Below are 144,179 nucleotides of genomic sequence, written 5' to 3'. Positions count from 1 at the left end.
CCGATTTTCAAACGTTTTTAGGAAGCTGAACATCCGATGAGGTTGTTGGCTATTGTTTCCGGGGCGCCAGCACCAATCAGAAGCTGTGCCTTGGTTTTCGAACATTTTGGAAGTCAAACAGACTTCCAGAATGGGTTAAGTTTGGCACTTTTGATTTTGCTCTTTATTTTGTGTTTTTTGTTTTTGAGGCTTTTTCAGTTAATTTGTTTTTGTGACTGTGTGGAACCCAGTTCAGCTACTAATTGATTGATTGATTGTGTGACTGCGGAAATGGATAAAAGCCCCCCATCCAAACAATGACTATCATCAGTGCAGGTAAGAATTTTTTTATTTTTTATTTTTTATCATCTACAATACTGTCTTATTTATTTTATTGTACAGTACATTGATTATTGCTTTCATTTTATGAATCAATGGTCTCGTTAGATAGTAAAATTCATGTTAAATTGCTGTTTTAGGGGTTGTTTTTAAAAATCTGAAACAGATTAATCTTTCTATGGGAAAGTGTGCCTTGGTTTTGGAACACTTTGGTTTTGGAATGGACTTCTGGAACGTATTATGTTTGAGAACCAAGGTACCTCTGTAGTCCCTTGGGGTTGCATTGCAGGCTAAGTCTGGCAATGCTGCATAATCTGTCTTTCATTACTGACAAGTTGAATTCTTAGGAAGAATGCACTCTGAAAACTACTGCTCTTGCTTGTTGAAGAATGTTGTGCAACAGGAAAGCAGCTATGTGAGCAGGAGGCTCTGAAGTGAAGGCCTCAAGTGAAGGCCTTTAGTAGCTGACTAAACTGAAAAAGCAAGCCATACTGACACAGGGTAAAGTTCAGAGTTGTGATGGGAGGGCTATAGATCAGTGGCAGAGCATCTGCTTTGCATGCAGAAGGTCCCAGGTTCAATCCCCAGCATCTACAGGCAAGGCTGGGAAATAATCCCTGCCAGAAACCCTGGAGAGCCACTGGCAGTCTGTTCAGAGAATATTGGGCTGGATGCACCATTGGTCTGACTTCTCTCTCATGCACCCCACTCTCTCTCACACACACAAGCACTACACATACAGTTTCCAGAACAATGCCATCAGCTATGTACACACACACACACACACACACACACACAACTGGATCCACACATCTCTCATTTTGTTATTTTCAAGTATGTGATAGAGAAATTTACTGCCTCTGAAAAAGCAACTTCGGCTACCAGGATTCATACCCATTTGACGGACACAACTTCCACAGTAATCTGATATATATATATATATATATATATATATATATATATATATATATATATATATATATATATATATATTGCTTTCAGAATCTGTGCCTCAGTTTGTTTACAGTGGTTAATTGTGTGTTTGAAGGAAAGGATTATTATTTTTCTCAATTAAAGCATCTGCCTTCTAATCTCAGAGACTGAAGTGGTGTTTTGTGTTTTGTGAATCATTTTCTCAAAGTTCCAGCTACATCTTGAGCTGCCTGGCAAAAGGTTTGCTCAAAAAAGCAGGGGAAAGATGAAATGTGCTCTCATTACAATCTGAAGGGTACTTCAGAAACCTTCAGACAGTGAGTCTTGGCACCCACACCTGGCTGGTTTTCAGAAGAGCAATTCATAATGGAAAGTGGTGATGCAACTGGTATGATTCTTATCTCTCCCTTCCTGAGAGCCAATGAAAATTTTACCAACAGAACAGAACAAAACCAGATATGACAGCCCCCCCCAAAGGTGGGCTCCTTCAGGCTTCTGTGAATCCCCGAGCAACAGTTCTGTCCAGCTGTCCACATCAAAAGGACCACTTCTGTGATCCTTAATGCTGGAAGTGCAACAGCAGGTATCATTCATTGTGCAATTGAAGCATTAGTTCCCTTAGTTATTAAAGTCAACTAGCAACCAGGTTGAGTGGCATGATCGTTGATTGACTGAGTAGTTCTGAGAGACATTTTCCTTTCGTACTTTTAGTTAGATGTCTCTCTGATCTGTACAGGGCCTGTACTAAGAGATAGGTTTCCCCTCAAATTATACACGCTTTTTGGTCAGTTTGATCATTAAAGTGTAACCAGTACTTTTCTCTCTGGGATCTGTTTGCATTATTTAAGTGACTTCACTCACCCTCCAAAGCATTTCTCCATGTGCCAAAAGAACAGAAGGGAGGATGGATCAAGCTTAGGGTGACATTGTTTCTCAATTTACAGAGGACTGTCTTCTCTTGATGGCCTTAAATATATATTTTAATTATATTTTGATCTGCACTTTATTACTGGTATGTTGTTTTGTGAATAACAAACCCCCTTTGTGAAAAGGGGAATGTAAATCTGTTAACTAAATAAAATATATTTTAAAGGATTCCTCTTTCTCTGAATGCTTATTTGTCCAGATCTGAAAGACAAAAATAAACATAAGAAGGGAGAGAAAGTGGGGTGGGGGGTCTTGAATTTGCCTGTCAACATTTCACATGTGGACAGCAGACTGAGTTGGCACACAGATCACCTGCTCATATACTAGGGTGAGATGTATATCGATTTAAATTCATTCAAATTATCCTATGGAAATGTTATGCAATTTTTAAACCTCTTTTTGGAGATCTGTTTTGGCCATGTGTAAGTGGGCCCTTTCGGCTTTCCATGTGTCATTTCAAAACTAACTTCCCAAATAGAAAAGTTGTAGCCTGCAATGCAAACCTTAAAATATCAACTCAAAAGTAAGGCCTATTGGATTCAATGAGGCTTACTCTCAAGCAAGTGGAGTTAGGATTGCAGCCAATTAACCATTTCCCAGATGCCTCCACGTGCCCAGGATTATGACATAGGGGAAACTGTGGCATATGCATCTAGAAAGCAATCCATTTAGTGTCATTTAGGTGCATGAATACTGCATGGACATCCTGTGCTGGTGTCAAGGGTCAACATGGCCAGGCTGCTGTTAGGAGGCCACACCCCAGCGGGGGGGCGGGGGTTGAAAAGAGCTCCCTGGATTGCCATTCCTTGTTCATCCACCTCTCACTCAGGCTCTCTGCCTGGCAAGCCAGTGGCAGGTAGTATATATGATGAGGAGCATCACCGGGCAATAGTGGCAGTGAGGACAACTACTGATGGAGGGGGCAGGATGTCCTGTTCTGTCTTGTTGCTGAACCCAACAGCAAAGCCAACTCAGAAGTTGCAGGACCACAGACAGCTCCAACTTGAGAAACTTGCTCCAACAAAGGTTGAGAGCAGACTTGAGGCCTTTGAGGCTTTTAAACCTCTGCACCCAGACAAACTATTCTGGGCTCTGCCCCTCACGGATGACTTTAGCCTCCTTAAAGGACAACCTCCTTGGCCTGAAGATGATCCGCCTTCTTCCATGCCATAGCCTTCTGCCTGGTGTGCTTTCTGCATCCATTGCTCTGTGCCATGAAAATGGATTGAAAGATGAGATTCATCCTTGTGTTACACATGTCTCTGATTAGAATGGCAGCTGTTAGAAACATAGGAAGTTGTCTTCTGCTGAGTCAGACCATTGAGCCATCTAGGTCAGTATTGTACACTGACTGGCAGCAACTCTCCAGGATTTCAGATTGGGGTTTCTCCCATGTTGTGGTATTGGGTCATAAAAGCTTTGACCCAAGTGGTGCTGCTGACCGGCACTGCAATCAATCACCTTTACAATCTTCTCTGACATCAATGGTGCCCAGGCACACTTCTCGCTGCGCTCTGAGCGTCCTTCAGTAGCAGAGTGAAATGCAGCGATGGGATGGCTTGTTGAGGTCTGCTTTGTGGTGTCTTGAAATAACGCGACACACACCAGTGCTACTAATCTAACTAAGCTTTATTTAGTAGCACACACACAAGTCCTACAGACTCAAGCTGCATGTCTGCAGCAAACAAAGAAATCACATTCAGCAGTAAGCATTAAGCACAAAGCACGCTAAGGGGAAAGTGAAACCAAACCTCCCCTTTTCTAGACAAAGGAAAAGTGCCCGTATTACAGTGGGCAAGGCTCCCAGGATCAGAACGCCTCTTGCATCATTAACTCTAAGATGCCCAGAAAACCTGACATCCCAGATGCTGGGAGATACTGAGGCTAGACCACCTGGAACCTTTTGCATGCAAAGCAGTTGCTCTAGCACTGAGCTATGGCTCAGCTATAGTGTTATTCTCTGTGTTGCCAGGGCTGATCAGTATTGATCAGGGTGTTTTTTGTTTGTTTTGTTTTTTTAAAAAGATGCATCAACTCTGCTGAGTGCATTGATATGATGCATCACAGATAAGCTTGCTCAATAAAGGGGGGGGAACGTTGCAGATGTCTTTGAACGGGCAATGAAATATTGATTTCTTACACATTGCAAAAAAAATGGGGAAAATGAAATCAAAATAAATATCCAGATTAAACCCATTTGGGATAGGAAACTGCACAAAGTTTGAAGTTAATGTATGATCACTGCTTACTTAATGAGGCAGTTTTTGTCTACAAGGAACACCAAGTGCTCTGGCTGCATACTTTCTTTGCATGACTTTCATTAATCAAAAGATCTTTTAAGAGGGAATGCCAAGATGTCCAAATGGTCTCTCAAAATTATCTCTTCTATTCGTGGTCAGAGAAATGGGGGGGCACTTTTCACTTATTTTCTCTAAGAGGAGAACAAAATCTCCTTGCAAAATGGGGATGGGGATTAGATTAGGAAAAGTACCCTATTGATTCCTCTTCCCTTCAATGCAGATCATGGGAAATATTTGAGGGGTGGTGTCAGCATTGCTCCATAATCCAAACCAGGGGTAGGAAAATTGGTGCCCATCTTGCTGTACTATTGGGCATGCTGGCTGGCTTGGATGGGAATTGTAGTTCAGAACATTGCCTACTCCTGGTCCAAGAAATCAAGGGAAGAGTCTGTTCCTTGCAATACAGGGGCTGCTAATAAATGCAAGCACGTCCTGTACTTTCTTTTTCCCAGCTTATTCCCTGTACCACTTCCTTTCCCTTTCATCATCCCTCCCCCCGCCATGAGGCTTAGCAATATATTAATGAGTTACCAGCCCTCACAGAATTTGTCTGGGCCCTGAGGGGAGCTAATGCCACTGTCTCTTCTAAAACTTGACAGCCTAAGTGGTGATATGGAATGCAAAGTTGTAATGGAATAAAACATTTAATATTTTGAATACCAAGCAGCTTTCACTCTTATGGTTAGCTGTGCAAGCAGGGAAACGATTTTGTGATGTGGTGTGGAAATAGCTCTGCATGGGAAAAGAAGTGTGCAATGAATTATGGGAGAATCGTACATGAACAGGAGATCAGGTCTTGAAAGGCACATGTTTTCACTCAGAAGATCCCAGGTCTCTGGTTTCATCCTTCCATCCTTCCTGTGTTCTCCCTCAAATGTCATAGGCAGAATGCCTCTGAATACCAGTTGCTGGGAATCACAGCTGGAGAGGGTGCTGTTGTATTCACGTCCTGCTTGTGGGCTTCTCACATGCATCTAGTTGTCCATTGTGAGAACAGGGTGCTGGACTGGAAGGGCCATTGGCCTGATCCAGCAGGGTCCGTCTTGTGTTCTTAATTTCAGTTAGCAAAGATAGGAAACAGCAGAGGTGGGACTGATAGGACAGAAGACAGGGAGACCAGCAACAGGCAGAGCCACCCACTGACTTTTTGTAAATAAAGTTTCAGGCAAGTGAGCACTGGCTAAGTACAGATGGAGGTTGGCGAAACAGTGTCTCATTTGCTATAATGAACCAGCCTCTGCTGAGAAACAGTAGGGCAGACTGGTAACTTTAAATTCTGAATGTGTGGGCTTTTTATTTTCACCCCACCAAGTCACTAGATAGCGCTGAGTAAGGGATGGAGGAGGACTCTGTTGTAAATGGAAGTGTACACAGAACTTAGTGGTTCTGATCTGATTGAGCTTTTCTTGCAACGAACCTCTTCTTATATCGAGCACTTGCTTATGTCCAAGCCACTCATTTTTCGTGGTTCATGAGTTCATTAGGAAAAAAATCCAACCAGCTACAGTTATATGCGAAAATGCAATTTACAAGCATCTTGAATGTGGTGCAGTGGATTTTGTGTTTGTTTAGGACGGGGGAGATGCAAGTTCAAATCTCCACTTGACCATGAAGTTCACTGGGTGACGGGGTGCCAACATGAATAAAAGATGTTGGGGGCCCAGATAAGCCCCGCCCCACATAATCAATCACATAACGCAGTGCACACACACCATTGGAATGGGAATGCTTATCAACTTTGTGGGGGCCTGGTTCCCTCATATATTTTAATGTGGGGGTGAAACCCCCATGGCTTCTAGGAATTGGCTCCTATGCTGGGTGACTATTGCAGAACCTTGCCTCCCTCACAGGGTTGTTGTGTGAGGATAAATGAATTGTGTATATTGCATGAACTTCTTGGAAGAAGGGTGGAGTTGATTAATAAATGCAATACATAATATAACAACCTTCAAAAATTAAGAGCAAAATCAAGCAGGGAGTCTTTCTGCAAATGTATATGCTATCAAAGCCATGCTATCTCATTGATTTTTGTGATAATTGTGAATCACATGCTTTAAATATTAGACATTCTTTAAAGAAAATGTTATCAGCAACTTCAGTGCTAATTCTGCTTGTACTTGCTTTATGAAACATTAATACTGCTTAATATCCATGCTAAAGAATGCTTAATCATTTTGGGACTGTGAGTACAGTGGTTGAAGAATCCCTTAGGCCAGAAGAAATGAATAAGATTAAGAATGAAATTTAATTGATCGGGGGAGAATGGGTAAGATGCAATGGTGTACTGTAAAATGTTGGGTGGAAAATAACACAATTAATCTATGGCTTAATAAGAATGCATATGTTTGCTCCTCCTCTGTTTCTGCTGCTGCTGCTGCTTAGCTGTGAGCTAAATCATGAACCTTATGGTTTGTTTCACTCCAGACAAACCACAAATTGCAACCGAGGTTTGTTCTGGGGCTTAGAGCATGTGTTTTTCTGGAGGACAAAACCATGACATGTGGTCTGGATGACACACTAAGACAAACCATAGGTTGCTCACAGCATTGTAGCAGCAGGAGGACTAGGGAAGGAGCAAAGCAGCTGCCATCTCCACCCCAGGAACCCTCTTGCTCATACATTTGTGCTAAGACATGGTTTGATTTGCCATTACATCTTATTATGTTCCCGGTTGACAGATGAAGCCACCGGGAAAAGAAGTTCTTGCAGAAAGTTATTATTGGATTGGACTGACAGGTTTGTAATATTGTTCTTGGTCCTGTTCCAGGTTATAAACCAAATATGAACATTAATATTGCTTAACAAACTGGCAATCACACCTCTTGAAAATGTCACTTCTAGTTTGGGTTGCCAGGTTTCCCTGAATAATCTGTCCATGGCTATTTTTGAAAAATTGTTAATTATTGCAGAACATTTAAGTCACTTAGGACACAACAGGTTCCATATTCCAGATGTCACAGCTGTGAGACCACCTCCTTTTTATTTTATTTTATTTAGGAGGGGGTAGATTTTATTGACAAAGCCATTAAATTTCATGTTTTTTGTCAATGTTGTCAACTTCAGTCTTGACTTTCGGCTTGCTCCTTGAACTTGGCTTGCAGCCAATTCTATTCCTACTCAAAGTAAACCCATTGAAATTGATGAGCATTGGGTTAATTTCAATTAGTCTGCTCTGAGTTCGGCTTAGTTGTCTACAACCATTTACCTCCTGGTTTTCCCCATAACATCTGGTGCCTTGCTCATCACAGGTTATGGGCCATATCTATAAAATGTTCACCCATCTCATGTCCACCCTGCTTTTACAATGGCCAGGAGAATATCTGAAGTGCACCTTTGTGACACCTATGATTGCCTGCTGAGAAGGTTATTCCTGATACCCTAAAGCGAGCCCAGCACCCCCACCCCTTCACCTCTGCCACAAAGAATATCTGAGGAAGAAACTCTTAAACTCTTAAGCTGCTCATGTATTGCATCAGAAAGTTTATTTACTGTTTTATATTCCGAAGTGCCTCAAAGAGATGAAGAAAACAGAAATGCAATACAAAATATTAAGAATCAGATAGGGATCTATTAAAACTACACAACACTGTTCCAAAATTAACAGCAGTAAGCTCCCAAATCCCAAAGCAGTCAATGCCTATATGGTACCCACAAAAAGGGAGTTTCATGGCACTGGGGTTCCTCAATTGTAGAGCACTGGCTTTGCAAGCAGAAGATCCCAGGTTCAATCCCACCATCACCAGGTCAGACTGAGAGTGTCTCTTCTCTGAAGCCCTGGAGAACGACTACCAGTCAGTATAGACAAGCTGAGCAAGATGGACCAATGATTGGACACCATATAAGGGTGTTTGCCATACACCTATCTAACCATGATGCAGGCCTCAGTTACCCTTTAATAATATAATTCCATAATCTTCAGGCCAGTTACCATTCTTCTAAATCTCTCAGGAAACAACATGACCACCAAACTCCTGAATTGCCTTTACAATCACAGGAATACTTTAGCTCCTGAAAGACGTTGTATTTAGTTGCTGTTGGCAAGCATTACACATATGACAAATGGCTTGCTTTTCCCCCTATGTCCCCCTACCTCTAAGTGCTCATTGATGATTTAAGATGAGGAAGAAGTTCCTCCAAGCACAGAGTCAGTGTAGAAGGAAGAGATCAAGAACTGCTGAAAACAGCACAGCTTTGATTACTGTTGCAATTTTATGGGCCAGTGGCAAGAACCCTGCCAATCTTTCATGCATCATTTGTCAGTATTGCAAATCAATAAAGAAGTAAATGGTATTCATATTGATTTGGGCTTCTGTGGTGTCGAGCATACATTTTAAAAGAGGGACTTAAAAATGATCTGCCAATATAGAGAATGCTGCAATATGCAAAAAAAACAAACAAAAAAAAAAAAACAAGCAAACAAGCCCCTGGGTAATAGCTGGGTTCATTGGTAATAGAACTCATAGAGCAGCATATCAGAAAGAAAAGCAATAATTTATATAGTGGCTCTTCCAGATCTTTGTATGCTCCAGTACTCCTTATTTACTAAGCCTTCATCTGCACTACACATTTAAAGCACTTTAATGAGTCACAGAAGGGACACGGGTGGTGCTGTGGTCTAAACTACAGAGCCTAGGGCTTGCCAATCAGAAGGTTGGTGGTTCAAATCCCTGCAACGGGGTGAGCTCCCATTGCTCTGTCCCAGCTCCTGCCCACCTAGCAGTTGGAAAGCATGTCATAGTGCATGTAGATAAATAGGTACCGCTCCAGCGGGAAGGCAAACAGCATTTCCATGTGCTGCTCTGGTTCACCAGAAGTGGCTTAGTCATGCTGGCCACATGACCCGGAAGCTGTACGCCGGCTCCCTCGGCCAGTAACCCCAGAGTCATCCGCTACTGGACCTAATGGTCAGGGGTCCCTTTAAGGAGTCACAGTTAGAATAATAAAATCATGGAATTGTAGAGTTGGAAAGGATCACAAGGGTCATGTAGTCCAACCCCCAACAATGCAGGAATCTTTTGCCCAACTCTCAACTGTGTCATGGTCTGGGCAGAAACAACTATGCTCCCACAACTATGCTATTGGCACAGTCATACCCCACTCCACACACAGAGAGAATGCTTCTGAGTGAGGTCAAGAAATGTTGTCTTCACTCTGATTTGACTTCACTGTGATGATGCACCATTTGCATGGCACTGTCTTGAAGTAATGTTCTCTGCCCTCACTCCAGACCCTTGCGTGAAAGGATACATGGTGCATATGATCAACCACTAGGAAATTCACCCTATGCTTTGCATTTGTTCACACGCCTGTCCCCCAGATCATTAAAATGCCCTCTAAATTACTTATATATGTTGTTGTTGAGAGGGGCATTTCAGCTCAGTACTAGCTTAAGGGCAAACGAGACCAGGATAATTAATGGCTCATCTAGTCCAGCATCCTGTTCTCACAGAGGCCAATCGTGGCCAACCAGAGGCCATGGGAATTCCCAGCAACTGGCATTGAGAGGCAGGCTGGTTTGCTCTGCTCTTCCTCTTATATGCCGCTCCCTGGTTTTCTTTGCAGGTGAGCATCAGGTGTCCCTGTTTTCATCAGAGAAATGTTGGAGGGTATCAGTATGATACCCAGATGAAGAGAGCCAAGGGTCAACTGGAAAATGATACCTGTTTGTTTCTTGAAAATAATATAAATCTAAGACTCCAATTTGCCACAACACTATTTGTTTTAACTTAATATCAGTGGCTGGCCCCTCAAGAAAGATTAAAAAGAGGTAAACAAAGAATATATTGTCTCAAATAAAGATACACAATAGAAAAAAACAGGGGTTCAGGCCAGCATACAAAGACACAATATATGGCAAGCAAAACACAACGAATGTATTCATCACAATGTACCCACTATTACAAGGCAAACAGTACATGCAAGCAGTGCTCCAGAATCATCAAAATAAGTACAATATTACAATTAATGATGTATTTTCATTATTTCTGACACAAGTAAATTCCTGTGAGAGGTAGGGCAGCAGTAGCAAACAGGACTGGAGCCTGGTGATCGCATTTCACAGAGAAACTCCTTCTTCAGCCTGTGAAGTTAACAAGGTCCCAAATTGGGTACAAGTAGAGGCAACTGCTACTTGCTGGCTGCATCAAATAGAGAGACAGCAGTGAAACCCCCCCCCCCCCGAGATGATGGGAAGCTTGGCTGCTCTTTATCCAGTGCTGTGGATGGGGAACCTTTGCAGTCTAAAAGCCACATTCCTTTCTAGACAACCTTCTGGGGGCCACATGCCAGTGGCAGTCAGGGTCAGAGGCAAAAGCAACAGAGGTATACAGTATATATTTTTCCTTTGTACAATAGGCTAGTTTCTCACACTGCCCTCTGTCTCCTCCATCTTGACAAGCAAACGGCATTGTCAGAATTCAGGGACATGTTTCACACACTCAAGGAGAATGTGAATCTGTGCCAGCGAGGGCCTTGTCTAGGGAGGGTGTGTAGCATGGGAAAAGTTCTACACAGGGGCGTAGCAAGGGGGCGGGGGGGGGGCAGTTTGCCCCGGGTTCCATAATGGAGGGGGTGACAAATTATCAAGGAACAAATTTTTTTTTGAAAATGCCTGCTTCGAAGGTCTTATCTTACTATACTAGGGATTATATAGCTATATATGAAATTTCATGCATATTGGTTAATATCTTGACCCTCCTCCACCAAAATAGCTGTTCACTTGGCTGTTTTCCTATGTCGTGAAGGTTGAAATTTCAGTTCAGAGAACACTTACTGTTCTCAACCCTAACCCTGTGGAAAGCCATCTAATTGTTGTTGTTGTTCAGTCGTTCAGTCGTGTCCGACTCTTCGTGACCCCATGGACCAGAGCACGCCAGGCACGCCTATCCTTCACTGCCTCTCGCAGTTTGGCCAAACTCATGTTAGTAGTTTCGAGAACACTGTCCAACCATCTCGTCCTCTGTCGTCCCCTTCTCCTTGTGCCCTTTAATTTAATTTTGAGATGTTTTTAGGAGGTAATTTAATTATTGTTTGATTTTATACCAATGTTATGTATCTGGTGTTAGCCACCCTGAGCCCAACTTTGGCCGGGGAGGGTGGGATATAAATAAAAGTTTTTATTATTATTACTTGTTATTATTCCTTTGTAAGAAAATATGAAATAATGTAAAACCATTTTTGCGGGGGGGAATCAATGGGGGGGGGGTTGACAAGAAATTTTCTGCAATGGGTACCACCTGACCTTCCCATGCCTCGGGGGCGGGGGTGACAAAAATTTTTTTGCCCCCGGGTACCAATTTACCTTGCTACGCCCCTTCTTCATCACCCCTGCCCTATGCAGAAGCAATGCCCCTATCATAGAGCCCCTCCCATTGTCTGGCTATGTTATTATGTCTGTGATTAGACTGAGATGGAAGGTAAACTCAGGCCCAGGTCAAAGCTTTTTACCTTTCCCAACAGCAACCAGGAATGATATGTAATTCAGAGGAGAGACTGCAATTCTTTTTTTATTTTATTTTATTTTTTAAATTTTATTGCATATTAAAAATACATACATCAGATAAAATACATATTACATTCCCGATAAATATAAGGCTTGGATTTTAAATTAAATTCATTTCGGGTAATAGAACTAATAAATTAAGTACAGAAAGTAACAAATTATCGCACGAAGAAAGAAGAGAGAGAGAATAAAGGACAAAAGAGAAGTAAGGGGGAGAGAGAGAAAAAGCGAAGAAAATGAAAAAATAGAAAAGGTAGAAGGTTTCTAACAGAGACCTTCTAATTTTAAATATAAAAAGAAAACACTTAATCTCTTGATAGATAACTTCCACTGCTGACTACAACACTTCATTTTTCTGGCATCAGCATTTTTCATCTGTCATTTTCTTACTACCAGCAATTTAAACATTTCTTAATTCCATCTCTAAACATATTTATGTCATCACACAGTTATTCTAAACACAACCGATATCTCTCATTTACTCCTTGTCTACCTAAATAGTCATTGAAGTATTTCCATTGTTTTTGTATTATATTTTTTGGCTTTTGTCTTATATAATCGATCAACTTTGCAAGTTCCAGATATTCCAACAGTTTGCTCTGCCACTCTCCCTTCATTGGTATATAATTTCCCTTCCAGTGTTGTACCACCAGGGTAGCAGTTGTTGCATATAGAAAAATATTTACTTTTTCTTTTGGGATCTCGCTATTCATTATACCTAATAAATAAATCTCCGCTCTTTTATTATGTGATGTTTTGATGAGTTTTTTTATTTCTTCGTGTATCATATTCCAAAAGATTTTAATTTTCGGGCACGTCCACCACATATGAAACAAAGTTCCAATATTGTCATTACACCTCCAACACCTATTATTTCCTGATTTATTGATTTTGGCTAGCCTTTCAGGTGACATATATCATCTATGATGGATCTTCATAAAAAAAATTTAATTGGTATGATGCCATGAAATTTATATTTTTCGTCCAAAACTGCTTCCAATTTTTATATTCTATTTCATGGCCTTTGTCCTGTTCCCATTTTAACACATTTTTACTTTTAATTTCTGAGTCAAATTGTCCATTATTTAATAATTTATACATTTTTGTAAGAGTTTTCTGTTTACTCAATAAAAATTCCTCAAATTTCATTTATCTTTTTTCAAAGCCTATATTATTTTAAAAAATTTCAAATGTCGATCTCAATTGAAAGTATTCCAGCCAACTTATTCCCATCAGTTTTAATTCCTCATAGCTTTTTAATTTTAGATTATCCTTCATTTCTTCTACTAGGTCTTTGTACCTAAGCCATTGCCTTCCTGTTATATTTTTGAGTGTGGAGTTAGCTTCTATTGGGGAAGTCCACCATGGTATTTTCTGAATCACTCTTTTTTTTGTCCTTTCCCACACTGCCAATAAAGCTTTTCTAACAAGATGATTAGTGAAACTTTTGTGCATCTTTAACTTCTCATATAGTAAGTATCCGTGCCACCCGTATAATTTATCCCATCCTTCCAATGCTAAAATTTCCCTGTTACTGAACATTATCCAATCCCTTAACCAGCTCCAAAATGCTGCTTCATAATAGGTTTTTAGGTCTGGAACTCCAAAGCCTCCCATTTCTTTAGAGCTAATCATTATTTCATGTTTGATCCTCGCTTTTCCCCCCTGCCAGATGAAATTGGCTAGGTCTTTTGGGCAATCCTGTCGCTGCCTACATGAGACATCATTGTACTGACATTTCCATCTTTCAGATGCCAAATTGCTTGTCGCTTGCCAAAGCAGTTGGTCCCAGATGACCAACAAGATGAGAGATGTCATACTGCACACAGGAAACAGGCTGCCAAGGGAGGTCTGCAATGCTTTTGCAAATCAAGTGCTTAAGTGCCTTGATTTTTAATACTGCCTTCTGCAACTTACTTTCTCCTAATCCAGGGATAGGGGACTCAAGACTCTCCAGATGTTGTAGGACTCCAACTCCCATCAAATCCAGCCAGTAAGGCCAATGGCCAGTGCCAATAGAAATGGTAATCCTGCAACATCTGGAGGCCACAGGTCTTCAAGAGATTCTGGTGCCATGATAAAGCTTTCATTGATTGAGGGCTATCATAGTGCTTGATTTTTAATTTTTAATTTTTTAATAATACCTACTGAAGTTTTCTTCCCACTTATCCAAGGATGAGAAGCCTACGGTCCTCCTTAAGTTGTTGGACTCCCACTCCCATCTACCCCAGCTAGCATGGCTGATGGCCAGGGATAATGGAATCTGGAGTCCAACAGCATCTTCAGGGCACAAAGTAGGAAAGGCTGCCGTTAAACTATTGTTAATTCCACCAACAGTGTCTTGTGTACTTTGGAGCACAGTGTAGATATTTGAATGGAGTAAGTTCAAGTGACAGATGTTTTGCACTTTGTTCTTAGTTCAGCAGAGGTGGATTTAGGGCAGCGCAACTGGTTCTCCACACAGGGTGCTAAGCAGAGAGGGTACCTTTCCACCTCCTTCCCAAACCCTGGTAAGCACTTGCTTTGGGAATGGGGTGGGGGTGGGGGCTCTGACAGGGTCCTAGAGTCCTCCCTCCTCCTTCCCAAAGCAAAGTTAGCACTTGCCCAGCTTCTGGAAGGAGATGGGAAGGCTCTAGGACCCTGCCAGAGCTTCATGCTACCTTCCCAACGCCTGGTGCCCTGCTTAGCTGGCTTTGGAAGGTGGCATGAGTGCTGGTGTTTGTGTGTCATTCCCCCCCCCCCTTATGCACACTTTTGTAAAGCAAATTTCCCTAATGTAATGTCACGTTATTATGTTTTGTATGTCATGCATTCATACAAACACTTTGCTCCAGTATATGCATCTTTGTACCCATTACTCGACTGGAGAACTGCATTGAAAAATTTGGAAACGTGCAAATTTTGAAGGTTGGCTGTGTTTTGGTTCATTCATTGTTTTGGAAAGTGTGAATTAGGCAAGTTTGGCTTTGAGCATGAACAGAATCAAATTCTATCCCCCTGATCCCTAATTAACTAAGACAGCTTACCAGGATGCTGTCTGGGAGAAAGGAGGAATTTTGTAATGATTCTCTCCTTGACCTCTGCCAACATAGATAAAAATCTAGCCTCAAGAGGAGAACTGAGAAAAATTTAGACCTGTATTGACTAAAAAATGCTGACTCAACAAAATCCTTTGTAAAGCAGCTCCCACGGGAGATCTGGATTGCACAGAGATGTCTCACTGCCAACACAAGCTATATGAGGAATACAAAAAAGACGATGCAACGATCTGTTTTTTTCATTGTTATCCACACCTTCCTTCAAGTAACTCAGAACAAAAAGCATGGTTCCCCTGCCTCCAGCCTGTATCAAACATGTCCTGAAAGCACCAGTGACAAGGTTGAACTAATGTTGTGCCAAGATCTGTCCTCCAGTTTCTTGGAAGGTTTCTTCCCCTGTCAAAGAAGCTACTACTTTTGCTGCCTTGTTTGCAAGGAGTTTGAACATTTCTTTAGGATTTCAGTCAGGGAGACTTTTGGGGCTTACCTCACTGTTGCAAGGCTGGTGCTGTACGCTTTTCTTTTACAAAATCAGTTCTCCACCACTCTGTAGCCTCCCCAGCTGCCCACACGTTCTGATCTGAAAAGTCCCATGCCTTTAACTAAAGTCTTCGCACCCAGGAAGGCTGCAGAATGCAGACCATTGGTGAGATCTTTTAAAAAAAAAAAAAAAATGAAAGCAAGGACACCCACAAACACTCCCTGGCTGCCCCCAAAAGTATACCAAAAAACCCTGCACCCTGATCACAAACATTTTACCAGAAATTCTTCTCTCATTTGATACTTTTCAAATGCAATTTCTTTTAATGGCTAGGGACGAAACAGGAGAAATATTCAGTACAGGCCTAGAATATAGGTCTTACATTTCACACTATATATATGTATAGCATATGAGCACAAACAAGACCATAAATTGTCACACCTTTTAACAGCTCTGCTTGATGAAAATCTTTCCCCTGCCAAGAATTAAGCATTGCTCCTTACAGCTGGTGACACTCCTTAATGCATTAATCTTTCTCAAATTTGCCTGATAGCTACTTTGTAGCATTCACAGTTGGTGGTCTATAAAGGTCCAGATACTTTCAAGAGATTAGATGTTAATCTAATTCATCTGCTTCCTAACCCTCTCAGTGGAGATGGCAGAACTTGAACCAGGAACTTTCTACTAGAGATGGGGGAGGGTGAGGGAGAAAATTAGCACAGTTCATATTTTAATGGGCTGAATCTAAAGTCATGCTATGTGAATGGCCCATCAACACAAGGATTTCTGCCTGTGCAATGGAACATTCTAGGGGTTCCATAACCCTCCAGATGATATTTGGGGTGTGTGTGGGGTGCAAGCATGAGGCAACGGAGGGGGAAAGCTCTGTTCTGAAAGCATAAATCGTTGCACTATTGGAACAAGTGCATAGGATCCTGCTCAGTCTGAGAGCACCTAGTTATTTGTACTTCTCAAATCAATCTGCAAATGGAAGCACAGCTATCCCTCTTTGAATTTTGCTGCACAGTTCTTCAAGCAAGGCATGTGTACAAGAAAGCCTAGATGCTTAGATTAGAGGAAACGATGTACAGTACATTAGAGAGAACTGCTCGCAAAACTGTAGTTATTATAATAAACATGTATTTATTAGATGGAATGCACACAAATTGGATTTAAAATTTTTTGACAATTGGCACTCCGGGAGGAACATCAAAAGGAAGCCCGTTCCTCCCTTTGTTGAATGAAGAAAATAACATTGTTTCTAGCTGCTGCTGCTGCAGCAGTGGATACAAAGTTTCTATCGAGCTTTTTGACAAGCGAGACTTGCTGAACCCCTTTTAGGGGAATTAAGATGTTGGAAATATTTCTTCTTTGAAGTTGTTGGATTATAATCTTTTCACCCTGATTCGGGGGGAAATGGCGGCTGAAACTTGTGGTTAAAGATGGAAAAGTACTGAAACTTGATACCCTCTGCCTACTTCTACCATGCTTGGTTTCGTTTTTAAACTGGCTTTATATCCGGGTCTGACCCATGAACAAAGGATTATTCTTTTGAAGTTAGAACTGTTAAACCAGAAATTAAATTTGTTGAAGCAGGATGTCGAGGAAAAGTTATATGCAACAGGAAAGACTCTTGAGAACTTTGTTAAACTGGAAGAAAACCTTGCTAGGGAACTTGAGGAAATTTTTGAGAAACAAAATACAGTGACTATGCAACTCCAAGATGGAACATCCTGTTGGTGTGAGAGACCCAGGGTTAGAAGACAATTTATATCCAATTTCTGGGGTGAGAGCCCAGAAATGAAGGGAAAAAGACTTTTGAAACTACAACTAGAAGATGACTGGGAGTTCCCTGCAAGGATGTTTATGGACTGCGTCTTGACCTTTGGTTTTAAAGAAAAAGAGGACATTCTGGACAATGATGTTGGAGGGAGATGGAGAAATGTCTGGGGGGTGATCCCGAGATGGTGAAGGGAAATGGTTAGAAGAGGGATAGGGTGAGAATATTTAAAATATAATTAGGATGGCTCACCATGGTACCCTGAAGTCAGTGTGTTAAGAATTTAAGATTTTGAACTAGTGAAGAGATATGTGAATTGTTTATCAGCAGCAGTTTAAGTAAAATAAGATGTAAGATTTGAGCTAAGAAGTAATAGGTTGTATTATGAAGTAAAAATGAATATTAAGAAGTCTGTTTAGATATTTTGACGGTGATGATTTAAACTTTAGAGATGAGAAGTTATTAAAGTAAATTAGAATTGGAAGCAAAGGAGAGAAAACGGGGGAAGTCCCCCTATGTAGATTTGAAACAAGATTTTTTTTAAGTAGTAAAAGGAATATTGGTGTTCCAGTTGAGGTTTGTATTTGTTTTTTATTCTGTTTTGATTGTTGTATTTGTTGTTGTATTTGTTTTGTTGTATTGTCTTTTATTGTGTGGAAAACCAATAAAATCTTTGTTTAAAAAAAAGGAATGCACACAAATACGAGTATGAATTTTTGGAAACTGATACAGAAATGGAGAGGCCTGAACATAAGGTTGAAAAATGGAAAATTGACCTAATTATCCACCCCTACCTTCCATATGAAACACACACACGTGTGTTTTACCACTGAGCTATGGCTGCTATTTTGTGGGTTGGACTCAATTTTGCTTCATTCATTTGAGAAATAGAGGGAGGGGAATCCAATACATCCCTGGATTTATGAGGACATTGGGTGTTAATTTTGCTCCCTTAGAAATTTTCCTCACTTGCTGCTTTCATTTGTACAGCCATGTCCCAAGCTCACCATAACCACAAACATTGTGTGTCCTTCTGAATATGTCTTCCTCACAGAAGAAGCTGCTATGTGTGGGGAGAAGGCGGGGGATTTTCCTACCTCTCACCTCCCTCTTGCCTCTTCAGCCACAATAAATTAACTCTCCTTCCTTGCCAATTCCATTATGAGGCTTGGCATGATGGACTTTTTTAATAAAGTGAATATCAGAGGATGGAGGTTGATAAAAGACCCGCCACATCTAATCATGGTTAATGAAGATGAAAGCTTTTGGGCTTTGGTGTCCTGCCCACTGCTTAAGTGCAGGCTTGGTTGCTCTCCATAATTCAGTGCCTCTGTGGAGGGGGGGTGTAGGTGTGTGTATCACGCAAGTACACATCACAATGACACAGTGCAACATACAAAACCCACAGGGTTGTCTGCTAAATAAAGTCAGCCAAGGGAGTCTTGGGCAGATGAAAATGATAGTGCTCTGATTAGGGCATGCCACATTTCAGGCAATTCTTATCTTGGATTTTTTTATTATTATTTTTTAATTTTTTGGACCAAAATAATGACAGCCAAGCATTTGTGAAAAGTATCCTTTGTTCAACAACATTCTCTGCCCCATAGAGCTTCCAGTTTGAATACTGACAGCAGAGGAGGTTGGAAAGAGAGTAATCTGAGAATGGTAATGAGATTGATGTGAACAACTGTGGTGATGGATACAGACTTGGGATTCAGTTTTGTTACGGATAGGGATATGAAAGATTCTGGCCCATTACTAAAAAATAAGCCCTATTGAATCCAGTGGGTATCACTCCAAGGAAAGTGTGAATACAGCCTTGCAGCAGAATCCTATACAGTACATGTCTACTAAGAAGGAAATCTGAGTTTTATCAGACTTACTTCCAGGTAAGTGAGTGTCAGATTGCAGCCTTACAGTGTAATCCTAACCATGCATATTTAGAAGTCCTATTAAATTCATTCCTAGTATAGTGCAGTTAGGATTGCAGCCTGTGGTGATTCTTGCACTTCCATAAATGTATATAGCTGATTTGCAATTCAACACAAGGTAAGAAATCCTGGACATATTTATTTTGCTGGCTGCCAATCTTATTCTTCCTTTTTCCTCCAGGAGAAAATTAGATATGGCCTAATTGAAAAGAAGCAAATCATCTTAAAAGGGATTTTATTAAACAAACCAAACATAAATCATGCATTTTATTTCATGTGACTGTAGATGGGAAAATATAAGTGCCAGTAAAATGAGGCGCTCCAGTAAATGAGTCTGTGTAATGAAAAGGGAGGGCAATAATGACCAATGATGTGATTAAAAAGGGAAGGAAGGGAAATCTTTCAGCTCCGGTTATATTCTGCACATGCTGTATGTAGTTCATTTACACACATTTTGCACATGAATTGCTCCTCCAGGATGTTACAAAGCAGGTGAGCATGAAATTCACCTTCAGTTGGCCCTCCAGGGTGTAGAATGACCACAGCAGAGGCAAATATACCTGGCACCAACTTAATGTCCTTCCAGCGCCATGCAAATACCCTCCCCCTGCCCATGTACTTTATTTATGTGGCCGTTTAGTACTGTTCTACTTATGTGAATTGGTTTTTTTAAAGTTTTTTCAATACAAAAAAGAAAGTCTATATGACTGCATGCCAGAAATAGTAAGGTGAATTAAGCATAATAAGTATGAATTTTTATTTCTCTGTTTTGGCTTTTTGCTTATTCCGTGCCACTGAGTTCTCCTCTGCTTTCTGGGTTTAAAGTGGTCTTTTTCACTCCCCTAGGTTTGTGTCATTTGCAGTTTTTAATTGTACTTTTAATTGCAATTGTGATGTTTAATTGCAATTGTTGTTGTTACAGTATCTTGAAAGCCATCTGTGAAGCTCTTTCAGGGTGGCCTGTAAATAGTAAGACTGTGCACCAGTCCCAGTCTAACACCAGTTTCCAAACTGAATCAGGCTGATTTGGGTCAATTTGGGATTTGACCAGAATGGGATGAAGTAGCCATAAACACCCCAGGTCAGATTGGGCCCACCTGACGTGATCTGGGACTGTCAAAAGGGGAAGGGGGGTTGGTAAGGTGCTGAGGAGAGGAAGGGGATTAAAATACACACCCAGGTTGCCCCTTTCCCCCTCCACAACCACGTTTCATTGCATTTTTAAATCTATGCACAGCCTTTGATTCAGTTCAGGTCCCGAAGTACAGAAATTAGGGGCCATTCACAGTCCTAATGAACGTTTGTGTGTGTTGAGTGAGATAACACTTGGGGGCTCCTTTGAACTCTACAAGTATATGATTCTATGAAATGAATACATTAAAATAATTTCTAGCATTGAGTTTGCCCTTTTCATAGTATCCTTGTAGGCTGGGTTGAAAATTTCCAGTGAATTATCCATTGCATATATAAGATACTGAGCAATTAATTTTTAATAGCTTGTTCATTCCCCTTAGTCCCTCTTCCACCTTCTCTAACCCCTTCCCCTTTCTCCACCTCTCTTGCTCCAGGTGTCTGTGACATTAGGGTTTGTCACTCCTTGCATATGAGTTGGACTCAGCTAGACTGGTAAAGGAAAAGCAATTTGTATGTGTTGTATATGCGATTTAACATTGTGTCACCAGATAGTGATGTGGAGTCCCGTTTTTCTCTACCTGTTTTCACTGTTTAAATTTACGCTTTAAACTGAAACGCTTCTTTAATGTGTCTAGATCCAGCCTTGGAGTTGCAGTGCATATCACTTTGCATCTGAACACATGTGCTCTCTGATGCATGTGAAAGGAGCACACAACACAAAAGAGTTCAGGAACAGGGTGCTCTTCCAGAATTTGTCTGCCTTTCTGTTGCCAGCTCTGCTTGGCTTGTTTTTGCACAGCATGCACAGTCAGTATGCAATCTTTGTTCCAGCAGCTGCATGTGGGATTTTCTCTGCAGCATTATTCTTGGCAACCGTGCTCGGATGCAGCACTATTTCCACTCTGTATGCATAAATGGCATTTTGCAAGCTGTATTCTGGGTGTGTCCTCTGGTAATGAAACGGTTAGGTTATATCTGAATACCCAGTGATGGTTGATTTCCAGTGATGGTTGATTTCCTCTGATTGTCCAGAGGAGGGCAACCAAAATGGTCAAAGACCTGGAAAAGATGCCTTATGAGGAACGGCTTAGGGAGCTGGGTATGTTTAGCCTGGAGAAGAGAAGGTTAAGGGGTGATATGATAGCCATGTTCAAATATATAAAAGGATGTCATATAGAGGAGGGTGAAAGGTTGTTTTCTGCTGCTCCAGAGAAGCGGACACGGGGCAATGGATTCAAACTACAAGAAAGAAGATTCCACCTAAACATTAGGAAGAACTTCCTGACAGTGAGAGCTGTTCGGCAGTGGAATTTGCTGCCAAGGAGTGTGGTGGAGTCTCCTTCTTTGGAGGTCTTTAAGCGGAGGCTTGACAGCCATCTGCCAGGAATGCTTTGGTGGTGTTTCCTGCTTGGCAGGGGGTTGGACTGGATGTCCCCTCTATTGCCAGTGTTCAGGTTCTGAGTTTCAAAACAGCAGCTCCACTTTTGTACAAGAGGAAAGAATGAACAGGCTTGAAAGAACTACAAGGTTCACAAAACTACAGACAAACTTTTAGAAGGAACCTTAAGGTGGAAATATACCCCAAAACACCCCACTGAGGAGTGAGTGTGGTCAATAGACAGAGAGTGCTGACTATTAGGGCTGGAGTGGGAGGAATCACTGGAATGGAGTGGAATGGTTGGAAGCAGCACTGCACACTGCAACATTTCGTTGCATGCGCCATTTGTAAATAATAATAGTTTTGCTTTTTAGATGTGCACTATCATCACTATAACAGATATTTATTCATAATTACTGCAGTGTAAAAAGACTTCTACCTAATGTATAAACATAATTAACATGGAGCAGTATGAACCTGCTGCTCACATGGAGAAAGAGATGCTCTTGGTTGAGAACAGGGAGAATTTCTAATCACTTCACATTTTCCAAAAAGAAAAAGAAAAGAACTGAAACAGGGAAATCCTTCCAAATTAACTCTTCTCAGAATCTGGCAATGCAGTTCTCCAGCCAAGCAATGTGTACAGGGTGATGTGCCCATATAAATGCATATTTTGGTGGGAATAGCATAAAACAATGCATTATTTTAGGGGAAATAGCTTGCGAATTCCAGTGAATCAATTAAAATGCCAGTGAATTTTCATGAAGACTTTAGAAAAAAGTACTGAGCTTAAGATTGGAAAAATGGGAAACAGAGAAAATTGACAGATTCACTCAACCCTACCCTTTGTACATAGCCACCAAAGAGTAGAAAGTGAAGTCCTTCACAGCGTGGAAACAAGGACTTAAACCAGTCATCAGCAGTACTGTACATAATTTTGTACCATTCTTTCCAGCTGGTTTGAACAAGTATGGAACAAATTAACTTGATCAGTATAAGACATACTGGCATTGTGATTTGATCGCACAATGTAAGCAGCAGCATAGATCTTTTCAGACATTAACAGGCTTTTGTCCTAGAGCTTTCTATGTAAATTGAAGTGGGAAGGGAAACATATAAAGTGAATTAAATCCATTGATTTCTGTAGGTTTGCTCTGAGTATGACTATTGTTGGATCTCACCCATGATAAATACAGTGGGGCTGCTGAAATGAATGACGATGATAAAGTTGACAACTGGCCAGTTGAAGGATTTTCACCCTAACTCAGATTATTTTGGCATGTTAGGCAATCAGATTTTTTCAGTACTGATACATTTCCATTATGAGATGTGGGTGGCGCTGTGGTCTAAACCACAGAGCCTAGGGCTTGCCAATCAGAAGGCCGGTGGTTCGAATCCCCACAACGGGGTGAGCTCCTGTTGTTCAGTCCCAGCTCCTGCCAACCTAGCAGTTCGAAAGCACAAAGTGCAAGTAGATAAATCAGTACCACTCCGGCGGGAAGGTAAACGGCGTTTTCGTGAGCTGCTCTGGTTTTGCCTGAAGCAGCTTAGTCATGCTGGCCACATGACCTGGAAGCTGTCTGCGGACTAATGCCGGCTCCCTCATCCAGTAAAGCGAGATGAGTGGCGCAACTCCAGAGTCGTCCGCGACTCGACCTAATGGTCAGGGGTCCCTTTACCTTTTTACATTTCCAGTGCTGAAGAAACCAATTGGGTAACTGACTCCACAGGAGCATCATGAGTGTTCTGCTGAGTTACAATTGGTTGACCCATGCCGAGGACTTTACACAGGAAACCCTCCCTCATTGAAAGGACCATGAGCTGGCCCCAGTGCCATCTCATGTGGGCATCAGGACTGGTTTGGCCCTGATCACTGTGCCAGTCTGTCTACATTCCCTTCCACCCCAGCTGCTGTATGTCATTTAGCAAAGACAAGGGGAAGATGATAGACTAATTAACTCAGGGAGCAGGGCAACCTTTACAGTGGATTCCTATATCTGGCTACTCAGAAGCAAGTCCCATTATGTTCAAGAGATTTAAGTTTCCTATTTGAAAGCTACTTGACTTTGACTGGATAACACCCTAAGCATAATACATGAAGTGCATATAATGAACATTACCATCCAGACTTGATAGTCGTGTTCTTCACACTTTTACTTTTTGCTTCTAACCTCACATACGCCAAATTATTTATATTCCATTACAGAGTGTAATGGAATATAGATAGCATCTTTATTGATCTATAACTTAACTGTTTCTTAGCTATATAAAACATCACGGCTTTGTAATGTGTTTAGCAGGAGAGCTACCATTTTTATGTTATAAACTTGGATAAAATGTGTGAAAAGCTGGAGGGGATATATAGATATTATAATGCTGCCCTCCATGACCTTCCTTCACATCACTTTTACAAACAATAAAGATGCCCTCTGCTTTGAAAAAGAGACCTTTATTCAGACAAATAGAATAGAAAATAATAAAATCTTATAAAAAAAAAAAGAAAAAGAGACCTTTGTCTTATGCTACATTGCTGTTGTTTGTTGTTGTTTAAATGTAATGACCGTTCCCCACATCAAATGGGGTGCGCATTTTGCATGGTCGCATGCAGCCCCCTTAGATCCCACAGCAGCACCTGGCAGTTCGGACTGGCAGCACCTTCCTGGGCAAGATACCTGTGGTCTCCACCTACCCCAGTCAGCTGCCAATCCCGCCTGGGGAGGTGTTGCCAGGGGGATTGGCCAGGTGGGAGGAGGGACCACACAGTACACAATAGAGGGTGTAGCTTACCTGAGAAGCAGCAGTCAGTTCCAGAGCTTCTCCCACCTTCCACTCCCTTAATTAACGCTTACTTTACAGGTTAACCTCTTCTCCACAGGTACGCAGGCGCTTCTATGACAAGGCCGCTGTTGAAGGGCCGGAAAGGAATTTCCCTGCATTGGCAGGTTTCGCCTTTCCCGTAGAAATTTGTCACAACTTTGGCGGTTGCAGGCCTTGGGCAGAATCCTTTAGTCATCTTCCTAAATGAGGGGGCTTGGGGCGGTGACTCCACACCCCCAGTGCAGCGGTGATAACAGGGTTCCCGTTGAAGGGACTTGGGGGGAGGCATTGGCCATACACCCAGAGATTGTCATTGCCCTCCCCCTCCAGCGGCGGCAAACGGGGCGACGGGCTATCAGCTTGAACACATGTTCTCCAGACTTAGTCCAATCCCCACACATGTTGGATAACCCTGAAGTTACCCAGACCCCCGGCCAGGGGGCTGGGAAGGATAAATGCCCAATGCCCGAGCCAAGGTCTTCCTACATCTGAATCTTAATAAAGTTGTGGCCAATTTTAATCCCATAGCACGTTGTCTTGTGTCATTATTCCGCTCAGGGGCTGCATGGGGTTCCATTAATCTGATACCACAACAGCAGATGGAGCAGATAGGATTTATTCAGGAGTGGGGAGATGTTTTCAGCCAGAGGGCAACCTTCCTGAAGTTAAGCAGGCTTGATGTAAGTTAAATGTAATAAGTAAGGACTGCCTGTGTTCTTTTTAGGAACAACGTATTTAAAAAATAACAGATTTAAAAATTAACAAATCTAAGATGGTCTTCTGCTTAAGACAGGTGTGGGAAACCTTTAGCCCTTCGGACAGGTCAGACTTTGGTAATATGGCACCCTGAGCAAGGACAAAATCCCCCCGCCCAATTTTTTCTTATTTTCACAATAATTCCTTTTGGTACAGTTGCTTTTTTATGAATCTTCTCGGTAGGTGCCCATAAAATATAGGTATTATCATCATTATTATTACTACTACTAGGTATTACTACTGCTACTACTATTATTTCACACCTGCTGTGTGTGGCAGAACTGCCCTCACCGCCCTAAAACTGCTGCTGCACCAGATGTCACTGAACTACAACTCCCACCATCCCCAGCCCTTGGCCCTGCTTGCAACATCTGGAGGGCTTATGGTCCCCTCTCTGGTTGAAAAATGTAAGAAGAGACGTACTGGATCACAGCAAAGGCCTATACTGTTTCCCCCTGCACGGAGATGGACAGATCTGTCCATTTCTGTATCTCTCAGCTTCTCAATCCTCCAATCTTAAATTCACTTTGCCACATTTCTGTATCAGTTCACAATTTTTCAAAAATGTCTTCATGAATTTTAGTGTGTCAGCATTTTAGTGTGCTTTTTTAATATATCATTTTTGCAAGAAGCTTCCCATTTTCGCATGGGATTTTTTTTTCATTTTTGCATTAATTTCATGAACACACCCACTTTTATGCACACATTACACAAATATACAGGCAGAAGAGGGCAGAACGAGGGCAGAACATGGCAGGGCAGCCTTAGGTGTGCTCCACCGACGTGTGCAATCACCCAGAACCAGAGGACCAACTTGTGCTAAAGATTGAGGGTACCCGGTGTCATCAGGAGAAGGCTGAGCTGAGCCCAGTGCAGCTTCAGTGACCAGTGGCCCTTCCTCTCTCACATTTGGTCTCCTTCCACAGCAGCAGCAGCAGAAGGAGTGCACTCTGCTCTCGGCCTCCTCCTCCTCAATATTGCCCCCCCGCCACCTCCCAAAAGATATTGGGGGTGCACAACAGCTTGGCCCCTATGAGTTGGCGCTCCTGCCCAGAATACAACCCCCACGCAAATCAAGGGGGGGCCTTATGCATTTTTTCACGCATTTTTTGGCAACCACATCACAAAATTAGGAGAAGTGTGAATTTTGAAAGACAGCGGGTTTGGACATTTTTACATAATGTACAAGTTGGGTAAAGGTAAAGGGACCCCTGACTGTTAGGTCCAGTCGTGTCCGACTCTGGGGTTGCGGCTCTCATCTCTCATTACTGGCCGAGGGAGCCAGCGTACAGCTTCCGGGTCATGTGGCCAGCATGACTAAGCTGCTTCTGGCGAACCAGAGCAGTGCACGGAAACGGTGTTTACCTTCCCACCAGAGTGGTATCTATTTATCTACTTGCACTTTGACGTGCTTTCGAACTGCTAGGTTGGCAGGCGCAGGGACCGAGCAACGGGAGCTCACCCCGTCGCAGGGATTCGAACCACTGACCTTCTGATCGGCAAGCCCTAGGCTCTGTGGTTTAACCCACAGCGCCACATGCATCCCATTACAAATTGGGTAGGCTCACATTAAAATACAAACAAAAATTCTCCCTTCCCTAACCCCTCCCTTCAAGATCACATTTAAAACATTGTTTCCAGAGTCATGGCTTGCTATATAATATAGTGTGATTTCTTGGTTACTGTTTAAGTTTAGCAGCATTCTTCTCCCTGTGCATTTTCATTAAAATAGCCTTTAGCAGTCATGAGAATAGATGAGAGAATCCCACAAATCGTAAGGGGAGGTGTCATTTTCAGGAGGTGTGGGAAAGAGTCTTTCTTTCTCTGTCCTCCCTAGTTGATTCTCTGACTAAAGGGCTGAAATATATCTCAGGGAAAAAATCCTTTCTGGTTTCCATCTTTTAAATAAGTAATGAGGAGCTTCCATTCCATTGCTTTCGGGCTGCTGCTGCTGCTGGTGTGTGTGTGTGTGGGGGGGGAGATTGCATGCATCTCACCCAAAGATGAGATTAAAATGTGGCTTTTAAATTGGGTGTGCAAAGGACAAATAGGAGAGAGGGTTAAAGTGGGGGGAAATGGATATGTTCAGACAATAAGAAGCCTCTGTGTATGGACAACACACTTGCAGCAGATTTGGATCTTGCCACTTGTATTGTGTGGATTCCCTCCAATACTTTGCAAAGCCATCATTTCTTCTGGCTGCTGCTGGATCTGTGCATTTATCCCACTCTCCAGCTGTTGCTTCATTTTCCTTCTTGGCTTATTAAATGTTGGCTCATTTAAGGCAGAGGTCACCAATGTGGTCTTGTGGGCATCACTGTGCCGACCAGTGCCGTCTACAGTGCATGCTATAGGTCTCAGTAAACATCCTCTCAGATCTCCTCTGTACTTGGGAAATTGTTTGCTCTTCCTGCTCTGTTCCTGTTCACCCAGCCTCTCCTGCACACCCCTTCCATAGCAGCCATATTGTGTTAAGCATGGCAGCCCTTTTGGAACTTGTGTTCAGGGCACTTTCTCAACATTCCAAATGTGCCTCACTGGCCCAAAAAGGCATTAGGCACCACCTTCCTATGAATATGTTCCGTGTTGTTTGTCACACGTCATGCTACTCAGTCAGGGAGAATCCATGCAGTGAATGGGATGATGTCATGATGCTATAACCAGAGTTGGTTATGTAATGGCATCGCTGAGGGCAAGTGAGAGCCACGGAGAGTGTGGGCAATTAATGGTAATGTAAATGAATAAGCACATGTTCTGAGGGGGGGGGAGAACTGAAAAGGTGAGGATTGCCCAATGGTAGCTGGGGGGGCAACAGAAGCAGAGGGTAGGGAGTATTTTGTTGAAAATATTTGTGACATCTTGTGGGTAGTCCTGACTCAACTCTACTTTCCAAAATTAGTAATGATGGGAGTTGATGTGGTAAATAGCATTTGCAAGGGGTGGATTTGGTAGGTTAAGCAAGGGCTTGCAGCCATTTCCATCATGGTACAGAGATCAGCACCATGGAAAGTAGATGTACCTATGCTGCACTGATTCAGATTTTATCATATGGTACTAAGAAACAGACCTTCCAACTCTACAACTTTATGACTGCATTTGCATGAAAATGGGTGATTCACCTCCCTTCATCTTTCCTGTGCTTCTTTTAGATACAAACTGCATAGGTAGTCTGCCTCAACTGCACTCTAGTATTATTAATATTTCAGCTCTGTTTTCCACATCACTCGTACTGCAGAACACGGCTGATGCTGGCATGATAATTTCTGGCAAATTACAGGCGTCCCAAAGATCGGGTGATCGCCGGATGATTCAGACACAAGGGCTCGTCAGCAGTTCTCTTAAGGACAGGGTTTTCCTGCTGCTGCAGAGGACACACTTTCTGAAAAGACTGTGGGGTTCCAGTGCCCTCATGGCTTTGCTCTTAGCTTAGCATTGTTTGGAGTGGGGGAAGAACTTGTGGCGACTTTCTCACCTGCAGCAGCATTCTGAATAGCCGCATGCTCAGGGGAAGTCCTCCCTTTTATTTCCCTATGACAAAATTTGCTTGGCCCTGTCAGATGTTGGTTGATCCTGTTTGTGCTGCTATACTATTTGTGTTTATGATTGCTAAAACTCCAGATTTTCTGAGTGTCACACCAAGGAAACAATCATACCCCCTGGCAGGCAGCATCGGAGCTTAATAAAACAGTGGAGCCACAGTCACATCCAGACAAGAGCTCAGTCTTTCATACGGGACAGGACACAAGCATGTGGGGGGGGGGGCAGAGGAAAGGTCTCTGTGTTTGCTCTGCCAGTACCAGACTGGCACAGGAAACCAGCCTAGATCAGGGCTCTCATCACAACTTGCCAGTAGAAGGACTAGCTTTGGATCTAGAAAATCTTTGCCTTCTCACCTCCACCTGTTTCCCTCCCCAAAGTGCTGTGTTTTGAGGGCTTACAAAGAAACTCCAAGTTCCTTTGGAACTTCATGGACTTTGGTGTCTGTGCCCTCCAGAGGTGACAGAGGCTGTACACTCAATTCTTAAAGGCACAGCTTGTCTGTTGGCTCCATTTCATAGTCAATGATTTCTCCTCTAAATCAGCAGTGGGCTCACCAAGCCTCTCCACTTGACCCTCGAAGCCATTTCAACCAAACCATGCCTGGCTTATCTGAAAAGGGGCTTTCAGACACTGCTGATCAGATGACCAGGGCACCTGTAAAGCCCCGATGCCCACAAGGTACAGCAATCAGCTGGTTGTCAAGTCTTGCAGAGCCCTGTGCACAGCACACTGCAGGACCCAACAATCGGCTCATCATTGGCTCTTTGTGGACTGTTTTTCCCTGCACAGTTTGATTTCAAACCATGTGGGCAAATACAAGTCTCTCCACATCACTGTGGTACCAGGTGACAGACTTGACCCACAGAAGGTGGGAGAGATAATGATCTGACCAGTCAGATCCAGTTTGCCACCCCCACTCTAAATCATCATTTTCGGTCTTTCTCAGCTGAATCCAAGGTCTATCACACCAAGACAATGCTGCAGTGGTTTGCTGTGGTGGTTCTTGTCTTTTCTGTTAGAGGATAAAAGAATTCTGCTATTCAAAAGAGAGGGAAAGACAGAGAGAGAGAAATCCCACAGAAACTTATTTTCTTTTCCCCAATAGTGGTTATCGATGTGTCAGTCAATATCCTAACCTTTGCCTTTCCCCACTCTAGAGACTCCTGGAAGGCAGAGGTCATGCATTACAGAGAATTATTTATGGATCTCGTGTCAGTTACTTTGTGTCAATATCCTGGTTGTTTTTCTGAAGAATACTCTAAAAGCCACCGGGTGGTCCCAGTCCTTGCTGGCTGGCCCATTTTCTTGTCTTTGAGTGCACAGGCACTCATATGGAGATGGGAGGCCCCATTTAGGCAACCCTGGGGAGGCTGTCAATAAGGTAGTAATTAACCATGAATGCCCTTTATTTATCAGTAATACATATCTGATGGCTGAGACTGAAAATTGCAGGAGGTTCCAAACTAGGATACTGCATAACTATCTTGGAGATTTTTTAAAAAAAGAAATAGAGGAGTCAACCCTACTCCCCATTTCACTGGATCACTTTGGTGACCCCTCCACTGATTTACACAAATGTGGTGTAGTGGTTTCAAGTGTTGACTTGGACTGGGGTGTCTTGGGTTTAAATCCCATCTGAGTCATAAAGGTTTCTAGGTTAGGCTCTGCAGATACTGTTGGGGGTAGAACTCCCATCATCCCTATCCATTGGCCATGCTGCCTGAGGCTGGTGGCAGTTGTTGTCAAAAACATCTGGAGGGCACCAGGTTGGGAAGGCTGCCCTAGAACAGCTGTTATTAGGGTTGTGCACACCCTCCTGACCTGTTCTGGGTTCCAGCCCAGGACTTCAGGTTGACCCCAACCTCGGCCAATCCAGGGCTGACATGACTCAGAGCCAGACTTTGAACTGATTTGGGTAGTTGTGAGGATAAAAAAGAAGCACGCACCCTGAGAGGCTTTGAGAAAGGAAGGTAATAATATGTTGTAGGGATCCCTGTCCAAACTACTAGGAAGAGAGATTGCTATGGAACGTGTTAGGAATTCCCCCCTCCCTTCTACAGGTATTACTCTCCCAAATCCCCACCTACTTGCTTAGGTGCAACTCACTTGAGCTCAGAGCTTGCTTAACATGCACTTGAATAAAAGCAAACACTGATTGGGCATTTAGGAGTTTCTAATGATTCTCTTCGTCTGGTAATAGCTTGCCATGCTGTGGGATGTGGGTAGAGTCAGAGGAAAGAGAATATAGCTCTATTAACCACACAACACTCAGGAAAGAGGGAATATATTCCCTGTGCCCCTGCCTTGACAAGAAAGAGGCACCAGAGGGAGGGCCTTTCCTGTGGTGGTGTGCAAACTCCAGAGGAGTTGCCCCCTGTGTTGGTTGTCTCGTGTGTTACAGAGGGCATTTAGTGCTGTTGTTGGTCCCATGCTGTGGAAGACTCTTCCAGCAGAGATTAAGAATGTAGGGAGAGCCCATTGGATCAGGTCAGCAGCCCATCTGGTCCAGCACCCTGTTCACTCAGTGGCCAACCAGAAGCCCATGGGAAGGACCTGGGAGCAGCAGCACTTTCCCCCCTTGTGATCCCCCACAGCTGCTATTCAGAATCTTATGGTGCTGGAGGTATAGCAAATAGGCATCAGGGTTAGCAGCCACTAAAAGCAGGCACCCTCTCTTTCCACTTTCAAGTATTGCTTGTGGATCTCTTTATGCTTTGGCAGCTAATTTTCCCTTTTTTCTCTATCGCTTTAAGGATTTTCTGTAAATATTAACACCGTTCTATGTTTTAATGCTGTATGCTGCATTGATATATTTTGACAATGGGAATATAGAAATACTTTTATAAGATAAATAAATATGAAGATCCCAGGTTCAATCCCCATAATCTCTGTGCATTTTAAAAACACATTACTTGGCTGGAGAGGGACATTTAAATAATTTAAATAACTGCAAATTTTGAAAGATGGCTGTCTTTCAGCTCTTGTATTGCCCTTCCAGACCACTGTATATGACTCATAGAACTCACATGCCCTGCATTATTAGCCCTGCTTCACACCCCAAATGCTTTTTGCCAGGCTGGAATGTGTCCTTGAACCCTGATAATGCTTCTTGGTTGCTCATACAGAGGGCAGAGGGACATCTGAGTGTATGTCAAAACCCCAGCCTACTTTACGAAGGTAACATTTTGTCAGAGGAGAGTGCCAGGGTCAGGTAAGTAATAACTCACATGATGCCAGTGAAGTTAACAATTTATTCAAAGAAACAAAACAGCCCAGGCCTAATGAGCCCAGTAACTCTCTACAGTAGATCTTGCTCCAATGAGGCAGTTGCGAGGACTGAAGGTCCCTGGCTTCCCACAGTTCCTCTCTGAAGTCCTTCCCAAGCAACCTGGGACTCCTTTGTCTTCTCTCTTTGCTCCACCCTCTTCATTCCTCTTCATGTTCTGGGAGACCAGTAGCGAGGGGACCTGGTCACAGCAGAAGGGGAAGGCTCCCTGGCTTCTTTAGCAGTCTGCCTGATCTCTGCCTCTTGCCCCCCCCCCCCCTTCTCCAGCCTCCAATTCTGACTCTGGCTCTGGACTGCTGTCTGCCACAGCCTCTCCCTGCCCACTAAGCCCTGTTACCTCTTCAGCTTCTGACACCTCCTCTTCTCCCTCTTCTCCCTCTGACCACTCATCGTCATCCCACCACCAATCTCCTGGCTCCAAGCCTTCTTCCCTTGGGGCCTCCCCAGATGGTGCCTCCCACCACTCGGCTGCATCTAGCCAATCCATGACACATTTACATTCATTGCTCCATCTATTTATGCATCTGGCCCTGTCCACCATTGGCAGGTGGTCCTCAAAAGTTGCCCAGAAGGTAACATGGCCCTTGGCTTGAAAAATATCCCCTGCCACATCGCATTCTACCGAAAAGTGTGGATTAAGTTGGTTCACCTTTAAAATGCAAACTGAATCAAATCCCCACCACCAGTATCTTGGCTTCAGCCCCCTGCCAAAGGTCTTGCCATCTTTACTCAGCCTTCTTCCCTTCTGAACTCTGCAGTCAGTCAGATAGTCTGGAGCCCAGGTTAAGTTTATGAAAGGATGCAAGATCACAGCTCCTTCTTTTCCCCGGTCTTCCTGCACGTATAATTCCTGTGGTGATGCATTATTGGAAGAAATGGGCTTTACCTATTGATTGGTTTTGGTGCCAGACTGTCTGAGACTTCTGTGCTTTTAGGTTAAAGCTGTCATGGTTAATGCACATGTCTCCAACAGGAAATGTACCAAGATTCATAATTAGCTAAGAGTAAGTGAAGTTTGTCAGACAAGAGGCAGGCTGTTACTGTAATGCAAAATTAGTATGGGTGGGTGCGATTCCTTGCAGGCTGTGTTGGTGTCATCCTCTTGCTCCACCTTGTGGTCATGATGCAGAAAAAGGTGAAATGTAGACACTAGAACATGAGTAGGGAGCCTGTAGCCCTCCAGATGTTGTTGGACTACAACACCTCTCAGCCCCAGACAGCATGATTCAGGATGATGGGAGCTGTGGTCCAGCAGCATCTGCATAACTGACTGAGAACAGAGGGTTCTCTGTTGTTGCTTGTCAAGAGCCTTCCAGGTGCCCAGGGTTCAGTTAAAGCCGATAGGATGCCATCAAGAGGTAATTCCTCCCATGGACTTTATCAGACCAGGAAGCTCGGGCTGCTGGGAAGGCTGCAGAGTAGTGGCAAAACATGAAGATGCCTAAGGCAGACCCACACAACATGTGACTTGCCAGGCTGAACAATCACCACCAGTCATGTACTGTGGCCTGCCAGGGGCTTGGCACTTGCACCCTTCCCTTTCCCTTTGCAGTCATAAAATCATAGAATCACAGAATTGTTGTGTTGGAAGGGACCCCAGGGGTCATCTAATCCAACCCCCCACAATGCAGGAAACTCAGCTAAAGCATCCATGACAGATGGCCATTCAACTTCTGCTTAAAAACCTCCAAGTCTCTGGGTGCAAACTGAAAAAAAAAAGTTTATTGAGCCTCTCTTGGCAGGATTCACATAGCTAGTGGGGAGCTCTGTTTAGTTACGTACATAGGAATATAAGAAGATGGTCCAGTGGCCAACCATGTACCTATGGGACACCCCCAAGCAGGAAGTGAGTGCAGCAGGGCTCTCCCCACCTGCAATTCCCAGCAACCAGTATTCCGCTTAGCAGGTCTGTGATCATATAATAACTGATAGTTTGAGGTGGCATTCAGAGGCATGTTGCCTCCAACAGTGGAAGTAGAAGGTAGCCATTGTGACTAGTAGCCATTGGTAGCCTTATCCCTCATGAATCTGTCTAATGATCCATTTATAGACAATCCAAACTGGTGACCATCACTACAACTTGGTGGAGCAAATTCCACATAGCTTAGTTTCTTTTGTCTGTCCTGTGTCTTCTGCACTTCATGCTTCATTCCAGCATTTCAGTTGCTCACAGCTCTTTTCACCCAGAAGAAAAAGTACGGTAATATGAATATGCTACATCTCTTTTTGGAATGTAGTTGTAGATTTTAAACAGTAGGTGTCAGGGCTGCTTTGCAGATACATAGGTGTACAGTTCTGAAGTACTGTTTTGACCTAAAGTCTAGGTGGGGCACGGCAAGGAACAGGGAAGCCCCACCCCCATCACTTTAATCTGGCCTTGCAGGAAAGGGGTGTGTGATTTTTGTTGGGACTGCAGAGAAGAGTTTGGATTTGATATCCCGCTTTATCAGTACCTGGAGGAGTCTCAAAGCGGCTCACATTCTCCTTTCCCTTCCTCCCCCACAACAAACACTCTGTGAGGTGAGTGGGGATGAGAGACTTCAGAGAAGTGTGACTAGCCCAAGGTCACCCAGCAGGCTGCATGTGGAGGAGCAGAGACGCCAACTCGGTTCACCAGATTACGAGTCTACCGCTCTTAACCACTACACCACACTGGCACTGCATTGCAGTGCAGGGAGGAGAGTCCTGCCATCCCAATCCTGATCCCCCCATGTTGTTATTAAAAAGGGAGAGTTGTTCAGTACTGTCAGACATGTGCCATCTATTCTATTTTAACAAGGAGAGCACTGAATAATGGTTTCACCCTCTGCACTCTGTATTAGTAGTTGCTGTCCACTTTACCACCTGAAGCAGGAATAGGGCCCTTTGGATGTCATTGGACTAAATATCCCATCATTCTTGAACATTGGCCAAGTTGGCTGCAGCTGATGGGAGCTGGAGTACCATCAAAATTTGAAAGATACTCGAAAGATTATCCCACCCTCTATGCACCCAACTGATCACTGTGTCCTGCAAGAGAAGACTCCTGCAGATGCCATCTCATCAGGGGAGACCATTCTGTGTGATGTATGAAGTGGGCCTTTAGTGTGGTGGCACCCACCCTGTAGAACCCCTGCCCACTAGGCATTCAATGGGCACCATTATCAGCACCATTTTTGGAACCTAATGAAGATCTTCCTTTTCCATCAAGTCTTTTAAGTGGACAGTTTTGTCCATCTGTATCTGTGTTGAACTTAAAATTGTTTAAAATGTTTTTTATATGGAATTGTTAAACATGTTTTATATATGTTGAAATGGTTTTAATTGTTCCATACACAGTTGTGCATGGTGTGGAGAATGTGGACAGAGCTAAGCATTTTCTCCTTCTCTCTTAACACTAGAACTTGGGACACCCAGTGAAGGTGATCAAGATTCAGGACACACAAAAGAAAGTACAGTGGACCCTTCGGATATGAATTAAATTCATTCCCGGGGTCTGTCCGCAACCCGAAAAGTCCATAGGCAGAGGTGCCGCTTCTGCGCACACACGCAGCGTGATTGAGCGCTTCTGCACATCTGCGTGCAGCAAAACACGGAAGTATACATTTCTGGGATGATACGTTCGTAACCCGAAATTTACGTATCCAGAGCGGTACGTAACTAGAGGGTCCACTGTACTTCTCCTACACAGCGTGTGGTTAAAATATGGGATTCACTCCCACAAACAGTGATGGGCACAAACTTGGTTGGTTTTAAAAGAGGATTAGACAAAATAATGGATGGGAAGGCCATGTTCTGCCTCCACTGTCAGAGCAATATGTTCAGAATCCCAAGTGGGGAGAGGGCTGCTGTGCTCAGGTCCTGCTTGTGGGCTTCCCAAAGGGGTCTGGCTGAGAAGCTGGACCTGATTAAGCAGGCTCTTCTGGTGTTCTCATATATGAAATACTTGCATTTTTTTTAATTGGTGAGGTGTTTCTTTTTAAATTACCTGGAAATATTTTATAGGAGATAAAGGTAAAGGTAAAGGACCCCTGGCAGTTAAGTCCAGTTGCGGATGACTTTGGGGTTGCGCACTCATCTCGCTTTACAGGCTGAGGGAACCGGCGTTTGTCCGCAGATAGTTTTTCTGGGTCATGTGGCCAGCATGACTAAGTTTACTTCTGGCGAAACCAGAGCAGAGCACAAAAACGCCGTTTACCTTCCCACCGGAGCGGTACCTATTTATTTACTTGCACTTTGACGTGCTTTTGAACTGCTAGGTTGGCAGGAGCAGGGACCGAACAACGGGCGCTCACCCCATCACGGGGATTCGAACCGCTTACCTTCTGATCAGCAAGCCCTAGGCTCAGTGGTTACAGCACTGTGATGCATAAATAAGTAGAACTAGATAAACAGTTGGAGGGCCACCAGTTCCCAACCTTGACCACCTCAGACTACTGAAAACAGTGAGTTGGGGAATGCAGAGAGGAAGGATAGCACAATAGCATGACTCCTGTCTCACCCAGTGGCACACCCACCCAATGAGATCTTGTTCTGTGACAAATTAACAGCCTGGGCTGAGTTGTGTTTGTTCTGGAGCACCATAAGTCCTTCAGATCTCCACAATACAATAACACATATTCCATACCATTAGCTACATTACAAATGAAAACAAAATATAGAATGTTTTGTGTGTGTCATCCCCCCCTCGTTAATTGTGCTGCTTTAAGGGTCGCAATGGGGTGAGGTCCCGTTTTTAGGTCCCAGCTCCTGCCCACCTAGCAGTTCGGAAGCACGTCAAAGTGCAAGTAGATAAATAGGTACCGCTCCAGCGGGAAGGTAAACGGCATTTCCGTGCGCTTCTCTGGTTTGCCAGAAGCGGCTTAGTCATGCTGGCCACATGACCCAGAAGCTGTACACTGGCTCCCTTGGCCAGTAAAGCAAGATGAGCGCCACTATCCCAGAGTCGTACACAAGTGGTCAGGGGTACCTTTACCTTTAAGGGTCAATATTACAGGTAATTTTATTTTTCATGGTTAAGGCTTTGTTTTGACATTCTGCAACGTTCTCTATTTGCCATGCTGCGATAGGGTCATAAACCATCCAGGTATTTTTCAGAAATGTAAATTGGCATAGAAGCAATTTAAACAAAATAAAATTGACAAGACTTAATACTCTACTGCAGGGGTTTTGTCTCCCCCAGAAAAGTTTAGACTTTATATAATAACATTTTAAATACAGATATATTTGTAAATACATAGATAACAATATAACATTTCAAAATCTCCATTCACCAGATGCAAAATCACGAGGTGGGGTGGGGAAACACAGCACAGAAGAAATAATCAATAGAAAACTCATGGCTGGAGAAAAGGGATATGAGCTAGCAAGAAACTTTCTTGACCTGGCCCCCTTTGAAATGCATGGAGGATGCACCTGATAGTACAACTGCAGAAGATTCCATATACCGGTATTCTGTTAAAGGCAGTGGCTCTGCTCCATACCCTCCATGAGCTCTTTTCCTGCCTGGAATGTGTTACATATGCTTATGACCACTGTTCCATAGAAATTCACTCCTTTAATTGTTGTGTCGTGCTGAGGAAGATTATTTCGAAACTGTGTGATTATCCGGATCACTGTCCTGTCCTGCACACTACCACCTTGGCACCACTCCACATGTATCTACGTGCATCTAAAGACTGATTTATTTATTGACAGACGATTATTGTCTTGCTGGCTACTTAAAGACTTACATTACTTTCAGAGACTTTTGTGTTATGTATCATATTTACAAGAGTGTACATTTTGGTCTCGAATTATGTTATGTTTGTTGCATTTAAAGAATTAGCGCCTTTACTATTTATTGGTCTACATGTTGCCTTTCATTGTCTGCTGGAATGTGTCCTTGACCGAAAAACAAGAGGCAACTCATTGATAAGGCAGTGTCATCAGCAAAGGCAGCAGGGATGCCGTCCCCAGACTCCTGAGCTTTAAAAGCAGAGTTGAGAGTTGACAGGGCGGTGATTTTATCTTTATGTTTAAACATTATAACTCTCTAAATATGTGACTTGTAGCTGAAACTTGGCAATCTTCTATTTGTGCCTGGCTTATAGGCAGGGACAGCTGCAAGGGAGAAATGGCGATGCCGAACGATTCCCTCAGCCCTGCTTCTCCTCTTCTCTAAGGCTTAATGTCCACAAGCAGCAGAATGAGGTGGTAGAGCCCTGAAGGGGGTGGCAGAATAGACGGGGCTACTTGAGGCTGAAGGTGGGAGGCAGGTGCCATTTGAGTGTGTTCCCCATGTCAAAGCAGTCCCTGCAAACAGAAAAGCAGCACAGCCAGGGGAAATGTTGTAACCAACTTGTCTCCTTGCTTTATTTGCTCTACTTGCAGGGAATCACTCTCTCTCTTAAACACACTCGCCACTCTATTACCTCTGAGCTAAGCAGTGGGGATACTAGATTAGAAGGGGCTGCAGAAGGGGTGGACTTGTAATCTTTTGTAACATGGTGCCATGTGCAAGGCCAAAATTTTCTGTCCCCCAAATGGATCTTCTCAGTTTTGTGCCCTGTGGGGAGGGACTGCCTGCATCACCCTGAATCTGGCACTGGCTGTAGAGAAAAAGCAGCAGGGAGGGTTAATTCCTTCCCCACTGCTGCTGCTTTCCCATAAATGCTCACCATGATTCCACATTCACAATTCTTGTATTTAAGGCCCAAACTCTAGTTGCATCTGAACTATTGATAAATAAAGACCATCTTACAGCTCTCTGTATGCACAGTATTCTGATTGTACTCTTTGCCTGGTGACAAGCATTGTGCTCAAATTTGAAGACTGTATCAGAAATATTTTGAGGTCTTATCTGCGCTGTGAATGTAACAAAAAACATGAACTGGTGGTTGAGAATGCTGGTCCAGGAAGACACACGTGCTATGGATTTTTGATTCCGCGCCTTGTGTGGTATCCTTTAATTCACAGATTACTCTTTCGACCTGATCTTCCTCCAGAGAGCTCCGTACAGCTTGCGGGTCAAGGAATTTAGGTGAGCTTTCCAGTTAGGCAATTTAGACTGTTCCCTGGTTTTACATTGTAATGTGCTTACTTCAAAATGTGGTTAAACCAGCCCTTCTGCAGTCATGGGTCCACTTGTTCATTCTGCTGAGTCAAACCCCTGTCATCTGCCCTAAAGTCCTGCTCTGATGGCATTTCTGTTCCAGCCAGCCCTGAGTTCTGCTCTTCCCAAATTCCGATTTAACCAGACAAAAATCTGTAATTAATTTCAGAATCAAACAACACCATTTGTTTCGGTTCATATGCATCTTCTGTCTACCACTTTTCCAGTCCTGATGTGCAAATCTGTCTCAGTAAAACACTGCAGAAAAGCAATCCTGATATGATCACATCCCTCACCACAATGCAGGGTGTAATTACTGATGTGTGCATGGGGAAAACACCATCCCAAGGAATCTTGATGCAACTGTGCATATGATCACATCATGCTTGCTTTGGTGATGCAGAGGGAGACATGAATTAACTGAAAAGTAAGCAAATTGTGGGCACACAGTGTTCCGTGTGAGGAGAGAACGAGCAATGGAGAATCAAGAATTGCACTTCAGAATTAAGACAAGTAGATAATTCTGAACTCCAAAAGAGGATACTTTCAGAACATCCTTATCAAAAAACGGTGAAAGATAATTGTTCTGACCTAACAAGTCTATACTTCTCGTTGTGTTGGTGTACCTGATTTTTTTGATATTGCACGAAGTACATAGGATCCCATTGCTCCTCCCTAATTTCTACAGTAATTGTTTCACTACTGACCTTTTCATAGAGTTAACCCAAAAACAAAGAATACTGTTGTATTCCAACTTATTTCACAGCCACGTATAAATCAGGTGCTTAAAGCATATGTGAGCACTTGAATAGTAATGTTTCTTAAGTTTACACTCTATGATAAATAAACTATTTAAAATGGCACTCTAGTCTAAGCAAGTGCTAACAAGGATGCCTTCTATCATTTAGGGTTGCCAACTGCCCTGCTCCTCTGCCTTTAACAGCAGTTTGGATTGAAAGAATCAGCATTTGAAAGAGAAACACAGTAACCTGCACATATCTGCAGCTCAAGCTGTTGTTAAATGCACAGGAGCAGAACTGGTAAAAGCTGGCAACACCAGTACCATTGCACATTATGGAAGCTGTTTAGCAGTAAATGTGTGAAGCACAAGAGATTTGGAGTCTGAGCATCCTGAGGTGGTGATGGTTTGTGGATGCACGAAGGTGGAGAGAAGGGTCAAACAGATTGACTTTCCCCCATTTTAATGGCCTGCATTGTTTTGGGGGATTGTTCAAGGCATGGTGGTATGCTCTCACTCCACAAAAATAAGATGAGCAGTTCAGTAGTCAGGGAAAAATCCCACTCCTAATCCCATAAAGCTTTGAGCAGCCTCCAAAAACCTCAGGTCTTGTCCACAGATGGCAGTGATGGGCGATCACAACTGGCATGGAGACCACTGGCCCAGAAAGAAACTTCATTGCTTAAAACTACGTGGCTCAGTTCACTGTTTCTTTTGTGCCAGGATCTCCTAAATCACGATTCTATCACTATGGATATACTGCAAAATGCTTGAGTATTGCACCTTTCAGTTACTTTCTGAAGAGTCAGGAGGATTGCAGGCAACAATACTCTGAACGCAAATGCTTCAATTCCTTTGGAAACAAAACCATTAGACCTTTAAAAACAAAGCTTGTTCTGTTTTCTTCACAGATGAAGAAGCCAAGGGGATTGGTGATGGGGGGGGGGGAAGGTTCCTTGAAACTGGAGAACAGTATTTGGTTTGGTCCTTCATTTGCTTCATATCTTGGGGTTACCTGGGGGCTTCAACGCCTAAGACAAAAGCAAAGATATGCTGAAGTCAAAGAAAAGAAAAACAAAGTTTCCCAATTTTCTCCATGTTGCAGTCCTAAGCACACTACCTATTTTTAGCTATTTTAGTTTGATTAAGCTAGTTATACAAAAATGGAGGTGCTCAAGACAGCTTGCATAAAAGCCCAATAAAAGCAATAATAAAATCATTATACATACAAATTGATAAGCAATGTGAAAATAGCATCTTAAAAACAAAAACAAAAAAGAAACTCCTCCACATATTTCTCTGGCTACGTAGATTGATTGATATATGCTCTTTCAGCTATCCAAACAGAGAGCACCTTTTACTTACTTGTTTGCCTTTTGTTGGTTTGCTGAGGAATGGAGGGAGGGAGGGAAGGGTAGTGATAAGACAAATTAGTGAGCCTTTTTTCTAGGCTTTCCCAGGTTTTCTTGGCTGGGTGGGGGTCAAAATTCCATGGTCAGGAACATATTAGAAATTTCCCCATAGGTATCAGTAGAAATCGTGGACTCATGTAAACGCTTGCAGACTGAATGATTTCTAGGAAACGCATTGTGCTCAGTAAGTGGGGCCTGTATGTATGTATACATCTCCACCATCAATTTTTGTGCTGTGTCACATCCTCAAATCATTCCTGCCTTTCTCCCTTGAACAAGTGGTAGGGATGGTCACAAACTTGGATGGCTTTAAAAGAAAACTAGAAACACACAATGGCTGCGTTCTATGCACACTGTTGGGGCACCATGGCTCTGAACAACATCTGCTGGGAATTGCGGTGCGGAGAGTGCGGTTGTGCTCAGGTTCTGCTTGCAGGCTTGCATAGCCTGCCCTAAGCTCCCCAAATGGCTTCCTTCCCTCAGGTGCAATGCACACGTTCTTTGCCTCAGGGAACAAAAGGTTTTGGTTGAGCACATTGCCACAGGAATGAAGAAAATGGTTGCTGGGTCTTCTCCTGACAGATGAGGCCACAGGGTCCTTCTTGCCCAGCATGCTGTCCTTGCAGTGGCCAACCTAAGGGAAGCCCAGAAGCAGGACCTGAGCACAACAGCACACTCCCAACCTGCAGCTCCCAGCAGCCATCATTCAAAGACATCCTGCCTCCAAAAGCGGGTGATAGGACACTCTGCAGTTCAGCATCTTCCTTGTGAATCTTGGTGCTCCTTACCTGGGGCGGAGGTGGAGGAGCTGTCCTACGCTTGAAGTGCGGAGAAGGAGTTGACGTCATTGCTGCTACCTGTAAGAGAAGTGTCACATTTTCCTGATCAGATGTCAGTCACCCCCTTTTCTCTCTTCAACACAACAAACCCATCCAGGCAGCTTATTTGGAGCTTCTTTGAAAATTCCAATTTCAATTAATATTAACGCAATGAATAAATAAATATATTAATCACAATGAAGATTTTATCTGCAAAAGTGCCCAAGATCAGCACAGTACAAAATAAGGTAAAAACAAACAGCAGTCTTAAAAGCAGATGATGATGAGGATGAATTGCATTTGTTAAAAACTTTATTTAAAAGGAGGGTGTATATCTAATACCAGTCATACTTAGGGAAGACCTGTTGAAGTTAATGGATGTGGCTAACTTAGGTTCATTAATTTCAGTGAGTCTACCTTGAATAGAACTTAGTTGGATGCAACCCAAAATCTCAAGGAGATTTACAACCAATTCACATTCAAAAAGCAGGGTGAGGTGGGAGGCATAGGACTGCAGGTTCCGTCTGTCCTCTGGCTGAAATTTCTTCTGTCAACCTTTACCAAGGTTCCCTCTTAACCAGGATTTGAAATCAGGATTTGAGGCTGCTTCTGTAGTTGATGTTAGGATTCTTTCCCCATGCTTGCAGTCATGGGATTGTTTTTAGCACATGACGGTGTATGTTTTCATTCCACATAGTGGGAAGTGACGGAGACAGGGTGTTTATATTACTGTGTTCTGTTAAGTGGGACTATTGTCCTTTGTTCTTCTCTTTTTTGTCTGATGCTGAAGAGGAAGGAGCTGAGTCAAGATGCACCAAGTGTATTATATGTAAATAAAGTAGTCTAGCCAAAATGCTGCGCTACTGAGTCTGCCATGTGAACTGCCAACATTCTGCTGTTCCTGAAGTGTGCTGATGCCTCTTGGCATCAGCCGCTGTGATGTTTGGGCTGGAGAAAGACTTTGAGTCTCCCGAACGACCGACCAGGAGGGAGAGAACATGCCAGCTGGACATGTGTCTCTGCCAGGTTCCTACTTGCGTGTAGGATGCTCCTGACAGTTAACAGAGGGCCTCATTGGGGGTAATGGCATCTGAACTACCCTTGCCATTTTTTCTAACTGCACCCTCTCTCATCACCCTGGAAAAAAGTGAAAATGGACAACTAGTTGACTGAAGAAGATTCACTCTGGTGATAGTTGCACCAGCATTCAGCTAGAAAGGAGAGAAAAAATCCTGAAGCAATGACTGTTAAGAAGTTCACTTACTGCATTGCTGTTGACAGAAGAAAAACCTGGCTTGGCAGTTGGAATGGGAGGCGGAGGAATGTTTGGCTTTACAATTGGCTGGAATAAAAGAAAACGAGATTATCTAAAACATTTCCACATAGTAAGCAACAAAGATATCAAGACAGCAAGCAAGGATATCTGAAGAAGGCACAATTTTTCAGGGGACAGAAAACAAGGCAGGAGCGGTGCTTTCTGTGTTTTGCTCATACTCAGAATTTGACTCAGCTGTCTGCAGGAATTGCCAGCTAAGTGTGCTTGTTGTCAGGACTTATGGGTGCAATATAGACTTATACTGGTTGAACATTCATTTCCTTTTCTCTGGAAACAGCAGTTCTTTTAGGAGAGGAGAGAGCACTCTTCACATAATTCTCAGCAATCTCCCCAAACGACAATGCCCAGGATTCTTTGCAGGAACAATTAAATAATTAAATACTGGGCTGCAGGGACCAATGGGCTGACTCAGGGTGAAATGGCTTTGGAAGTCCAACTCATTGTTTTATTCATCTAAACAAGCACCCCACAATCATGTAAAAAGGTAAAGGGCCCCTGGACAGTTAAATCCAGTCAAATTCAACTATGGGGTGCAGCATTCATCTCCAGTTTTAGGCCGATGGAGCTGGCGTTTGTCTGCAGACAGCTTTCCAGGCCATGTGACCAGCATGACTAAAATGCATCTGGCACAATGGGACACTGTGACAGAAGCCAGAGTGCTCACAGAAATACCTTTTAGCAGTACCTATTTATCTATTTGTGCTGGCATGCTTTTCAACTGCTACACTGGCAGGAGCTGGGACAGAGCAACAGGAGCTCACCCCATCACGCAGATTCAAACTGCCAACCTTATGATCAGCAAGCTCAAGACCACAGTGCCACCCTTGTCCCTTTTAGGCTCATAGAATCGTTGTAGAATTGGAAGGGGCCCAAAAAGTCATATAGTCCAACCCTCGAATAAATAGAATAAATAAATTGGATGGAATAAATTGCTGATTCAGTATACTCTATTTCTCAGCCAGTTAAAACATGCCCATTTGTTTCCTTGACCTAAAAATCATGGAATTTAACACCCTATTCATTCTTCTATGGATTGAGATATGGAAGTTGAGAAATGGTGCCATATGATCCCCCTGGAACTCCAATGCATTGTGAGTGGTCCGTATTAGTGGGGAAATAATAGCACTCTTGACTCAGCTTCCCCCCCCCCTCCAGAAGGATCCTTTTGGGGCTCATTTAGGAACTTACCATTCTGGCATTTTGATACATGGTTGATATGTGGTTGCCCTGTTCATCTGGAATTTGCTGAGGAATTATAGGAAGCAACATTTGATTAGTTTTCTATAAAGCAGAATAGTTGGATACAGTTTCATGCCACCTGATTTTCTAGAACCCCAACAAATCACAAAGACACACGTTTCAACATTCCCCAGGTTAAAAGAACAAAAATCTCCATGAACATGAAAAACACCATGCTGGGCAGAAAGGTTTTTGCCTCGGGTTTATCTGTGACATGTTAATTTCTTGTGTGTGGTTGTGTGTGTGTCTTTTAAAGTAACTAACATAACAGTACACATGTTTACTCTCAAACAAGTCACATTAAATGCAGTGGAGTTTACTTCTGACCAGAAATGCATACAAGTGTATTGCAAATTTTTGACACCGTTTTCATTCTTTTTTAAGCATTGCTATTAGCATAAAGGTGGCACTGTGGGTTAAACCACAGAGCCTAGGGCTTGCTGATCAGAAGGTCGGCGGTTTAAATCCCGCGATGGGGGGTGAGCTCCCATTGCTTGGCCCCAGCTCCTGCCAACCTAGCAGTTTGAAAGCACGTCAAAGTGCAAGTAGATAAATAGGTACTGCTCTGGCGGGAAGGTCAACGGCGTTTCTGTGCGCTGCTCTGGTTCGCCAGAAGCGACTTTGTCATGCTGGCTACATGACCCGGAAGCTGTACGCCGGCTCCCTCGGCCAGTAATGCGAGATGAGCGCCGCAACCCCAGAGTCGGACCTAATGGTCAGGGGTCCCTTAACCTTTATTAGCATAAATATATTTCCTTGTCAGAATGATGAGATATAATTGTGTGGATTGCATATTGCATTACATTTGTTGGGTTTTTTTTTTTTTAGATTTAGATAATCCTGGTCAGAGACAATTTAGCAGGCTTTCTGTTTCATCCCCTTTGTGCATTTAATCTGTGAATTTTCTTTTTAGAAACCCACATGAAAAGGTGTTCTTCAATGCATATTTTTGAACATTTTTTTCAAAGGATGCATTTCTAAATGTATTTTATTTTATCACAAAATATGCACACTTGCACATTCTTGAGCAAATTCAGAGAAGTGTGAAATCCAAAGAACAACTGTATTCTGATATGTACATTAATCCACCTGGTGCTGATTGATCAGTTCAGGTTGCAATTCACAAACAATTAATTCCAGAAGCATCCTAGTTTCCAGTGTTGTTGTGGTCCATATTTTAAGCAATAACTATTTCATTTAACATTACTTACAACAGAAACTGGTGGTTTGTTTGCCTGGGGTGGAGGTGGAGGGAGCAGAACTCTGGAAGAGGTGACCTAAAAGCAGGAAACAGCTTTTAAAACAGTGTGCCATCTTTGCTTTTCTAAACAACAATGAGGTATCCTCAGTTGTCACGTGAATCTCACACATTACACAAGCATGCTAGAGAAACACATAGATGGTAATTTCAGGACTGAAAGGTAGACGTGCAAGAGCTAGTCAATGAGTTGTATCAAATTAAAACAAACTCAGAGCAGATCCACTGAAATCGGTGGATGGTTAAACAGGTCATGTCCATTGATTTCAGCGGGTCTACTCGCAAGGATGCAGGTGGCGCTGTGGTCTAAATGTGAGGTTTGGAGCTTTCAGGGTTAAATAAGCTCAACAGTTCGCCCCTCACACAGGGAGGATGATGTCACAACATCCAGGTAGTTCTGCTGTATGTGAAGCCTATGTGATTTATGTGACGCACTGTTTATTTTCTGTTCACTTTCACTTTTGACCGGAGCGAGAGACATGTCGTCCGTATCTTCGGGAAAGAATGTCCATGATTTATGCTTGTAAATAAAGTGTGCTTGCTTAAACAAGCTGGAGTCTGTGGAGTTTATTTGCTGGCAAGAAAGGCACACACACCGTTGTGCAAAAATTTTGAAGTTTGAAGAAGTCTGCAAAAGCACTGGAGAAGCAGGGAAACGCAGCAGGAAGCGTTGGTGGACGCCATTAGTGTTTTCCAAGTACTAAACTGTTTTTCCAGTTTAAAACAAAAGTCCCAACACTAAACCACAGAGCCTAGGGCTTGCCAATCAGAAGGTCAGCGGTTCGAATCCCCGCAATGGGGCGAGCTCCCGTTGCTCGGTCCCTGCTCCTGCCAACCTAGCAGTTCAAAAGCACGTCAAAGTGCAAGTAGATAAATAGGTACCACTCTGGCGGGGAGGTAAATGGTGTTTCTGTGTGCTGCTCTGGTTTGGCAGAAGCGGCTTAGTCATGCTGGCCACATGACCCGGAAGCTGTACACCGGCTCCCTCGACCAGTAAAGCGATATGAGCACCGCAACCCCAGAGTCGTCCACAACTGGACCTAATGGTCAGAGGTCCCTTTACCTTTACTCTCAGTGTGACTTAGTTGGATACAAGTCAGAGATATTTCAGCAGAAAATTAAAACATATACTAGATAAACACAGTGAGGTAGGGCAGAACTTACCCTTTATCTTTGTGTTGTTGGGTGAATATCTTAGGATATTTTATATGGTAAATTGTTTATGTTTTGTTTTTTAATTGGTTTTATTTTTGTATTATATCTTGTTAATTCACTTTGAGACTTTTTAGTGTAAAATGACTAACAAATGAAATAAATAATGAAAGAAACGCACCATGCTAGGGGCTCAATTTTGGAGTTGCTGACAACTTGAGCATTGCATAGCTACAGTATCCAGCAGGGTAAGGAACCTCTGGTTCATGAGCCAATCTGGGATCACCACCCTTCCCCATTTGCCCAGAATGGGCAAGCCATACTGGCCTACTCTATACCTGATGTCATACAGATAAGGACAGTGCTTTGCCAAAGCCCCCTGGAGCAAAGTGTCCTCACTCTGGGACTTCAAAGCACCAAATCCCATGACATCATGAAATTGAAAGGTGGGTAGCCTCACCCACCTATCAAATTTGGCCAGTATGGTGGATCATGATAAGGATTTGTACCATGGTATATAGCATGGGGTGAATTCCCTAGAGTGGGAAAATAAAAAAAGATTGCTTTCCTTTCACCTGAATTATTCTTGCATACTGCCAGGAGAGGGTGTTAAATTGACAGCATGCTCACTCACATCCCCAATCCTCCTCTTCTGGATACTTACTGTAACTCATTAAAGAAGGCCAGTTTAGGCCAATTTCATCTCCCTGCCTGCCATCTTCAGCTTCCTTCCCATGACTTTACTGACACCTCAGTATTCTGTATATCCTGGAAACTTAACATTCCTTGTCAGGGTGTTTTTTCGTTTTCTTTTAAAAAATATTGTTCATTTATTTTACAAACTTAGGAACTTGGGTTACCTAGGAAGTACTCTAAGAATGTAGAAATTTTGCGTAGCCCAATTTTACTTCCAAACTGACAAATACTCAACCACCTGAGGTCGGTATTATTGAGAAGAATGTTTATGATAACCTTATTCAAAGTGAATGGACTGCAAATGGTACAGGATCATTGCTTTTGCCCAGATGTTTAAACAGTTTGTGTTACTTCTCACCTCTGGAGGGCCAGGCACAGGGCCAGGATGCTGTCTTCTTTTCTGTTCTTGACCTGAGAAGGCATGGTTTGTGGATCCAGCCATACTCTTGTGGGTGCTATCAAAAAATAGTAAATATTAGCATGCAGATTGAATTCATAACTTAGAACATCTGTGTTCTGTACCCAGAAATGTAGTAGTCTTGGTCAAACAAGACAGGATGCAGAAGAGACAGAGAATGGAGACCTTCACTGTCTCTCATGAATCATATATTGTTTGGTCCAGAATGATGATAATAATATCCTGTCCTTCTCCCAAAGGAACACAGGGCTTTTGGAGGGGAAGCTGTGAATTTTGCCATTGCAGCATAGGGGAAATGAGGTATACCTGATCAGGAGGCTGATTCCAGAAGAGCTTGTTGTCTAGCTCTACAGTATTATAAAGGAAACCAAACTGGTTTCAGACTTATATGCGAATTGGAATACACATATGAATTCTCCACTTTGAATTTTGACTTGCCATTTTGGTACAAAATACATACAAATGTGCATTACTTTACAGGAAACAGCCATACGAAGAAATGCATTGTAAAGCAATAAATACAAAACACATACAACTTGTGGTGCAAGTGCCTACAGATAGGCTGCTCTTGCCATCCCTAACCTGAACAGCTGCACATCCTCCACGCCTGATTTTAATCAGCTCCAAATCAGCAGGTTTCTGGCATCTAAAATCTAAGTCTTTACTGCTCAAACTAGCCAGAGTTGGCTTTCCATCCCAATGTTCAGTCTGGCCACACATGCCATTCCTAGTATTGAGCGCTTAGCAAATCCAGCAGTTAAACCCATTTGCAAAAGTTTGGCTGACAATTCTTCACTTAAAAGATTCACCTTGGACTATTTTTCTTCTTTGAAATTTTGTACCGGAACAAGACAATGATGGTAACTGCTGTGACTAAAATGGCTAACAACACTGCAACAATGATGATGATATCTGCAAAGAAAGAACAGGACATAAACAAATCTGAGATTATACTGAGAGACAATTCTTGGAAATCATGATTCCTCAAAGACTCCCTATTCCTCATCTGTGACATAGGAAATGCCAGTGTTGTGTAGTGCTTACAGTATCCATTTGAACTTAGAAGGGTTCAAATCTCAATTTACTGGATCACCTCAGACCTGAGCTATGAATTAGGAAGTCTCTTGTTGCAATCTGACCACTCGGTGACCCAAAACACATACTCTCAGCCTGAGGGCCAGTTCATGATGAACTAGATTTTCACAAAAGTGTGTCAGAAAGCCCCACACCTTCCCTTCTCTTCTCCTTCACATTCAAAAGCGACTGAAAGCTTCTCTTTTCACTTTTGACTAAACCATGAGGGAACTGTAGTTTATTCTAACTCTAGTTACTTACCAAACCAGAATATCAATGCATGGTTTGACCCTGGTTTGTTTTAAATATGAAGAGACCACAATCACCTCAAGGTGAGCATGGTTTAGTCCAAGGTGAATAAATTCACTTCCTTTTGTGAAAGAAGAAGAGGGGAGCTTGCATATGAACCTACCTCAGGCTTTGCTGCAGTTCATTTGTGACCATCTAAACCATGGTTTAGAGAATCGCCTGGCATCTGTAATATAGGGTTAATTATACTGCCCTATATTGTAAGGATTAAAAGAAGTGAATTGCTTTGGATACACAAAAGCTTGTAGTTGTTGTTCTAGGATAAATGTGTGCATGAGAGAGAATGTGTCACTCCACACTCTTTGGAGTGAAGGGCAGGATAAAAATATAATAAAGAAATGTGATGATAATAGGTAAATAAATAAATCATGAGCCACCATCCTCTTTGCATATAGGCCATTCTTCATACAACTTCTTGCTCAGAGAAGGGTCATCTTGCAACTAAGTAATGAACTATGACTTACAGTACAGCATCCTTCAAATAGAGCTCTTAGTCTCCCCTTCCCAGCCATCATCAAGCCAGGAAGAATTCAACAGGATGGTATCGCACTGTATGCTAGGATGATTGCATCTGTTTTCCTGCTACCCAAGGATCCAGAGCCGTCTCATCCATAGAAGCCAGTGGCGCGGTGCGCCAGGGCGCTGGGCGCCCCAGGGGCGCCCCCGCGAGCCCGCCGGCATACCGGGCTCCTCCTCCCCAACCCGCCCCCGCCCCCACGGGCAGACGGGCACTCGCGCGCCGGCGGGCGGGCTGTAAGCCGCCCGCCCTCGCCTCCCAGAGCCCCAGCTAGAGCGCTGGAGCGGCGCGGGGCTTTGCGCGACCTTCCAGCACTCCAGCTGGGGCTCTGGGAGGCGAGGGCCCAGCAGCGCCGCGCCGTCCAGCTGCGCGCGGAGCGCGAGCTGCGCGGGAGCGCGAGCCGGCCGCCCTCGCCTCCCATCCCGGAAGCGCTGGAAGGGCGCGCAGAGCCCCGCGCCGCTCCAGCGCCACGCCCCTCACCCCCCGCTCGCCCACCCCCTCCCAAGGGGCGGCAAGCGCGGGAGGGAGGCGGCGGAGAGGCGGCATGGCGGGGGCGCCGGAGGGATAGCCGCGCCAGGGCGGCAGATCCCCTTAAGACGGCTCTGCAAGGATCCTCCCCCAAATTACATAAGATGTAGTCCTAACCCTACTTACCTGGGGATAAGTCCCATGGAATTCAGTAGGACCCAGTAGATTTGGTTAAGATTGTACTAGTTATCCCCCCCCCATATTTTTATAAACTTTGGGGCACCTGAGTTTGCTACTTTATCAGGAGAAACTTGCGGTCATGCAGAGCAATAGAAGAGAGTTTGGAGTACACTTTGCTACATGTACTGGAGACCGACCTTTGGTAAATATGGCCAACCTAATGCCACTGAAATCAGCAGTAAGGGAAGAATTTATAAGAAGCAAAGGTGAGTCACCCCAAATGACAGCAGTGCATTGAGTTCCCCCATCACAACTCCAGCAACGTATTACAGAACTTACCTGATGTCCTGATGTTGTTACCTAAATGATCATTCACTTCCATCACTAGCCCAGCTACGTGGAGCAGGAGAACACACAGAGAAATGGCTTATGCCAAACTGAGTTTGCAGCTGCAAACTTTCAACAATATTGGGACAGGGTGGGTTGTTCCCTGAAATAGCAGCCAATATTTCAGGTGGGATTTTTGGAAGAGTTCATGGTGAGGCAGGTTTAACATTTGTGGCAGAGAAGCTGTGCTGCTGCCCCCACCCCCCACCCCAACCCCTAATAAGGTAACAGTAAAGCTCTGTTTAGCAGCTGGTGGCTGCCATTTTTCACCCCAGAATACCCCAGAACGATGCTGGATCTGGGGCATTCTGGGGAAAACATGCCAGCTGCAAACTGGTAGCTTCTGGGAAGAGCTCCATCATTGCTTTCATTTTACTGTTTGGAGCTTTAAATGGGGTTAACACTCATGGCTGCCTCCATTGCAAATAGTAAGCCTGCCTCCAAATCCATTCAAAAGTCCTCACCCAATAGCCCCCTCCTCCCATTAATCATCTGTGAATTGGGTGGCAAATTTGGGGAAGAGGCCATTTTGTTAGCCATATGACAAAGGAGTCCACAGTTATGTTAGGTGAAGAGAAAGGGGGAGTGTGGCAGGGGCCTCCTGCTTTAACTCACATCTATTTGCTGTGGGGTCATCGCAATTTGGTGGCGCCCATCCTTCTTCACACTGGCATAGGAGCTCATGGTCACATACCTGTGATAGCACAGACCTAGCATTAGTCTCTAGAATGGGCACATGGAAAAGAAGCAGACCATGCTTGCTTGCTTGCTTTATTTATTTATTTTTATTGGGAAAATGTCTATCCTGCCTTTTGATCAGTCTTTTATTCAATGCAGTGCAAATCATAATTTTTTTTTAAAATAAATACAAAATTATATAGATAACAAAGGCACAGCTCTCCAAAAAAGAATGTTGTGTGGGGTGTGGGGCCAACAAATTATCAAAACTGCAGTCAATCCCAAAATTGGTGTAAGCCATCAGCTGTTAGTCAAAATACTGAAAACACACACACACACACACACACACACAGACAGACAGACTTCTTTGAGAAGGGGGAAACTTTCAAAAATATCTTGTCTACTTGAGATTCAAAGGTGGTCAAGGCCTCCTTGTGGATAGGAATGGCCCTCACCATTTACAAAAGTAGACCTCTGGACACCCATTGCCAGAACTCCAGCAGTGGAGAGATTGCTGCTGTCCTTCTTGTGAGCTTCCCATTGGCATCTGGTTGGCTGCTGTGAGAACAGGATGCCGGATATGATGGGCCTTTGTCCAGACTCCACAGGGCTTTTCTCATGTTCAAGCTATGATGACCTAGCTAACCTTAGAAACTGTGATACTGTCTCCAACCTTCCTGATTTGGGCAAGGTGCCTGAGTGTGTGGTCACTTCTCAGCACCAGGATTTTCAGGATGAAACCAACTTTGCTCCTGTCCTGGTTTTAGGAACAAAACTGTCTTGCTCAGGACAGTGTATGGCCAATACTGGGCCTACACCACCTGGCTCCCTTCCTGTTGTCTTCAGACGGTTAATTTGATTGCTGGTTTTCATGGCTATAACCTTTTTTAAAAAAAAATTAAAGATTTTCTTGATTTACAAAAGTGTGTGCAATGTCTCTCTCGTTTTTTCCCCATGTAACATTTTTACAAATCAGTTTTGGTTGTTGAGACATTAGGGGGGAAAGGGGGAAAGAGGTGGGCGGGGTGGGGAGATGGGTGGGGTGGGGTGACGATGTTTCTATTTTACTTGGTATATGTAGGGTTTGGTGTCAGCATTGTTTGTGTAGGTTCTCTGTTGTTCGCTTGTGCTCCTTTGGCGGTGAGAGAGGTTGGGGTTGGCGTAGGGTGTGATTGTTCATTTCTGGTTGCCTGTGGTGATCTTTGGTTTCCTGTGTGAGTGGGGTGTGTGTGTGTTTTTGATTAGGTTAGCCATATTGATTTGTATGCTGTCGGTAGATTTTTGTCATTGTCTTGTTGGGCTGTAAGCTTTTTAGTAATGCATGCTTATTCTTCAATGTATTATTTGGGTTTCCTTTTTTCCTTCTTTTGTGAGTTTCTCTGGGTACTTATTGGTAGAAGGATATCAATATTAAATAATATTATTTTTTAAAAAAGAATAACATATTAAATAACAATATAGTAATAATATTAAATTAAAAATTTCTTTTTTGTAAACCACTTTGAGGGTTTTTTATAATCAAGTGGTAAATAAATTTTATGAAATAAATATAATATAAAATAGTAATAATAATAATAATAATAATAATAATAATAATAATGACATTTAAAGGTCACTGTTGCAATGCCAATTGGTCCAGGGCTTGCTTCCACCATCAGGTTTTGCTAGCAAGAGAGGACTTTGCATCCAATTCCACACATTTTGGATAGTGCAACAAACTGTGGGATCTTCATGCCATGGGACTCAAGGGTTAACTTCAACCAGTGAGCCCAAGTACATGTCCAGATACATCTTCATTGGCTCCACTATAAAGTAGGGATGGGTGAATCTATCCATTTTTGTTTCTTTCTGCTAGTATAAACTTTGTTGTGTGCATTTTTTCCTAATATATGCAGTTTTGCAGGAAAGTTCCCCATATACAATGCAGTTTTGCACACTTATATGTGTATTTTGCGCACACTTTTCCCCGATATACACATTTGGGTTAGAGAACTGCATTGCAAAAATTTGGTTAAGTGCAAATTTTGAAGGCTAGCTGCATTCCAATTCTCATTAAAATGCAACTGAACACATTTCTCTCCCCCATCCCTAGTAGAGACAGATCAGAGAGCAACATATATCTTGTAATTGACAACCAGGACTGGGGCACTGGCATCCGTCAGAAGCTACAGAAGAAATACTGGGCATGGGCAGAGATGGGGGAAAGCAAAAGAACCAAAGTCTCCAATGAAGAAATTCAGTGACTCATTGAGGAACATGGTCCTGGGAGAATACTGGGAGAGGAAGGGTGAAGAACAGAGACATACGTGCTCAACAGAGGAAGGAAAGGTTTGTGTCTCTAAGCAGAACGTTTATAAAGGCCACTAAAAAGCAGCCACCATTATTCTTCCCTTAACCATGATGTAACTCTTACAGCATGTCCTTGGCACTTGGAAGAACAGTTGGTAGACCTGTAGGCTCTCTCAATCTCGACACATTGCCCTTTGCTGCAGACCTGAAAGCAAAATGCCAAAGATGATCAGCAGGGTGGGGTGGTTCTTTTCTTTTCTGCAAAACTGAACACCATTGAAGCTTCAATTAAAAGGTTCAAGTAGTGAGTAAAGTGAAAGAGCCTTTTTCTGTGTGGGAACATGGATAGCCTCAGCCAGGTAGTATAGATCATATCTGGCTTAAGGTACAAATAGCTGTGTGACTGGATATAACAGCACTTTCTGACCCTGTGCCCCCACCTGCCATGTTGGTAGGCAGCTCAGATCACAGTCTGATATGGCAGCTTTCTAGCTTTGTTGTGTCCTCAAAGAAGGGGTACTTTTCAGTTTCTTGAGCTTGTGAGTCTAGAGCAGGGGTCGGCAGGGTTTACTGGCCATGGGCTGGATCAATCCCACGGAGACCGTCTGTGGGCCGGACTGGTGCAGCACAATGCTGGAAATCACGTCTGCGCATGCCCAGACGCCGAAAATCATGCCTGTGCAGAAGGCGGGATCAGAAGCATGGCTGACAAATGAAATGAACCCCAAAGGTGCAGCCCTGCTTGGCAGGCTACCGGTGTGAAATAGCTCACTCTGTCCTTGCAGCAATTCCAACAACAGCATTACAGAAATTGTGCTTGAGAAACCTCCCCACTGACCACACCTGTGCATGGAAGGAAGAGAATGTGAGTCACTAACCATGCCTTCTCCACATTTTGTTCCGGTGGCAACCATTCCACCATCTTCTTGGTCCTTGCCTGGGAAACTGCCTTTGCATGTATCAAACGACACTAGGCTTCCAGTTGAAGGCATTCGAGAACCCCCTGTACAATATAACTTGCCACACTTTATATCTCTGAAAAGGAAGCAGACAGTTACCTTGAGTTTTTCTTTTAAACAAGAATAGACTAATTAGGGAGGCCATATTTTTCTCTCCTTTGGAATCCTCATGCATTCACCAGATTAACTGATATTCATTTGCCCTTCTGGGATAGCTCAGTTGGTAGAGCATGAGATTCTTCATCTCAGGGTTGTGGATTCAAGCCCCAACTTGGGCAAAGGATTCCTGCATTGCAGGGGGTGGACTAGATGACCCTCATGGACCTTTCCAAGTCTACAATTTTATGATTCTATTTCTATTACTAGAGATAGGATAAGCAGAAGACTGCTCATCTAGGGATGGATAAACCTGTCAATTTCAGTTCTCTCAGCTTCTTATCCCCAACCCGTCTTAAATTCAGTTCTTCGTACTTCCACAAGAATTCCCCCCCCAAAGGTTTTATACGAAATCCTCATGAAAATTTAATATACACATATCTGTATGATCTTTTGAATAATATACACATTTTTGCATGCAGTTTCCCCTAATTTAGTGCTTTTTTGGTTTGTTATCTTCACTAATATATGCATTTATAAGGGCATTTAACCCTAATATGCATTTTTGAACACGTTACTTATCTGGGGAACTGCATTGCAAAATCCAGAGAGGTGCAAAATTTGAAGGATGGCTATTTTTCACATATTGTCTCAGAATGTGCTAATTAAATGTGAACTGAATCTAGTTTCTCCCTCGTCCTTATGCTCACCCCACCCCCAAATCAACTGGGTTGTTTGCAGTAGCCCAACGGAACTCTGAAGCTCATTTAGGAGACGGTTCAAGGTATGAAAGAATACTTAAAGATCCCAGTTCCCACCACCCGCAGCTGACATAATCTGCCTGTCTTTAAAGGAGAGAGCAGACACAGACCATTTGCAGCAGGTTGTGCTTCCTGACCTGAACCTCCTTGCAGAAATCAAGCAGAGACGGTTGACCTTTAAAGAGCCTCTGCTTGATTTTCCACGATGCCTCCTACTGGATACATTTATTTCTCTCATTCCGGAGCCCAAGGTGGTATGCATAGGGTCCCCAGGAACTGATCAGACCAGACCCAAGGTGATGTGCTCTCAGACAAACCATGCCCTGGGACTGATTCGTGTTTGTGGTGCTTACTTTTTTCCACATGGTATGTATGTGCCATTAGCCTTCTTGCAATGGCCATAATAAACCCCGTTCTGGTTTATAGCATAACAAGAATCCACACCCACTGTGGCACCTGAAAAGGCAAAAGGAAAAAATAAAACCTTCAGCATGTAGCAGTATGATGGTACAAATCGCAAAAGAAGAAGGTGAGCACGACACAGTGCCGGATCAAGCCAAAGGCACATCACAAGACACAACTTTTTACCAGTCCTTTTTCTGCTGTGTTGCTAGGTGATGTGACTGAGCTTAAAGAGGTTTGGAATTGGTGTATGTCTCTCCTTGCCCCATCCCACCCCTTTTCAGGAGTCACACCAGCTTCGGTTCTCCTGGATGAGTCCCAGCAGAGGCAGCTGAGCCCTGATGGACCTACAGTGAAGGAATTACACCAATGTAGCCTCAGCTGAGCTCCGGCTCAGCAGAAAAGACCAAGTTCCACTGAATCCAAAACAAATCTGAAAACCTCTTTCAAGTTAGATGTTCAGTAACTCCAGGGTTCACTCACCTGGCCCCCAAAGTGCAATGCATTGGTTCTGCAAAGTGGGACACTTCCCCATGTAGCAGTAACCCTCGTTATTTTTGCAAGGGAATCCATTCACTCGGAAGCGATCCATGGGACATTGCTGAGAGGTCCCTGTGCACAGTTCTGGTAGATCGCAGTCATGCTTCACTGGCCGGCATACAGCTCCTGCTCTTCTAATCTGTAGGGGAAAGTGAAAAGTCATCCAATCCCTTGTTATTTATCATATTTAGCAGTGGAGATCAAATATAAATGATCATGGTTCTTCCAGTTTACAGTGAAACCTTCTCTTCATCTGCCATGCTGGCTACCAACTAGGGAAGGATGCACATCCCAACCCAAACAGTTCCAGGGGTTTCCATGAGACCCTCAGTGTTTGTGGGAGGGGATTCAAGCACATACTGGAAAATTTAGTTTCGCAAAGTCATTGTGGATTAAAGTGCTCTACTGCAATAAATCCACTGTTAAACAAGAAAAGAACTATTTTTCAATTAGGAAAGAGGCAGGGAAATACATAAAAAGTATGAATGTTCATTGTTCACAAACAAATCAGAATGAATGCTCAATAAACATGTCTTCTGGAGAAGTCCAGAAATAGCCTGGATTCCCAACTGAGCCCATAGTGTTGTATCCAACATTAAGTCAGACCCATTGAAATTAATGTACATGGCTAACCCAGATCCATTAATTTCACTGGATCTAGTCTGAGTAGTTAATTGGCTACAACCTATAGTGTTACATTGCCTGAAAGCCACAATGACATTCATGTCATAAATGGAGACCATCATATTCATCTTGTGTTACTTACCAAAACTAAGAGGTTGCCATAAGAGGTCCATTCCTCTCGTGGCAACAGAACTACTCAACCTCCTCACAAATTCCTGTGCAGACATGTTAATAAGTTTCAACTGAGCTTTAGAAAGCAACCCAGAAAGAATATAAATATGCTTGCTATCAATATGGGCAATAGAGAGAAACTGAGATTACATCCCCATTTGACCATTGTGCAGCAAGATTGAGAGGTATTATTTTCAGTGTAGGAAACAAAGCCTTACCTGGCAATTTTCACAACACTCCCCATATCCACATTTAGCACCTGGCTTCAGTTTACAAGTTGCAGCCTCACAGCAGTCATTTTTGCATTCCTTAAAACCAAGAACAGTCTTGTATTACCAACTTAATTTTGCCTGATCCCTCCAATTAGTATCTTTTCGGATGGGTAACTAATAAAGGAGGAAAGTATTTCTTCAGCGCACATCATCTAATATAGGTTTATAGCAAATAAAACACTAATCATTGCAAACTGAAAGGAGCATTTAACCAGAGCTGTGTGACCTTGGTGTTAAAAAAAAGTCAAAATGAAAAATGAAAATTCTGCACTAAGATATTTTAAATGATGTGTCAAGAAAAGCTAAATTGTGCAAACCAAGTATATTTGCATAATACCCCCCCCCCTTTTTATTTTGTAAAATTTATTCTGTCTAGCTCCTCATGGGTTTATGCAGGAGACTGTCACCCTCTCTCTGCCAATTGCAAATCACGCTCAGAGCAGGTCCCTGGCTTCTCATTTGAAAATGTAATCTGAAATGTTCAATGTTCAGCACCCAATGCCATATTCAGTGCTTCTTCTGTGTTCCCACAGAACAGTTAATGAGTAGTTACCACATTCTTATTCTAAGGCCCTATTGGAAGGATACTACATCATGGCATTGTATCATTCCAGGGGCATTGTTTGGTTTTGTGCTGGCAAAAGGAAAAAGGAGAGAGGAAAAGGAAAAGGCGTTGTTGTTGTTGTTGCTGCTGCTGCTGCTGCCAGGTATAAATCAGTGGATTTACCTTACAGAAGTGGTGGGCTTGAGAAATTACCCCCCCCCCGCGCGCCCAAACCCCCAAATTGCAGTTATTTCCCTTCACACATCATTTTCTTTTTCTAGTTTGGTAACATCTTGCATTTCCCTGCTCCTTCAAACAGAGGATACAACACTTCTATCTGCATTAATAATATTTTCTTAAAGGAACTTTTGCAACCCTCACTTCAAAATTAAAATTTCCAAATTTGAAATTGGGACATTTGTACATTGATATCTTGCACTGCCAATCCATGTGTTCTTTAATGTGAAAGTGCACCCAGTTACTCCATGAAACAGCCCTAAGATTCTGTTAATTGACAAGTTCCTTTTCACAGCAGTTCATTAACAGATACCTCTGGAGAGCCACAGTCACATTCCTCTCCCTCTTCAACAAAGTCATTCCCACAGACTGGGGTTGCAATGATATCTTTTGGAGATGGCATGTTAGTTATACAGGATGGGGTCCGGTCCATGATGTATTTCTGGAAATCCTGCAAACTGCAGGAGCTGAAGTCCCGGGGAGTTTTGTAGCTGTAAAGATGAAAAGAAATGTGGGAAATTATTCTAGCCAATAATTGGGAGGGATAATTTACTGGTAGTTCAGTGGTAGAATGCATTCATTGCAGACAGAAGATCACCTCCAATCAACACAGGTCTGGCAGCAGCAAACAGGTGATGAGAAAGGTCTCTGCCTCAGATCATAGCCACCACCTCAAGCTGAAAACCTTTAGCAAAGTACCAAAGGGATCTACATTCTCAGTCAGCCAGATAATACTGGTATGGATGCACTATATATATATTAGAATCATAGAATTGTAGAGTTGGAAGGGACCCAAGGGTCATCTAGTCCAACCCCCTGCAATGCAGGAATCAATGAATTGCTTAATGCCAGAATGGGCTTCTAAAATATAAGAACCAGCTGCACAGATATTTAAATAGTGTGGCTTGGTAGCTTCCTATAATCCTAAATAAGCAAAGCTGCATGACATGGAACATACAGATTCATCATCACTAACTCACTCAAATTCTTTAGGGAAACACAGCAGATGCATGGATAGATTAGAGTGGTGCAAATTTTGTTTTCCTAATGTGTAGATTTTGGCCAAATCTTCCCTTCAATGTGTCACACCCAGTTCTCACAGATTCTGCACAAGTCTAAAGACCCAGGTTACAGTCATTTAAAAAAAGAAAAGGAAAATACAATGGAAGTGTATTTTGGATGAGTGAATTCTCACTCTGTGGTGCAGTTTTCTTGCAGAACTTTCTCTAGACTTCTAAGAAACCTATTTATCAATAAAGCAGTACAAAAGGCAAGTAATTAAAACATGTGAAATGTAATTAAAATTAACAGTAAAAGATCAAAACATGCCAACATGTGTATGTCTGGATAAAAAAGGTAAAGGGACCCCTGACTATTAGGTCCAGTCGTGTCCGACTCTGGGGTTGCGGCGCTCATCTCGCTCTATAGGCCGAGGGAGCCAGCGTTTGTCCGCAGACAGCTTCCGGGTCATGTGGCCAGCATGACAAAGCCACTTCTGGTGAACCAGAGCAGCGCACGGAAACGCCGTTTACCTTCCCACCGGAGTGGTACCTATTTATCTACTTGCACTTTGACGTGTTTTCGAACTGCTAGGTGGGCAGGATATGTCTGGATAGGCTTGCCTTAAACAAATGTTTTAAGCAGGTGCCTGATGTCAACAGGCAAGGAGTTCCAATGTGTAGGTCCTGCCACATTAAAAGGCTGGTTTCTTTCTAGTATAGAATGAGTGTTATCTGCAGTACTATTTTTCTAGTAAAAAAAAAAAAAAAAACCACGAACACCTCCCTTATTCTCTTAGAATGGCAATGGTGCCCACCTAAGAGGTGCAGGAACTCAGTTCCCATGAGTTTCGGCTGAAAAAAGGTCCTGATTACTTGTAACGGTGCCAGTTCAGCAGATCTAAGCAGTCAATTGGGCATATATGAGGTAAGGTGATCCTACAAGTAAACTGGTCCCAAACTGCTAAGGGGTTTATATGTAATGTCAATATTCAGTCCTTATTGTATTTTAATATTTTTCTGGAAGCCGCCCAGAGTGGCTAGGGAAACCCAGTCAGATGGGCGGGGTATAAATAAATAAATTATTATTATTATTATTATTATTATTATTATTAATTCACTTAATCTGAAAAAGTTTTATTCTGGTCAAACTAGCAGCCAAGCTGTATGTTACATTAAAGCTCTGTGTTTGGATTTCTATATGTAATTTCCTTTTTTTAAAAAGCAGCTGTTTGTTTGTTTTTATCAGGGCCATGGCTAGAGGAAGAACGATCTAACTCTTCTCTGAAATATTGTGGCCCCAATACAGATTGCTCCTCCAGACCTGCTATTAGCTATGAAGGGGAAGATGTGTTGGCTTTAAAATATAAGTTTTCTGCTTTCCCCTCCATGGCTAAGAAAAGCTCCAAGGAATTGATTAGGGTCCATGATAAACCTCCCATGCATGGCCTCTATCCAACTCATACCTCATGGCTGTATTTGCAGAAATAAAAAAATCACGCACACAGCTCCAGCGTAATGTGTCATTTGGCCCCATTGTGAAACAATTTGCTTGGGTTAAAGGAACACTAAAATAGAGATTAGGGATGTGACAATCTGTCAGTTTCTGTTTCTTTCAGTTTCTCATTTTCCTCCCATCTTAAGTTCAGTTTTCCACATTTCACCATCATTTTGTCATTTTTTTCAAATGTTAAAAGTCCTCATGAAAACGTATCAGCATTTTAGTGTGAATTTCTCATGTTTATATACATTTTTGTATGTTATTTTTGCCAATATAAGCATTTTGTGCAGATTTTACACTAGCATGTGCATTTTTATACACATTGCTTGGCTGGAGAATTGCGTGGCTGAATTCAGAGGAGTGAAAATATCAAAGGATGTCTCTATTGTTTTGGAAAGCACATATTAAGTTCACAGACACAGCCCTAAAGCTTATTCAACTCACTACACAGGGGGGGCGGGAATGTGGGTGAGCAATGGTCACCAAGTCACATCATGAAAGCAAAAGGGAATCTACTGAAAACCACTCAAACAAGATGTGGTTTTCTGTTAAGGTCATAACAAAGTTGCACCAGAAACCTCAGCACTTGTTTGTTGGGGGAAAAGCAGGCTTTCTTGAAGGAAGTGCTTCTGTGTGAAACACCAAAGAAACCCTTTCACAGTATTAAAACTGCATATGATACACAAATTCCATTAAATCACTCCCTGCCCTTATCATAGAACGTGAGGGAATGAACACCCTGGGCTTTTTGCAGCAAGTACAGAAGCTTCCCAAACAACTGCATGTTCTATCAAGGCTGCAAGAGGCTTACACAAAAGACAGCAAAGTCTGCAATAGAGCAATGTCTAGCAAGGCCTTTTTCCAAGCCTAAGCAAAACATCTGTCAATCAGCTGAGAGAGGAACTAGTCAGGAATGCATTAACAGTCCCTCAACATTTTTTTAAAAAAGGGAAAGCAGCTTCAAAGTGCTGCCACTTTAAGTGGAAGAAACGTGTGGGGAGGGCTGCTTAACCCCTTCTACTCCCACCATTTATCAGTTCAAAATTGCCCTCTCTAATTTTATTTATTTTTTAAAAAATTATATACAACCTGGCTAAAAGAAAGCCCAGTTTTTATGCCCAGTTTAACAAAATCTCTCCTCTGATAATAAAGAAGCAGGCGCTAGTTTCAGCAGACAATGGGTTAAGCACTTTTGCCCTCAAGCAGAGTTTTCAGATAACTGCACCATCCTGGCTACAGTCCCATGCTATAGCTTATGTAGTTGAATTATTACTTCAAAACTGCTTAGCAGCAATTGCATTTAAAAGCAACCACAGGTCTTGCCAGACTCCTCTGGCATGTACAGGGGACTCACCTGAGTTGAGCCGCCATGATGCACGATCCAGAACTGCACTTACAAAAGCTTACATCGTGATTCATGCCAAAGTTATGCCCCATTTCATGGGCCATGGTTGCACCAATAGCAATTGGGTTTGGGTTGTGATCCTGCAGAAGGGAGAATAGTTAACTATTGTTAGTCTTCCAGGAAACAGAAGATGATGGTGGTTATTAGCACTGCATAGAAAAGCTCAATGAAATTCTGAGTTAATATTAGGCTCTGGAGGTGGGTGGAGGGAGGGGAGAAAAATCTAGTCATTTTCAAGGGTCTGTGGTTTCCTAATAGCAGCTATTTTTTCCACTTCTTAAAAAAAATAGGATTGTTACCAAAAAATTAAGGGGCCTAAGTTAGCCATGCCCATTAACTTCAATGAATCTTTTCTGTGTAGGATAAGCACTAGATAAAACCCATAATTTTATCACTGCTGCAAGTGGCCATCGTGGTTTTGTTGATGATCCTCTGGCTGCCAATTCCCTCCACACTTCTGCCACTGGAATAAAACTATATTGTGATGTATACTCCTTCTAGGAGCACTGAGGAGAGGTAGCAGCTGCCACCAGTCCAGTAAAATACTTCAGAAAAATAATTTCTGAAATCCCCCCCCCCGCGCAAAATGGCCACCTCTGAATGGAAAAGCAAATTTTGGGGGAAACATGCAAGAGAGCATTTTTGGAAAGGGCTCCAACTTGCTTGGAGGACAGGTGCTTTGCATGGGCAAAGTTCCATGTTCCATCCCTGGCATCTCCAGATAGGGCTAGAGATAAGCCCCCTCTCCAAAACTCTGGAGAGCTGCTGCCAGTCAATGTAGACAATGCTGAACTAGAAAGACCTATGGCTCCAGCTGGAAAAAAGCCGAGTGCTTTTCCTTGGCTACAACCTGTCCTTGATCTTTGTTAATGTCTAGATAGTGGATGGAGAGGGCTACTTAATGTATAGATCTGTGCAGAAGTGAGTATATTTGCAAACTAGCCCATTATCCAAAGATAAAAATTTATATTTGTTGCTCCACCCACTTTTGCGATCCCTCCCCATCCCCCTAGAAGGCTGCCCAAATTATCTGGTGTACCAGATCAGCTTCCCCAGGGTTTCCCCTCTCCTTCTAGGGAAGCAGCAGTAATGGTGTCACCAAGAAGCTGGGGTTGTGGCTCTGCCCTGCCAGGTGAGCTGCTTCTGGGTAACTTCTTCTATTCATGTGTTCTGTTTCCATTTTACATTGCTTTCAGGCAGGCCAAAGTATTTAGGCAAAGGAAAAAAGTAAATGAAATGAATAATCTAACTGGTAGTGTTTCTGTTTCCTTCCCAGGATATTTCAGCAAGATCTAGGCCTCCAGAATTAGTGTGCTTCTTCCAAGGCTATATGTGGTGACCCACCAAAGGCTCGAGGAGAAACCTCTTTGTTGCTCCCTGCCTCAGATTGCAAAGTGGAACAAGTTTTCAAGCACCACACAAGCCACAATTTACAGCCATTCAGCTGCTGTCATTGGTCATTCCTTTCACAGAGTTCGAGGCAGCCTACATTGTTCAATTTTAGAGGTAGAAAGGTCATCTAGTCCAACCCCTTTTCCAGCCTCTGTGTAATTACCTCCAGCAAAGTTGAACTCGCCAACTCTCTGGAAAGCCTGTTCCACTGTCAAATAGCAGTTGCCATTCCTTCCACTAACACTTATCCAAAATCTGCTCCCTTGCAACTTCCACACATTAGATCTAGTTCTGTTGTTTTTTTCCTGGAGTAGGAGGAGCCAATGTGGTAACTTCCCTATGTGGTTAGGCCAGCTCCCATCTATCCTAGCCAGCATGGCCACATGGGCTAACCTTGCTCTGGAGCAACAGTAAATGTAGATTTGGCCTATGTGTAAAGGTAAAGGTACCCCTGACCTTTAGGTCCAGTCGCAAACGACTCTGGGGTTGCGGCGCTCATCTTGCTTTACAGGCCAAGGGAGCCGGCTTTTGTCCGCAGACATTTTTTCTGGGTCACGTGGCCAGCATGACTAAGCCACTTCTGGCAAAACCAGAGCAGCGCATGAAAACACCGTTTACCTTCCTGCCGGAGTGGTACCTATTTATCTACTTGCACTTTGACATGCTTTCAAACTGCTAGGTTGGCAGGAGCAACGGGAGCTCACCCCGTCATGGGGATTTGAACCGCCGACCTTCCAATTGGCAAGCCCTGGGCTCAGTGGTTTAGACCACAGCGCCTCCCGCATCCCAATGTGTAGTTTAACCTAAATACACATTTTAAAGCATTTGGGCATTTTTTTTGAGCGGAGGTGTGTGTTTCAAAATTCAGTGAAATGTGAAAACTGAAGGATAATTACATTACAATTAACATGGGGTGTGTGGATTCGGTCTGTTCACTTTGGAATTCACAGGATTTGAGTTCCTCAAGCATCCCAGAACAGAAGGAGCAAAGTCTGCTCTCACTCTAAGCCAACTCAGCCATGCACAACAACAAATTCCTAAGACTCAGCCACATGCAAAAGCTAGTTCCCAGAATGAGGAAGCCACAGCAGATAAATTGGTTTATGTTTATAGTAAAGAAATGCCATTTTATAAAGATATGCCATTTTATAAGCCTTCCTTGCCTGCAACCCAATGTTCTTCCCACCTCCTCCTATCTACTTTCACAAACCTGAACAACTCCCAAGGAATGAGCAGGATTGCACATGGTTCCAACATAGGCCAATCCTACTGTTGGTCCACTGAAGTCAATTCCTCTGAAAGAAAGGAGGGATAGAGAACAGACTGTGAGATCTCATTCAAAAAGACTCCATTGTTCTATCATTCATAGAATCTATTGCTGCATTTGGCAAATAAGCCTTTGGCAATTCTTCCCAATGTAGTTGTAGACTATTAATATTTCAGCTGCAACCTGTCTCAGAACCAAGGCACATGCAAGAAAAGTAGGGATCAATGAGTTTTGCCAGAACCCCAGTTTTTCAACCTGCACCCTGAAAATGGTAGAGGTTATTTGAACCCTCCCACAAATTTAGCCAAAAGTTCAAACGTTGCAGAAAATATGTTGTGCCATCCCCCCTCACCCCCACTCCAGTACCATGGCAATGGCATCCAGAAGAAAAGGGCTGGTGAAAAACTGAGGAGGCCACTTGGGGGCAATGGTACCCCCACCACTCTTGACAGCATTCGGGGGAAGTATTTTTGAAACTTTGGAAACATATAGCTCACTAAAGGTACTCCAACCCTGCCCACAGGGATACATACGTGAGGAGCTGAGCGTTATCGTTCCTTTTCCGCTTCAACAGAACTGCCTGCCTCCACGCTGAGAACCGGTCTAAAGTGCTGCCCGCAGATTCATTCACATCAATCTTATCCCCATCAGACCAAACTTCTAGGCCAATCAATGCTACATGAACGTTTATGGCTTTGTAAACCTATGAGGAGAACAAACTGTAATCAGGGAACACACAAAAATACCTTAAGAAATACCTTAGGGAAAAGTTGATAATGGATTTTATACTCCTCACCCCAACTTGGAGCAGATTAATTGCATATATACCGGTACTTTGAAACCAGGGTTTTAAAGGTAAAGGGACCCCTGATCATTAGGTCCAGCCGTGTCCGACTCTGGGGTTGTGGCGCTCATCTCACGTTACTGGCCGAGGGAGCCGGCGTACAGCTTCCGGGTCATATGGCCAGCATGACAAAGCTGCTTCTGGCGAACCAGAGCAGCGCACGGAAATGCCGTTTACCTTCCCACCGGAGTGGTACCTATTTATCTACTTGCACTTTTGATGTGCTTTCGAACTGCTAGGTGGGCAGGAGCTGAGACTGAGCAACGGGAGCTCACCCTGTATCGGGGATTTGAAACCAGGGTGTTAGGACAACATTAAAAATGATACAGAAGTTCCAGGATTATCCAATACTAGTCCTACTTAGAGTAGACCCACTGTAGTTGATGAAAATGGCTTTAAGTTATGGTCATTCATTCAAATGGGTCTACTCATTGCAGGATTTAGTTGGATGTAACCCCAAGGTTCTTATCTCTTTGTGTATTTTTTTTTCCTTGAAATGCAGCCATGTTTTTTGTGGGGTGATTGGGTTGGGCTGAGGAGGGAGAGAAAGGTTTGATCAACAAATGCTTCCACAGACTCCTGAAACCAAATAAAATTTCCATTGAAAGCCCCAAACAAAAGCAGAAAACAACAATGACAAAATCACAAACAAGCAGCATGGAACAACAGTGTGCAACAATGTTGGTACCACAACCAAATTTCAATCAAGTTGTGGGTTTTTTAATGAACGCAAAGAATTATTATAGTTCGTAGGCAACCAAGTTAATTCACACTTCATGTTACATGACATTTTCAGATATTGTAACATGCATGTGAAATATAAACATTTTTTTCAAAACATAAACATGCATATTTCTAAATAATGTTACACTGAAGAACACATGTGGGCAACCCTCATTCCCAAATGTTTGGTGCACTTGTGATTAAAATTAGGGATCTGCAAATCTGTCAATTTCAGCTTCTCTCGGTTTCTCATTATCCAATCTTAAATTAATTTAACCGCATTTCAATATCAGTTTCTGAATTTTTATTTTAAAAGTCTTCATGAAAATTCATCAGCATTTTACTGCAAATTCTTCCTAATATACATAAAGTTTGTCTGCAATTTTGCCTAATATGCTCATTTTTCCAATGCAATTTTCCCTAATATAATGCATTTTTGTATGTTGCGTTCACTGCTCTTTGCATTTGAATGTACACTTTAATGTACATATGCATTTCTATACACATTACTTGGCTGGAGAACTGCACTGCAAAACCTGAAATATGAATTTTGAAAGATGGCTGCATTTTGGTTCACTTATTGTAATTGCTGGTAGGTTTCACTTTAAATGGGAACTGAATTTAATTTCTCCCCATTCCTAAATACTGTATACTTCTAGGCCCGGCACTTCTTCCTAAGAATACAAAAGGTGGCCATCTCTGTGATAAGTGATGTTGCTGTGCTCCTTAACTACCTGGTCAGGAATACAAAAATTGTTCATCTCGTAATGCTGAGGTGCATTCAAATCAAACATCATTTTGTCAGCTCAGAGTATAAAACAAGATTTCAAAATTTGAAATGTTCTTCTAATCTTAAATGTCCAGTTTTTGAACATTAATTGCAAAAATCAGAGAGAAACAAGCTGAGAGGAGTCTGACCATCGATAATTTAATGCAGACCTTTTAAAAAGATATCTATGCTTCACTATTGTTCACTCAGGGTCATTGCCATTACATCTTACCATGTTTATGTAATTGACTATTTCAAATACTCTTGTCCTAATACCAGTCATATTGCGGCTATACTTCCTGAACTGCAAAAAGAAAAAGACGAAAGCATTAATAACAGATTGAGCAGAGAATGGGGTACAGGTTACAGGGAAATAGGAAGGCATTTAGCTCATCCTTGCTGTAGCAAAGGAATCTGTGCACCTACATATAGGAAGAAAATGCGTTTTTGACAACTTACAACCTATGACAAGTTCTTCATAGTGGATTCTTACAAACTCACCACCTAAACCTGGGTCCCCAAGATGGCACCTGTGGGCACAAGAGCACTCTCAGACACCCCCCTTGAAGCCCACCAGGGCCCCTCCCAATTATTTTAGTTCCTTGGGGATGCCTCTTTTGGGGAGGTGTTAGTTACCTTCAGTGCTTTTTTGTAAAAAAAATAAAAATGTTTAGGGGTACTCTCATTTTCCTACTCATATTGAAATACTGCCCCCCTCAATGAGGCCAAACTTAGATTAACAAAATGTTTAGGGGTATGTGAACACCTGCATCCCCCCAGAAAAAAGCACTGGTTATATTTTGTTGATGTCTATGAATTAGGATTCTTAACCGATGAGAGTCCAATGTCGTGGGTTCAAGCCCCATGTTAGGCAAAAGATTCCTGCATTGCAGAGTGTTGGAGTAGATTACCCACGTGGTCCCTTCCAACACTACAATTCTATGATTCTATGTCATTTGGGGTGGGAGTTCACTGTTGTTGTTTTTCTGTGAAATTGGTATTCTGTGGTACCATATACAAAGGACAAAAATGCCTTTATCTGTCAGTCTGTAGGTCAGGTTTTCATTGTGAACAAAAACATAAAATGCAAGGTGTTAGTTTAAACTGTAAAGTTCCCCAAATCATGTAAATTTAAAAATCCCCTTGGGTTAAAAAAAATAAAATAAAAATGATCCATAATGCCCTATCTATCTATCTATCTATCTAATATCTCACCCTTCCTCCCAACTAATGATCTCCAACTCAGGGCAAAGATATTGGAAACTGGTTTAAATTGAATTGAATGTATAGTGCGGTTGTGCCTACTATTCCCAGTAACATGCAGATAAACATTTGCAGGACAAGGATCAGGTTCGCATTTTCCTTATTAAGTTCTGGATTTCACTGAAAACTCATTGAATGATAATGAAACTGATGAGATTAGCTGCTTCTCAGTAATTGCGCTTAGCTGCTTCTCATTAAATATGGGAAGTGGTGCAGTGGCTTTACAGTAGACTTTGTTCATTCAAATGACTTTTTTTACATTCTTGCAAGAAGCATCACCTCCAAGGCTGTAGCTATATATGGTAGTGAATAGTGTGACAGTCACCGTGGTTAGAAGGAAGTAACAACAAATGGCATCATTAAATGACATCAGCACAATATCAATTTCCTCCAATTTTTCACAAGATCAGCTGTCCCCTTTTGTAAAAGCATTAGCAGAACACCAAATCTGTAATTGGAGAGACCTTCCACCACCTCCTTTGATATTATTACTGCATTTTTCTTTATTTAAAATTGTGTGCAAATTCTCAGAATTTTCCCCTTCCCCTGTTGCAGGCAGTCTGCCTCTGAATACCAGCTGCTGGGAATCTCATGTGGGGGGGAGGGGGTTGATGTTCCACTCTGGTCTTGCTTGTGGAACAACTGTTTCACTTCATCTGAAGGCAGCCCTGTATCAGGAGGTTTTTAATGCTTGATGTTTCATTAAGTTTTATGTGTACTGTAAGCCGCCTAGAGTGTTTGGGGAAACCCAGCCAGGTGGGCGGGGTGTAAATAATAATAATAATAATAATAATAATAATAATAATAATAATTTCAGAAGTTAACACTGTTCGCGTGCACATAAGGGGGTGAGCACAACCTCAGGTGTGGGCACAGGAGCAAAGACTATCCAAATAGGGTTTATATTATGGAGTTTGCTACCACTGAGGAAAAAGATGACACACAAATGGAAAACTGGTTCAATGACTATTATGCATTATAGCTAAATGTATCCTCCATGTTGAGAAGAAATATACACCTGAATATGAGAAGCTGGGGACAAATAACAATATAAGGCCATCACCTTCATGCCCTCCTTGTGAGATTCTCAGAGATATTCAGCTGGCAACTAGAAACAGCAAATGCAAGACTAGACAGAACCTTGAGCTTTGGTCTGGTCTAACGGGGCAGTTCACATACTGCAGTGCTCCCCCAGGGAAGCAAAGGCTTCAAAGGAACTAAGGAGGAAAGCATTCCTTGGGATACTTACCACTGTGTAGTCTACAGCTACGAAAAGTTCGACATATTTCCTGGCCTTCAGGTATGCCTGCTTCTAAATGGAACAAGAAAGTGGAGATTGGTCAGAGCTTTTACACACAGTTCACAGCAGGGTTTTTTAAAAGGAAAATGCTGAAGTTCCCAGTGGAATGTGAATATAATTCACTCTCAGTGCATGCATCGCTACAACACACCTACTTGTTTTTGTGTGTGTGTGCATACCATGGTTTCTTGCTCAGAAAATCCTGAGAACTGAGAATTTGACATCAAGAGTGAAGAGAGATCTTAGGAGAGTTGTTAACTCTAACTTCCTAAGTACCACTTTGAGGTCAATATGTGGCTGATTCCCATTATAGTTATACATAAATCTAAATGGTAGAGTTCTCTCTTTTTAATTATTTTACTTATGAAGTACCTGTGAAGAACATCATATTGGCTATTTCTGGAACAACCACCACAACTTCGCATGACTTGTTGGGAAAGGGGCCTCCAAGTCCTAAAATTGTTTTTACGTCATCTTAGAAACATTGGTGACTACTTAGTAGAAAGTAGCAATCATGTTTACGGGAAGTGTATTTGGCAGGAGGAAGAAAAATGTGTATGCTTAATGAAGGTCTGGGATTGTAAGGGAGCCTGGTCCATTTAATTTACTCTTTTACATGGTCATCAGTCACTTTTTAGGTCGCCTAACATAATTTAACTTTTGCATGACTTGTATTTTTGAACTCCCTAAATGTTATTTCTGATCTCCCCTGCTTCTGCCTATTTTGGCTCTGGCTGCCCATTATAAAGCCCTGGTTCACAGGAACATTGGATCGTCTGATAAACTAAGGATTGCACATAAACCTTGGGAAATGTTGGCTGTGTGTGATAAGACATTTATAAGGTTAGAGAGCTTGTTAAAATCTTTGAATGTACAGAATGTAAAGATTCTATTTTTCAGGACTTGCATTAGGAAATGAATTACTGGACTGAAACAGTCCATATATATGGAGGTTTTTAATTATTAAATATCTAAAAACACAATAAAAACACCAATCCTTAAAAATTGAAGGGCTGCCTTCAGGTTTCTAAAAAGCAGATAGTTGTCTATTTCCTTGACATCTGAAGGGCGTTCCAAAGGGCGGGTGCCACTGCCGTGAAGGCCCTCTGCCTGGTTCCCTGTAACCTCACTTCTTGCAGTGAGGGGACAGCCAGAAGGCACTCAGCGCTGGATCTCAGTGTCTGAGCTGAGCGATGGGGGTGGATATGCTCCTTCAAGGTATGCAGGGCTGAGGCGATTTAGGGCTTTAAAGGTCAGCACCAACACTTTGAATTGTGCTTGGAAACGTACTGGGAGCCAGTGAATATCTTTTAGGATCGGTGTTATATGGTCCCAGCAGCCACTCCCAGTCGCCAATTTAGCTGCCACATTCTGGATTAGTTGTAGTTTCAACTACTTTTGGTGAGTTAGTGTCTCCATAAAGAAGGTTGGGTCATGTTTGTATATTCCAAATGGTACCCATTTTGAAAATGCTAAGATGCAACTATCTGGAAATCAAAAACAGTGCTACATATATGGATAACTAGCACAGCATTGTGCCTCAGAGGGCTGTATATAAGGAAGTAAAGCTTTTGGAAGGGGTGGAGGACTGTTTTCTGAAATAAACCCTTGATGCTCCTACTTTTAAAGGTAAAGGTAAAGGTACCCCTGACCTTTAGGTCCAGTCATGAACGATTCTGGGGTTGCGCGCTCATCTCACTCTATAGGCCAAGGGAGCCGGCGTTTGTCCGCAGACAGTTTTTACGGGTTATGTGGCCAGCATGATTAAGCCGCTTCTGGTGAACCAGAGCAGCGCACGGAAACGCCATTTACCTTCCCGCCGGAGCGGTACCTATTGATCTACTTGCACTTTGACGTGCTTTCGAACTGCTAGGTGGGCAGGAGCAGGGACCGAGCAACGGGAACTCACCCCATCGTGGGGATTTGAACCGCCGACCTTCTGATCAGCAAGCCCTAGGCTCAGTGGTTTAGACCACAGCGCCACCTGTGTCCCAGCTCCTACTTTTGGTGGCTGTTAAAAGTTAAAGCTGCCACTGCAGCTGCTTCATTGTCTCTTCCTGCTTTATGCTTTCTTCAGTGGTTCCTTCCCATCAGGGATCACATAGGCAATAGGCAATAGTTTAGTTAATTAGTTATTACATTTATATCTTACACCTTCCTCCAAAGGAGGGCAGAGCATCAGGGAAGTGATGGTATCACAGAAGGCAAACAGCTAAGTACCTTATTCATTATTGCTAGAAGTTACAATGAGATCACTATGCAGGTATTAGCTGTCTCTTAGACCTTTCTTCCAATTTATAGCCTCAGCAGCACTGAACATGTAGGTGTTTGCCATCATATGTCAACAGCACTTTATATGCCAGCTCTGCAAAACAGTCATCTGGTTTGCATGTGACAAACTTTCAGATAAAGACTAGGTTTATTTTATTTCAAACACCAATGGAATTTAATTGCCATCATCGAGCCAGACTTCCAGAAATAACTCAAGAGAGAATTTATTTATTTATTTATTTATTTACTGTATTATTTATTCTTAACCAAGTTTTTCTCCCACGCTCCTCTCTTGGGCAAAAACACCTGACTATGTCTAAGCCTAGCAGCTGATTTAAGAATTTGTAAGAGGGGATGGGATAGTAATCTGTTTTTAACATGAATCAATTATTAATTTACTAAATTTAAATACATTTGCAGTTATTCACTCATTTGAAAACAAACAATGCAATTTAAAATGTTGGGAATGAATGCAACCCACTGTCCATCCACCACGCCCCACTTACTTCTGCGCTTGTGCTCATCCTGGAGGTCTTTCTGGTGGGATTTTCTGATTCCCAAGTAGTGTTGGTTACCCCACAGACCTTGGGGGTCTCGTCCTTTTCTAGGCTATCGTATTTGAAGACTGCATGTGCTTCACTGTCTGAGAGCTTCAGAGGTTCGATAAGATACCTCTCACCACCACTCTTGAAATAACCTCTGTAAAACATGAGAAGACCGCTTCAAAATAAGTTTATGAAGGTGGACTCCCAATTTCTACTAAGCCGTTTCCTCTACTCTAAATTCCTGTTGAAACCACATTGGATCTTATTTTCCTGTATTTTCTCACATCTCTCCTGCTCTAGCTTCCTGCACCTAATGTTATACCTAGCAAATCAACTGTTTTATGCAGGAAGGCATAAAATGTTACTTATTTCCAAGACCAGAATTGAAATAAGGATCACGATTCCTTCACTCAGATTGCCTGATCAAGGTTGCATATATGCCATACATTGAAAGCACAAGGATTCCCCAAATAATCCTGGGAACTATACTTTATCCCAACACCCATAATAAACTATAGTTTCCAGAATTCTTTGGGGGAAGTCATGAGTTTTAAATGTATGGTGTGCATGCAGCCCCTTTCTCCTGCAACATCCAAGTCAGGCTGGTGCCGCATCAGGCCTTAAGGGGGTGAGGTCACAATTCAGAGTTGAAGTACATGCCTCTCCTAACCAACCTAGCATCCCTGCAAGCTACAAATATTGCTTTGATAGCCATGCTACAGGAAGAGTCCTATTGTGTTCAAATCCTATGTGTGGGCTTCCCAAGATGCAACTGGTTGACCACTGTTGCATGGACAGAATGCTGGACTAGATCAACCTTCAGTCTGATCCAATAGGGCTCCTCTTATGTTCTTAAGGTGGCCAGATTCCTAATATTTATATCATACCAGTCCACAGCTTTGAGAAGTGGATGTTGTGCCACCTTCCCTTGCATACAAATGGAACTGGGAACCAAAAACAAACAGCAGTCCTGAGTAGCTCATTGGGTTAAATCCCCACCTGAGAGCATGAGGTTCCTGATTCAAGCCATGGAAAACATCACAACTCAAGAGATCTGGAAAATACACATAGACTCATCATAAGAGTAACCATAGCTCAGTAGCAGGGCACAGAGAAGGGCCCAGGTTCAATCACTGGCTTGTCCAGTTAAGGAAAGATCAGGTAACAGGTGAGAGGAAATAATTCTGCTGTTGCATAGAGAATATTGGGCTTGTACCAACCTGGAAGAAGGCAGGTTCCTATGCTCTTCTATATCTACATTGAATTGCCATTGTGGTTGGGAAGGACCATAGCAAGCAGAAGGTCTCAGGTTCAATCCTTTGCACTTCCAGTTTTGAAAGAACTGGGGAAAACCTCTCCAACTGCTGCTGCCAGATGATTTGTCCATCTAGTCCAATATTGTCTGCTCCAACTGCTGCTGCTAGTTGGAGCAGACAATATTGGACTAGATGGACAAATCATCTGACCTTGTAGAAAGTAGCTACCATGTTCCACCCAACAAGGCATTACTGAAATAATCATTCCTCTCCCCTCTGATTTATCCCCATCAGATATAGCTCCAAAGATTTATCAGAGTATAAATAAAACAATGTCAAGAAATGGCAATGACCCATCTTACCTCAAACCGCGACATGCACTGATGCTTGCTGTAGAGTCAGTATCATTTTGGATGTAACCTTCATAATAGCAGTGGTCCTGTATGGAGAGACAGAGAAGCACACTGATAGACTCATAGAACTGTAGAGTTGGAAGGGACCCCAAGGGTCATCCAGCCCAACCCCCTTCAATACAGGAATCTCAGCTAAAGCATCCATGACAGATGGCCATCCAACCTCTGCTTAAAAACCTCCAAGGAAGGAGGGTCCACAACTTCCCAAGGGAGACCATTCCACTGTTGAACAGCTCTCACTCTGAGAATGTTTTTTTCCTAATGTTTAGTCAGAATCTCCTTTTGTGTAACTTGAAGCCATGGGTTTGACTTCTACCCTCCAGAGCAGGAGAAATGCATAGAAAGATTGAAAGATTGAAATTGAAAAATTGAAAGATTGAAATTAGATACGAGAGCTGCTCTGAATATAGGCAAAGCCTGCAGTTGGTATACAGGCTTCTAAAAACAGGAAGCTTAACCACCCAGGGTCCAAGGGAATTACTGGCTGGCTGCTAACCACAAAGCAGCTTTAAAACTGGCAGATCCAGCTGGTTCAGATTTCCCACCACTTATCTGCATCCCCTGTTGGCATAGGGTAACTATTTTCTTTGTTTTCCCATTCAAGCTTGACTGCAATAAAACATTGCTACGAAGCTAGTGACAAACTCGAAAACTACATCTAAAGAAGCCTCCTTATACACCCAGTAAAATGTGTTAAGGCCTCCCATTAACTTCCACTGATGTCCACCAAAGCAATCTAAAAAGTCATGACATATATAGCATAGTATGACGCGAAGTTACATTATATCATATGATGACATGACATGATAGCCATGAATATCTGCAGTTTTGCACTCCTGCTGTGAAAAGCACACATATGCTGTTGTGGACAAGTATCTGGTAGGTGGCAGGAAGGAGAGGAAGGACATTAGTAGGAACAGCATTGTACAACTGAGCCAGGACTGTATAGTGTAGGGATGGAGGACCTTTTTTCAAACCAAGGGCCACATTACTCCAGTGGAAAACTGTCAGGGGCCACCTTCCAGTAGTGGATGGGACCAGATGCAAAAGTGGACAGGGCTAGACCCACTCACAATCACACACCCTTAACACAAACACACACAAAGCAATAATAATAATAATAATAATAATAATAATAATAATAATAATAATAATAATAATAATAGTTTCATAGCCCACCTAGCTGACTGGGTTGCCCCAGCCACTCTGGCCAGCTTCCAACAGAATAAGAAAACATCAAACATTAAAAGCTTCTGGATACAGGGCTGCTTTCAGATGTCTATAGAAAGTCATATAACTGTTTATTCATTTGACATCTGATGGGAAGACATTCCATAAGGCGGGTGCAGTTACAGAATAGGTCCTCTGTCTGGTTCCCTGTAACTTCACTTCTCTCAGTGAGGAAACTGCCAGAAGGCCCTCAGAGATGAACCTCAGTGTCTGGACTGAGCAATGGTGGTGGAGATACTCCTTCAGATATACAGAGCTGAAGCAATTTAGGACTTTAAAGGTCAACCCCAATACTTTGAATGTCAGCAAAGGCATATATTCATTAAAAAAAAATTTTTTTTATTGCTACTCTTCTCACTTTCTATTTTCTCTATGGAGAAAATGTGTTTTTTGTTGTTTTTACAAAGTTGTAAAAGAAAGTTCTCCAACACTCTTATTCTCTCCTGACTGTGTCAAAAGCAAAAAGAACTCAGTGATCCCAGCATAAGAACGCAAATGAATGCAATGAATATCCGAGCTGCACACCCTGCCTAACAACTATCTAAATGCCTCAAACGTCAGAAGACATGCATGTCATTTTTGGGATGCAATTGCAATTGCAAAATGCATGGGTTACTTTTTCCAGATTTTTGCAAGGCACTCAAGTCTGAGAAGGTATTTCCCTTTGATCTTCTTGCAGAGGAAATAAGGGCAACTGCACACTTCACACAACATCAGAGTTCTTTCCCCTCCCTGCTGAAAGCTGATGTTCGGAGGTGACCCAAAAGGTCACTAGGCCCAATGAAGAGGCCCCTCTCTCTGCTGGCCACTTGTCTAAACTCCAAAGTTAGGAGCACCTGGGGAAGGGTCTCTCAAGCTATTGGGTAAATAGATTCGTGTAGAAGAATGCAATCCTCTAAATGTATTGTGACTGAATTGTGAAGCACCAATTTCCCCTAAAAAGTCTCCGTAAAGTGCAATGCAAGTATGCAAAAAGGCTGGAACAGCCACAGAATTTAAGAGCAGGTTTTACACACTGCTAGTGTTAGCAGCAACAAATGCTGGCCCAGTCAAAGACCTCACATTATCCCACAACAGCTTCCATCCAGTGAACAGCAGTCTTTTTGCTCAACAGCAGCTTGATTGCAAATCATGTGAGGATGTCTAAGAAGAACTTTGCTGACCACAGTTAAGGCAATAGTTAAAAATAGAGAACTTGCCATGTGTAATTCTTACTTAATGAACAGAAAGAGAGAACATGTACAACATTGCCACAGTGAATTTCCCACATTCCTGTAATCCCTAATTCATAGACAATGCCAGTAAGAGTTCTTTGCTCACTATTATTCATCCTGTCTAATATTTAGGCAATATTTTTTTAAAAAATGCTTGCCTTTCTGCTTTATACATTTGCTGTAAGCTGTCATAAAAACTTTGTCAGCAAATCAGGCATACCCTATGGCATTTGTAAGACAGACTACATCATTCATTCCAGAGATGCCAGGAATCGAACCAAGGATTTTCAGCATGCTAAACATGTCATCTGTCCCTAAGCTATACTCCCTCCCCATGACCTACCATCAGAAACAATCGCAAGACAATCCATGAGAATCTGTGGTGGAGGAACCACTGTATCCAAGCCTGCCAGAGCAAAAGTTGGCATCTGCATGGTTTTTCCAGTGTTCACTTGTTCTGCTCTGTTCCAATTCCCTCCCATTGATTCCTATTAAAGGGAAACGCACAAGGCCACAATTGTTTTGTTCTACCTTCACTGTTGGATGCAGAAACATTACAGGGAGAGCACTGTTATGCTCAGGTCCTGCTTGCATCATCCCCATAAGAACCTGGCTGGCCACCGTGACAACAGGATGGTGCATCAGGTGAAATGGGAAGTGCCACCTTGCCTTGCCACCTTTGGTGGGCCAAAGCATCCCTTACTTGGTTGCAAAGCAGCAACAGTGGCTGGTTCTAGCCCCAATGCCAGCACCAGGTAGAGGTGGCAACCAACCTAGCACAGTCAAACCTTGGTTCCCAAACAGCTCCATTCTCGAATGTTTCAGCTCCCAACTGCTGAAAGCCCGGAAGTAAGCGTTCTGGTTTCCGAACGTTCCTCAGAACTCAAATGTCTGACGTGGCTCCCACTTGAGTGCAAGAAGCTCTTGCAACCAATCGGAAGCCGTGCCTCAGCTGCCAAAAGTTTTGGAAGTCGAACGGTCTTTCAGAACGGATTACATTCGACAACCAAGGTTTGACTGTAGTTCAAAAGCATGCCAGTGCAAGTAGATAAATATGTACCGCTGTGGTGGAGAGGTAAATGACGTTTCTGTGTGCTCTGGTATCCATCACAGTGTTCCATTGCGCCAGAAGCGGTTTAGTCATGCTGGCCACATGACCTGGAAAGCTGTCTGAGATGAGTGCCGCAACCCATACTCACCTTTGACTGGACTTAACCATCCAGGGGTCCTTTACCTTTACCTTAGAGGAGGCGGGACATGCACAGCACCCATAAGGGCACCACCACAGGGGCTTCCGCCACCCAAGACAGCAGCTTCACCCTGCCTCATGGGTGTGCCAGCCCACATGGATGACCTTGCCTCATCTAGCATAACTCTCCTTATGTTGAGCTGGGATATTTTTTAAGGGGGGGGGGGGCGTGATTGGGAGAGTAGTTGCTGTTATTAATTTTTTTAAACTTTAATTTAGATGTCTTGCATTTGTTTTAGATTTTTGGTATTTTTATTTTAGATTATGATTTATGTGGAAATTGTTTCACTTTGTACTTTTTGATTTTTTCATTGTTTTTGTTATGTTTGCAATTATGGATTTTTTCATGTTGTAAGCTGCCTTGAGCATGGTTTGGACTGTGGAAAAGCAGCAAATTAATAAAATAATGTATGTATGTATGTTCTTAAGTATTAATGCCATTAATGATCTTAAGTATTAATGTTGTAGGTATTGCCAGGGAAAGAAATCCTGTGGAAATGCTCCTTCAGGTATACTGAGCCGAGGCCATCTAGGGCTTTAAAAGGTCAGCACCAACACTCTGAATTGTGCTCGGAAATGTACTGGGAGCCAGTGTAGGTCTTGTACACATTACAGTGGTAATTTGGTTTATGAGCTCAATCCGTTCCGGAAGTCCATTCTTAAACCGAGGCGTGCTTTCCCTAATGAGGCTTCCCACCGCTGGTGCCCTTCCACTGTTCGGCTTCCGTTCTTAGACCGAGGTAAAGTTCACAAACCGGGACACTACTTCCGGTTTTGTGCAGTTCGTAAACCCAATAGTTCGTAAACAGGGCTGTTCTTAAACCGAGCTACCACTGTACTTGGCTAGAGAGTACAGTACAGTACATAGGCCGAAAAGGACATAACCCGAATAATTCGTTCTGCGCATGCGCAGACTGAAAACACCGGAAAAGTCGCTTCTGCGCATGCGCAGACCACAAAAGCGCTTCTGCACATGCACGCTTCAGGTTGTGCTTCAGGGTTAGCGGAGTTCGTAACCAGAAAAGTACAAAACCCGAAGCGTATGTAATCCGAGGTACGACTGTAAGTGCAAACTGCAATGGATAGCTGTGTTTTGGCATGCATTGCATATTGTTTTAGAAACAGCTGAGGCCTACAATACCTCAAGGACCACCTCCACCCATATAAACCAGCCACTGTCCTCTGAGGTCCTTCTGTGTGTACCTCCTCCACAAGAGGTCTGGAGGGTGGCAGCATGAGAATGGGTCTTTCCTGCAGTGGCTCCCCATTTGTGGAATGCTCTCCCCAGGAAGTTTTGTCTGGCACCTTCATTATACATCTTCTCATCACTCTGAATTAAGTGGGGCATCACAAATTCACAAAAGCCACCCTGGCTTCTGTTTGAAGTCTGTGGTGTCCCACATTTGTCGCCTCACCACCTCCTCCTTCTCCAGAGTGGTTGGGGCAGCCTGCACTGCAGTTGTGGCTGACCTCCGCTGCCACCATATTCTCAGAAGTGGGTGCAGCGCATTTGGAAACACACTTCCACTTCCGGTGGCTGCAGAGAAGCCAAGCAGGCCACAAGAAGGCCAAGGCCTAGCCGTGGCAACGGTGGCGGAGGAGAAAGAGCTGGCAAAGGTAAGGCTGCGGCACGAAGATTGGGCAGGGGGAAGAGTGTGCGGATTGGGTGGGGGGAAACGTGGATTGGGTGGGGTGGCTGGAGAAATAGCATATGGATCAGGAGTTGGGATGGTGGTAAACAGAGCACACGGCTTGGGCAGAGTGGGGTGGGAGAAAGACCATGCAGATGGGGGGGGCAGGAAGAGTGCACAGATGTCCCGCTTTCCCATCCCCCCCCCCAAAAAATGGATGGTATGCATCTTTAGGCACCAGGTAAAAACATATTTTTTCAACCAGCAGTGGTGGAGCTAGCTGCACCTGCACATGCACCTGTTGTGGCAGGGCATGGCGATCTGCCCAAGGGGCGATTGGCGCGGCAGCACAATCCTTCCAGCAGGGGTCCGATCACAGCAAGGCGGCACGATCCTCGGGGGGGGGGGGGTCTGATCGCGGTGCAGTGGCGCGATCCTCCTGGTGGGGGGCCGATCGCGGTGATTTTGCCCAGGGGGGATTTTGCCCAGGGCATACCGCCCCCTTTTTACGCCCCGTCAACCAGGCCTTTGGCTGATTGATATTCTAAAATGTGTTGGGAGGTATTGTTTTGTTTTTATTCTAACTATTTATTTGGCCTTTTATTTTTCTATTTTTATTTTGAGATCTTTAGATGAAGAGCAGTATATAAATTTAATAAATAAAATTAAATAAAAATAAGTAGATTCACCTTTAATTGGAAATTGAATTGGATTTCTCCCCCAACCCTAGGTGAGGAAGATCTACTCTATCCTATGGCTGCTGAAATGCCTTCCCAGGAGGTACAGGATTGTACCCTAAATGCAGTTAAATAAAATCTGGTTTGATTTTGACTATATATATATATATATATATATATATATATATACATACATACATACATACATACACACATACACCTTTTTAGTGTATTTTAGTTGTTCATTGTAGGAAACATGACAGTGAACACAGAGTAAAAACAACCAATTTCATGTGCTAGAAACAGGAACTGCTAAGCCGCCCAGAGTGGCTGGGGAGACCCAGCCAGATGGGCGGAGTACAAATAATGAATTATTATTATTATTATTATTATTATTATTATTATTATTATTATTATTATTTAGAACATGCAGTTATTTATTTATTCTTAGGGAACGTGACACAGGGACTGCTTTTGTGCCTATAACTGAGTAACTCATTTTCATGGTCCAAGGAAAGCATCTGGAATAACCTGTAAAACATCTGCTGTGAGGGATGCCTACTGAGGTATAACATTTGGAAATGAATATCTCAATTTTCTTAAAGCATGTCACTCCGGCAGCTCTGTGCCTCTTTCTCTGGGAATTCTAGAAGGTGCAGGTGATCGCCATCAACCTCTGAGCAGGACAAATGTTTATTTTATGAGAAAAGGTTTGTTCCAGACAGTTACACAAATTAGTGTAATTTGATAGGGGATAGGGAAATAACCGTATGAGTTGGCGAGGGGCTTCATTTATGGGGGAAAGGTGAGCAAGGGTGGGAGGTGATAGAGGTGTATAAAATTATGTCTGGTGTGCAAGAGACATTTCCCTCCATCTCTCGTAATACTAGAACCATCTAATGAAGCCAAACGTTGGAAAGTTATTCACAGTCTTGTGGCTCAATATGGATCATTTTAGGGCTAACTCTGTATACAGAGCATTTCTAGGCACTCTCTCATGCAGGTCTTAGAAAGATCCAAAACTACTTAGTTTCAGCAAGGTTGTTCCATTGTGTACCTTCAGATCATTTGTCTGCGGTCATGTGCTTCCTAGTTACGTACATATGTTCACTCCATCAGTGGCTTAGAACAACTCTCAGCTAGTTCTATTTGAAGGCAAACATTTGAGGAATTAACTCTGTTGTAGTCAGACCTATATACACACTAATCTCTAATCCTTTTGTGGTGTGAATTGTAAATCTGTATTTATGTTTGCTCAGCGGTGGCACCTTCTGAAATCAAACATAAGAAAATAAGAAGAGCCCTCCTGGATCAAACTGAAGATCCATCTAGTCCAGAGTCCTCTGGGAAGTTCACAAGCAGGACTTATTAAAAGCAATAGGAACACAGGAAGGCAGGACATGAAGCCCACAACATACACATTTTCGGGAATGGGATCTTTTCCCCCAGAGAAAAACAGTAGTAAATATTACACTTGAAGGCAATCTCTGCCAGAAGAAACCTATACTGACCTGGTTTGCACATACCATTAAGCCATGGTTTGTTTAACAAACATGTTAACTATGAGTTGTCCCACAGAGGCTAGATCTAGACACGTCAAAGAAGCGATTGAGTTAAACGCGTTGTAAACTCATACAGGGAAATCTGGTAGGGAAAGATAAGACTCCACAGTGCCATCTGGTGTTGCAGTGTTATATCACATATACAACGCATATAAAACACTTTTTCTTCACCAATCTAGCTGAGTCCAGATTTTTTTAAAAAATGACTTTTGCTTTGCAGCTTAGTGACCATCCAAACCATGATTAAAGAAATGTGCTGATTTCACATGTGACACGCACAAAACACAGTTAAATCAAATGGTTGTATGCCACTAACATTGACTCAGAGTAGGCGCATTTACATCAATGTACCAAAGTTTGGAATGAGTATTAATTTCAATAGGTCTACTATGAGTAAAAGTTAATTGACTAGAACCCAAGGTTTGTAAGTCAACAACAAACACTTCAGGTTTCTTGGCAGTAAACAAACCATAGTTAAGCCAGCCAGCAGAAGTCTCACATAACACTAAGTCATGGTCTATTAAACCATACTTTAACAAACCATGGCTTAGCATTATGTGTGAGCCAAAAGGTACTTACGAGGGAGAAGGGAGGGATTGGAAAGACAATGAGAGCCAGTGCAAATTTAAGGTCTTTGGGTTCGGCTTCTGGTGTGCAAATGCCTTCTTTGTTGCATTGCAATACCTTTGTAGTAAATTGAATGATGCTGCAACCCTCTATAGACTTACCTGGAAGTAAGCCCCATTAAAGTCAGTGGTGCTTATTTCTGAATAGACATGCCTAGGATTGTACTGCTATTGACTCAGCATTTTCATGCAGATGCACATCAAGGCATTTTTATTGAGCTTCTGCAATGTGGAGTTTAAAAGACAAACACAAGCTGGCATGTACCCACAGTTCACATCAAAGAAGATTTAAAATGTTTTCTCACAGAAATTAAAATTAAGCAGTACCAAATACAGTGCTGATTAGGAGTAAGATATTGTGTGCCAATACCTGCCCTCAAATAGAGCTGGGTCAAATGATAAAAGATGTTGGTTACACTGACTTTCAAACAAATACACTGTTACAGCTCATAACCCCATAGCTATTTGGAAGAACAGAAGATCAGTCCACTGAGAACACAGCTGACAGCAAACGTCTCTGAGAGAAACTAACAAGTTCTGGGGAAGGGCAGGCAATCAAAGCGGAGGGACTGTGGGACATTCTGTTCAGGTTACAAGCCGTTCTTCCCACCAAACTTGTCTTCCTGGAGGTCAACAATACAGCTACACAACAAGATCTGCAGAATGAACCCTCAGACATGCCGTTCGCCCACACATTGATATCATTTCAAAGCACAGAATCACGGAGTTCAAAGGGATCTCAGAGCTCATCTAGTTCAACCCACTGCTAATACAGGAAATCCACTGCTACAATAGCCATCTATCTGCCGACTAAAAAACCCCCAGAGAGTCCATCATTTTCCAAGGCAATCTGTTCCACTGTAAAATGCTCATGACATCAAGAAGTCCTTCCTAATGTCTAGCTGAAATCCCCTTTCTTGTAATTTTAACCTATTGGTTCAGTCCTACCCTGTGTAGCAACAGAAACCAGATATGCTGCATCACCTGTGTGAGACGCTTTCAAATGTTTGCTGACGGTTCTGATGACAATGCCTCCATGTTAATTCAGTTTCCATTCAATCATAATTTACTGGTGCCCACATGGGAACAATGCGCACACACCCCACAGTCATCATTAAAGCACTAGCCACAAAACACAAATTACATGCAACATTTTAGGTTGTGAACCACCCTGAGATCTACAGGTATAGGGATCTACAGGTATACAATCTACAGGTATACAATCAATCAACCAACCAACCAATGGCACACAGAAATTACATGTAAGGAGAAATCCACCACACATTGGGTGCACCATGATAACATATTTGGGCTTTCTCATCGTGCTAAGTGATAAAAGAGAACTGCAGCATACATCAAGTGCAGAAATATGACAAAAATGAGTGGTTAATTGGTCAGCTGCATCCACTCCACAGTAGTGTCAAGTGAGGACATAAAAACAGCATCTGTCAAAGGAGCAACCAGCTGAGAAGGGTGGTGCTGTGTATGTGCCCTCCCACTAGCCGGGCTGCTGGGCATACTGGGAGGGAGAGGGAGAGTGATGAAAATGAGGCGCAAAAATGAGATGGACCCTGGTCTAGACTCAGTGGATCCTCGTGCATTTGCAAGCCACCTTTCTTTGAGAGTCTCACTTATAGCCATGCACCCCAACCCACCCTTCTCATGACATTTGCAACGAGATGCTCTGGCCTTTACCTCAACATTTGGGCTTGTTGTAATTTCTCTGCCATCAGGGGAGTAATGGGTCTCAGTGTAGTCTTTGGAAAGAAGATCCCTGCAAAGAATACAATGGGTTTGTTATTCAAGATGAAAATTAAGTTGGGCCAGAGATAATTGCATAATAAGCCTACAATTATATTTCCCCAATGGCATTGTATGTCTATTTTTAGATTCAGAGTAGGATATCAAAGGGGAGGGTAGGCACTTAAGCTTCTCCACGGTACATATTTTTAAACAAAAGGAAAGGGGATCAACAGTGTTTACAAAGCACACAAATCTTGATTCCTTTGATTAAGGGGCTGCCAGCTGGGGAGGGGGCGGTCATGGGCACATTTGCAAACTGAAGGAACAGTTGTTGACACCACACATGCACACCACAACCAAGAACATGCCACAATCTAGGCCTCACCTGCACTGTGCATTTAAAGCAGTATCATGCACCTTTAAACAGCCATGGCCTGCCACAAGGAATACCAGGAAGTATAGCTTGTTAAGGGTGCTGAGAGTTGTTAAGAAACCCTTATTACCGCCACAGAACTACAATTCCTGGAATGGTTTAATATTCAATCCCTCTTCCCAGAGAACTCAGTGAGGGGAATAGGGGCCTCCTAACAACTCTCAGCTGTCTTAACAAACTACAGTGGGGGAACCACGACTGTTTCAAGTGACATGATACTACTTTAAATGTATAGTGCAGGTAGGACCAGTTTCACTGGGTCTCCCTAGTGCCAAGGAATACCTCTGAAGGCACATAAGTGCTCACACACACCGCTTGGATCGCAAGGTTTCCACAACTGGAGAAACCACTTCTGCGCACGCAGTGGCAGACTGCTTCTGTGCATGTGCGTGGTGCGGTAGAGCATTTTTGCGCATGCGCGTGCAGCGAAACACTTCTGGGTTTGCTGCTTTCGCTAATGTAAGCCAAGGTGCTACTGTATAAAGAATGGAATTAGTACAGAGCTTTGTTTTACAGAGTGGTTCAGGATGTGAAATGCAAATCGGGGGGAGAACACAGAGAGACTCAGAAATCAACTGGATTTTTTTTTAATGCACAAATGAAAAGCGAATCTCGGGACCTGTGCACACTCCTAACATTTATCAGTTATAGTAGAAAAATAGATTGCAGGTGGTTCCTCTTTAGCAGAGCAAATCAGGTCATTAGTGCAGGTGGAAAATAATTTCATTTTAATGCATGCCGACTGTCCAGTACTGAAACAAAGCTATTAAAAAGAAAACCTATCCCAGGCCAGGCCAGTAGCAGGGAGGAGGAGAGACATAGAGACAAACCTGTTGAGCTGGTTAGTTATTATGCAGAAACTGGCCAAGTGGCAATTCTATTGAAGATTATCTTTATTAATATCTTGATTTATAGTTCAAGCTGAGCACTCCTCACCCTTAACAGGACTAAAATTCTATGCTACCAATGGATCAGTTTAAAAGAAAAAATATCTGGAATATTTCTTGGTCATTTCCTCTTATGCCTTGCCTGTATAATATATCAACACGGATGCAGGGTTAACATTTTTAAAAGGCTCTTAGAAAACAATATGCAGATTGCTAGGGTTTCTATGGACAAGGCTGAAGTGTAGGTGGGTTCAAGCATGACCCAAGCCCTGGGTTCAGCTCAAAAGGATTTATTGAAGCATCAGGAACAAGAATGACTCGGCCCAGTATACAGACACCTTAAGCCAGCCCAGGCAACACACCCCCTGCCCCGCCTGTGATAGGTCACCTTATGCTGCAACTAGCGAATCACAACACTGGTCCTATCACAGCAGGGATTGGCTGCCTGCCAGCTACCAGCAAAGACCACTGGAGTGCTTTAGAATCCTTCCTGTCTTTTGCTATGGAGCAGAAGCTCCTGAGCTCCAGGATGCATCAAGGCCTAGGTCTGCAATGGCATGCATGCAGCATGGGTTTGGCTACAACACATGCATGCATAACAAGGCCACATGTGCAGTTTTAAATCCTGGCCACACTGGGTGAGGTAGAGGGTGTTTGTGTGTAGAGGAAGGGTGGTTGGAACTCGGTCAAAAGAACATTTTTATTTTTATTTAAAAATATATATATACCACTGTGACATAAAGATACATCACAGTGGTTTACAATTGAAAAAAACAAAATAATAAAATCATTAAAAGTTAAAAACAACTTAAAAGCAAAAAGGAATTCTTAAAAATAAGAGGCTGTCAGCTCAAGCAGACCAAAGGTCTATCTAGTCCTTTTAAAACTGTTCAAAGTGGCTGTCATCAGCACATTTTGCAGCTGTGAATTCGATTGTTAAGTACTGTGTGAATAAGAACTTAGTCCTGAATCTTCCACCATTCAGCTCCACTGGGTGATCCTGAGTTCTAGGGAGACTCGCACAGTCTACCTTTTTATTTTTTTTAAAAAAAGTGGAATCCCCATGATCCATCTATATTTTAAATGCATAAAGCAAGAAGGAATCTTGGAATCTTAAGGCATAACTAGAAAAAGACCACAAAACTTGGGAACACACCACTAGTAAAAGAGTGGTGCGGAATAAACTCCAGGTGTTTGGAAATATTTATTCTGGGGTAGTCTTGTTTCAGAATATTTCTTTGGGGGCATGTTTTGTTTAACTGTTTCCAAACATCACTGTAGGCTGGCCCAGTAGGACAAATGGGGTGCTGCCCCACCAAGATCTCACTTGCCAGTCTCCTCATTTACAGCCAGTTCATGGGGGGGGGGCCCTGACTGTCACCTTCCTCCTTTGTCACAGGGTTGCCCTTGTAGAATACAACAGGAAGGAGGATGGGAACAAACCCAGAATTAGTTGATTCTGCCCGTCATTCGCTCCGGCTCCACCTGCTCTGCCATCTGCTCTACCAGTCCCAATGGGCAACAGCTACCACTGCCAGTGGTGCATGGCATGGGGAAGCGGGGGTGCTTACCTAACTTCCCAGCAGCTGGGTCAATTATGTTTACCAGGAAAGAGAGTGGGGGAGGGGTTGAGATGGGGGGAGATGTGTTGCAAATACACTGTTGAGCCAATCCAGTGCTCCTGCTGGTGGGCAGGGCCGTAGCTAGGGGGTGGTGAGGTGGGGCACCAGGGGTGCAGGCGATGGGGGGAGGGTGCAAAATCAGCTAAAAATATGTCCATAAATATAAATATCGATTATTACCTCATAATAAATGGTTTTTAATAGAGGATGAATTGAATGGGTGGAGGGGGTATTGGAGGAGAGGCAGAAAGAAGAGCTAATTTGTCCAGGGCTAGGGGGCGAAATCTGGGCAGTTCTGCCAGGGGTGCAAGATCACCTAGCTACGGCTCTGCTGGTGGGTTGGCCTTGTGCCAACCTTTCTGCTCCCCTCCCCTCCCTCTCCTTGCCAGTAACCATCAGAGACCCAGCTGTTGGGGGGTCATGTGAGTGCTGCTGTCTTCTGCCACTGCCTGTTTCCAGCAAGTGTACGAACCACTATAGTAACAGACCTTCATTCACTGCTCTAGAGTATGCATTATTTCTTAAAAACATAATAACTGTGGGGAAAGAATATCGCCACAGGAATGTGCTCCTTATAACCTCCATTATTTTCTGCCATGTTGTCACCTTGAATATGTTAAGAAAACTGCAGTTCTAACTTACTTGTTTCTTTCGAGGTGAAGGACCACCTTCTCTCCATTCACTCTCATTTCATAGTCTGCAGCATCTTCATACTTGGCCTGCATTTGAAAAGTGTGGATGAGCAGCAGTTGATTAGAGGTGGGGTTTTTTGCAGGGGACAGGCAAACAAAGGAAAATGCTACAGTATATCATCACAACAACTGCTAATAAATACAGCTGAATTAAAGGCCTCGTCCCAAGTCACTCATTTGCGTCTTGAAGGCCACAGTAAGGCCTCAGGTCCGGGAAGCTACAATTTCAATTACTACTAATTACCACCTCAATTGCCACTTCCCCAATCTGTAAACCTGAGGCCCATTGTGCACATTTGTACACACATCTTTTTTTCTTTTTTTAAAATGCTTTTGTCCCTGGATTAGTGCAGTAGCAAACATGGACCAAACCCAGAGTTGTTGTTGTTTGATTTACCAGATTCGCAAAAAAGCAGTTTAAAATTGTGTGTCATGCTTGAGCCCAATGGCTACAGAGCTAGCAGCCTGAAGAATGCCTAGCAAAGGCATTCTTCAGGCTGCTAGCTCTGTGGCCACAAACAGCCACAAACAGGGGTTGTGAAATGGGAACATGCCCCTGCCCCCACCACTGGAGAGCCAACGAGTTGCTGCCCACATGGGCATCCCGCTACCAGTGGGCTTTCCAGCGAGATCTTTGGCTTCCAGTGCCTGTGACGGCCGCTTCACCCCACCTCATGGCCCTGGCCAGGCAGGCAGAGGCATCAGTGCCTCTGCTCTCCACACTATCTTCCCCCCAACACAGGAAGCTGTGGTGTGCATTGGAGTGTAACATAAGCAGCATGTTTCCCACACAAGCACACATAGTCAAGTCTGGATGGGAATAACTATCTGCTGGAGAGTTGTTTGGAGAAAGTGTCTTCCTCCCTCCCTCCTGTACCTACAAAGGCCAATTTTACTTCTATTTTCAATGCAGCTGTTTTGCACAAGAGCAGTCCTGCACAAAGCAGCTGTTCTAAAAATAAGAAATACTGTAAACATGCCTTCAGCAGCAACCAGTGGAAATGGACACGGCATCATTTCCTTGGCGCTGATGGAAACAAAATGGCCAAATTGTGCTCAAGTGCTGAGAAAAAGGATGTAGGGGTGGAAATAGAAGGCACAAAAAACATGTACATGTTTGATGCATCAAATCCACCATAAATTGCTGTTTGTACACAACCAAACAGGCAGTTCTTTTTTACCTTGTGGTTCTGACTTCCTCCGACATCTCTTTTGTGCAATGCATGGATTTTTTGTGGATACACTACTTCGTAGTCCTTCACTCCAGGAAGTTCCTTCAGTGAGTTCCCTTCATTGAGGAGGAAAGAGAGAAATGTTTGCTTTATTCTGAAATTCCCTTTCCCACACGATTTAATTGTCATTCATGTTGTGAACTGCCCTGTGATCTTCATATGAAGGGCTGTATATCATTTAAAAATAATAAAATAATAATAATAACTTAAGTGAACAGTCCAGCTTAGATCCTGTTTCCTTCTGAAATGAAGCCCAGATACATTAAACGACCTTCTCTCCATACAAATTTCTTTTGCATGGTTTGTTTGTTTCTTGAAATGGCTGATTTAACAGCCTTTGACAGGTGGTGGCTAATAATAACGAATGCACACACCCTTGCTCTCTTGCTGAAGGAAAGAGTTTGGCCATTTGAAAGAAGCCAGGAAAAAAAAAAACCACAACCCAGCAACATAACAAATGAACATAAGAAGAGCCCTGCAGGATCAGGCCCATTGAGTCCAGCATTCTGTGTTCACAGTGGCCAACCAGCAGAGCACAACAACACTATACCCAGTTGTGATTTTCTCAGCAGCTTGTATTCAGGGGCACACTGCCTCCAACAGTGACAAACCTACAGCTAAAATTCTATATATGCTTACCTGAGAGTGAGCTGCCTTGAACACAATGGGACTTACTTTTGAGGAAATATGCATAGGATCCTCCCATAAATTTTGCAACCTGCTAGCAAGATGTAGTCTGGAGGAGACTACTTGCTGTTTGAGCCCGTCTGTTCATTTCAGCTAATTCTGCACCCAAGGTACATGCAGAAAATGTGTGAGCACACAAACACTCTTACCCCAGAGATGGGAAAATTCTTTTCTGTCAAGGGGCACAGTCCATTTGGGGCTGCGTGAGAGCCAGTGAAAGGCAAACTGAGAGATTAAAGTGTTCTGGACTAACCCTGCTTCACTTCCCACAATGACTCCCTGTTTCAATTTCAGTTTCATTTATTTGGACTACAAGGGTCTTAAGCATCAAAAGCAGTGTATAGGGTTATCAAAATAATCACAGCAGAGTAAACACCTACACAAATGGTGCCTTTAAAAATATGAGTATAACAAAAATCCATGCACTCTCAGAAACAATTAAAACTACATCATAGGTGAGCATTGCGCGTGCACAACAGGCCCCCACAATGTTGGGCACAACTCGGCACCTCTGATCACCATCAAGTAATTTATAGACCACTTTGTAACATAAATCCATACAAGTGATGTGAAAGATAAATACAGAATAATACACAAGTCTTTAAAACAATACAATCAGGTTAGCTCAGCCAGCAGAGCATGAGACACTTGATCTCAGGATCATGGGTTCAAGCTCCACATTGGGGAAAAGATTCCTGCGTTACAGGGGGTTGGACTAGATTACCCTCACAGTCCCTTACAGCCCAACAATTCTAAGATTCTATGATTTCAGCAAACTCTAAAAACATTCAAACCATCTTTACAAACTCTGAAAGCAATAAAACAATTTCTTCACAGCTCAGGGAAAGCCTTCTTAAACGTGTGTGTGTGTGTGTGTGTATTCAGTAGAGGCTGAAAAATCACGATGCTAGCTATCTAATTTCAACTGTCAATTGATTCCAGAGAGCTGGAGCTGCAACAAGAGCCCAGTTTTTAATACAAGCTAAGAGCACCTCTGGGACATATGATACTCTCAGCAGTACCCACCTGACAAGTGCAGCTGCTGGGCAGGGAAAGATGGGGTGAAGCGGAGCATGCTCCATGTTGCTAGTGTTTGTGTAACATTCCATTGCAACCTTTTTAGCTTCTGTACATGGAATGATAGGGGTTGCCAGCTTGTCTTTGCTCCAGGCAGCAAAATCTCTTTGGGCTGTTCCTGTACACACAATTGTTTTTCTCCCCACACCCCACTGGGACAAGTGTTCAACATGGTGGGGGGGGAGGTAAGGGGGAGGGCCTAATGGAACCCACAAGCCACTACACAATTTTAGCTAAATTATGCTACTCTATATCATGGTCCCCTTATAAAAACTGCAGCTAAGTGAGCATCTCAAAGGGTCAGGGAAAACACCCCTTTTTTGAACACTGCAAGCTAGTGTTAATTGTTGGAGTGGAAGTTCTCCAAATGTAAACTGAATGAATGGGACAATAAATGTAAATAAAGAATTAGATGCACCAAAGAACTTGTGCTTTCCCAGGATTCACCAGTACTACTTTGCATCTTGTGTTCCATATACAGATGCCAAGTAGACTGGAAGTTGAATGTTACTTCATCACACCAGCCAACAGAAACTAGCAGAGGAAGCAGAGACACAAAAGAGGGGAATGCCCAGTCTCAAGGCATGACTGGTGGGAACTATTGCTCTTTCCCACCCTCCAGCTACTGCTGCCTGAGGTAACCGCTTCACACTGCCTAATGATAAGGTCAAGCCCAGTGGAATTTTTGATCCTTCCATGAATAAACAAACTTGGGAGTCCAATACATTCCATGTAATATTTTCAGCTGAATTGCCCTAAGGCAAGTATCCAACATACAATATTTGTAACACTCCCATTTCCACATCACTGATCGTTGCCCAAGTCCACCTTCCTAACCACTCAAAGCTCTATTGGTGCATCTGCTGTGTTCATTTCCTCTTCAGCAGCTTGTCTTCCACTGTTCTCACAGTTTGTTCTTAGGTGAAAGATATGCTAAGAAAATGCCCTTCAACATGTTCAAATGCAACGATTCGAAATACACCACACCAATTGCACCATGCAAAATGGCAGGCTGTGCACTACAGGAGCCTCAGAAGAACCTCAGATAGAAGGCCTATCTAGTCCAACATCCTCTTTTCATGCTGGCCAACCAGATGCCTATGTGAAGCCTGCAAGCAGGTCCTGAGTGCAATAGCGTCATCTCCATTTGTGATTTCTGGCAACTGGTATTCAGAGGCAGACTGCCTCCAGCAGTGGAGGTAGAATGCAGCCAACATAACACACTACCACTCATAGTTTTACCCTGCATGAATTTGTCTAATTCTTTTTTAAAGTCATCCAAATTAGTGGCTGTCATTACATCTTGCAGGACTGAATTTCATTGCTTAACTATATGCTATGCAGAAAGGTACTTTCTTTCCTCTGTCCTAAATTTTCTAACTTTTTAATTTAGTAAATTTATATACCACCCTTCATCCAAGGACCACAGCTCGTGTGTAAGACATGATGTATCTCTGCACTCAGCTGAGATCTTAACTGCCAAAGACTGGAGGAAGGGGCTGAACTCTGAAGAATGACAAGGTGTCAAGAATCAATGTGGGAGCCAGTGTAGTATCAGGATGGCAGCATAATGCAGCGGTTAGAATGCTGGAATAAGAGCTGAAAGACCAGAGTTCAAATCCTCACTCAGTCATGAAGCTCCCAGGACCAGTCACAAATCCTCACCCTACCTCCCAGGGTTGAGTACCTTGGAGGAAAGGTGGGAGATAAATATAATGCTAAAGTATTAAAGTGTCCAGGGCAGCCGTCTACCAGCTCCATCTAGTACGCAGAATGAGACCCTACCTGCCCGCAGACTGTCTCGCCAGAGTGGTGCATGCTCTGGTTATCTCCTGCTTGGACTACTGCAATGTGCTCTACGTGGGGCTACCTTTGAAGGTGACCTGGAAACTACAACTAATCCAGAATGCGGCAGCTAGACTGGTGACTGGGAGACCATATAATACCGGTCCTGAAAGACCTCCATTGGCTCCCAGTACATTTCTGATTCAGTGTTGGTGCTGACCTTTAAAGTCCTAAAGGGCCTTGGTCCTGTATACCTGAAGAAGCTTCTCCACCCCCATCGTTCAGCCCGGACACTGAGATCCAGCGCCGAGGGACTTCTGGCGGTTCCCTCACTGTGAGAAGTGATGTTACAGGGAACCAGGCAGAGGGCCTTCTCGGTAGTGGTGCCTGCCCTGTGGAACACCGTCCCATCAGATGTCAAGGAAATAAGCAACTATCCTATTTTTAAAAGACATCTGAAGGCAGCCCTGTTTGGGGGAGTTTTTAATGTTTAATGCTGTATTGTGTTTTTAATATTCGATTGGGAGCTGCCCAGAGTGGCTGGGAAACCTAGCCAGATGGGCAGGGTATAAATAAATAAATAAATTATTATTATTAAGAATAAAACCAAACCTACTGGTTGGAGAGCAGATTATCCCCCCCATAAAGCAAGTCACATCAAAGATAGTAGAATATCATCTTCTTCCCGTGCTTAGATACCCCTTCATCTTTTCAAAGGGAGAATGGCCACTGCTCCTTTGTCCCAATATGTGGTTGATGCAGTCTAAAGTCTTTTGCACTTATCTAGAAGCAAGTCTCACTGAAGCAATGACAGGTAGGTAGCCGTGTTGGTCTGCCGTAGTCGAAGCAAAATAAAAAATAAAAAAATTCCTTCCAGTAGCACCTTTGAGACCAACTAAGTTTTTCTTGGTATGAGCTTTCGTGAAGAAGTGTGCATGCACACGAAAGCTCATACCAAGAACAAACTTAGTTGGTCTCAAAGGTGCTACTGGAAGGAATTTTTTTTATTATTTTTATTTTGAAGCCAATGAGTTCTACTTCTGAGAAGACATGTATTGGATTGCACTGTTAATAAATCTGCAAGGAATTTTCTGAATCAGCTTATTAAGACTTTTAAGTATTACAGATGAGACGTTTTACCATGCCATTTTTCATCATTGTAATTCCTTTTCATACATTTATAATCCACCTTTCTTCTGCCACAGAACCCAAGGCAGCGTTCATGTGTTCCCCAGGGTGTCACCCATCCTGGCACTGACCTGCTTACTTTTCAGCAAGGTTGTGGCCTTCTGCTCCTTCAGGCCATGTTCTCAGACCAGTATCTTCTCCTCTTTTCCCTCCCCCTTCTTTTATTTAACACTAGCTGGCCCGGCCACGCGTTGCTGTGGTGTTTTTTGTTGTTGTTGTTTTGTTTTGTTTTTGCTTTTAAAAATTCTCCTGACCCCAAGAGTATTCTGAAAGCTCCTGTTTTCATTCTTCCCTGTCCCTTTAGGTCAGCAACCTTTTTCAGCCGTGGGCCGGTCCACTTTCCCTCAGACCATGTGGTAGGCCGGACTGTATTTTTTGGGGGGGGGGGGGAAGAACTAATTCCTATGCCCCACAAATAACGCAGAGATGCATTTTAAATAAAAGGACACATTCTACTCATGTAAAAACAGCACGGCGGCCATTTTAAGTGAGGGCACTGGGGAGCATTCTCCCCCACCCTAGTCCCAAATCCAAATCCTGGTCTCTCTCTTAAATGCGTGCCTGCCCCTTTAATAGAATTAAACCCTTGCCCTAGATTTAACATCTCCCCCCCCCTCCGGAAACCTGATACATGGTACAGTCCGCTCTGGCATTGAGCCTGGGGTCAGAAGGGACCATAACGATGCAAGGAGGGGTGATGGGGAACTGGTAGGGTTCTTATACATTTGTGTGTGGCGCTTTTTCCCCTTCTGATAACTGGAGTTTCGTTTGTAAAGCGATACAGCAGTGCAGAAAGGATTGTGTGTGGAGACAGGATAGGGAGCGAAGAATAGTTGCTGAGCTTTCTCATCCTACATCCCCCCCCCGCCATAAAGAATGGTATGGCCCGGGCCTAAAAACCTTTTCCTGCCTGGAGCTGAAACTACTAAGAAGAGTTTAGGCCTTCCTCTTAACTGTGGTAAGAGTGCAGAGGCTGGGGCTAGGGAGCTTAATGGGGGCTGTCCCTGCTGTCGGTTCCTCCGGTAGTTGCACACAGGAAAACGGAGGACTGAGGTGAAGGAGGTTTCTTGTTCGGCGCACAGTCTGTGATGCTGCCCTGCGATGAGCCTTTCTATTGGTTGTTGTTCAAAGTCTTCAGTTCTGTGTGCGCCATTTTTTTGCCTTTATTCTATATTTTAGGCATGATAGGTGTGGGTTTTTTTTGAAGTTTTATTATGCCAGATCCTTCCTTGATGGTCATGTTACGCTATGTCCTAAATTTGATGCGCTTTGGTCCAGCGGAGCAAGGTGGTGTCACGCGCGCACACAATGGGAACATTTATATATATATATATATATAGATAGATTCAGCCAGTGGAAGAGTTTTGTGGAAGCTATCTCCCTACTTCATGTCTTTCAGTCGATCTTGATAAAGGTATTGTGCTACTGTTGTTGCTGTTTGAAAAGGACAATCTACAGCAACGGGAAGCCAGGGCAAGGCAACTTTGATGTGATAACCTTTTTACGCATACACATATCACAACAATCTCAACCTAGGAAGGAAGGACATCATTTCACAAGTGTCAATCCAGGATGAAAGGGCAACATTTCACAAGTGCAAAATAAAACATCATGCTTCAGTAAACAAAGTGCTTATGGTTAGAACACAAAGCCCCCTTTAATGTTTTATTTTTTGCCAACTTGCAAATCTAGACTATAGAATATTCCTAGCACCAAGACACAGAAGAGTCAAAATGTATCAAAATGCAAAGAAGTCCAAATCCCATTAGTACTGATTATGATGATGATTTTAAAATTCCATATTCAACAAGTATCTTTGAAAAGAATTTGAACACTTCAGTGGGTAGAAAAAGCAGCAACAAAAGTTTTGATCAGGGCTTTTTTTTTTTTAGATCATGTGACACCTCCCCTATTTTACTAGATTCATCAGCTTGTAATTTATTTTCAAATCCAACAGAAAGTGCTACTTTAGAGTTGGAGAACTGCTTCCAGGTGGAAACAGTTGCCTACCTGTCAATCACCATACGGTTTGCTCTTAGGACCAATTAGCCTATTATTGTTGACAGCAAGTTCTCCTAATTGCATTGAAAAGTTCCTGATGGGCACTCCCTGATCACAGAGGCGATTACCTTCAGCAAGCCACACCTGCATAGGAACAACCAGAAGTTCACTTCAAGCTCTTGATTGTTTTCCTGCAGCCCTACCCCACATATGGTGTCAGTTGTGTGGGCATGGTTTGGTGATAATGGCATTGCAAGACAAATTAGACTGTAACAGGTCTATTTGGCCCATGGGCCAGAGTTCCAATGCCCGTACTAGTTATTACATTGAAAGCCTGAACAGCTTGAGAGGACCACTTGCATGAAGGACCACTACACATTACTTTGTATGATCATTCAGTCAATACATTGGAAAAAAACCTTCTTCATTGTGGCATCCATGTAATGGAATTCTTGTCCACTTAACTCACAGCAGCTGCATGGACTTTCACCTTTCATAATTCCCCTTGCAGCATTAAAAATACTTCTGAACATTCTGTGACATTCACAGCATCAATGCATACCAGCCTCCCCCATCCTGGCATCCTCCAGATGCTCCTGGACTACGACTCCCATCATCCCTGACCATTGGTGATGCTGGTTGTGACTGATAGGAGTTGGTGGCCAACATCTGTAGAATATCTGGTTTGGGAGGGCTAGTATACACACTCATATGCAAACATTTCAATATTAGCACACTACTTGGGAAGGAGGGTCTACATAGGGACTAGTCACATGTCACTCCACTTTTAATTATTATTTGTTGCATAGATGTTGCAGCATTTGTGTGTGTGTGTGTGTGTGTGTGTGTGTGTGTTTGTGTGCTAGGATAGTGAGAGAGAATTTATCATTTATGTACTTTGTTGTTTATTATATATAAACCTCTTAATTAGAAACAAAAACCTTCTCAAGTGGTGTACATAAAACAGTTATAAGTAATATGCAGATAAAATCAGAAGATATTAAACCCTAGTATACCTAACTAAAATACATATCTGAAAAACCTTGCTGAAAAAAGTTTTGAATAGGTGTCTATAATAGTATAAAGAGGACACATGAATAATGTAAATAGGCAGAGTTCCAATGTGTGGTGTGCCACACTAAAGGATGAAACCCCAGCAAATATTATATGGCACTTGTAAAAGTGCATGTTCTGCCTTTCCAGCCATAAAGACCTCAGAGATGGTGTGGCGGATCCCTATATATAACCACCACGGATTATCTTTTGGGTTTTGTGTGAGGGTAAACTTATATCCTTGGAGACTCAGGCAAAAGTTGTCCAAATAAGAAAAGATTTATTTTACAGAACAAAGCTGATAAAACAAAGGTGGTGTCAGCTGATAAAGGACTTTCAGGGAACAGTTAACTTATTAATAATTATGCTAAAACTTGTGGATATTACAGGCTTCTAAACAAGGTAGTAAACACATAACTTCTTTTAAACTTCAGTTGTTTATTTTAAGTTATTACTCTTCAGTTAGATATTATAGGTTTCTAGAATACATGGTAAATGCACAGCTTATTTCCAGTGATTTCACTTCAGTTCTTTAAACTTAATTGCTCTCTCTTAATCCATCTCCCCATCTGATTCTCAGAAACGGCTCCTTTTATTCTCCCTCCCAAAGCGCTGGCTCCACCCCCTCTTGGTAGCCAATCAGAGAGAGGCTCCAGCCCTCTGCTGGAATTCCGAGGCACTACATCACCAGACTCCGGTCTGGCTCAGCTGTCCATCACAGGTGGTCTAAGGTAACACATATCTCTATTTCATAATATAGGTATATTATATCTATAATAGAAAATAAGCTACAGAACAGAGAGGCAAAACTTGATACAACTGAAAACATTCATATTACTAAGGAGGAAAAAACAAACAGCTGAGGTAACAGAAATGCCTTTACACTGCAGCTAAAGGCCACAAAAGAGGAAGCCCTCTGGCCTCCTGACGTCAGGAGATCCACAGTCTCAGTGCGTCTCTGAGGACTTGCTATCCAGTGCCTCATTCAGCTGACCATCTGAACGCAAAGGAATGCAGAACGAAGACTTTAGTAATGAATGAAGTGGGTAGGCAGGGCCATGTGGGAGAAGATGGTTCTTTAAATAGTCAGGGCCCCAAACATTAGGGCTTTCTTGATCATGGGGAGCACTCTGAATTGTCCCCAGAAACATACTGAAGTGATATCCCCCCCCCACAAGTAATCCAGAGTCAAATGCCTTGTCCGTTGCATCTTGCATCAGCTGAAGAGTCTAAACCCATTTCAAAGGCCATATCTGTTTTGTCCAAGAGAGAGCACAGCTGGTGTGCTAGTCAAAGCCACAGAAAGGCACTCCTGGACACTGCTGCTATCTCAGCAAAGTCAAATCAGCTCAAATTTTGAATGTGGTATTTCAATCGGAGCGCAATCCCACCCATAAGAACATAAGAAGAGCCTTATGGATCTGGCCCACGGCCCATCTTGTCTAGCATCCTCTTCTCACAGTGGCCAACCAGATGCCTCAGTGGGAAGCCCACAAGAAAGACCCAAGTGCAACAGCGTTCTCCACATCTGTAATTCCCAGAAACTGGTACTCTGAGGCATGCTGATTTTGACCGTGGATGTAGAACATAGTCATTGTGGCAAGTAGTCACTGATAGACTTATCCCCCATGAATTTGGCTACTCCTCTTTTAAATTCATTCAAATCTGTCGCCATCACTGCTTCTTGTGGGAGCAAATTCCATAGTTTACCTATGAAGAAGGGTGGTTTTGTTTGTTTTTTTGTCTGTCCTGAATCTTTCAACATTCAGCTTCATTGGATGGCCCTGAATTCTTGTATTATGAGTGACGAGGGGCAGGGACCATTCCCTGTCCACTTCTCCACTTTATGCATCATGTATATGGTTATTAGTCTTTTCTCTTAACTAAGAAGCTCCAAGTTTTGTAACTTTTCCTCATAGTGGAATTGCTCCGTTCTCTTGATTTTTGTTGCTGCTTTCTTAACCTTTTCCAACTCTACAAAATCTTTTTGAGGCATAGTGTCCAAAACAATATACAGTATTTCTAGTGTGGTCACACCATAGATTTGTATATCAGCATTATGATATTTTCAGTTTTATTTTTAATTCCTTTCCTAATGGTCCCTTTCACACCCTTCACCTTTTTCACAGTTGTCCCCACATATCCCCTAATCCTGGATCAGCTTTCCCACTGACCAGCAGCAATTCCATCTTATCTGAGTGAAGCCTCGGTGACTAAGTCAGGAAAAGGAAAATCCCTCTGCCTCCAGCTTGGGTTGAAAGTGGGCTCAGCAGAAAGAGGTTGAATGAGGACTGACTTATGGATGAGTAAGTATTGGTTTATAAAGATGTAAAGCTAAGGAGGAGGTGACTTAGAGAGGAAATTGTGATGAATCATCTCAAATTATAGAGCATATTCTTTGCAAACTTTTCTATTTAGTTCAACCTGTCAACAACCTTGTTCAGAGGCCAAGAGCCTGTTGTGTCTAGAACACACCCTGCCCTGCCACCCACCCACAATCACCAGTGAGGGCATGCATAGTCCAAGGATTGTAAATCCAAATCCAATGTTTGCCATGAGACACCAACAAGGTATCAAGGGCAACCTGTGGTCCTTCCAGCTCCCATCAACCCCAGCCAGCATGGTTAGGGATGATGAGAGCTATACTCCTCCTACACCTGGAGGGCCACAGGTTCCCCATCCCTGATTTAGGGAGTCTGGAGGGCAGCAGTTTTTCCTGCAGGTTACAAAACATGTATAGCAACGCCTCAGATGCAGTGCAATTTCTCAATATTATGAGGAATAACAACAATGTGCTCTAAAATGTGCCCTTACGGCGGAGTGAGGGCATGTTCAAATCAAATTTATCTGAAAGCAAACAACTATCTCTTGTGGTGAATCTTGCCTCCGCCAACCCATCCTAAACCTGAAAATGTACCTCTGTATGCTGATTGCCAAATACCCTTTTTCCTGTCGAGAAGTGGACTCCAGAAATGGTTCAGCACAAATCAGTGATGGAGATTATCCAGATGATCATAAATCCACAGTCCGTAGTATGAATGGACCAAATTTTCAGTTTTAGTTTTCCTCAGTTTCTGCTATCCCAATCATAAATTCAGTTTCCAACATTCCGACAACATTTCTGCATCAGTTTGCCATTTGTTTTTCTTTGAGTCAAGTGTGAATGTATTTAGGGGGGAGTTTTCTGGGTCTGAATACGCAACTGCGAATTAGATATACAGTATTTGCATTAAAATGTGAACCAAATTGAATTTCTCTTCTATCCCTAAGCTGAAATAGACACAAAATTGCAAAGTTGCTACTAAATTGTATGTGGACTATGGCAAAAAATAGCTATTTCCATATGGAGGAAAGGTCATACAGTAGCTCAGTGGCACAGCATCTGCTCTGCATGCAGAAAGTCTCAGGTTCAATCCCTGGTATCTCCAGGTAGGTCAGAAGTCCTGGAATGCATTGCCAGTTAGTGCAGTCTAGATGGACAGTATAAGATTCAGTATCTTATGTTCCCATGCCATGCACATGAAAAGCCATAGCCTACAATTTAGGCCCTAAACAAATTCAAATTAGTCAAATTTGAGGTGGGCAAAACTGCTGAGAAATGAGTCTTGTCAATTCAGGGCAGACTTATCCTGAATATCCCCAGATATTCACTCCTGCGAAAAATAACAACTTGGGAAAATTTTCTATAATCAGCACCAAAAATGAAGATACCATATGGAATTCATTCTCCAGCCAAATTAATCCTTCCTGGCTTTTAGAAGAATGGTAAATACTTTCACTTTTATAGCTTTAGGGCTATAAATGGTTGTTAGATCAACAATTTATTTGTTAGACAAATGCTTTGGATCTCAGTTTTGGGATTGTATATTTATCATTTTGTTGTTGGATCTTTATTCTACTTTATGTGGTTTTGTGATTGCTATGAGGGCTCATGTGGTTTAAACAATAAGGTTAATCATGCATGTGATTGTGACATATTCCTTCCCCTCCTCCTCCCATACCCTCCAACACTTTGAAGCCAAAATTCAGGACGCCATCTTCCCACACACCATCTTCCCATCTTTTGGTTGCATTGTGGTTTGCCCCCACTCAAAAGCACTTTGGGGGGTATGACATCCCTAAAGACACATTTTGGAGCACCGTGCAAGATTGCGTCCCAAAAAAGCACATTTGGGAGGGAAATCACACCATGAAATCACACAAGATCACGGTAACCAAAATGGCCGCTTTGTCTCATGATAAAAAACAGGATGTCTCAATTGTAATGGGACACTTGTGGGCTATCTGTTGGATTAGTTGTGTTCATTGTTGCTCACCTCTGCAGCCTCACAGGCCTCTGAGAAGGGTGGAGCCTGGTGCAGTGGCCACTCATGAAGACAATAATATTCTCCTGTTTGGACACTATGAGTTAGGGGCATTCTAGTTAAAATGCTCCATATGTCCCAAACATTATTGCTTTCCTCCACACTCACACCCACATCTCTGCAGGCAGAGCTGAACAAACATATGGGTCACATGTATGCCACCTTAAGTTCAATGGTAGATGAAAAAGTGGGATATAAATGTAAGAAAATATGTGCCATTCACAGATGTGGACTATCCTCATACATATTCTCTTGCATGCCTAGTTTCCAACCGCTTGCCAACTACTAACTATATTTATCTTTGCAAAGTTTGCATGAAACTATTGCGTTCAGAACTTCCAGATTCTCTGGTTTATTTTTTTTATTTTATTTTTAAGAATCAGGGTTTTTTGGTCACAGTTTGTTGAGGCCATGACTGTTTAATTCAGAATTGTTTTTTCTTCCAGGACTATTCATATCTGCATAGATCATGTGTGAGCATGCCTGCCAGGTATAAAGTTCATCCATTAAATTACTACTTTCAGAGACTTGCCTGTATGTTTAGCACAGCCCAGACATAAGATTGGCCTTAGGCTATGAAATGCTAACAGTAGTAGTGACTAATTAGCTTTTCACTGGAAAGGGCTATGCTTAGAACTTAAACACCTACTGAATAACAGGAAATGAATTGGGGAGTATATGAGGCCTCATCACTACTCAGTGCATCAGAATGCTGGATAACTTTGCCCCAATACACACCCCTTATTCAGAGTGTATCTCCCACATGCTACAGAAATGGGTCAAAGTTTGCCAGGTGTGCAGCTCTGTGATGGCTCACTTTAAGAAGAGTGTAGCCGAAGGGAAGAGACTTGAAGCCTGCTGGATCAGTTGCATAACTAAGTTTCCCATGGGAAACTTGATCATGCAGTGGATCCCTTTCAACAGTAGTTTTGCCAGCCTTTTGCTCAGTGTTTTCCAGACCCATAGCATGTGGGTGGCAAATCCCCCTTTGCAGTTCCCAAGTGCTCCACAACCAGCTGGGTGCTTGGGAAACACAACACAAGCAGGACGACCCATTAGTCAATCATGTGACATCATAATGATGTCAGGTGAGTGGCAGGTGGGTTGTCCCACCCACCTACCTGTCAAAGTTGGTTCACAAAGGTGTAGACAGATAAGCAATCTGGTCTGCCAGGCCAAGACAACAACAACAACAACAACAACAACAACAACAACAACAACAAGCTCCCTGGTGTAGACAAATGACAATAAGATCAGGGGAAGGCCATGAAAATGGAAATAAGTCCTGTGGGGAAAGGTTGAAGTTACTGGGTATGTTTAGACTGGAGAAGAAAAAAAGACTGAGGTGGGGGAGATGAGTGCATTCTTCAAATGCAAGAAGGGCTGCCGCTTAGAAGTAAGTCTCACTGTGTTCAATGGGGCTTAGTTCTAAGTAAGCGTGCACAGGATTCTTCGGTAATATTCCAGGAGGGGGAATGAGGGTGGGTGTAGTAGTAGTAGTAGTACTTTGGGGTTGCTTATTAGCAGACCCCAAAGTCAGCAGTCTTCATTCAACTGATGAAATGATACTGTGTTCAAACAGATGGATCTAGTGATCAAATGAACCACCCGCTGCTTAGAGGGTTTGCCCCGTGCTCCATGTAAGTAAAGTATGGACTAGGGACAGGCATTTGGGAATTGTGAATACCACACAGATACTTCGATGGTGGACTCCATCTGAATTTATTCCATCTCAGATGGCATGAGTAAGAGGGTGGCGTTATGGATCTTGTTCTCTGTGTGGGCGGGCAGACCTATTTTGGGTATGCCAAACCTGAAGGCAAATTATTCAACAGCAACCTGGAGAACAGAACATGCCAACAACTAACATAGGACTTGCTTAGCAGAATGCAGGGCGTGGGCGACTTCACTCAGAGCTATTTAAGGACCCTGGCAGAACAACAACCCCTCATCCTTGAAACAAGCAGTGTGCTGCTGCTTTAGCTGCTGCAGCTCGTACCAAACTACACAGTGCAAGATAAGTGGAACTGCTACTGTTGCATGATTTCCCCAATCTACCCATTTGCAAGCACAAAATGTGGTGTGTAGTCGTTGTGCTTTTCCTCCAGGCCTTCATCACACAACTGGCTGTCAGTTGGGGGCATAAAGTGCACAGTTGTGTTATAGTACACTAGGGTGGAGGACATTTTTCAGCCTGAGGGCCACATCCCCTTCTAAGCAACCTTTAGAGGGCCACATACCAGAGGTAGGAGGAGCCAGAAGTAGGTGGAGCAATGAATGCAAATGTTATTTTTGTACTGTAGATTAATTTCTACACTCTCTGCCATCCAAAAAACATTATCAGAGTTCAAGGATATCTCCAAGTATCCATATTTTCCAGGGACAGTCCCAGATTTACAGAAACCATCCTTGCTTCTGATTTGATACTGGAATGTCCTGCTTTTCCTTAGGACATCCCTATTTTCATTGGAGAAATGTTGGAGGGTATGGAGTTATCCAGCCCCCAAGCCATCTGAAGGCAGCCTTGTATAGGAAGGTTTTTTTAATGTTTAATGTTTTATTGTGTTTTATATATGTTGGAAACTGACCAGATAGACAGGGTATAAATATCATAACATAACATAACAATAATTGAATAGGACATCAGAGAAATGTTGGAGGGTATGAGATATAATCCAGCATGGCCCAAACACTCAGATAGTGTGAAGCAGGTCCAGTGAGATGTATGACCCAAGGAGAGCCTGGGGAGAGTTCTGAGATTTGGAGGGCTGGTCTCAGGCCAAAGGTTTCCATACTACATGTTACAAGGAAGAATGGAGAAAGAGGAGGGAGAAGTGGCAGCTAGGCCCATACAGTAGTCAGTCTTTCTCACTAGGAGGGCTACCACATTGCCACATGGGACATTGAATAATTGAATGGGAAATCAGAGATTTCTTAATAGCAATGTGCCAGCGCCAGGGGTCAGCATTGACAGGCATTTGTCAAGGCCCACAATCCCTCAGAACACCCACTAGCAGCTGCTGGAGCTTCCTGACCCTCTGCTCCCCACACTCCTTGTCATCACTGGCTGTTCACTTAGCCTCTTATGGCATGTAAACAGTGACTCTAGAGGAAGGTCAGCAAACTTTCTCAGCATGGGGCCGGTCCACTATCCCTCAGACCTTGTAGGGGGCCGGACTATTTTTTTGGGGGGGGGGAATGAACGAATTCCTGTGCCCCGCAAATAACCCAGAGATGCATTTTAAATAAAAGGACACATTCTACTCATGTAAAAACACACTGATTCCCGGACCGTCCGTGGGCTGGACTGAAGGTGATTGGGCATCCAGCCCACGGACCTTAGGTTCCCTACCCATGCCCTAGAGCATGGGAATGGAGCAGGTACCTCAATTTGCCTTAGACAATCATAGCAACTGAAGGGAGATATTTATGGGGCCATTTAAGCCTGAGAAGAAGGACTCTAGTTAAGCACAAATGGAGGTGGGTCCAGGGCTGGGGTGTGCATACAAGCCTCTTTCCACAATGCCCACAGGAGTTCAGAACTCACATTCAGCATCTAAGTATGAACAACGTTTCTTAGCAGACTCAATGAGGTCGAAAAGTCTGTATCTGGGCTGTACTAGTTCAGAATGTGGGTGGGGCTCATAGGACACCATCTTTGCGCTCCATATGGGGGCCATTTCCTTCAACACAGTAAGAAGCCTGGTCATTTAAGCACAGCATCAAGAGAGGAACTGCACCATCAGAAAAGGTCATCGATTTTGGACTTATCCAAAATAAATTAATTTAGGAAGAACTTAGAAATTCCCAATAGACCCATTGGTGGCCATATTTTTTTTAAAAAAGGAAAATAGAGAGCTTCACTTATAACTGGAAAAAAGAGGAACATGACAATTCATTAACAGCTAGTGAAATTTTGGGATATTTTAGGTATGATCACACTTATTCATGTTAAAATAAGGGATATGGAGAATGATATCTGTGTGGAGCATGTTTATTATGTAAGTGAAGGATCCTATACAAGCATGTGAGTTACAAGGTACAGTCTTAACTAATATGGAAGATACTGGTTGATGAGCATGAATAACTTTACTACATTAATCTTATTTGCACTGCTATCAACATCAGTGAATTTATAATTTATTCTTATTGTTGACAATATGTAATATTTTTTTTTAAAAAAAAATATCTCTGCTTTGTTTCAATTTACCATTTGGTTTAGTTATTTTGATGTCAACTAAGAATAAGAACTAAGGGTTGTATTCCACTAAGTCCTACACAGAATACACCCATCAAAATTAATGAACCCAAGTTACTCAGTGGGTAGCACTGAATACTACCCAGGAATACTGTCCTGATGCTAACTGTAAATGGGCAACTGCACAGAATAATAGAATCCTAGAATTATAGAAGGTCACCTAGTCCAACCCCCTGCAATGCAGGAATCTCAACTGAAGCATCCATGACAGATGACCACAATGTTTAAGCCTCAATGGCCATGTGCCATGGATGCTTTAGCTAAGATTCCTGCATTGCAGGGGGTTGGACTAGATGACCCTTGGGACCCCTTCCAACTCTACAATTCTATGATCCAATGTGACAGCTCTTTGTGATGCATATCAATGTGTGAAAGTCTTCACTGAGAGGGAAAGCGGAAGGTGGAAGGGCAGATTGTGGGCATGTTGGAAGTGTTCAGGAGATGGATCAGGGGGAAGCCTTGCCGGTCCCTCAACATGCCCCTCCAGATGGAGAGAGGTCATATCCTAACCTGACATATGTATTCACCCTCCCACAGGAGAGCCATCAGTCTTTTTTAAAAAAATTGAAAAGCAAAAAGCAAATGCAAAACCTCCTTCCACCCTGCTGCAATTAGGAATGGAAGAATCAGTCAGTTTTGGGTTCTCTCATTTTCTCATTTTCCTGTTCTCCACATCAGTAGAGAAGAAAATTGGACTGCATTTCAGTATTAATTTCTCTTAATACACACATTTTTTTCTAATACATTTCCCCAAACCTAAAGCATTTTGGTATGCTATTTTCATGAATATTTGCTTTGTTAGGCAGGTGTTACCCTGCAATATACATCTTGGTACATCTTTTTTGGCTAGGGAACTGCTCTGCAAAATTCAGAGAAATGCTAATTTCAAAGGATGGCTGTATTTGCACATCATTTTGAAAAGTGTGAACAAAGTAGATCCCTCCTTAAACACAAACCAAATCTAATTTCTCCTTCATCCCAAGCTGCCATGTACCCATTATGACCTTGGGCATCTCAGAGCCTCTGCCATCGGTCCCTCCCTGCAGCACACAGGCAGGATTGCTCTTGCAAAAGAAATAATCTACATGACAGCCCATTGAAATTACTGGGATTTCCTCCTGTGCCATAGTGTTCTGAACATTCCTCTAGACTAAAAAATTGTTTGCATAGCAATCCGATGCACATTTATCAAGAAGGGACTCCTGCTGTATTCAGTGGCGCTTGCTCCCAGCTAAGTGTGTATAGGATTACAGCCTTTGAAGATTTAACATTACAATTGTCATTCCTTAATCTTATTAAATGTTTGTTTTTTGAGCAAATCACACTCACCACCCTTGGCTCCCACTCACTCCCATGCTTTCTCACTAAAGGAATTAAAACATTTTGAGCAATGGATCTGGACAATCTGAATATTAAGACAGCACTTTATTGAGATAATGTGTGCAAGCTGCCTCAAACACTCTAAAGTGTTATATAAACACCTATGTAGCATTATTCTTACATATTTGAAGGGAAGATAAACGGTATCCTTTATTAACTGTGGTTTGTGCCAGACCAGACCTGTGGGGTTTCCATTCTTGTAAACTGGTGCACAAAGTAACTGGAGTCACGATGGCTTGAATACAGTTCAGTCCACCGTTACTCAAAATATAGTTTTGTTATTATCAAGCTGCTGGTCATCATTGATATCATACAAGTTTTTGCCTATGATCTATATATCACCCTTGCTGCCAGCTTAAAACTGAACACACTTTTTCCTGTTAAAATGCTGCTTTCTTCCAACTTCTTCCAACAAACCAATCCTCCCTTTCTACTTTCTTGGAACTCTTCATACCCAAATGACTGAAATACTTTCTTTTGTTCCACACTGTGGCATTCTCAGAACTTTCCAACTGACATTCTCAAGCCCTGTTTCAAGATGTGAAAAGATAAAACAGCAGAAAAGAAAAGCATCCGCTCAGGAACAGAAACAAAATCTCTAGGGACTTTCCTTGGTGCGACTGTAGAAACTCATACTGGGTATGTACTTGCTTGTTAATAATTAAAAACACTGACAAAGCTATAGAAACTAATCGGGGACTATACAAGTTTTCAAAGTTCTGGTGGAGTTTTGCTTTTAGCTTCTTAAAAAAAAACCACCTTACCTTGATGGTGAAGAAGTACCATGCAAGTTGTAACAAAGAGGCCTTTGATCATTTTGGGCAGGGGGTTGATGAGGCGATGGAGTAGCCCTTTGATTTCAGAAGCCGAAGTGCCAACTTGAGCTGTCTCCAGCCTGCCTTTGACTGTGCAAAGCAAAGAATGACTGCTTCGGCTTTATTCTTGCTGCTACATGAGGAAGTGTTTACCAAAGGTGTTGCTCAACTTCCAAGTTGCAACAGTGCCACTGCAGGGCAGAACTTCAAGCTGACTTAACTGGGGTCAGTCGACAGGTGACGGATAGTTTCTTGCAAGGCATTTTTCTTGCAAGTGAAAGCTCCAAAGACCAAATTAAATTGGTAATGTCTGAGGTTTTCTTTGGCCTGGATGTTAATAGAACAGGTATTTTATTCTACTTGCCCCCTCCCAACACACCTTCTGTTTTTTAGTGGATGGGACTATTAAATGTAAAGGAAGGGGAAGAGGACAGCAGAGGGATCTAATTCCTACAATGGTCTGAAAACAACAAATTTTCTAATGAAGTATAGAAGAGTTCAGGAAGTATGTTCTGGTTATATCACCATTTGTTGCTTGGGGGCAGGGGGGGGGAATAAATAATGACAACTTCTGAGGCACCTTAAATGCTAACAGAGTTATCATGGTGTGGATTAAAGACTACCAGTAGTTGCATCTGGCAAAGCAAGCTCTAGCCCCCAAAATCTTATGCCATAATAAATCTTGTCTTCTTTAATGGAGCTCTTTGTAGACTTTGCCACAACAGATTCAGCACAATTTCCCCCCTGGAATTTGCTGTTCATACATTGTGAGTTCCAGTTTCTGTTGATGTGTGTTTTGAGGGAAAGGGAAGGGCTTGAGCAATAGACATGAGACAAGTCACACTGAATCACTTGACTGCATCAAGGTGGATTCCCCCAACACCCTCCTCCCCCCCCCCCCCATCTCCAGCAGAAATCTTGGGTGTTCAGGAGCAGGCTCAGAATTAAAGTGGGTGTGAAAGAATGATCAGCATCTACATCCTAACAAAGGCAAGGTGAAAATCTTCAGAGAATGGGGAAAAAAGAGAGGAAAAGATGAAGATCTAGTTTCAGCTACTTGAATCTGTTTTGGGGAGAGAGATTGTTTTGTTCTAGGATTGTATGGTAGTATGGACTTTTTAAACACACACACACACACATAAACATTAACAATGGTCTTTTGTTCTAAACATAGGTGGCAGGTTTTGGAAGCTATTCAATGTGTGCTTATTTGCGAGTAAATTTCTCTGAACTGAGTGGGACAATTCTGAGTAAAGTTGAATGGGATTGCACTGTATGTTTATTAAATTGCCTTAGGCTTATAGTTTGGTAATATGTTCTTTTTCCTCCAAATCTGATTAATTAATGAGCTATGTAGTTTACTAATCTTTGCTGACAGCCCTACTTTATATGGCTGCTTAAAGGCACAAGTTAGATATGGCTTACATAGATTATTTTTGCCCTTTTATGTTACGGTATAATAAAAATTAAGGCTGTCATCACGCTGCAGTTAACATGGCTGCCAACAGGAGGCCATGACAACTCCAGCATGATGACAAACCAGTGAGCAAGTAAGCAGGGCAGGTAGCAGGAGGCCCAGGCAGAAGGCCCAGGCAAACAGGGTGGCACTTCAGAGAGCAGTTTGACAAACTACTCTCTGAAGCATCTTCCACCCTCCACTGAACATTGGTGTTTAAAGGAGGGTGGGAAGCACTTCAGACAGTGTTTTGCTAAAGTTCTTTTCTTTAATTCTTTAGAAGATTTATAAACTGCCTGATCAAAACCCTCTCCAAGCAAGAAACACATAAAATAGATAACACACAGTTAAATTCACAAGCCAATTAAACAACAAATGTGCACAAAACATTTCATGATTTATGAAAACAAATATAAAATCAATATTACCTTTAAAACCAAGTATGGGTGATATGCTTGTGCATATCCCTGTTTATTCTGTTCACATTTTTGGTGCATTTCCTCATCACTTTCCTTGACATACCCTCCAACATTTCTCAGATGAAAATTGGCACATTTCTCAATCTCTCTCACACACACCCCGAACCTCCTGGACCCTCCAATTTTTGTGCTCCCCACAGAGCATTTCCTATCAGAAAAAGGGCGAGTGCCACCATGACTATATCAACAGGACACAGCACACATATATTCCACCATCCTAAGAAAACCCCTTAATCCCTTTATTTTATTTTTTTGTAGATTTACAAAATGAAAAACGCACCAGTAAATAAATTTTAGAAAGGAGCAGGATTAGGCGTGGATGCACTAAGCATTTTTTGTATATATATACAAGACTCCTTACACTCTGCTGCGCTCCCCCTTTCTTCCCGCCCAGGGCGGCCCTACCCTCTGCCTGCCCCTCAGAGTTGGCACATCATGCGGAGTTGGGCCTTGGCAGCGGCAGCCTCTCCTTCTCCTTGCCCTCTCACCAGCAGCTGCTATGAGCTGCCTGAGAGCAGAGGCCAGCAGCAGCAGCAGCCGTGGAGAGGCCATAGAGAGACAACAGGATGCTCCCTCACATACATCCACCATTGTCGCTTGGGACAGCTGCTACCTCATCCTGCTCTCCAAGCTTGGTGGTGGTGGTGGGGAAATTCCGGGGCTGTCCCTGGAAAATCAGGACACTTGGAGGGTATGCAAAGTCTAATCTTGTTGTTCCAGAATGACAGAGCACTTTAATCTACTAGGGTCACAACAAAACCGTACATTTAAAGAAATTTTAAACTACTTTAACAGTCATAGAGAATCATGGGAACTGAAATGCTAGGCGCTGTCGCTCTTTGAGGCCAGCACCTTAACAAACTACAGTTCCTAGTTACAGGTAGGTAGCCGTGTTGGTCTGCCATAGTCAAAACAAAATAAAATAAAAAATTCCTTCCAGCAGCACCTTAGAGTCCAACTAAGTTTGTTCTTGGTATGAGCTTTCGTGTCAATGCACACTTCTTCAGATACACAGTTCCTAGGATTCTTTTGGAGTAGCCATGACTGTTGAAGTGTTATAAGAGTGCTTTAAAGGTATGGTGTGGAACTGGTGAAAATAAGGGAGATTCAAGATCAAAACACATGTGAAGCAGAAGAGCCACCTTGTTGGGATCTTCAACTTGAACACAGAGGAATTGATATGCAGATATGTGGATAAATGGGGTGGTTTGGATGAGGCAGCAGAGCTGGGGGAAGGGCTGCTTAACCCTTTCCTAGGGTAGCAATATCTCCTACTTTATAGAGGACTTAATTCAAAGGAGTCTAGTTTAAAGATAAATAAGCAAAAGAATGATAAGAGGGCCTTGAAATTGCGTGGACAGCAGACTGAGCAGGCACACAGGACCCATGAACACAGTCTTCCCCCATATGGGGAGGTGTACTATATAATTAAATTATGGTAATTATTTCTAAATTTGTATCTAATTACCTGTATTTCTAAATTTGCATCTAGTCTGTGCAAAATTTATGCAAATCTGTGTCATGTTTATGCTATTTTGGATTATTCATTTCCACTTTTGTTGCAAGTTCTGCAGTACAAATATGGGGAACTGGCCATCATATTTTCTAAACAGAATCTGGGCAAATCTTTCCTCTTTTCAACCCCAGGATGGCAGTTCAATAGGCAAGAGTCCTGTAATTTTGTCCTCTTGCTGCAGCCAAAGAAGCTGGATGGAGCTCTTCCTGCCTATCAGGTTTCCTTCACCAAATAAACAGGTGATCTTTATTTAGGATATTTACATCCCACTTTATAGAGGATCTTAAAGCAGCTTGCTTAATATTCTCAAAAAGAAACCATACTGAGATCTAGTAGATAGTAGGGAAGAAATCTGATCAATTTGATTTGATCCATCCCTGTTCTTGTTTCTGAAATTGAAGCAGCTGTGCATTATTAAATTATTCTTGAATTCCAAATGTTGAGCATAGCAGTTTGCTGAACATTTATTTCAGTTTTTCCTTCCCATCTATGTTAATGATTTCATGGGGAGGGAAGTGGAGCATGAGCTGAAAAATCTGCAGCATTTTCTAAATTCCACTTTATTCCTCACTAGTCAAATCTCATATTGTGTCCAGTAACACTCTGCACTGGATCCATCCAAAACCTAGATCCCAAATGGATTTGCCTGATCAGATTTGGGCAGCCCTGGATCACCTTGGGTTAGATCAGGCCCACCTAGAGTTATCTGGGACTGTCAAAGGGGGGGGGGCGTTCCTGCCAGAGAGGATGGGAGAAGAAGATGCAAAGGCAGCCTACATATGCCTTCCTCTCCCCACCCTCCCAGCCATGTGCTTAGTCACCATTCAGGGCTTAAACCCAGATTAAGCATGACTCTAAAATAAATGGGGCCAGATGGAGTTCCATTTGTGAGAAGCCACCAGAGCCGTCTCATCCATTGGGGCTGGTGGCGCGGCGCACCAGGGCGCAATGGCCTGGAGGGCGCCTCCGCCCTCCAGCCCCGCTGGCAGCGCCTGCTTGCAGCGCCCTCTGACTCCCGGCAAGGGAGCTGGCCGGCCACGCCACGCCCTCTGGCTGCCCAGCAGAGCACAGGAGCTCTGCGCGCCCTTCCAGCGCTTCCGGGACGGGAGGCGATGGCAGCCGGCTCGCGCTCCCGCGCGCAGCCGGATGGCGCGGCGCAGGCGGGCAGCTCGCGCTCCGCGCGCAGCCGGCCGCCCACCCGATGCAGCGCGAGCTGCCCAGCCGCGCTGCGCCGTCCGGCTGCGCGCGGGAGCGCGAGCCGGCCGCCCTCGCCTCCCATCCCGGAAGTGCTGGAAGGGCGCACAGAGCCCCGCGCCGCTCCAGCGCCACGCCCCTCATCCCCCGCTCGCCCACCCCCCTCCCAAGGGGCGGCAAGCGCGGGAAGGAGGTGGCGGAGAGGCGGCATGGCGGGGGCGCCGGAGGGATAGCCGCGCCAGGGCGGCAGATCCCCTTAAGACGGCTCTGGAAGCCACCACTGAAAAGCTCCAGGACCCCACACCACATACTTCATACTGAGTAGGGACCACCAAGAGAACCTCATCTGCTGCTTTCAAATCACTGTCAGGTGGATATTGTCCACTATACTAGACAACACACACACACAGTGATGAAGAAGCTGCACAATCAGAGTAAGATGATAGAGGCCTGTTTCAGGAAAGATACATCTTGCGAAATGATTTCTGTAAACGTGAACATGTGTGTGTCAGTCTACCTATGGAGGTGTTTCTTCCTATTATCTCCCATACATATGGTCCACATTTCAATCTGGTAAATTTCTGTATTTGGCAAGGCTGGAGGATAATGCCTAAACCCAGTTATGTAGGGGGGTGTCCCACTGAATTCAAATGGACCAGTTTCTGAGTAGCCATGTGTAGGATCTGCCATTAGTTAATTGAATATTTATAACTATCTTGTTCTGCTGGGGTTGGGAACAGCAAAGGAAAGTGGTGATGAATGCGAGAACTGTAAATACGATGGCCCATCATAGCTGGTGGCTTTTTCTGTAGACACGTTTATTTATAAGAACTATTTCTTATTAATTCATTTTTTTAAAAATCATGGCACCAGGCAATAAAATCATGAAAACCATAAAATCATGAAACACAGAGCAAATGACCAATAATGAATTAAATTAATTCTTGAAAAGTGCTTGTTGAAACAGAAATATTTTCAGCAGGCAGTTTGTCCGATTTCAATGGGAACAGTGTTCCAAAGAACTGGTGCCACTTCACTAAAAGCCTTCATATGCATAGAAATCAAACAAATATATGAGAATGATGGGATAATCAGGAAGGCTTCACCAGATTATGTAGTTGTCTGGCTGATGTATAAGGGAGAAGGAGGACCTTCAGGTAACCCGGTCTTGGGCATTTCCCCCCTCTTTATATACTGACAATAATACATGGAACTGGCAGTCAATGCATAGTTTTTAGCACTACTGTAATATTCTGGTAAAAAGAGCAGGTGTCTTTGTTACTCAGGCCTGATATGGATGCTCTTAAATTCTGATTGCCCACTACAGACTGTTGGAGCAAAGAGAATCGCTTAGCTGATAAGGTTTATATCCTGAGGTTCTGTCTTTTGCCCATAAGCAAGTGGTGGTGGAGAGGCTAAGCTTCTGCAACTAACAGCAACTGTGTTGAAAAAACAAGACCCAGATATTTTTCATACCACTTGGCTTTATTTGGCAATCGGGAACATATCATATCCGCTTTAAAGCTAAAGTCATTTTTGTAGACATGAGTAATAATTCTTTGTACAGTAAAAAAAGAATTTGTCAACGTTAGATCAGTGTTGGGCCTCCAGTAAAAACTGTGCCAAAATTTATCTCCAGTGTATGACTGGTAACACTAAAGGCTTGATTTTTACACAATCTCTCTGCATAATTTCTTTTCTCTGACTACCCATACTGGATTGTTCACCGTTGTGCTTCTCAGCTAGTGAACAATACCAGAAAATGCACTGTGGGGAGTGGGGAATTAGATCCATGAGTCACACCTGGTTTTAAACACAGAGAAAATTCAGCATTGCATGATTAAATAGAATCTGTGCATTGATAAAACTAGGGTTTGAAACCCAGAATTATATACTATGGTTGAGTTCTTACATAAGGGGTGGCCAAAGCTATTCATTTTATTTTGAAACATTATCAGAAAAGCACTCCCTTTCCACTCTGACGGTTTTTCAAAAATGTCTTCAAAAATGTTCACCTATTCATTTTGTTTGCCTGGTTTTGCTCTCAGTTGGCTTTGATTTTCATTAGTGATTTCAAAACATGAATAAATCTGGTTCATTGAGTAATGTAGTGTTATTATCGCCGATCAGCTAGAATCAGTCATATGACTGATCAATTGAGCAGGGCTTTCACTTCCATATAACGATATTCAGGCCTGGTCCACTCATGAGGTGGGATGAAGTAGCCTTCTCAGGCAGCAGAAGTCCCCACAAGTGCTCCCCTGCCACCAGCATCAGCGCCAATTCCTAGCAAAATTTCACAAGATCTCATAGTGTGAGAAATGTCATGCCACTTCTTTGCCAGTGATGGAGGCAACAGGGCTGATGGTGTGGGAGCGTGCCAGCATGGCAGTGGTGGGGTGGGGTGGTACTTCATGTTTCACCTCAAGCAGCAAAACAGGACGCTGTGGCCCTAACTATATTTGTCATTCCCAGTGACATCATCATATAAATGCACTTGACTGAATATGTAGCATCATGATATTCTTTGAATACGTGATCACTAATTCCTTGAAGAACGAGGAAGAAGCAGTAACTAGGAAGGGTGTGTGTTGATATCGCACAGAGGCAAGTGCAGTTTGGGAGGAAAGGACAGCTAACAAGATTGGGAAAAGGTGAATATTCTGACAATCAAAGTGCCTGAGGGGAAATGTTTCCAGTTGCAGACAGCATGGTGGGGTGCCACTGCTCAACTGACCTTTGGTTGGTTACATCACTGCTGCTTCTCGGAAGGTAGAGGGAGAAGAGTAAGGCAGCAGTGAGGCTGGTGCAGTGCAAATGCACCAGCAGAGCCAATGCAGCATTCCTTCTGGTCTGGTTGCACCATGCCAACCTCCTCTTCCTCCCTCTGTCTCCCTGTAAGCACTCCATTGTCTCTAGAGACAGACAGATGCCAACAAAAATGTATTTTTTGTAACTGAAATGACAACAATGGGTCACTTTATTTACAGAAATAAGCCTCTAAAAGATGACATACGTCCATGCTGTAAGTGACAGGATTTATGAAAGAAAGAATGAACTCTCATCATCCCAGTCTTGTAATATGACTCCCCTGGGATAGGAACAATCTTTGTAGGTGAGTACATTGAAACTTTCTATCTAGATGACGCAGAAAATTTATTGTCATATAGACAAGTATCTTCAAATGGTTTCTCTCATGCATGCACACACACACAGAAAGAGAGAGGGAAGGAAATCCAACTTTATTCATTTTTATATAGCATAAATGTACAGTAAGTGTAGAACATACAGGGTGTAGCATTCAGAAGCACAAGATGTCTGTATTTTATTTGTAATTCAGCAAATATAATCCACATTGCTGAAATTCTGGATGTATAGTTTACTAAATGAAGAGGTGTCGGATGACCTAGAATCTCAGGTCTGTGTGGGTTGACTGTTGTTACTAAGTGAAGGCATTATGAATGTGCTCACAATTACTCTTGCCTTCTGGCTTCATATTTCCAGAACTTGAGACCTGGAACCAATAATGCTTTCTTTGATAACAATCCCATGCCACACAAACGTGAATAAAGCAACATGTGAGTATGGACTACTGTGGAACTTCCTTTTGGGTAAACATGCAGAGGATTAGGCTATAACCTAGCGGTGTGCACGGCCCTCACGATTCACCTTGTATCCATGCATTTAAAAAGTTGTGATCTGTTTCTAAGTTGTTCTGTGCAGTCGACACTTCAATCTTCATTCTTTTCATATGCATTTCCCACCAACTGGTATTCTTAGAAGCATACCACTTCAAATACTGGAGGTAGTACACAGACATCATATCCAACAGCGGTGAAGACCATTTACTAGATATTTCTGCTCTTGGACTAGATGACTGCCTGCTAGTGCCTTTCACATGTGGGGGTGCTTAAAAAAACACCCCACCACATCTACCCACTAACTTAAGACTTTCTCTCCTGCTCCACTCAAACAAGTCCCTTCCACCTATTCTACTCATGCAAGCTTTTTGCACCTGCCATCCTCTCGAGCTCCATCTGCCATGTCTTTGGTAAGTTTGCTTTGAAATAGTATCACCTGCTGCATCCCATGACCCGTAAACAAAGATGACCTACAGGTAACAAACCCAGTCACAAGACCATCCACAAACCTTTAATCACAGGTCAGGCTTTCCTGTATATCCATGGAGTTAAAATTTGGTATGACCCCTTGTTCCTTACAATTCTATTATTAAGTCAACCTCTTGGGCAAATATTTGATGTTACTGAACTGTTTTGCATAAAGATGCATAGATGATTCCAGGGTCATTAAAAAAAATACAACATATTTGAATCATTGCCAACATTATTGCTGCAATGTCCATGCTGGCCTCATAATTATTTCTTGTAATTTAAAGCAGCAACAAACTGTACTTTCACAAGCTAAATGAATAAAGGGAGGGGGGGGGGACTTGAAAGTGTTTGGTGTGCTGATAAAAAAGAAGCAGATCTGGAAACCACAGAAGAACATGTTGCAACAAAGGGCTTTGATGCAATGGAATGTTGTTTTGATATCACTCTCTTACATAAAACAAGACATTACTAGAACTGAAATGGAGAATATTTGGAAGGCTGTAAACAATATTTGTTTTTGCAATCTATCAAGATAATCTAAGGATTTGCATTTTGCTCCTCATTAAAAATTTCATTGGTTTTACATCTAGCTGAATTTCCCTGGTTATGTAATGTGACCTAAAGACATAAAAATAGAATCAATCAGATGTGCATAGATAATTCACTTATCCCCTTTGGTGCTGTATCTCCATGTTGGGTCACGTGGCTCTGCCATTTTGTTTGGTAAATATATGTCTAAGGAAACTTTGCAGTCACAGCTGTGAGGTTGAGATAACATGCCAAATAATTCCTGATTTGCCACCAACATGTCACCAAGAGCAAAAATCAAATGTAGGGGATTCTTAGGCAAAATGTCTGACAAATTTCAAGGAAAATCCCAAGGAATTTTAAGGAGACTTGAGAAATTTCCCATTGGGTCCCCTATACATTTAGGATGCCACCAGATGGAATTAGCTACAGTACTTCGGGTGCTGGTGACTTAAACATTGGATTACAGCAATGCAATCCTTGCACTGGATTAGTGAGCTATACTTTGTGCTGAAGGCTGCAGCATGGTTGTTGACAGGAGTGAGACCCTGCCACCATATAACACCTCTGCCTAGAGAGCTGCACTGGTTGTCTGTTTGCTACCAGGACAAGTTCAAGGTGCTACTCACAGCTTAGGACCAGTTTACTTGCAAAATCACCTTAACCTATGTATGCTCACCATAGCTGTCAACTTTTCCTTTTTTGTGGGAAATTCCCTTAATCCAGCGCCATTTCCCACTGCAAAAAAGGGAAGGTTGACAGCTATGATGCTCACACGAATGGCAGAACTGGCACTGTTGCAGGTGCCATGTAATACTTAGTCTACATTTGCAAGAAAACAACCTTATAGTGTGGTAGCATCTACACTTTGAACTGTTGACATCAGGCAGGCACCTTTGCTGTACTATTTTTAGTGCCTTCTTTTAAAAAACATTGTTTTGGCAAGGCTATCTAGACATGTGCTTTATTTCTTTTTAGCTGCTGTTGATTTTAATAATCTTTTGAATATTTTTAAAACAGTTTTTATTAATAATGTTAATATTTTATTGTCATAGGTGTTTTTATTTTTTAAAGAAATCAAGTGATATAAAAATTTAAAAAAATAAAATAAAATTGTCAGGAGTGTGTTCTAGCCAACCTCACTTGCAGCACACATTTAAGCCATCAACAGTTGTTTCTTCTCCTGTCCAGAATCCTGACACACATGCACCCATGATTACCATCATGTAAGGAGGACAGCAGGAATGAGACCATTGGCTCCACCCCCTCAATCATGTTCTCATCACTGGCTCTATCACGTTCAGTGTCTTGAAGCCTGGATTTCTGAAGCTTGCTTCACTTGTGTAGGTTACCCATGAGATTTAGAACCTTGACCTTCTATGGGTCTGAACTGCATGGAGAGCTTTAAGTGAAAGCTCTCCACTGCTGACATTCCCTTCCCAACATGTGAAAGGTGATGAAACAGGTAACAAGGATGGACAAAGGGAGTAGGGCCAAACTGCTCATTTCAATCCCCTCTCTTTCATTGCCTGAGTAAGAACACCTGAAGAGGGCTTGAGAATTGAATGCATCAATGTGAACTCTTCAGGACCAGGAACATTTTCAGTACACAATTTTTGTAAAGAAGAAGTTCCAGATAAATGCAACAATTGTTAACTAGTAATTATATTTGGGGGGGGGGGGCAGAATCTAGAGCTGGGCCAAAATGGCAAGCCCAAGTTCACTGCTCAGCTTACTTGGTTCTATTCACCTTTCCAATTTGGCCCCATGACGGTGGGAGAAAGATCAGCCCATGCACCAGATCCAGTCCCTCCCTCCTATATTAGTCCCATGTCCATTTCTTATCCTGCAGTCATCATTTTGTCTCATGACTAATATCCATTGATAGACCTATTGTATATGGATTTGCCTGATTTTTTTATCTGATAAGCAATTGCCACATCATCTAGTACTAAATTTCAGACATTTGTTATGCATCTTATAAAGAAATACTTCTCTTTGTATGTCCTGACTCAGAGAGAGGGGGGGGGGAGGATGATACATATTGACACCTTTCATAATATCTGTGAAATTATATTTTCATAATATTTTCCTCATTTCTTGTAAATTTTCCTCATTTCTTGTAAAAATGATGTGAGTCTCCATGACATGTTCCCATTCCTTCCTCTCCTTTCATTCGTGTCCATTTTGGACACCACAGTACTTCATTAATAAAACTTTCTGCCATTCTTCCTTGAATGAAGATACTGATGGTAACAATGTTTATTGTCTTCCTTGTTGGTTCCGTTGTCCTCCTTACTGGAACTAGCAGTACAGCTGAAACAAGACATAGCGTAAGGATTAGGTAATTTTGCAAACCACTCATGTCATTAGTTCCCATCTGCCTGTTGCATCATATGTCCGTTGCACTGCTGGTACAAAACATCTTGTATCCACATAGCTGCACTGTGTGCTAAAACTTATTCTAAAGGCCCTGAGTCTGGAAAGGAAGGTCTAACCCACAGGTGGAGAACCCTCCAGCTGTTGGACCCCATCTCTTATCAGCCCCAGTCAGCATGGACATCTTTCCGGGATGGTGGGAGTTGTGCCCAGCCAGTGGCGGAGCTTCATGCTTTGGCACCGGGGGTCAGGGAGCAGGTGGGGCAGCCGCGATGGCACCCCACCAGAATCACGCTGCCAGGGGCGGTGCGCTCCCCCCGCACTCCTCTTCCTCTGCCACTGTGCCCAGTTACATACAGGTCACAGGCCTAGCTAAATCTTGCCTCTTGAGGTCCCGCTTGGCACTCCTTGCAGAAAGGCACAGAAATCTCAGTTCTTAAAGAGATAAGCAATGGGAAAAGGCTTTTGCTTGCCTGGATGGAGGGTAAACCATCCTATATAAAAGCAAAATTGTACACTTGTAGCCATACCTACTTTTGTGTCTGATCTTGCCCAGCACTGGCATGCGAACCTCAGTCTGATAAGGTTTCCCACTCCTAGAGCAGAGGTTGGCCCCAAATACCTGCTCCTCCAAGACAGCTTCACTTGCCCACATATCATCCCCTGTTGACTCGTATTATTTGGCTTTTTTTGTTTTGACTGCATATTCACAATTTTCCTTTACAAAGACCAACCCAAATTGTGGTGGTGGTGGTGATTTGAATTTATATCCTGCCCTTTCTCCCAAAGGTGCTCAGTCAGCAAACAACAAGTGATAAAGCAATAAAAACCTATTTGAAATATCCTAAACATAATTCCAATATGGATGCAGACTGGGATAGATCTCAGCTTAAAAGGCTTGTTGAAAGAGGAAGTTCTTCGGAAGGTGCTGAAAAGACAACAGAAGTGGTGTTTGTCTACTATTTAACGAGAGGGAATTCCAAAGATTAGGTGCAATGACACAGAAAGACTGGTTCCCATACTGTGCACAATGGAACTCCTGATAAGGTGCCATGTGCAAGTGGTCCTCACCTGCAGAATAATCAACTGGGGAATCTTTCAGATATCCCGCTTCCAAGCTGTGTATGGCTTATACATCCAAAGCAGCAGTCCAAGAATTTGAACTGCATGAAAGTCTGAGAGGACTAGTCCTGTCCCGCCCCCATGACTATATGGCACTGTATACCTCACTCCAGAAACACAACCTGTAACAAAGAAAAAATACAAAATGCAGCATGATCTTAGCAGGTGTGTATAGTTCAGTAGACTCTGTTCAGTTGTTTATTTGTATTTTGTTTTATTTTGAAAACTCAAATTATAAATTACACACACAAATAATCTCAGCTATGGATGGAGCAAAAATCGTGGTTAGAGAAGCTTTCAGCAACCTGGTATCCTACAGATGTTTTTGCAATTTCTAAGCAAGTTGCAAAACTTCTAAACATTTCAATTTCCTTTAGACAGTCAATTGTTGCTTTTTTAAACTTTTCGTTCTCCAATGAGCTCAAAATGCTGTGTGTATAGCTCTCCTCCCTCCATTTTACCCTCACAACAACCCTGTGAGGTACTGTAGATTAGGCTGAGCAACAATGATGGCCTAAGATCATCCAGTCAGCTTCATAGCTGAGTGAGGTTTGATCCCTGGTTTCTTAGGTCCTAGACTGACACTCCAATCACTACAACACACTGGATCTCTGAATATAATGGGTAAATTGCATCCATCCATAAATACCATTATCTTCCCCCACCCCAGCTTTGCTTTGTCCAGTTTTGCTGTAGGTCCCAATGCGGCAACTTCATTTGCTATCTTTAACAATGCACTAGGAGATATACTAGCACTGCTGTCACTCATGTAGATTTACCTTTCTGCTTTTTCACATTCACCTTGGATGCACATTAAGCTAAGAGAAAATTTCCTTCTGTTAGCTTAATGTGCATGCATGCACTTGGGTACACACACACACATGTTCCCCCTTAATGCCCTGCTCCCTAATTATTCTCACAGGTAAAGCTGCTTCTAATCCAATCCCCACAAAGAGAGAAACAAATATTTTTAACCAGCTGGCCTGTCAAAATGTCCTCTTTGATAGATCATATTATTTCCCAACCTACTAGATTATACACTGAACATTTTGATCTGGTCATCTCACTTCTGCACAGCTGATATAAAAACTGTTGTACTTGTAATATACAGTTACTGACTCACACTTGCATGCACAAAAGAGTTAACCTGAGCCCAGAGCTCAGGTTGCAAGTGGGTGTGGCTTTGCAGGCTCTCAGCAGCCTCTGCTCTCTTACCTGCTTCTCACTCCTTCTCTTCATTCTTCCTGGAACAAGCAAGAAGGAGTCACGTGGCTGATGCCTCCCAGCTGCAAGAAAAATCAAGAGAACTTAATTTCTCCAAAAGAAAGATTTTGCAGCCCACATCTACACTAACCTAAATATTGCACAATCCTTTCCTTAAAAAATCTAGTACTTTTATTTTAAGTTGTTTGAAATCTTTTTATGTCTTTGTTTTACTCCCAGTGGATGGAGACTTGTGTGCTGTTACAAACCATTAGGTATTAAAAGAATAAAATAGTCACTAACCCAAGTGTCTGTGATTCTACCTGCTGAAATGGCCTCTTCTACAGAACACAAAGATTCAGGAGCCTTTCACTCTTTTGCATCTGGCTGCCCTAAAGGATTCTGATCATTCTGGATCTGGGAACAATTTCAGTTGGGAAGAACCAAGGATAATGCAAAATGCTCAAATGTTGCATTTTGATCACTCTCTCTTCCTGCAGTTGTCCTAAGGAGGTGAGCACGGGGTGGAGGGAATCTAGGGCAGTGTTTTTCAACCTTTTTTGGGCAAAGGCACACTTGTTTCATGAAAAAAATCACGAGGCACACCACCATTAGAAAATGTTAAAAAATTTAACTCTGTGCCTATATTGACTATATATAACGTAATTCTCTTGAATAGGAATCAAATAAACACAAAGAAAGTATTTTATAATTCTTGGACCTTGAGCAGGGGTCCCCAAACTAAGACCCGGGGGCCGGATGTGGCCCAATCACCTTCTAAATGCTGCCCGCGGATGGTCCAGGAATCAGCGTGTTTTTACAGAATTGGAACCTGTCCTTTTATTTAAAATGCATCTCTGGGTTATTTGTGGGGCATAGGAATTTGTTCATATTTTTTTCAAAATATAGTCCAGCCCCAAGTAAGGTCTGAGGGACTCTAGTCTTGTACCTGACTGACTTTTTTGTGACAAAGACATGAGTGGAGAAGCTCCTGAGACATCCTGACATGATATAATTAACTGCCATGCCACACTTGAGAGCCCAGCCAATGTGGTGTTTCCCTTTTTTGTGATGATCTTGTGTACAATTCACGGCAGTGGTTGTCCACATACCTGTGCAATATCGTATATTCACAATTCACACCCATGGCAATCTCGCAATTCCTAAACTGCCACCTGTACACCATCTGCTTGCCTTGTGAATGGGCGTTATTTATCCAGCAGTAGGTGAACACGCTGAATCAGTTTATTACTTCTCTTACATATGCACCTATGTGCCAATGTTAACAGTTCAATAAAGACTAAGAAAAATCGACACAAAAACAAAAACCGAGCAAAAATACAATAGCAGCCAAAGATATCCGCACCCACAGGACCCAGCGCCACCTCCGCTAGAGGTGGGCGAATTCCCAGTGAACTCTACCATTCGAGCTGCGGCTCCAGGCCTTGGAGCCTGGTGTCCCTCTGACACAGGGGCGTCGCTAGGGGGGGGCGCTGGGGGCGGTACGCCCCCGGGCGACAGGGACCACAAGCGGCGGGTGGGGGCGACAAGCGGCGGGTGGGGGCGACAAGCGGCGCCCCTCCCGCCACTCCCCAGGCAACGCCGGTCACCCCGGGAGCAGCAGCGCTGCACGGATGGGGTGCTCCCTCGGCCGTGCGCTGTTGCTCCTGGGGCGACCGGAGCGAGCGGCGGCGCATGGGGGTGACAAGCGGCAGCCCCTCCCGCCATTCCCAAGCGCTGCCGCTCCCTCCGTCACCCCAGGAGCAACAGCGCACGGCCGAGGGAGCACCCCGTCCGTGCAGCGCTGCTGCTCCCGGGGTGACCGGCAGCGTGGGGAGTGGCAGGAGGGGCCGGCGCTTGTCAGCCCCACGCGCTGCCGCTGGCTCCGCCCCCCGGGAGCAGCAGCGCACGGTGTGTGCGGTGCTGCTGCTCCTGGGGCAACGGAGCGAACGGCGGCACGTGGGGGTGGCAGGAGGCAGCCCCTCCCACCATTCCCACGCGCTGCCGCTCCCTCCGTCACCCTGGGAGCGGCAGCGCACGGCCCGACGACGGAGTGCGCCTGCGCGCGCAGGCGCACTCTGTCATCGGATCGCCGCTTCCACAGCCTCCTTTTGAGCCGGAGAGCTTAAAAGCGAGCTCTTCGGCTTAAAAGAGGGCTGCAGAAGCGGCGCCGGCACCCCCGGAAACGCCCTGGGGGCGGAGCGTCATGACGTCACAATGTGATGTCACGACGCCCCGCCCCCGGGGCGTTTCCTTTGCCGCCCCGGGTACCGCGGAGCCTTACTCCGCCACTGCTCTGACACTCTCTGTCCTGGGAGTGGCGGGGGGGGGGGCACGCCAAGTGGGAAACAGGGAAGTGCTGTTAGGGAAGCAATGGGGCCTCGCTTTGGCGCTGGGCTGCCTTTTCAGGGCGGGTCAGAAACGCAAACCAGCCGGCGAGAAGCGCCCCTCATTCCGCCCTCCCGCGAAGCCCCAGGCCAAGCCCTTCCCGAAGGGAAGCCCCGCTAAGGCGGCCTCAGAAAGCGAGCCTGCTCCTTCCTCCTGCAGACTTGGGGACGACGGGGCTCCCTTCAGAAAACCGCCGCCGCCGCTCCAGCCTCCCTCTTGCCGCCTTCAAACCTCTTCCCTCGTTTGATCACCAGAGCTGCCTCGTGCCCGCTACTTACCCGCCACGTCCCCTCAGGGCGCCGGCCGAGCAGCGCAGCCGAGCGAGGCGGTTGGGAGGGGGAGGCAGCGGCTGCAGCGAGACCAACCCGCCCTCCTCACGCACGCGCGCGCCATCACCAGACACGCCTTCGCGCGCGTTGGTCCATTTCCCAGTCACTTGAAGGAAGGCAACAACAACGGCCGGGACATTTTTCCCACGGCACACCAGGCAACATCTCGCGGCACACTAGTGTGCCGCGGAACAGTGGTTGAAAAACACTGATCTAGGGAGTGCCACATTTTTTTCTGGAAGGCAGAGTCCTCTGGACCGAACTCCCCAACTGTGCAGCCAAGGTAAACTTTACTCCAAGTCAAAGAGACCTTAACAATTCTGTTGGCCACAGTCACAGCTGAATCCCAAAGAGCAAGCGCAAAGACCAAAGCAACTTATGTAACACACCCTTGGATATATCTGAAGGCTTCAAGAAGATTCTACTGTATAAATGAATGACTTCTTGCAGCTCTTGAGAAAGTATTTCTGCCTCATCAAATCACAGCATTCCAGATCTGGCTGTGGCCATTTAGATCTCTCTTATTGTACATGAAGCATGATGTGCCAGTGCAGGAAGCCATTCATGGCTTGGAACCTAAGCACCTGAAGGAATGCCTGTTCCCAGAATAACCTGCTGCCACACTGAGATGCATTTTGGAGACCCTTCTCCACACAATGCTGGAGAAATCTGTTCTTTGCAAATTCCAGTATGAACTCCCCCGATCTGTAGCTCACATGCTAATGTGTGGGTCAGAAATTCTGCAATGCTGTTCTGAGCTCAAAAAAGGGATCAACTTAAAACGCATGGGTTTGGGGGGGGGGGTTTCTCCATAAAATACCTTTAGAAATGTGTGTTTTGTGATCATATATGTACAAATGGAATGGAAGCACTCTCTTTCTCTATCCAGAGATTAATGCAGAACTGGGATAGGATTGATTTATCCCATCCCTTGTGCCCCTGCTATCTGAGGAGGCTTTATCATAAGCCTCCTAGAGCAAAATAAACACTAGGAGGCTTAGTTTGGTCAGAATTGAGTATACACTTCCAGAGTTAATGCTAAATACATTACGTCTGGTAAATGAGCCACTATAGTTGCTAGAGGGATGTGAAAATTTGTGTCCCAGGCTTTTTAGACTTGTCTACCCATGTAGATAAACAGGTACTGCCCCGGCGGGAAGGTAAACAGCATTTCCGTGTGCTGCTCTGGTTTGCCAGAAGCAGCTTAGTCATATTGGCCACATGACACGGAAGCTGTACGCCGGCTCCCTCAGTCAGTAAAGCGAGATGAGCGCCGCAACCCCAGAGTCGTTCGTGACTGGACCTAATGGTCAGGGTTCCCTTTACCTTTACCCATGTACTATCTGAAACTGAAGGAGTGCATTGGTTACCAGATGTGAAATATATTGGCATTACAGTGGTACCTTGGGTTAAGAACTTAATTCGTTCTGGAGGTCCATTCTTATCCTGAAACTGTTCTTAACCTGAAGCACCACTTTAGCTAATGGGACCTCCCACTGCTGCTGCACCGCCAGAGCACAATTTCTGTTCTTATCCTGAAGCAAAGTTCTTAACCTGAAGCGTTATTTCTGGGTTAGCGGAGTATGTAACCTGAAGCGTATGTAACCTGAGGTACCACTGTATTTTCAGCTCTCCTACCCCATCACAGTGGTAACTGAATTATTGCAGAATGGAAACAGCGCTGATAGTGACAAATACAGGTCAGAATGGAAATAGCTGCCTTCAATCATCCCAAATCACAACAACCCTTTGCAGTAGGATAGACTGTGTTTCACGGCCAAGTGGGAATTTGAAATCTAGTATACCAGCTTGTAGTCCAACATTCTAACCACTATACCACATTGGCTCATTCTAACCACTACACTGGGACGCGGGTGGCACTGTGGTCTAAACCACAGAGCCTAGGGCTTGCTGATCAGAAAGTAGGCGGTTTGAAAGCACATCAAAGTCAAGCAGATAAATAGGTACTGCTCCAGCGGGAAGGTAAACGGCATTTCCATGAGCTGCTCTGGTTTGCCAGAAGCGGCTTAGTCATGCTGGCCACATGACCCGGAAGCTGCAGACAAACGCCAGCTCCCTCGGCCTATAGAACGAGATGAGTACCGCAACCCCAGAGTTGTCCGTGACTGGACCTAACGGTCAGGGGTACCTTTACCTTACTAATCACTACACCTTATACAAAAGCCAACAAGATTGACAGTTAAACCTTACTGTAACTCTGGGGTGGGATCATTTCCACTTCTACACTTGAGGGCAACAAACTAATTTGGAGGAATAGTTGTGGGGTTCAGGAGAAACAGGGTGGGGGGCTGCCACCATTGCTGCTTAGCATCTGCTGTGGCGATCACACAGGGTCCCCGGTCGTTTGACGGACTATTGATCCCTGTGCCACCACGCGCTTCGCTGCCACCAACCAGGATCCCCTCCCTGGTAATAACTTTCGCAGTCAGGGTGCAATTTTAAACAAAATAATAAGTGTTTATTTAAAAACTTCAACAACTTAAGATATTGGTTACAACCCTGCCTACGCTCACCACTATACCTCACCCCCAACCCTCACAATCAACAACCACCCACCAACCAACTCCCTCGATCAACTGCTCTTCAACAACTCCCCACTCTCTAACTCTAACTGACTCCTTCAGCTGCCCCTAGCTCCTCCCCCCCTCTGTTATTTGTTAGCCTAGGGCCAGCCACTTAACCCCTTACTTACTCCTTCTCCTGTGTATTCCCTAGAAAGGGCAAACGCCACATCTGCCACCTGAGGCGGTGGCTCCACTCTGTCCCTCAGTTTAAAGAAGGAGGAGAAGCTGCTGTCCCCTATCAAAGTCAGTCCCCATGAGCATCTTTATTTTAGGATTCCCATGGATGTCCCTCATTCTGTGGCCAGTGTATGGACCCACTGGAATGGGGTAGCATCTGTTGCTCAGCACTTGATAAAATCTCTCCACAGCTATGAACTCCTGAAGTGGCCTTAGCGAAGCCGCCGTTCTCTCTGACTCAGCTCCCACAACTGCAGTATTGCTCTAACAGTACAAGCCTATCTTACTGAAACCAGGAACAGAGATAAAATTCATAGGGTACTTAGCATATTACATAACACAGAAAAGCACTTCCGCAAAGTACTCCCTTCCATTATTTGGGAAGGGCAGAGCTTCTGTTTCTGCTTCCATTCCCAGCATTTCCAGGTAAGGCAAGGGCATTTCCTGCAACAAACCTTGGACAGTTGCTGCCAGTCAGAATAAACAATGCTGAGCTAGATGGATCAATGGTCTGACTCCTGTGGGCCATTATAAATCAGAACTAGAGAAAGTACTTCATTTAATGGTTGCTCCATACTCCACCTGCCCTTCAATGGAATTTGAGTAATATGTGCCCATGACTAATGAAGCAAGGAGCACAAGTATACAAAATAGCTTTTCTTCCTTTATAAACAAGAATAAATGGAAAACAAAATTAAAATCATTCACTTGATACTGTATTCTCTTCTACAGAAGCTTCATGAGAAGGATGCTATTGCTAGAGCTGTCCAGTGAAATACTATCTTCTGGATAAATGTGTTGAGTATGAAGGTGTCAAAAAGATACCTCGTTCATTTGTTGTTTAACAGTTTTCAAGGTTTTACTTTCCATGGAATAAATTCCTTCATGAGGCTACAGTCCTAAGCACAGTTATCAGGGAGTAAATAAGTGGGACTTGTTTCTGAGTAGACACTTGTACAATTGCATCTTAAGCCTCTGATTCCTTTGCTTCTGCTACCACCACTGCCCCCTCACCCATTCATGCAGATAATCAAAATATATTTCACAGCTCCCAGCCATTTTAGTGGCACTTGCTTAGAAAGAGTCTGCTGATGGTTCATTTAAAACAGAGGTGGGCACCTTTTTCAGCTGGAGGGCTGTGGTGGGTGTGGCAGAAGTGGGTGGCACAATGGATGTGGCTCTTCCTTTTGTACCGTAAGCTATGTTCCAGCTATGCAAAAGTCAGAGGTTTCCACACACACTCTCCCCCACCTGCATCGCTCCATCCAGGCCAGCAAAAGGCAAAGGCATTATCATCATATAAGGGCACATTCCAACCCAAAGCACTCAAGAAGGGTGCAGACAAGGCCAAGGAGGGTGTGGACTGGGAAGTTGAGGGGTCCTGCGAGAGTCCCAAGGACTGAATAGAGAGACCCGGGGCCCACATTCTTGCTGTGAAATGTTTTTTGGTGGAACACAACACCTCACCTCGTTGATATAATTCCTGTATAATTCTGGTGTACTGGAAAAAAATACACTTGTAACATTTTCCTCCATCAAGTGATGGGAGGATATCAATGGTAGAAAAAGGATGCAAAGCTATGAGCAAACACCCATCTTCCATCTGGTGGAGAACAGTATGGAACCTAAGGGACCCCATCCGGCTAAAGTTAGCCTTGTTTAAATTCCCCTGAAATCAAAATGGGGCTGTAGTTAGTTCTGGCTCCCGTTGATTGCCACGAGATTTTGTTGCAGGTAACTTTAGTCCAGTTGGGACCAAAGTAATTGGCCCCCAACTGGCTAACTCCAAAGTGTTTCAATACAACATTAATGCTGCATAAGCCTTGGGCCAACTTTTGACAGCTGTGGAGGACACCAGAAACAAGTGAAAACATGAGTGAAATGTGGTTTCAAACATTCCTCATATCACACACATAAATCTACTTGGCATGACTCTCCTTTTGTCTGTTTCTCTGAGTTCAGAATCAGATCTTGGCAGGAGACCAAGCAAAACAATTATGAAACAATTATCAAGCTTTCGCTGAAGTGAATTATTATTATGGCTTCCCTTCTTAAGGATGCAACCTTTCTCCTTGAAAGGCTATTATATTACAGTACTGAGATCAGCACCTTCTTTTAATACCTAATACATCTTCTGTGTGCACACCCATACCTCAAACACAAAAATGTTTTTGTCTAAAGAAAGCCAGCACGAGGGCCAGCTCAAGACATTTTGCTGCCTGAGGCAAAGAGGCAATAGCATCTACTGTAATAAGGCCACATCCACCCATACATTGAAAGCTATATCATACCAGTCATGGTTTTCCCAAAAACGATCTAGAGCAGGTTGTTTGTTAAGAGCGCTGAGAGTTGCAAGGTGACTCCTATTCCCGTCATAGAGATACAATTTTCATAGTGGTTTAACCTTTAATCTCTCTTTCCAGTGAATTCTGGGAATAGTAGGTCTGTGTGGGGTCTCTTAATATTGGCCTGAGCCAGAAAAAAATGCATGATCTTTTTTTAAAATCCAGGTCTTCACCACGCACCTGAAGTGATGGGCTGAAGTGATGGGGGTGCACACAGTGATGGGGCCTCAATAGAAATGTCCTCCCCCTGGCTGACTCCAGTCTTGCCTCTTGCTGTTGAGGAATTTGAGGCAGGGCCTCAAATCATTATCAGGAGTGCAGAGAGACTGAGGACCACAAACAAAAAGGCAGTCCAGATCCTAAGCCAGAGGTTCCCAAATTGTGGTTTGTACACCATCAGTGGATCACAAGCTTCATTCAGGTGGTCTGTGGCGTGTCTGGGGATTTGTGGTTGAAGATGAGTGATGGCACATCTATTGGATTAAATATTGATTGTTCATGGTATTTGTATTCCTTCTTATATTTCATTATGTTACAATTTGAATTCTATGTGAATTCTATGAAATTCAAATTATTATATGATAGAATACAATTCAGTAATAATATAATATAATATAATATAATATAATATAATATAATATAATATAATATAATATAATATAATATAATATAATATAATATAATATAATGCAATTAAAATGCAATTCAAAACCATACAGGATCTAGCACAGTGCATTGCAAGACTCTGCAATTTTCAAGTGGTTGCCGGGGTGGTGAGCATGTAAGTCAGTGGTAGGCAACCTAAGGCCTTGGGGCCAGATGCGGCCCAATCTCCTCCTCAATCTGGCCCGCGGATTTTTACATGAGTAGAATGTGTCCTTTTATTTAAAATGCATCTCTGGGGTATTTGTGGGGCATAGGAATTTGTTCATTCTCCCCCCTCCCCCCAAAAAATATAGTCCGGCCCACCACATGGTCTGAGGGATGGTGGACCGGCCCCCTGCTGAAAAATGTTGCTGACCCCTGATGTAAGTCATTAAGGGTTTTAAAGGTTAAGACTAGCAAGGAACTCCCCATAATAACATCAGACCCATCAAAATTGCAGAGTTGTTGTTGTTTAGTCATTTAGTCGTGTGTGACTCTTTGTGACCCCATGGACCAGAGCACGCCAGGCACTCCTGTCTTCCACTGCCTCCTGCAAGTTTGGTCAGACTCATGTTGGTAGCTTCGAGAACACTGTCCAACCATCTGGTCCTCTGTCGTCCCCTTCTCCTTGTGCCCTCTATCTTTCCCAACATCAGGGTCTGCAAATGAGGCAGAAAATTGAAAGCTTCTTTCACAAGGGCGGGGGGGGGGGATAAGGAAACGGGAGCACAGATTTCAGCACAGCACTTGCAGGGACCCACCATAGCTTTTCTCAGATGCACCCAACACCATATAGCCAGCCCTGAGCTCACTTTTCAGGTTGCTGGATGAAATGTTGGCACTGCAAATGATATATGCATTTCACATACAATGAACAAGCAACTGTGTGAAAATAAGTTAATGTTTCAAAGATCAACGGCAGCTTGTTCCTTAGTAGTATGCTCTTATAAATTCTCCAGTTACCAAACAACTATTTGGGATTATAGTGTTTGCAGATCAATATTGGCTCTCTTGTCTTTGTATAAGTAGCAGTAACACCCCATAATGTGTTACACCACCATATTCAATATACACATAATGAAGGCTGTTTGAGGTTTGTCACTAGGCTAAAGCATAGCAGATTTTGACTTCATTCTCAAGTTGACACAGGTTCTCTACATCAAAATGGGCAAGCAACACATGTCTAAGGCCCCATCGGCACTATGCATTTACACCATGATTGCACCACTTTAAATAGTCACAGCTTCCCCCCAAAGAATCCTGGGAGCTGCAGTTTATTAAGAGAGTTGTTAGGCGACCCCTATTTCCTTCACGAAGTTACAATTCCCAAAGTCTCTTGGTCAATTAAAATAATAAAGATAGTTGTAGCAAACATGGAATATATTTTATGTCACTCATTACCAAAGAACACCATAGCCAACCACAAAAGAACAATCACGCCCCACGCCAACCCCGACCTCTCTCACCACCAAAGGAGCACAAGCGAACAACAGAGAACCTGCACAGGCAACGCTGACACCAAACCCTACACATATGAAGTAAAACAGAAACATTGCCACCCTACCCCACCCATCTCCCCATCCCACCCATCTCTCTCCCCCTTCTCTCCCTAATGTCTCAACAACAACAACCGACTTATAAAAATGTTATATGGAAAAATATGAGAGAGACATTGCATTACCTATGTAAATCAAGAAAATCTTTAATAAAAATATAAAAACCACAACTTTCTATGATGGTTAGGTTTATTTTATTATCTTGTCATTCTTCCTGGTATTGTGAGTGTTTTTAAGTACAGATAGGGTGAACCTTTGTATCTTGCTTCTCTCTTAGGGTCACTTGCTTTTCAGGAACAGGCTGGTGCTGTCATGTTTATATTGTAACGGTATGTATGAAATCTTTTATATGTATATATATAAATTTATCAATAATGATAATAACAGAGACAACTTAAACTTAAATAAATGACCAGCATCTCTCTTCCTACTTATTAATCTCAGAGCTCTTATTTGGTCCATCTTTTCTGAACCTGTTTACTCTCCAGGAACCCCAGAGCTGTACAAAGAATGATATATGGGACACATGTCAGCAAGCTTGATTTATCTTCACTGTCCTTAATCAAACCCCTCAAAGTACCTCAAAAACATCTCCCTGGAGTTACCCCCCTGCTCTTTGCTGCATCAAACAGATCACTCTCCCTGGAACATTCATACCTGAACAGTGTGTTTGCATCCCATACTGACCTGCCGCCATTTCAAGTGGACTCTGTGACCAGGTCTCAGTTGCATTGCGAGGGATGAGCAGCCCACACCCAGGCCAGCAAACCAGAACACAATATTCGATGAAGAAGTCATCTCTGACAGCTAGATGTCTGCTTTGCCTTATTAATGGCCTTCTTCAAACACTGCAAAACAGGACAGCATGGCACTGCCCTCCTTTCACCTTGCAAAAGGTGAACACCTGACTTTCTGTACCCCTGTCTTATGGTTTGTCTTATGCCCACTAAGACCAGGGCCTTTAGTTTGGTGTAGGCATCGGGGGGGGAGGGGGGTTCAATTCAGTTTGCATTTAAAGCCAAAACTATCAAATTGACAATTTTTGAAACAATGGGACAACCAAAACACACAGCCATCCTTCAAAATTCCCATTTCTCTGAACTCTGGAATGCAGTTATGCAGCCAGTGTTTACAAAAAAATATATAGGCTGGGAGAAAGTCCACATAAAAATGAATGCATTATTGAAAATAACACAGAAAAATGCATTGTATTAGGAGACATTTCATGAAAAATGTGCACATTAGTCACATTAGGAGAAATTTGCTGGTGTATTTCCATGACAATTTTTTTTTTAAAAAAAGAACAAACAAACCATAAATTGCTGCAGAAATGTGGAGAACTGAATTTATGATAGGGGGAAATGAAGAAGTGAGCATGGCGATTTGGACCCAGCTCTCCTTTGATCTAGTCCATCAGACAGTTTGAACTTCTTCATTGGAGGTTTTAAAACAGTGGTTGGATGGCCATCTGTCAGGCATCTAGATTGCCTTTGGGGTCCCTTCCCTATCATTCCATGATACTATCATTCAGGTCCAAGAGACTAATGCGGTCCTCCATGCCTTTCGATCTGGCCTTTGGGATTCTCCTCAGGCTACACACCCTCCTCAGCCACACCCCTCACCAGCCTTGCTTTGCCTGCCTGGAATGTGTGTGTGTGTGTGTGTGTGGAAATCAATCTACTGTACTGTACAAAGGAAAAAATCACATTCATTGATCTGTCCACTTTTGCCTCTGGAGCAGCCACCACTGGCATATGGCCCCCAAAAGGTTTCTGAGAAGGAAAGGTTGCTCTTGAAGTTCACCATCCTTGATGTAGTCTAAAACTCTAACTACTACACAATACTGTCAAACTAAGAGCACCTAGCTATGGGCTTGATGTGAGGACTAGTGATTGACTTCTAAAAGCCCGTGCTGAACCTGGGACCAGTTGCATCCTGTTCCTTAATCTTTAGTATTTGGCATTCTTGTTTGAAGGAAATGTCCTCTGCACAAACCCACAGGCACTCCCAATCTATATTTCTTCACGTGTCCCAGGACTGACCCCTGCTTCAGAGTAATCCCTAATTGGGAGACCCTGTCACCCCCTTTAGGACGGAAGGACATTCTCTGAGCTTAGTGGAGAGTTACACACCCAGCTTTGAGCAAGAGTTGAATTGATTTGCCAAGAATAAGCCTTATGAACATATAGGCTTCTTTCCTGCAACTAAGAGGAAATAATACAGTAACACAAGTGTTCCTGCATTGCAACTGAGTTGGCATGAACAGCATGTAATGTGATGGAGTCCAAGCTGGGTGGAACTCTCTGCACAGAATGCTTTGTTTGCTTCTCTTCCTACTGGCTTTGTATCTGCAGGTGAACTTTTTTATTTCAAAGAGTAAAGGTAAAGGGACCCCTGACCATTAGGTCCAGTTGCGGACAACTCTGGGGTTGCGGCGCTCATCTTGCTTTACTGGCCGAGGGAGCTGCTATACCGCTTCCAGGTCATATGCCCAGCATGACTAAGCTGCTTCTGGCAAACCGGAGCAGTGCACGGAAATGCTGTTTACCTTCCCGCCTGAGCGGTACCTATTTATCTACTTGCACTTTGACATTCTTTCAAACTGCTAGGTTAGCAGGAGTAGGGACCGAACAACGGGAGCTCACTCCGTCATGGGGATTTGAGCCGCCGACCTTCTGATTGGCAAGCCCTTGGCTCTGTGGTTTAACCCACAGCGCCAACCACATCCAGATTTCAAATAGTATTTACTGGTAAATGATGTTTAAATGGTGCTGTCTTTTGCCTTATTCCTTGTCATGCCCACCTGCCTTCCCTAAGATGTGGTGATGACCACCTACTTGGATAGCTTTAAAAGAGGATTGGACAAATAGAGGATAAGGCAGGGCTTATCCTGCAGGGCTCTTCTTCTATTTTCATTTTGTACATGGTATTTCATTAACAGGGCCAACACAAGACATTTGGGCAGCTGAGGTGAACTACAAAATAGTGCCTCTCCACCAAGGAATAAGGGTGAGTGAAGATCTACATCAGGAACAAGGGTGAGAGGAGACCAGCAGCACCTGTTCACCAAGTGGTGGCTGTACTGGTGGCGTTGGAAGGGGGCTGCCAAGGAGATGACAGATCTGGCCTCCAAGAAGCATGCCGCAGATGACACTGCTACCACAGCACCAGCAGAAGAAGAAGAAGCAGGGAATGCATTAGTTAGACACCAGATCTGCTGCCCCTGTGGGTCCTGCCACCTGAGACACTCACCTCACCTTGCCTCATGGGTGGGCCAGCCCTGGACATTACTGCATTATTTTTTAAAAAAAGTAAGCTGAGGTAAACTGAAGAAGTATAAAATATAAATAATAAATAGGAATAGAGAAAACTTTGTTCAATTCACATTTTAATGCAAATCTACTGAATTCACTTTTCTTGAACCAATTTTCAAACTGAGACAGATCATTTTTCAAAGTTCTTCAAAACCACAACTCTTCTCTCTGAATTTTGCCACACAGTTCTCCGGCCAAAGAACATGTTAAAAATGTGAGGGGAAATAATGTACAAAATACACTGCATTAGATAAAATTGCTTGCAAACATATGTATTTTAGGGAAAATAGAACAAATGCTGATAATTTTTCATGGAGACTTTGATTTTTTTAAAAAAAAAAAATTGGAAACCGATATGAAAATGTAGTGAATTGAACTAAAGTAAAATGAGAAACTAAGATAGACTGAAATCGACAGGTTCATCCATCCCTGCCTGTGACCCTTCAGATGTTGAAACAATATTATTGTGAGTGCCCAAGCACCCATAGCCCCCTGGAGTTGGCTCCAATGTCCCATCATCTCTGACGAATGCTAGATGCTGGTGATGGGAGTTGGAGTGCAAGAACAACTCAATGGCCACAAGTTTCCCATCACTTCCTCACATGCATCCAGCAGTTCTGCAGCTAAGCTCTGGGTAACAGGGCTCCCCAGTGTTTTCCCACCAAATCAGCATTCACTGTCTTAGTCAGTCATCCCTATCCTGGTGTCATTCAGCTGTTTTGGACTGGAATTCCCACTAGTTCCTGCCAGCAGTTGTAGTAACACCTACCGGTAAGTCAGTTTGAGACCAAGGCACTGGGGAAGGGAAACACAACCCTTCTGCCCAGTGCTTACTGTTCCCTAAAGCTGCAACCAAACATATCATAAGGGCTGACCAGTACAGTATGTGTATCTGAAATGGAAGATTCATATATTGGATCTTTTACTTCTAAAGTAAATAGCAGCTGCGCACATGCTCAGCAATTTGGATAAGGACCATGGCAATGAGGGACAGGCCAATGGACGTTTCCTCTGCACCTTTTCCTCAAAGATCAACTTCGGGGTGCATATCTGGTTTGGCCTTCTCTGGGTGATTGAAACCACATTTTGGAGCAAAATAAACTGAATAAATCCATAATTATAAGGCACCCTTGTCTGTTGGGTGGGAAACAGGCCAGGCATGGTGTTTCCTGCTGTACTGTGGCCTTACATAATCGCATGAAACCTTTACTTATCATTGTCACAACCTCTTTTTATAACCTAATCACCACCTCTTGAAGAGCCAAGTGTTCCACTAATGGGTCAGCTCTAATCCTAGAAGAATGGATAGAGATAATCTACCATGGCAAATTCCATCTGTGTCAAAAACCTGTAAAGGAGAACCATTCAGTGTGACAGACTTTCACATGGTGCATACCAGGAAATTATATTAAATGTGGGGAAAGTGGGAGACAGAAAATGGGTTGCAGACATCACTGGGCACCTGGCAAGGCCCACTGCACTGCAGGAGACCCACTGGAATAAGCTCCCAGGCCAGTTTCGATGTTCTTGTATTAATCTGCAAGGCCCTTAAAAACTTGGGTCCAGCATATATGAGGGACCACCTGATCCCTTATGTCTTGTCAATTAAAACCAAACCAAACCAGGAGCCTTCTGGTTCTGCTCCTCCTCTTTGAGTCATTCACCTAAGCATGGTGGGAAGAACATCTTTTGCTTACCATGCCCTTCCTCTTTGGGCGATTCTACAGATTGAGTCCAGGGGGAGAGATCAAGTGCATGGACAGTGAGAGCAAAAATGAAGGGGTGGTGGGTCCACTCAGGAAACATAGGAACATAGGAAGCTGCCTCATACTGAGTCAGACAATGTCTTCATCTGGCTCAGTATTGTCTACTCTGACTGGCAGTGGCCCTCCAGGGTCTTCCTAGCTCTATCTGGAGACACTCCTGCATGCACGGAAGATTCTCTACCAGAGGCAGAAGCTATAATAAAGTTCCCTTTAAAAGCCTTCAAGCGGTCCTAAACATTTAGGAAGCTCACTTCCCCAGTGTCATCATGCTGCATAAATTATTTCATGTGGCAATTTGTGGATTGTCCAAAGAAAAGGCTCTTTTGGTAGCTTCATATTAAATCACCATTGATGTGAGAGGACTCTGCTTAGAGGCTTTTATACTGGACTTATGACTTATGGCAGTTGGAGTCCCAACAATATCTGGAGGGCTGTAGGTTCCTCACCCCAAACCACATATGTTCTAGCGCCCGTTATTTTAACGGGCTGAAACCACTAGTCCCTTCATAATGTGCTATAGCTGAAATGCTCTACAAATGCAGACTGCTACAGGGAGGAGATTGAATGTTTGGATACTTCCCCTGCAGTAAATGGTTCTTGACCACATACACAGCTGGCATGTCAAGGAGGAGGAAGTAGGCATAGAGATGAGCATTTCCTAGATCAGTTTTAGACTTGCTGTCAGCAAAGTGTCCCAGATCCCCTCCAAATGTAGCATCTGTACACTTTCTCACTTCATTGTTTTACAACATCCCCCCCTTTATTCTTACCATTATTATTGTTACTTGATGATACTCATTTTTTCAGTACTATGTTAAGATATCACATCTTATTTTGTTTCCTTATATTTTGTCTCTCTTTATTTCCATTCCTGTGAGATCTAGTATTTAAAATGGAAGAATGGCAAATTCAAAGGACACACACCCTGATACCTGGAGTGAAATTTGGAGGGGTAGGAGATCAAAGCCTCCAAAGCTTGGTTTCCTCTTCCTTCCACCTTCCCTTTTCTTCTCATTTCATGTCTACATGATTGTAAATTTGTGGGTAGGGACTGGTTTTCTCTTTTCTCTGTAGAACATGTCCCCATCAGTGGAAAATTGTATCCATTAAAATTAATGAACATGGCTATCTTAGGTCCAGAGTGGCTGGGAAAACCCAGCCAGATGGGTGGGGTATAAATAATAATAATAATAATAATAATAATAATAATAATAATAATAATAATAATAATAATCTGTTCTGAGTAGGACTTACTTGGAGACAACCCAATGATAATAACATCAGCATCAGTGTATAGATGCTCATTGCTTTGTCATTGCTGTTGAAATATCATTCCTTTGTGATGTTGTCTGGTATTACCTTTTGTGTCACTTAGCTAATGAAAACTACTTCCCCAATTTATTGGGCTCAGGTGGGTTACGTTTGCAGACAGTTTTTGTTTGCAATCCATTCCTTCCACCAGTGATGTCATTTTACAAGACATACTTAGTTGCTTTAGCTGTTTGTGCTTTACTTCATAAACTTTGGAAAACAAAGAGGATGAGTGGGCAGAGAGCTCTTAAAAAGAGGCTTCACAAGTAGAGTCTATTTGGAGATGCTTATTCACTCTAAAATTATCAGAAGGCTGTGGCAAAGAGCCTTGAATCATCCGGCTACTCACTTGAGACCTCAGGCAGAACGACAAAATGAGCATCTACATACCAGATGGGCTGATTAACAACTTAAAAAAAAAAGACAGGGGGCATAACAGAATCTGCCTTTGAGATTGCTGTGGGATCTTGAGGGTCATTTGGCAACACCTGCATGTCAGTATAGCATCCCTGATAGGGGGGCTTCCAGCCATTGTTTATCATCCTCTAACAAAAGGGAGTCAATCTGTTCCACGATCAAACAACCCTTACCTTTAGGATGTGTCTCCTAATGCTAACTACATTTATATCCCATCTTTCCTGCAAGGAGCGAACATGCTTCTCCCTCTCGTCAATTTTATCCTCACACTGTATAATATAATAACACAAATAGAAATAAGTAAAAATGCAACTACTATATAAGGGATTACTATTTGAACTGAAATGTAACTGAAATTAATAAGACTATGGAACACAGAAATATAAGATCAGGAATGCATCAAATCCACCATAGGGTGAGCCACTTTAACTAAAATGTATTAATTAGGAATTAATTGGTATTGCTATAATTGGTCTATTATTGGGGAAATATTGGAAAATTAATAAACAATTTATTTGGTCAAAAAAGCAAGTAGTGTGAGAAGGGGTAGAGCCTCTAATTTTGATCAAGTTTATGGGACTTCGTTTCCAAAATTTTATTTTATCAGTATTTTAATGAATATTTATATATTTTTATTTGACCCATAAATCTTGTCAAATAAAAGTATAATTAAAAGCACACACAAAAACACATAAGCACACACGTACAATGGTAACAAGGCAAGATCAGGCAGTACTAGGATGTTAGTTTTTCATGCATTGCTAGATTCTCAAAGTCCAATTGAACAGCAAGACAGTGGGGGGGGGGGAAGCAGGCACTTTTAAAAAGTACTCTTATCACAATACATTTCAAGTGGCTATTTAATTAATCAATCTCAAAGACTACTTTTCTGATTATTGTCTGCTGAGGTCACCCACTTGCTCAGAGGAAAGACTATTCACACTCAGGAACTGAATCTGACCAGTCTGCAAAAGGGGAAAAAAGCCTTTGATTACCAGTACTTAGAAAAATGTCTTCCTGTTTCTTTACAAAGGAAGGCAGGGAGAAGAAGAGGAAGGTGCTGTGGGTGGGTGGGATGGTGGTAGAAAACTTGTGGTTTGGCCTGAGAAGTGAGAAAGAAAGAAAGAAAGAAAGAAAGAAAGAAAGAAAGAAAGAAAGAAAGAAAGACCTATGAACTTAAGGATCTGTTTGGTACAGATCACAAAACTGTCCATTTATTTTCTTTCTGTTTTTTCAATTTCTAATTTTTCCAGTCTTAAATTCAGTTCACATTTCTGCAGCAATTTATTAATATAATAATAAATCAGCATTTAAGATTAAACAATGCTGATTGTAATAAATACAATTTGGAATGAAAATATCTGCCTTCTTACATCCCTTCTCCTTGGCTATTGAATAGTTCCAAGCCTCCCCTGGAGACTAATCAGTGAAAGACCCACCAACCCCAAATTTCTCCACCCATAAATAGTGTGAAGAATGTTTGGAGGGCCTGTCCAGTCAGCCGCTGACAATGGATATTTTTCTCATATGGGCATATTGACTAGCACATTTTTTTCAGCTTTAAGAAAATGCCAATGAACTGGAAGTAGAAATCTCTCCGCTCAACATACCTCTCTGCACTTCTAGAAAATGTTTGGGGAAAACTGAATACAAATAGAAACAAGGACACATAGCCTGGAGTGTTTTTTCCTCTCTCATAAACCATCATTAAGCAATGCTTAGATGTAAGTAACTAAACAAGTATTTTCTTTAAAAATAACAATCGCACCTGTGTGTAGATCCTTAAAGCCTGTAATTTATGAGTCACATTTGGCCTGGCACCTATGGGAAAAGGTTATATATAAACAAAAGGATGTTCCCAAAGTTCACCTGGGTGCATGATAGGCACGCAACCAGTGGCAGTTGCTATACTGTGCTACTGCACATAGAACATTCATTGCATTTCTTTGGTCTTGGAAGGAATACACACATTCTTTAAAGTACAAAACAATAACACCAAGAACAAGGTGTTCTGAAATGGCCGTGGACGGTGGCTGGAAGGAGGAGTCTCCTTGCTCAACTTCCCCAGGCTCACTTTTTGAGGCCTGCATAATGAGAACATCTGGAGGGTCACTGGTTCCTCGCCCCCTCTGATCTGAGAACTTCATCAGTTACCATAATCTTTTTTTAAAAGCATATTGTTTTAATGTGTTTTGCCCTTTATTGTCAAATACCTGTTAACTGAGGCCTGTTGTTGGGCAGAAAGGAGCATATAAATACCTTAATGGCATATGGTTGGATTCAGACTTACCCTTCCGCAAAACAGAAGGGATCCTTCCATTCACAGAAGGGACTAATATCCAATGGAGGCTTTTACAAGAGGAGTAGAGGTTTCTAAAGCCCCCATCACTACCTCCCACACTGCTCCAGAGTGTATGAAATTGACTAGACCAGGGATGGGGGATCCAAGGAGTCACATTCCCTCATGGACAACCTTCTGAACCACCCTGAGATCTGCAGATGAAGGGTGGTATACAAATTTAATAAATAATAAAATTATTATTATTATTATTATTATTATTATTATTATTATTATTATTATGGGGGCCACATGCCACTGGTAGATGGGGCCTTAGGCAATAGTGGATGGAGTGGATGTGACCACTATCTTTGTATAATAGGCTATATCCTACTATGTGCACAACCCTCTCTTCATCCTCCACCCCAACATGTGAGATGAATTACCACAGTCCAAGCAGACATTCCAGCCATGTTTGAGCAGGGTACAGATTAGGGGCACTGAAGGGTGTGGCCTGTGTGTGTGTGTGTGTGTGTGGCCTAGGGAGAGGTTTGATGACTGGGGGGGCATATTTGACTCCTGCTCTAAAGCATTTTTTGGGGTGAGGTACAGAGGGGGGCAAAAATTGCTTCCTCTCCTTCCTGTGACAGGAGTGAGTGAGTTCTGGAATTCTAGATTCAGCTCCGTTAAATAAAATCCACACCAGGTATTTATTGCTGCCTTTCCTTGGTTGGGAAGCAGTGAGCTGTATGTCCTTCCTCTAAGGAGGTCAGGGTGGTGCATCTAGTTCTTCTGTCCACATGTTGTATCCTCAGAACAACCCAATGAAGTAGCTTGGGCTGAGAGATATAACTGGCCCAAGATCACCCAATAAGCTTCATCAGTGAAGCTCCCGGCTGCATATGTCAAAACCAGCTTGAATGCCCTGTAATCAATAAAATGCTTATGAACACGGAATGTTCTTAAGCAGGTTCATTCCAGAAACAAACAACCAAGAGGCTAGGTTAAATAAACACATTATAAATATGATCAGCCTGGTGGCAAATTGCTTTCCAAAACTGAATGACACAATTGTAAAATATGGTTCTTAAAAACTTTTAAAAATGTGAACGCATTGAACACAAGTATAATAGATCTGTCTGACTTTTTAAAAAACAGCCATCAGTCAGTGCCTTACAAAAGTCTCTCTATGCATGCACAGAGCAGAGCCACATGACCACTCCTAGCCCTAAAACCCCACTGTTGTGTATTGATTCAATGGTTTTTATATCTGTATTACTATTGTCTGTATTCGCATTAGGGTAAAGTAACTGCCTTTCTGTTCCAGAAGGAACAGCTACTATTGGTTCATTTAAGCTGCTGTATTTGGACCCCCAGTCTTATTGGTTTCCATCCAAAGGCAGAGTTGTGATTGCTTGAAATTGTTCCCTCCAAATTGTATCCCTTTCGAGCAAGTACCCCATCCCTATAAATGTAGCTTCCCTCTCCTCAGTTAGTCAGTCTTGTTGCCAGAATAAAGAATGGTTGCATGAAGAAACTGTTTCCTGCCTACTAGGTTAGTGAGCTGAAATCACTTACCGAAATCACTAACCCCACGTTACAACACCCACCATAGCAGAATACAATGAATATGATAGGTTCCACCGACCCTTGCATTGTTCCAGTCCAAAGCCATTGATAGCAGGGCTGGGGAGCCTATGGACCTCCAAATGTTGCTTGACTACAGCCCTCACCATCCCTGGTGCTGGCTGTGGCTCACGGGAGTTGAAGCCCAAGAGCACCATGGGAACTCCAGGTTCTTTAGTCCTGCAGTGGCACATTGCAGAAGATCATTGGTGTTGGGCAAGCTGTCCTTTTAAGGAACTTTGTCCACCATGACTGTTCATCATCTCACTGGCAAACCTCTCACAAGCTTATGAGGAACTTGCAAGAACACAGATGGAAAACCACATTGAAGGTCAAAGGCAAGAATTCTGAATCGCATGCAGAAACGTATAGATAGCTAAGCTGAGAACCCAGTATGAGAAAGGATTCCTTAAACAGAGGGATAGAGGAAGTGGCAATAGAAGATTTGCTTTAGAACAATAAATAAATGGAGAGATTGTGTGGAAAAGATATGTTTATCTTTTTCAATGATACACCAAATCTTCCACTTAAGACACCCCATTTGAAGGTAGATCCCCCCCCCCCCGCCGTCGCCTCTCTTACTGGCATATCCTTTGTTCTCTTCACTTTCATCATCACTGTGCTTTCCTTATCTGTGTCGTCAGCCATTAAAGAAAGCTCTACTTGCCATACTTGATCAAAGTATGACAGCAACCCTTTCAACAAACCCAAGCTCCAAGATTAAAAGTTCCCCTGCAAGATTCTAAATCCTTAAGTAAATTCAGAGGCATTGGTGAAACTAAGCTTCTAGATGGCTCAAATGCACAAGGCCTGCCAACCTGACCTTTGCTCCTTTGCCAGGAAAGTAAAACAGAAGCTAAACCAGTAAGTTAACTGCATCATATTGGCACACTGCAGTAGCACTGCCCTTTTGAGCCAGCTAAGGAGCTGTTACAATTTAATAAATAAATCATGCTGAATTAGAAGGAATAACTTTCTTTACCGGAGGTCTGTTCTTAACCCAAAACCGTTCTTAACATGAGGCGCGCTTTCGCTAATGGGGCCTCCTGTTGCTGCCGCGCTGCATCCCGGGGCAAAGTTCACAACTAGGGGCATCTACTTCCGGGTTGGCGGAGCTTGTTACCCGAAGCATTTCTAAGAAGGATGCGGTGTGTAACCCGAGGTTCCACTGTATGTACAGAACACCACACCAGAAGGAAAGAGAGACAGGAAGTAAAACTCAGGCTCCTTCTGACCTGTTATTATAGTCACCGTGACCTTGACAGAAAGAGATAAGAAAACCAGTTTAAGCCAGCTGTTTAGCTTCCTATGAAGGAATAACCCAAACATCAG

General features: G+C 43.1%; 1 protein-coding gene across 1 annotated transcript; it reads right to left on the bottom strand.

The window, feature by feature from the left end:
* Window positions 1-40,915: 40,915 nt before the first annotated feature.
* On the bottom strand, window positions 40,916-108,256 carry ADAM28 (ADAM metallopeptidase domain 28). The gene is made up of 25 exons (XM_033171617.1): window positions 108,071-108,256; window positions 89,463-89,569; window positions 88,232-88,308; window positions 84,600-84,678; window positions 74,665-74,741; window positions 73,008-73,200; window positions 70,180-70,242; window positions 67,900-67,971; window positions 65,865-66,034; window positions 65,275-65,359; window positions 62,622-62,752; window positions 59,082-59,259; window positions 57,934-58,023; window positions 56,864-57,059; window positions 56,332-56,434; window positions 55,041-55,197; window positions 54,287-54,367; window positions 51,811-51,889; window positions 49,070-49,172; window positions 48,201-48,297; window positions 45,948-46,013; window positions 44,686-44,742; window positions 43,426-43,503; window positions 42,132-42,200; window positions 40,916-40,962 (listed from the first exon to the last, which is right to left on the bottom strand). Exons 1-25 carry the CDS (start codon window positions 108,120-108,122, stop codon window positions 40,930-40,932), a joined length of 2,493 nt encoding a protein of 830 aa, XP_033027508.1. The 5' UTR covers window positions 108,123-108,256; the 3' UTR covers window positions 40,916-40,929.
* Window positions 108,257-144,179: the final 35,923 nt, after the last annotated feature.

The sequence above is a fragment of the Lacerta agilis genome, chromosome 15 (genome assembly GCF_009819535.1).
Source record: "Lacerta agilis isolate rLacAgi1 chromosome 15, rLacAgi1.pri, whole genome shotgun sequence".
Taxonomy (NCBI): Eukaryota; Metazoa; Chordata; class Lepidosauria; order Squamata; family Lacertidae; genus Lacerta; species Lacerta agilis.
The sequence above is the reverse complement of the archived record's forward strand: the minus strand, read 5'-3'. Positions and strand labels throughout refer to the sequence as shown.

What these genes read in the sequence shown, in the direction of transcription:
- ADAM28 (XM_033171617.1), bottom strand. Translation starts at nt 108,122, where the DNA reads ATGATCAAAGGCCTCTTTGTTACAACTTGCATGGTACTTCTTCACCAT. An exon ending in AGTGCATGTCGCGGTTTGAG is followed by an intron (nt 73,201 to 74,664) that starts GTAAGATGGGTC and finishes CATGTTTTACAG; the next exon opens with AGGTTATTTCAAGAGTGGTG. An exon ending in TGACCCCACAGCAAATAGAT is followed by an intron (nt 49,173 to 51,810) that starts GTGAGTTAAAGC and finishes CTTTCTTTGCAG; the next exon opens with ATATCATCATCATTGTTGCA.